This window comes from Thunnus thynnus, chromosome 10, assembly GCF_963924715.1.
Source record: "Thunnus thynnus chromosome 10, fThuThy2.1, whole genome shotgun sequence".
Classification (NCBI taxonomy): Eukaryota; Metazoa; Chordata; class Actinopteri; order Scombriformes; family Scombridae; genus Thunnus; species Thunnus thynnus.
The window spans coordinates 22065397-22209575 of NC_089526.1; the positions used below are offsets into that span (position 1 = coordinate 22065397).

Sequence of the window (144179 nt, forward strand, 5' to 3'; positions counted from 1 at the left end):
TGTCAATTGCATACAGACAGTAAATAAGGTGGGTGGAGGGAAACTTATTTTTACTTATAAAATAGTAGTTATTAAATATAATGGTAAATCCACCACAATTTGTCATTAACGCACTGCTTTCCATATTGCGTTTAGTTTACTCCACTGGGAATTACATCATTGGGTAAAATTACTGTAGATCATTTCACGCTGCCACTAACGACTTCCCTTTGTTGCCATGGAAGTTGTCATGTTTATATGTGTGTATGTGATGGTGAGTTAGAGTGTTATTTATGCATTTACATACACACCCATGTATATTTGTGCCACTGCACAGCTATCCAACCGAATTATTAAATTATTACAGTCATTATTGTTTGTGTGTGTGCACAGGTGTGTGCATGTAGACATGGACAGTTTTGTTATTGTAATCATGTTTGTATATGCATGCATATTTTACTCTGCAGCTATCCGGTGAAATTATTGTATCATTGCAGGATCCACAGTCATTAATGTGTGCCTTGAAACACATTCCTGTATGCATGTACGTAACAGGCCTGTATACCCTTTTTAATAAGTAGCTATCTGTTTGAATTACTAGCATCCAGCGTCATCTATAGTCACTATTTTACCCCCGAGACTCAGTCGGACAGACAGTATGGGTGGTCAGTAGCAAGCAAATCTCAATTACAGTGACATGTGACAGTGAACTGAATAAATTATCATTATGCCTGAAGGAGTACTGCCAAATGTACTACTGACTGTTTGTATGTGTGTCTATGTAAAGGTTTGTGTACGTGTGTGTGTGTGTGTCGATACACGTGTGTCCCCCTTTTGGGATGAACAACCATATGTGTGAATTCATTCTGTGAGGGCAGCAAATGCCAATGAGCTGCCTAATAGCACCATTAGGCTCTGACAAATGAAAACACTAATTTACTCCAAAATGGAGATTCATAAGTTTCAGTGCAGTTGCTTTCTTAACCATCACTCCTGGGTCAATCTTATGATTATGTATGGCTGTGAAATTTTGAACTGCTATTGATTCAAACGGGACATTCATGTCCATGGATCGCTGTTATTCAGATTGTACAAAAGGTGAAATTGTGGAATGTAATGTGGGCTGATTTTATTATCATTGGTGATTGGTAATGTCCAGCTCTGATACAGAATAAAGTCTGCTCAGATCAGGCAATCAGGGAAGGTTAACTTCACACTGACTTAGACTTTCAAATACCAATATTTTATTAAGCCATGATGGAGGTGATCTAATTGACCTAAAGTCTTAGTGACATAAAGGCTAACATTATGAAGATGGGCACAGTGATTCAGAAGACTTACCCTTTGTACCAACAAGTGCTAATTTATCATGCATCCACCAGTGAGTTACTCCTAAATTCATTAAATAATGTCTTTAAAAGATGAAGGACTGATTACTATGATCTAAATGTGTCATCTAAATGTGTAATAATGTGTTATTTCATTGCAAACAGTCATATATTTTGTAAATAATGTAACTGTACATTACTGAAATAAGTAGTGCATAGAGTAAACCATATAACATTAAAAAAGAAGCAAAAGAAGCAAAAGTAACTGGTATTTTACACATGCATGAAAGCTAGGGGAGTAAGAAATATCCCATTTAAACCATAACCATACTGATATGCTGTGTAGACACCATGCAACATTTTTCCATCTCATCCTTATCTGGATAATCCAAAATTCCAAAAATTGGAATAAAATGTCATGGTCCTCTATCTCATGTACATACCCGTGACATTTCTTGAGCATGGAGTACTTTGTTTATCCCTGTGTCTATGTGTGTTGTACATGTGACTATGGATATACATGTGTGTCTTTAAGTGTCTTATTATATCTTATCTACTATACGTTTGTTGTATACATGTTTTTGGGCCTATATATATATATATATGTGTGTGTGTGTGTGTGTGTGTGTGTGTGTGTGTGTGTGTGTGTGTGCTGGTGGACTTCATAAATTCACTTATTGCCAGATGTCCTTGATTTGCAGTGTCAGTAGTGTGTGTTGACAGACAAACCAGTTAAATGCACAAATAGATAATGCCCAGCCTCATGGTGGATGCAATATGATAAGAAATTTATTGTCATACGAATGTGCTTTCATTGATATCACCATCTGCCAAAAGCAGAGAGGAAGAGCACAAGAGAAAGTAAGATACAACAGCACAAGAAATATAAAGACAGACACAAAGACAATTAGTCATATAATGAGACAGAATGAGCATGGGTGAGAATAAAAACCCATTGAGCTATACAGGGAGAAAGAATGACAAAGACAGTCAGACGGCAGGAGCAAGAGATAGAAAGAGGCAGATGGGGGACAGTAAGTCAAAGTTAAGTAACCATCGTCTGCTTCTTTATCTCACCCAGATATGCTAATCCAGTGAGACTCTGCTGATATGAGTTTAACAGCCTGGATGGTGTGTGTGTGTGTGTGTGTGTGTGTGTGTGTGTGTGTGTGTGTGCTTGAAAGTGAGAAAAAGACCCAGTTCTCCATTTTCATCATATTTCCAGTTATACCAGCTCTGCTTACCCAGTACCAAATGATACAGTTATAATCTCATTGCATTGGAAACGTGTATAAATTACCTCTAAGGCACTTGGCGATGGAACATGTGTTTGTGTGTGAGGAAGGGCATAAAAGTGTGTTCAATATACTATGTAGTGTAAGGAATTAATTTGTGTGTTCTTGCGTGAATATTCATCTCACATCATCTCATAATCAGATGCAAGGCGACAATTGGTAAATATTAAAATTTAACACTAAATGCAAGGTTATTTTGAGTTTCTTTTTTTCTTTTTTTAATGTAATCAAGAGAAAGATGTTGTTTCCATAGGAATTAGCTTGTCCCCTAGGAAAAAAAATGACTACAGGTGCAAAGCTTTGTTCTTAAGGTTGGCCATGACGTCAGCACTCTCTACATGTATTTGTGGATTAAAATGCAAAATAGTATAGGCCTACTTAACCAATCAAGGAATCAATTTTACTATTCTTACTAACAGGAAGTAATGTCAGTTTCAAAATCCAAATTTCAAAGTCCAAATCTCTTTTACCATCACATCATAACTGCCTTAAGGTCCAGAGAGTTCTTTGGAAAACAGGATGAGAAGCAGGTAAAAAGATGACTAAAATCAACATTTTGAGTATGAAGTTTGTCTTATAGGCAAGTTTTCTATGTCAATGAACAACATACTGACATTTCTACCTTTTTTGGCCTTAGACATCCCTCAGTGATTTGAAGCCAGAGACTCAAATTGTTCACTTTTTAACATTAAACATTAATTAACCAAAATCAGAATCTTCCCCTAACCTTAACCAAAGTGCTTTTGTTCCTTAAACACACATGAAGGACTCAGGATGTGAACCCTGAGCTTTGAATGCCCATGATCCAACAACCACCACTGTATGACTTCTGTGTGGTAGCCTGTGTGGTACATTTCCCTGAAAATGTATTTGAGAAAACAAATGCCTAGTATATAAACATAATTTCTAAGAGACAGGGTGGCTATAGAGAATGGGCTGTGGGCTCACTGAAAACTTGACAGGTTTATCCTCCTGGGAGCATGAATGCTCTCAGAAAATTAGCAGTCTTCTCAATTGTGCAGTACACTGTGTGAAAAGTAAACCTCCAGGGCCCATGAATATGATCTATAGATTACATGACAATATTTTTCATAGGTACCAATAGAACAATATAATTATACAGAATTATATGACATAGTTACCTAAAAAACTGTTAGATCACAATACTCTTGCAGCCCTCACCCTCTTATATTATCTATCTGTGTCTCTTTCTGTCATTCTTTTTTAGACTAGTTGACTCAGTTAATGTTGCCTAAGTGTGGAAAACATATACTGTAAGCTTGTTCAGCATATTGTTTGCCATTGTCTATGTACAGTATGACAATACTGTGTTTTGAATGTGCCTCAAAAAAGGTTTTCTGAATATTATATAAAACAGGTTTTAAGTCAAATGTTACATACAGTATAATATTTGGAAAAATTGCCTTAAAGGATTCCAGAGTTTTGTGTGACAACCCGTAAAGACTGTAATTTTGTATCACATGGCCGTGAGTTTATCTTTCATTCTTGTGGCAAATCAATTGGACATGCATCGCGCTATCTCTGAGACTTGACCTAGTAACACATTCAGATTAAAATCTAACTGGTAGTTTCCATGTAAGGACATGTCTAGACCATGGAACACTGTCAATGCTGTGTTCATGTATGTGTAGTGTGACCGATCAGTGACTGCCACATTGGCAAGTCTGATTCAAATAAACCTTGTTTCATTTTCAGCGACACATATTCAATGGGTCTCTGGCACGCCACGGTTAGATGTATCCAATCACTGCGCTCCCCTAACAACTGGAGTAATATATAACAAAGTATAAACCCATGTATATGCCCACATGCTGTGAAATCCATGATACATCTGCAAGCACAGACATGCATCCAGACCTATGCATGTTCACTGACATGCACAGGTGGAGACAGACAGACACACACACACACACACACACACACACACACACACACACACACACACACACACACACATACACACACACACACACACACACACACACACACACACAGCCCTTTGCTGGTAAAATGACTATTTCAGGCCCCGATGGCTAAAGTGAATAAAGCTCCATTAACTCTATCTCTCTCTCCTTCTCTCAACATTTTTCTCCATTTTTTCTCTCTCCTTCCATGTTTATACCCTTTCTCAGCTCTTTCTTTTCTCCTCTCCCTCTTTTCTTCCTTGCCCCCGCCTTCAATCCATCTAACCCTCCTTCTCAGCCCTCTCTCTAATATCTCCCCTGCAGCCATTTTTGGGACTCTACAGGGAGGGAAGCAATCTTAGATTTATTTTACCTCCAATTTCCAATTTGAGAGACCCCTGCTGCTGGAGGCGAATCTTCAGAAGGCCTGATGTGAGTCGTCCTGTTAAATTAAAGTCTGTAAAAAATGGCAAATATGGCTCACCATGTTTCTAAATGGAGTAACAAGACCAGAACAGCATCCATGCTCTGTACACAGAGTAGTATTCATCACTTACCATCATGGTTTCTAGGGATACAATTTAGGGTCCGTTACTGTTGAGTTCCCATATGACATGAGTGGTAGCGTGACTCAAAGTGGCTCAAATCCAAGGTGAGAGTGAAATGGGCCCAGAGCTAAAAAGTCATGAACAACCCTGACTGGAATTGCCACCATAGTAACTGAGTGACCCTCATGTGACAAGTAAATCCCTTAAAGAATTAGGAATGTTAAGAGAGACTATGAGATTTGTAGTCTACTCTTTGTGCAATGTTAGATGTTTGCTTAATGCCTCTTTCTTTTATTTTTGTAACATTATGTGTTCAGGACATAAACTGTATATCTTCTGTCACTGCCAAAAACACAGACATTCAACAGTTACAGTGGGTGTTATTCACAATATGATGAAAGCTCTCTTGTTCTTTGTGTCATTGCTAATCTGACCCCCTGCAAAATAAAACCCCATCTATTCCCAAAATGTCCTTTGATACTCCATTACCAGTGAAAAGAATACAGTCCGCCTTGTAGTCTCCATATGTCCATTCTCAAATCCTCACACAAAAGAGTCACACACTTTCTTTTTTGCTCTTGATCTCACAGAAACACAAACTGTCTCCCCCTCTCAAAAACACACATTCTCTCCTCCACTCAGTCCCAAATACACACTGTACCCTTGCATTCACACTCACACAGCACACAGTCCTCTATTCCCAGTATAAAGCCTGGAGACAGGTGTTGGATTAGCTTTCTGGAAGAAAAGAGCTCAGCTCCTTTGATAGGAGTTGAGCTGGCCTGGAGAGCAGGGAGGCAGGTGCACCACGAGAAGAGAGGAGGGGAATGAGGCATGTGTGTGTGTGTGTGTGTGTGTGTGTATGTGTGTGTGTCAGAGGATGCAGCCCAGTCATCCCGTCTATTGAGAGGAAAAGAGGGGCTCTTGGCAGCGCTGGCTTCTGTAATTGGAGAGCTTGGCGCGGCCAGAAGTGAAGCGTGGTTGGCTGTTGCCACGTGGTGACAGTTGCTTGCCAGTCGGCCTGTCTATCCACATGTATACACACACTTTTATGCACACAGACACACACAAATACATACTCAAATACATGTTTAAACTTTTGAGTGTCGTCCATTGATTAACATTTGTTCTAATCCATTCCTAATTCTCATCACAGCAATTTTATTATAACCTAAACTGTGAATCTCAGTCTCATCTTGGAACTTAAAAATATGTATTTTAATCATGAATGTTAAAAACACAAAATTGTTTCTGGATATTTCAGCAGCACAAGAAAGTAAATACTTACATTACAGACTCTCATGCTACACAAAAACACACAAGCTGCCAGCCTGTAACCACGGTAACAGAGAGTGAGCAAAGGAGGCCTCTTCCAGATGCTTTTGTTCTTAAGGACATCCCTTGGAGACTGTCTGCCATATCATCATGGGACTCTCTCTCTCTTTCTCTCTCTCTCTCTCTCTCTCTCTCTCACACACACACACACAGACACATAGAGAGGGAGAAAGAGAGACAGGGAGAGAAAGAGAGGGAGAGACATGCACTCCTAATCCTCCAATTTGATGCTTTTTCATTTAAATGACCAATTACAGAGACACAGGGAGAAAGAGAAGGGATGGGAACCAAAGTAGAGGGGGTTGAGGAGGAGTGTAAACTGAACGGCAGATGGAACTACAGAATACAAAAAGAGCAGTAGATTTGAGAGGTACTACAGTGTGTATCATGTTAAAATCCAGCTGATCCCAACTTTGTCCAACCAACTGTGAGGCAGGTGTAATGTTGCAAGTACAATAGTTTGTCCCATTCAGGTTCAAGTTACGTGAGGAACTAGCTCAATAAAAACTTTATTTTTTGTACATGGGTGTGGGAACTGGATGTTAACATGGAAATGCACTTATATACTGTAAATATGCCAATGTGAAGCTTACTGTATCTGAATGTGCAGCACATGTGCAGCCACAAACTGCCAGAATCACTGCCCTACCTATTTTCAAGATTACAGTAATTTGGCAAACATTTATTTTTTTGGCAATGCTCACCTACAGTAAATGGCTTGTAAAACACAATAGGAAGTGGTGTGTGTCTGAGTCTGTGGGGTGTGATCCAGCATGATTAATTGCTGTTAAGTGTGTCTCTCATAAGCGATGTTGTGCCTGGAGAGCAAAGCAGAGACTATTACAGCTCAGAACCATACATCAACCCCGATAGACCAGTGACTGATGACCACTCAGCGCAAATGTTTGAAATTATACAATTAAAATATGGGGGTAGCTGAGGATCACTGTAGGAACACCAGGCTATAGCCTCAGTGTGTGTGTATGTGTGGTGCCTGTAGATAGAAAGTTGTCACAAAGCTTAAACAAATTACTTTCCATTATTTATGTACATATGTGATTATGTTTAATACAAGTGCACTGACATATATTTCAAACAGGAAGTTTTACTTTCTTCCGGGCTTCCCATTAAAGGAAATCACAAGTAAGTAGTTTACTAGGGCCTTCCATAATATAACATTATGTCACAGAAGTATATTTAACATAACCTGTATTTCCCTTACACCCACACATGTGTTATGGCTGCACAGTCTTTTACATTTTGGTTATGTGTTCTGAAATGATCCCAAAATATTCTAAGAGGATTCATGTATTGTTCCTTTCTGCCTAGGTTTTCTTAACCTGGTTATTTAATTATATTTTCCACTTGAGCTCCTGTTTTCATAAAAGAAAATCTATACTAATATAAAACTGGCTCTTGACAATTTTATAGCACACAGATTAAAGTTTAATTTGTATTGGAAACCCAAGTGCTGTCTAATGCTGTTATACATTAATAATAAAGAAAAACATTATAAAATTAAATTATATCAGCATTTCCCTACCCCTACCCTAGAATATTTACATGACTCATCTGTCTAGAAATCCCAAATTGTGGCTTTACGATTTTAACTTGATTTTCTGTATCCCCCCTGAAGCTTCTCAGTTTGTTAATAAATAATTTAAGGAAACATAAGCACTATGTTCTCATAACTAGATTTGATGAAGGCCAAGTAAAACAGATAGCCTTTGGTCACAGTCTTATTATATGGGTATCATTAGTGATGGGGGAGCATACAGTATGCTAGGATTACGATAGAATTTGCATAACAGTTATCTGTATGGTTTTTTCATGTGACTTAGAAGAGAATTGAGCTCTCATTTACTTAAAAGACTGAATTAATTATTGAGAAATTAGAGCACTGGTCCCAGATTCTTCAAGTATGACTGGAAGATGTTGAATAATTTCGCTCTCTGGTATGATGTCTCCATTATTCTAATACAAGGTACATGAGAATGATAAAGATTAATATACACTGTTTAATTTCACTAAAGCTGACCTCTTATGTCATTTTTCTAAATTACACAATAAAGGTTTTATTCAGATCCTTCTTCACATATACAAATACTCTTTCAGACTGTACAATTTTTGCCACAGTTTAATGTCTGCACAGCTATAACTTTGACAGCTTTGTCCCAAAGAGAAAGATCACTTCCATTGGATCGACACATTTCTGCCCCCTCAAGTCAATGGTTTATGAAATACAGCATGGCCCAAGTGGAAAGTCTGAGCTTCCAGCTCTGGTATGGCAGGATGACAGAGGAATCAATAAGATGAAGAATGGACAACAACACCAAGGCTAGGCTTCTTGAGATGGATAGATCGGGTGTCCCTCCCTCTCATCTATCATAAAATACAAGAGAGGGCTATTGCAAGACAGCCAAAATCATGTGTACTTGATTGGGAGTACAGATTCTGATAAACCCTTTGGATGCAGTTAAGCCACAACAAACCATTACCATTTACTGAGAAATCTTGAAGTTGTAGTATACATTCAGTCTAAGATGCCCAGTTTGTAATTACAGTATTACCCTCCTGCCTTTATTCTCGATATTATGTAAAGAGAATAAATAAATCACTTACATTTTTCAGCTTCAGTATTTTCTAATTTAGATTTTATACCATACACCTCTTGCACAGAATGTGTTCTATTTCTGCACTCAGTTGATTGTTATGAAAGCTGCACCGACATAAGATACAATACACAGTACAATAAGCCACATTTCCTAGATTAAACATTTGTGACAAATATGGGGTAACACATAATTAAAACGGCATGCTCATGTGGCTAAACTAATTCCTTGCAGCATTTATTCACTGTTGATGCAGAACCCGTGGTGTCCAGTAGATGTCAGCCTTGTTAGCAGGAAGTTATTCTGTAACTCCAGTGCTGGTGTTTACAATGGCACATGAACAGCAATTTATGTGCTGGGCAGAGTTTCTTCAGTGATTTATCAGTTAATCTCATTTATTGCAACATCACTGCCACCATAATATTGTGCCTACTGGATCCATTATCAGAGAACATATAATCAAATTTGTCCAATATTCTGTAGTCTTCATGACACAAAGATCCCACTCATCGCCCATTGTCTCCTGGCTAATGGCTATCTTTTGTAATTTTGTGGATGATTTTTTTCATTTTTTTCAAAATATGCATTTATGTTACCAGTGCTAAGTACTTGACTAGGCTTGTCTATTTGTTGCTAAACTTTCTCTCCATAAAATTACTCAAGAGTGGTTGTAAATATACCAGATAATTATATGGACAATTAAGATGCACACATAAGTAAATTAACCTTTCTCAAACATGACAATAGGTCACTCAGATTGTGTTAAAAAATAATAATTGTTCAATGTGAATATCTATAAACCTGCACAGACACACAGAGACTCTAAACTCTAGCAAACACATGCATACTGTTCTGTTCTTTTATGAATATTTGAAACAACTTGAAGGTGGCAAAAAATACGATGGTTTCAATACTATACACATGTTATTTCGTACCACAATCTACCCCCAGTTGCTTGAGTCTGTGTAGTATTGTTAGATCATGGGTTGAAATACAAGGGAATCAACATCCAATCTATAATGCTTACAAATGTCAAACATTGTTTACTGTTTGATTGTTTCCATCCACATTTAAGTCTCATGACTACATCCCATAAAGTGTACTATGGTGGAAGATGCTGTATGGGTGCACAGGATGTCAGGAACAGATTCAGCCCTCATTCTCAGTGGGTGTTTGATGTATTTTTGTGTTTTTGATGGACAGAATCTCAGGGAGAGGGGCTTGGGAATATTGTTTGACTTACTTTTATTGACTTGATGTCAATAAAATCAAGGATATTGTTTTCAGTCAGTCATGAGTCACAGGTCTGACTTAAAGCATAAGCATGAGGTAAAACAAATCACACGCTTAAAGGAAACATACACATACTTAATCCAAAAAGTAGACTGCAGACTAAATAAAAAAAGAAACTTAATGATTGTTTGACAGAATAATGATGACAAATATATGTGCTGTGCTTTCTGTAATGATTTCCAATGCTGTACTTTTGGATTAAAACAAGGCATACTCTCATGGTCTAGTAAAAGAACCATGGACAAGAGATGTTAAACCAGGCATTTTTAAAATAAATAAATAAGTTTGGTCATAGTAAAACTTGTGTTGGTTATACTCATGTTTATTCCAATTAGTAATGCCTTTCTTATCAGCTCTTGGCATACAACTGTACAGAAGAGATGTCTCATGTCGCAATGTAGCAGCAGTGTTGCTGTTTATGTAGGTCACAATGTCCTGCCAGGCAGTCAGGTAACATTGCCCTACATGGCAGTTAAGTCCTCTAGTCTCTGTCCAAATGTCCTGCCAACCAGGCAAATAAGTCCTACATGACACAAATATTAGCAGATAACTTTTTGAGATAATAGATTTTACCAAGTTAGCTAGACACCTACTGTGGTTGAATTTTACCACTTTATGATGTATGAATGATTTGAATGTACTAAACTGCATTTCGCATTTATTGTGTTGCATGTGGGATTAGCATCTTAACAGCCTGTGAGCCCAACACATTCGCATAGCAGAGATACACACGTTGTGTAAGTGTAGCATGCCATTAGTATAAATGTCCTATTGTTTCTTTGCTCTATGACTAATAATCTCTCCCGATCCCCCCCATCCCATCTCTCTTTTTCTCTCTAATGAGCTGTGGTCTGTTATCACTCATTACAGGAAGCCTGATTATCCGACTGGCATTCTGCACACGCTCACAGAGAACTTCCTGAAGGTGACCTTTTCACGTCGCCATAGAAACCGCCTCGCTCTGCTCTGAGATGTTCAGCTTGTCCACAGAGTGAGAGAGTAGGAGAGAGAGAGAGAAAAAGAGAGAGAGATAACAACATTTTCCTCCAAACAAAAGTGTATTAGTATACTGCAATGTGATAATGCACAAGTCATTTTTGGAGGTGGCAATACAGATTATTTTGTTAACCAATAACACATAGATTTGAACTCCTCTGATATAAAACATAGGGCATTCTAGCTTCCATGTCTTATACTTTATTGCATCTAATTCATCTTAAAAATAGGACTGTAAAGATCCATTAGTTTCTCTGGCCAGAAGGCACGCCTCACAAACACTGTCACTACTGTTCGAGCTAATTTAAACACATGTCCGTAATCTAAAGTATATATGCTTCTAGGAGTACCGTACAACTTAGATTTAAGTGTGACCAGTGGTTCAATAATACAAAAGAAATATTTCCTCTAATTAGACCTGTCTAGAACATTCATTTCACTATGAAGTATCTTCTTCTTCTTCTTCTTTAAATACTCTCAAGTCCTTTGTGAAACCTGTTTTTTACAGTACGAGTGTATGTGGTGTGTGTGCACTGTTTTGTGTGATTGAACACAAGAATACATGTGTCTGCAATTGTTAGTTAAGTGAATGCCGTGAAAAGTCTTCTAAGGTGTCTAAAAATACACCACAAAACCACTCAAGAAACAATAACACACAAGAGCTTTGAAAGATGCAAAAAGGCCCTTGTGTCAGAGGCTCACAGTGACTTAACAGTGTAGAATGAAAGAATGATTGGAAAACATGTCATATTATCACTGATGTGACTTCAGCCAAACAATATACTGTTTGTTTGTTTATAGTTGTTTTGTACCTATTCCTATTCATGATTATATGGATCTATGCATAATGACAACATACTTCAGGTAAAAGGCAGGGACACACTTTGAATGGGTCCCCAGTCCTTCGCATATCATCATCTGTATGTGGTTCATAGACAGTAAAATATACAAAAACACATAAACACATACCACTCCGGTAAATGAAAGTAAGATGCGTGGTCATTGCTGAAACACTCACCAATGGTATTAGTCTAACTCTATTATAACACAATGGTCTTGACTTACTCAATGCCATGCAAAGGCCAGAGCTACCAATTGTTATACAGAATACAGTAAAATATAGTTATCCAACAGTAAATTCAATGTCCCACATAACATCATTTGTTGTTTACAAATCTTTTTCATTCAATCTGGAATGTATGATAAACAATTTTACAGAGCAACACAACCTGGTGATCTAACACAGCTAAATGAAGTTGGATATAATTTCTTAATTTTGATCAAATAAATGACACCTGTCCTCATGCAGGCAGAATGAAATACTCAGTTGAAGCATAAAGCAACACAACTCCTCCTTTGAGACATAACAGCGTCTCGTCTTCTTAGAAATATCCTCAAGATTATCTTCAAGGCGACAGCTGCTCCGACTTTCTCTGCCCTCTACTGCCTCTAGTTCAGCTAATACTTTGTGCATACCAACCTCTTCTGATATCCCTACTAACACAGATATGCCCCTCCACACCTGTTGTCACTCTTGAGTTTCTCACCTCAGCTCTTCATCTGACCTAGTCACTTGTCAGCCCAGTTGCTCCTTCTTTGCAATCAGCCTCAGTATATTTGTAGGACTGTTATCAGTGAGTTTCTGCCAAAATTTCCACATTGCCACAGTGGTCCTGCCTATATTCGGTTCTGCCAGACTTTGGTTTGCCAAGAGTGACAAACTGTTGACTGAAATACTGCCTTTTGATCAAGTGAAGACTGTTTTTGCTGGACCTGCTCAGCCCCCTGTGTCTGTGATAAAGTGTTACAAATATTTTTCTGTCTCTAAAAAGCCACTGTAGATTAATAAATGTTGACTGATGTTGTCCAAAGGTGCGAGTGGGAATGCCTCATTTTAGAGAGGCAATCCCAGCTAGAAATGTTTTGTTCTAAAAACGTTCTGAGAATGTTACATGTAATGTTCTAATAATGTTTTCATCCTAAAAAAGCATTCTAAAAATGTATATGAAAACACTGTTAGAACATTATGCCCAAATGTTCTTTGAAAACATTTTCTGAATGTTGCAGTGAGAATGTTCTTCCTTTGTTATCATGTAAAATCGTGGGAATGTTTTATAAAAGACCATTCTATAATATGTTACCTTAACAACGTCCTCAAAACATCCTCAGAAGGGCAGTTAAAATGTTAAATCATTTAGCCTTATAGGAACATTATTTGAAATGATAAACATCCTTAAAACGCTCTTTGAACATTACATTAAAACAATTTCTTTAAAACATTATTAGAACTTGTAGGTAGTGTTAGCCAATGTTGTGTGAACATTCCCTTCTAGCTGGGATAATGTTGCAAATAATAATTAATCATTGCCTTTTTTTATTTAACTGAAATTAAATTGCAAAAACCAGATACAAAATAAGCCAACATTTCCCAAAAGATAATGTCAAACAATTGTGGAACTGATCTGCTTACAGTGAATTCATGTGTGGCCCTCTATTGCACAGTATAGTGAAGTTAGTTCCAGTCTTTAGATCTAGCTTGTCCTTAAATGGGTTTTTGTTCAGAGGGACCCTTTTCTGATAATCTGAAATAATACCGGGGTTCACAATATACCACTTCACAATTTCAAACTAATCAAATCTTACTACATAACGTGTAAACTTACAAAACATAATCACAACTCATTCTCCCTGTAACTACTCTTTGTACCCACATCCTGATGGCTAAATCTTAGAAGAACTAACTTGTTAACATGTGGTGATGAAATTGTTAAAAAAAAAAATTCTACTCTTTATTTCACTACAGTAGAGCACACAAGGATATTACCTGGAAGCTATGAAGGTCAGACAGCTGACAGTGCTTAAAAGTGAAAAAGTAAAAGGTTTCTCTCATTTAGAGGTACTGACTCAGAATGAAAGAATGACGAAGGCAACTTTGAGCAGCAGTCTCATTCTCATTATTTATTGAATGGGGATTTCGTATTTGAGTCGTGATGTTGCTCTTCTCATTAGGTCATACCTTCCTCAGGAGAAGCACTGAGGCGGCGTCTAACACTTCCTTCAACGTTGTACGTCACTGACGATGCTAAAAATAGACTGTACTGGAATGTGACTGGAATTCTGTGTGTGTGTGGTCGCATTAGTGTGTACCTGTTGTGGATTTGGATGAATGACTCAGATGCCTTCCCTCCACCCTCACTTTGTTTCTCCTCTGGCTTTGTTCACTGTAGGTCTTCATTTGTGAATCTGTTGCTGCATTACATCCCACTGAGCCAGGCTTTATGTGCAATTTATTTTGAGCTACTAACTGCGTCATTCAAGGTTTAAGTTCTACGCATGTCTGGTATTTGCATCAGTGAGTTAAAATGGTACAATCAGAGTCAACACTGATACTTGATGTAATAGCTCTAAAAGTGTCACAATGTGACATAACAACATAAAATATCACTTCAAAGAGGTAACGACATTCAGGGGACTATGGTGATATTCACAGGGACCTTTATAGGGGCAACATCCAAGAAGTGTAAGTACATTTCAGCATAAAGAATCTGTAAATAATGTGATCGAGTCTTACACATTATGTAGGCTTGTACCTGTCCATGGACTTATTTCCATTGACACTGTCATTGTCAGGTCCCATGAGAAACAATAAATGTTTTTGCTATCTGTTACTATGGAAACATGTCAACATATCTATTTATCTATGTGTTCATTCAGTCAGGCATTAATTCATTCATCCATTATCCATCTATGTCGTCATGACTGTTTAATCTTGAATGAACGTCTTTCTGTTCAGCTAGTGCTTCCAACCATTCTGTCTGGTTATTTATATTCGTCATTGAATCATATATTGTCATGGATGTGACGCCTGCGCAGTAGACAGCGTGCGAATCTGAATCATCGATAGAAAAAAAGAGAAAGTGAGGCAGAGATGGGGTGGGGGTGGGGGTGGGGACACGACAGAGAGAGAGAGAGGGGGGGGGGGGGGGGGGGGGACAGAGAGAGAGAGAGCGAGAGAAGGGTGACTGTAGAGTGATGGGACCCGGCTGAGGGAACAGCAGCGAGTGATCACTCTCCGAGCTGGTAATGACAGGTAAATTGCGATTTTAATGCTTTTCAAGAATATTTGTGACGTTACGGCAGCTGCCTTTCATTGTTGCCATTGCAAATAATTACCGGGAATCCATATTTCCTGCATAGATTCTTTCAGCGGCATCATCTGTGCACACAATTTCATCTTGCACATCTGGAAGTCGCTTCCATGTGGGAAAAATGGTCGAACAAAACGTTTGCACTAAACTTTGTGTTGTTACCTTTATCTAATTACCTAATTGTCGTTGATTTCAATATTTATGTATAATTGTTTCGGCGTTGGTATCCAAATCAAATGTAATGAAACTTCCATATGCTTGTGGTCTACCTGCTAATTACATTTCCACAAAGATTACATTTTTTTTTCACGTCAGTCGCCCGGATTTAGTCAAAAGGCTTTGATGCAAAGTCCATCATTCTAAGTTTAATTGAAAAGCGTGTTGTGTGTCTATTTACGTCTCATGGGGGGTTGGGAGGACGAATGGATGAGGTCTGTTCTCAGACTGGCGTCACATCTTACGTCTGTGTGTTTTCCTGCTGTGCTGAGAGCTGGATGGTAATAATGGCGTTCAGCACCATGGCCAGCTCCCGGTTAAACGGTTGATAGGATGTATTGTTTAGCAGGGTTGATAAACAGTTTGGGCATTTTTATCTTGATTTTGATGATTTTATTTATTTATTTATTTATTTTCAAAACCTAGGTTGATTTAAGATGTAGGTCGAGATGTTTTCTTTTAGTTTGTTTGATTTGGATGGTTTGGTGTTATTGTAGCTACAGCTGCTTTTATGTGATGTGGATGAGGAAAAACGTCACAATACGACAGGATACACCTGGTTAAGAAAGGATATACGTTACAAGAGTTATACTGTATATCAGTGAGCTGTTAACCTAATCTGAACTTAACATTTGTAATACCACAGTTCGTTTGGGAAGTATTGCTTTAAGTAAGTCACAGTTTATACACTCCAATTCAAGTTATTCCAGGAATTGTCGAAAATGACTTGCAGTGAAATGTTTATGTTTAGTTGAATATCTGTTTCTTTATGATTGGATGTTGTCCTGGTCAACATAAGGTCAAGCGCACTAATTAGCCTAATTATTTGAGCATGACACCACTTTGATGTTGTTTCAAATGTATTATAATGTAAAATATGACAATAAAAAATACACAGCATTTAGAAATTTCTTAAATATCATTATATATGTTTCCAACTCAAGGTTAGAGTTTGGGTGGAAAGAAATCAGATCTGCTCTTTAGACTCTCATTATCTGCCAAGTTATAGAGACAGTTAATAATAAACAAACTCTCATATATCCATATTTTATTATTTGGCTGGATGATGAATATTTAAACTTTCTTGAATATATGCATATATGGGTACAGAGAGGCTTTCACAGCATCTGGGCAGTGCCAGATGTTCATGAGAGTCTTTAGCAAGTACAAATTAAGCAGTAATGTGATTAATATGAGGTAGCAGGGAACAGTGTGCCTCATGTTAATGGATCATTTCACTCATCATATCCGTATTATGTAATCTGGTTGAGACCCTGGCATATCCCATAGTACACCTTGTGAATCCATGTTTAGTAATTTACAGAAACGAGGCAGATAATATAATTTTCATCCCCTATATGCACATTTTCATTTTCCACACATTTACAAGGATTTGCATTTCCAACCACATCTCAGGAGGAGGACTGTGAGATGAGGTTGAAAGCTCCAGAAATAGCTAGAAAGCTGACCTCATGTTAGGATTTGTTTTTGTCAGACTAATGTTTTGAAGGTCAAACATGAAATATGATGCTCAAACTATAAGGAAGTTCAGATCATAAGGAGACAAGTGCGGTGGGACAGAATAACAACATGTTAGCTGGGTACCCCACCCACTTTTCTGAAACTTCTACGTTTGACTAAAAAACTGATAACATTTGATCAAACTAATGAAAACAGGAAAATCCTTTATAGGATCGTTAGATATTTTTACATATAAATTTGTCAGCTGCCAGCAACAAGCAAAAATAAGGCAATTGCCAGTGATTTTCTTTGTACAACTTAATTAATATTAGAGCCTAAAAAGTCATGCCTCCCTGATTAGATCAACCAAATGTGCTACAAGATTGAAGCCTAGAAGATAGAAATCAATGTTTTAAAGTATATTATTTGGTTTTGGCTTTTAGAAATAAAGGATATAATGATGTACTTAAAATTGTCCTATATATGTGTTTTCTCTCTTACTATGACCTACTAGAGGGGTTTAACCAGCACTACTTTTGTAGATCTAGCTGATTTACTTACTTGTCCTAATAAAACAGAAAGAACATTAAGCTGCTGGTTATTTCAAATTTTAATCTATTGAAGTCACTTCAATTACACCTATTGCCTATTAGGTTAAGGCAGTTTTGGCTTCTATTTTCCATGTGTATCGTCAGAGCATGATCTTTTGACAATTGGTTTCATTACAATGCTGCACTTGAACAATAACATGTTGTAAATGAAGGTGTTACTGTTCCCACTTGTGTTCCTCAGTCTAATTCAGTTGCAGTGCAACAGAAACCAGAGACAGCAGTTGAGATGTATTGCTAGCTGACAAGAACTTGAAACATTGTTATGTGTTTGTATAGAGGCACTGAGCTATGAAATGATTCGCAAACAGATTCTGGAGGAATTACAAGTGTGAGTAACATAATATTTCTCAGAGCAGATGTTTTCTTTTCATGATCATTTTTTCAGGATGCAAGAGTTACTGCTATAGCAAAAAATGAAGAAAGGTTGGAAGGTATAATACACAGTACTGTACATGATGAAAATTATGTATATTATGATAATGAGCTTTATGTGAAACATTTTAGTTCTGTAAAAACACATGGGTTTGTGTAAATGAGTTTCTACTGCACATAACTGATCCATTAAGAAACACTTTATTTTTTACAGAAACTAACACATTAAAACTAGATGTCACATAGAATATCATGAACATTATGAGATATATTTCTTTATTTGTAAAAAAATATAATACAAATAATTGTTATTTTTGTTGGTCAGTGAGGTTCAAGCTTCCTAAATCCTATATCCTATATTAATTTATATCTTCCATGAAAGCTTACATACAACATAATGCAAAATATATTACTTTACTTGCTCAAATAAGTTGCAAAAAAAAAAAAAGGTTGTTAATGTTGTGACTTTTGTATGAAAAACAATATAAAGAGAAAAGCACACTAATTCTGTGCATGTCAGCACTCTGTATTCAGCTGACACAATATTAAATCTAATGAGGACGGCTGATATAATATTTCATGGCTTATTTCATAACAGCAGAGCAGGAGAATGCATCATTAATCTCAATGTACTGAGGCACCCATGCCTTCAGTACATTGTTACATAACTTTCTGGCTGTGTGTGTGAGGGTACAGTACATGTTTGTGTGTATGAATTTTTAAATGTATGTATGTATGTATGTGTATGTACATGTATATGCATGGGTACAAGCTGGAGAGAGTTTGTCTGCAAACTCTGTGGGTGGTTTCTTAATGCAAGTGTGCAGTCAGGCGTTCATGCGTGTATGTGTGTGTGTGTGTGTGTGTGTCCTCAAGCAGGTAGATAGATGTGAAGGATGACTTCTTGCTCAGAGATTTGTGGGTCGGAGTATGGTGAGCAAGCCAGCAGGAACTACCAGCAGTATGGAGTCCGCTCCTACCTACACCAGGTACAGCACAGACACAAACACACATACTGTATTACACCCATACATGAGAGAGAGGTAAGTCGGTGTTCTGGAAATATCAACGATTCTCTCCTATCACAAAGTGATAGGAGATAATTGATTCTGAATTTAAATGATTGAGTCTCATATCACAATCACAACTGTTACTTTTTGAAAGATCTCTTGTGGGTTTCATTTTCCATGTTTGAATTGTTAAAAATATCTTCTTTATCTGTTATCCAGTTTTATGAGGAGTGCACAGCTTCTATCTGGGAACGTGATGAAGATTTTCAGATTCAGAGATCGCCTAGCAGGTGGAGCTCTTTACTCTGGAAGGTGAGGCTAACCTTCAGCTTGCTCAGACCTGCTGCTATTTGGATAGTCATTCTGCAAGTGCTAGTGAAAAAACTGCAAGCAATATAATCTGCAATTAAAACATGACTTGGGTTTCTTTTTTCACTTCAGGTCTGTCTCGCGTTTGGAACCCTGATTTTGTTTGCGGGCCTCATTGTCGTCATGGTGGGTTATGCCACTCCAGCCAGGATCGAAGCATTTGGCGAAGATGATCTACTTTTTGTTGACAGGTATAGGGACAATACAGTATATGAATGGAAGGGAATTGATGTCATCCAACAGCTATATCATGGATTGAAAATTAACTGTTGTAATCTGAACTATATTTGCATTTATGTCAAATCACAACACTGCTTCCAAGACATGCCAATAAGAGAGAGCACAGTGTCTTAGTGGAACACACATGCAGTAGGTTTTTTATGCTGTAGGTGTAGATTGTACATCCTGACCCAATACTCTTATTTGCTATTTAGTTTATACCTTGTACTATTTGAAAATTACATTGTGAAACGTCTTTTGAGTTTTCAGGTTCACACATATTGATTGAGCAAATTATGATCTTACACTTCTAATTAAGGCTATAAAGCAACTGTCCTCTTCTTCGACAGCCACGCTGTCAGTTTCAACCGTGCTCTGGATGTTTGTAAGCTGACTGGTGCTGTGCTGTTCTGTGTGGGAGGCACCTCCATGGCCGTGGGTCTCCTGCTGTCTGCCTTTGCTAAAAGCTACTCCAAAGAGGAACTGTATCTGCAGCAGAAGTTTAAGGAGAGGTTGGCAGATCTGCATGCAACAGTTGGTAAAGTTTCATTCTGTTCCTCCTGATACATTATGGAATGAATGTTGAAAGTAAATTTTGCCAAAGACTGAGGGTTATTTTTGTTACTTTGAATGCTGTTCACTGTTCTGTATGAACTGAAATACTGCTTTTATCACAGGTACCCCCATAATGAGAGCACCAACCCCTGGAGAGGGAAAGGTGCCAGTCACGCTTTCCAAAGTCCAGAATATCCAGCCAGCGACCACAAAGTCGGAGACCTGACATCAGTCCAATTGAAAGGGGATAAAGTGAAGAAGTGTGTGTGTTGATTGGTGGGTGTGCAGAATGTGAGTGAGTGCGCCAATCAATGTGTGCATTTTCTCTTTTGAAAGGTCAGCTTACATGACTGATAGTATTGGTTCCTCATCTTGCTGTGCTTGCTGTGTTTGACATTAAAGCTTGACTTCAGGGTTATATAGATGAAGAGCTTATATAGCTGGACAAAGTTTAAGGCTTTTGTTTGAACATCAGTTGTATGAGATTCATGGTAATCTGACAAAGCACATGCCGGTCTTGAGCCCTACCCAGAAAACAAACCATGGAACAAATCAATAGAACACAGCCGCTGAACAACATCAATGTCGTTTTTTTTGTAAAAATTTTGTAAAAGAGGAGAGTGTTACTGCTGGAGGATGTAGACGTAGCAGCAGATGCACTGTTTTTTGGCGGTATTGGTGAATAGCCCCTATTCCCAGCAATGATCAAAAGAAGCACTGAACACAAACACCATTATCTCTGCCCAGTCTCTAAAAGGACATCAGAGGATGAGTGTTTCTATGAACAGAATACTGTATGTCAATGTGTGCATGTATGCAGCTCAACTGTATGCATCCCAATACTGACAGTGAAAGCTGTCAATCACAACTGCACAATATACAGTATGTACATGTGCTTTAGCTGATGAATGCTTCTTGTAAATACTGTTTACATGCAAAAACAAGCCAAGAGAACTCTCAGCTGATACTCTGCAAGAAGTTTGCACATTATCAGAAAAGATTAGACCAAACACAGATTAGAAGAGACCTTAAGGGTAGATTTCACAGTGACATTTTCTCCTGTCTTATTATGCCTCTCTGACCTTGTCTCCTTCAATAAATATTCAGACAGGATCGATAAATGAAACCAGACAGACTAATGAAAGGCAGAACATGCATAATAGCATAGTCTGTGAGGCATATTACTTTCTAGATACAACAAATAAGGCATTCATCATGCCTTCTATATTTGAAAATTATTATTTTTTGCTTTCCTGAACACTTCATTACCCATGCTCTTCCCCTATTTGTCTCCCTCTCTCCTTGTGACAAATGCAAGCATGTACACATAGGCACACATCTATCTATCAAAGCATGCTTTTTTACCATTCTGAATCAAAATCCTGTCAAGTTGAGCAGGTGCTACTTGTGAAAGGCAAACTAGCACAAAGCTGCATCAAGAGAGACCGACAACATGACAGATATGTTACATAATAGGAGGACGAAGACAACACATTCAGCTCTCCCGTAAAACCACATCAGCGCTCATTGTTTTCACTCATTGTTTCCAGAGATGCTTCAGATACAATAACTGCCTTCCTGCACTCAAGAGTATAAAGTATGTAATACTGTCGAAATGGTGAAATGTTGCATCACCAACACTTTTTTTTTTACTGGTTGCATATTCACTTACATTCCATACCTGAAACAGAAGTTACATCAAGATTTTCATTTGATTTATTTTACAGTATATAAGCTTGGCATTCACACTTACCTGTAACTTACAAGCACAATAAGCTGTCAATGGCCATGTTTGGTTCCTTTTCTTAAAACCTTTTTGACTACATGAATATGTCTTTTAAATATAGTGACCATGCTGCTTATAAATTGTTACCATGTTATATTGTTAATCTTTTGAATTCATTGCACACAGAATAACATATTTTTGTGCTGTACTTTGTTAAATCAATGTTACAGTGGTCTCTGTCTAAGTGCCATTAAGCAACATGCCTCCTACTGTGCATCACTGCTGCAGGTCCTTCCAAACAACTTCTCTTCAAATCCATACATCAACAATGCATTATATTTACTGTTTAGAAACAAACTGCTATACTGGCTACTGTACATATGCTTATGCAAGTTGACCTTTTAATACCATCCCCACAACCTCCACTCTCCTCTTTATCTTTTTCATTTACTCTGTGATGTCATTTTAACATATCTGGTCTCAGAAAAAACACAAACACATAGCTATAAATAAGAAGAACAACATACTAATAATAAAGACCATTGTAAGAACTTAACCACTTGGAAGCTGCAAACCTACAGTACCTGGAAGATGTTCAACAAGTTGTTATATACAAACCCTCCAGTGTGGTCAGAACGTTATTCGGTGATCAATAAATGTGACTTGTAGTTCCATGCTGTGAATTGTGAGTTTATTTTTATCTTTTAATTGGCCAAAGTTGAGTTTTTTCTTATGATCTCAAATCTACATTTTTCTGCTCTTACTCTGACCATCAAGAGAAAAAAGGTCTCCTAGGTTTAATGTTTTTTTCCTGTGATTTTAACTCTAAGTGTCTCTTGATGTAACTGTCTCTGAGTAAAGTAAAGTAGGGAAAGTATAATGTATTTATGGGAGGTTGGATTGAGTAAAGAACATATATACATATATATATATATATATGTGTGTGTGTGTGTGTGTGTATATATATATATATATATATACACACACACACACATATATATACACACACATATATACACACACATATATATACCGGCCACTTCATTAGGTACAGATGTGCAATCTAACGCAATCCAATACAACAGCTCTGCCATAAATTCCACATTTACAAAGCTTTTCACACTGTTTAATATAATGCACTCCAGCCACCTCCACCCACTATGACCTCAATAATAAACATAAAGTAGAATTATCACCTTTCTGACGATGTCAAGAGAAAGTGAAAATGTATAAACTTTGTAAATGTAGAATTTATGGCAGAACTGTTGTGTTGGGTTGCATTAGATTGCCCAGGCGTTCCTAATAAAGTGGCTGGTGAGAGTATGTCTATTTTTCAAAAAACACAATAAAACTGAAATATCTGCAGCTCAAAATGTGTGAAAATTGTATTTGTATTAGTATCTGTAATGGCAGAACAATTACAAATTAACAAAACTTTTTTTTTTCTGTTCAATATATTTTAAATGTAAAGGACATTTTTCTGTTTTTAAACATAAACTGTCTCCCTCTTACTTCATGTATAAAAATAGAGGAAGAGTAATTAGGGTTATATTTTCATTCATAAAAGACACCAAACCGTCAATGGTATTCCAACATAAGCCTTCATTACACTGTGTAGAAGCTCTTACTGTAATCAATCAGGGTAGTCATTTAGGTATGGGAAGCACAGAAGGGTGTCTGTGCTATTCAGGACCTTATTAACACACACCCACATGCACACACCCACACACCCACACAGAACAGGTCCACTGGAGGAGATAAGACAGAATTGATGGTAACTCCAGAAATAGCACCTTGAGGATCATCACCTCAACCAGTCAGGCCGTATGACTCATACACACACTCGGCCCTACCCCCTCTGCCTTTCTCTGTGTCTCCTGCTCTTTGGCTCTCTCTTCCTACTTCACCCTCTCTCTCACCCATGTTCTCCCTCCCTCTTGGGATGGTGACTCACACACACACATTGACTGCATGAATCCCAATTTGAGCAGCTGCAGGGATGAGAGGGCGGTGAGGCCATCATAAACACTGGATTTGATCACAGTTCATGCTACAGTTTCCTGCTTGTGGGTGGCAGTTTATAGTGGCTTTATGCAACCTTGTTTCATGGGAAATGAAGCAAAACTACAAAACAAAAATGAAAAGACTGTTGTTACAAGAGTGTCAGCCACAAAGTTCAAAGACTCTTGCTAATCTTTTAATCTTGGTTCCTTGAATACAGATGGACAACCCAAATATGTTATGGTTAGTAGAATTAATATTGCATGAATTGGTGGTGTACAGTAAGAGCCTAATTTCATGGTGAAGTTGTAAATTTCCCTAGTACATCCATCTTCTGTAGTAGGCTAGTTATTCAGTGGTCTTGAAAAAAGAATTTCAAAAATAGGATTTCATTATCAAATTAAAGCTGCAAGCAGCGTTGGTTGGGACCTCGCACTCTGGCCTGTCGGGATCAGATCATTTTGCTTTTTAAAAATGAGGGATATTTCTTACAAGTGTGGTGTGCTTTTATTTTGAAAGTTTGATTGACAGGATGAGAATTTTCTGCAGGGTGAGACATGTCTGTCTTGCTCACACCTGTGTCATCAAAGTCATGCAAATTTTGGGCCCATTCACTTGAATTTCAATTAGTAAATTGAAAACTCTTGATGAGTTTGTGTGTAAAACAAATTAATTTCCTAATTTTCATCAAGTCTATTTTTAGAAAAGTAAAGTTTAGTCAAAGTTTGTTTGAAATGTGTACTGTCAGGTGTGCAGAGACAGTAAGTAACTGCAGCTGGACACAGAAAAATACTCATATATTTGAATGAAGAGTGTGAGCAAACCCACACCTTTTTGAACATTTACTGCTTCCACATAGTTTTAGATACAGACTTCATTTGAACTTTAAATGAGTCACAAGACTTTGACCCACAAATCTTGAGTTTACATGTTTTTTCTATCTTTTATTGTTTTTGAGATATTAGAGTGTGAGTTATAAAGTCTTTTCTTGCTCCTCCTGTGTATTGTGGAGTGTTTCACAGCACTGAGGGAGTGACATGACGAGGAGCAGTTGGAGAGGAGTACTCTTCTTGTGAAATCTCATCATAAATTAGTTACTCAATGTTATCAATTTGTTGTGGTGAGAAACTGAACACTGAATGCAAATAGAAGCTTTGTTTACAAAAAAAATCCACATGGAACCTTTAATTCATTTACTCAGACATCATCGTTTATGTGAGCTGGTTTCTGATTGGTGGCGGCATGGGGTGGGAGGGGTCAGTTGACTTTTTTTACAAGTTTTGTTGCGTTAATAACATTTTAGTGACTATTATTCACATTGTAATTAGCACCAAATTCATATTCATTCATCAGCACTGCTGCTTCACTAGCTGGATACTGTTTCTCTCTGCAATCACAGGCAGTAATGGGGGTGGGAGGGCAAAGCCATCTAAATGAAATCTACACACTACATTATTCATGCTAAACAGTTTACCATATTTTTTAGGCTGACACTAATCTTTCTGACATACATGCAGTTAGGGGTGCAACTAATCACAAAACTCACGGTTCGGATCGTATCACGGATCGGATCATTTTATGGATCAGCCAAAAAAACAAAAAAAAAAGGGGGGAGGGCCAAATAAAACTTAGTTTTCCATATATTCTGTAAAACACTTACAGCAAGGAACTTTTGCCCATGGTCTTAAATGAAAACAACAGTCAAGATGTCTAATGTTTAAATAAAATCTTAAAATATATAAAATACTCAATGCTCAATTGTTAAATTAAATTGCAATATGAGGCATGATACCTTCCTCTTTTAAACATTGTAGTGAATGAAACAACATTCTGTGTCCACCTCATCAAAACTTGATAACTTACAAACATGAACACATGTCTTGTTCTGCAGCTTGTTGAATGAGCCACCAAACAAACATTCACTGGGGAAAAGTGCACCGCTAACGTTGTTAGCAGCTATGTAGCTAATTAGCTGCTCAGCTGCCGCACATTAAACAGTGTGTGAACGTACCTGCTGATGTCACGGCGGACCCTTCAGATGCTGGTTTGGTTGTTGCTCCTCAAAATCTCTGTTAGCGACACGCTGTCTGTCCATGACTTGTACTAACAGCAGTTTGTTTACGTTGTCTTAAATGAGACATGCCTGCCGAACCGTGGGGGGCGATCCATGTGGATCATGAATCAACTACCATGCGTTACACCATTCAATGCAAATACTGTAGTAAATATTGTCAAGCTGATCTAATAATGAGGTCTCGAAGACAGAAATTATTGCACTCACTTTTGCATTTTGATGACCACTTACTGAGTTTTTTTGTTTTTAATATCCCTCCAACACTGACAGCAGCCTTTAACTGTCAACTAGGTAAATTATTCAGGGGTCTGTATCACAAAGCAAGTTCAACTTAAAGGTGTTTGATAAATCAGCTGGTTTAATGATCATTAGTCAGTAATTTAAATAATGTCAACATCAATGTAACTTTGCTCCAAAGATTTCAATCTTTTCAAATCTGACATCTGTTTTTTAACCTGATATCTTTTATTTTTTCATCCAACTTTTATTTTTTAATCCAATTTTTATTTTTTAATCCATCTTTTATTTTTTAATCCATCTTTCTTTTTTAAATCTGATATCTGCTGTCAGGTCACATGACCTCCTCCAAGGTTGAGCTCATGATGTCATCAGTTCCGGATGTCATCAGACATGTGATCTCATTTCATCTCACATCTGCACACAAGTATCGTGTTACAGATTCACAGTCTGTCAAAGACCAAAGAACGAAGAACGTAGACCATCCTTCACGCACAACCACCGTCTACCACTACAGTCTACGACAGACATCTTACTGTTTACTACCTCTGGACATTGTCTGTTAAAACCATGAACAGAGGAGATAACCCAAGACGTCAGGGCAGATTTGCTGATGCTCCAGTCTTATTTTGAAAGGCTAATTGCAGACTTCCTATTGGATTTAGGTCAGGGGTGTCAGTGTATGATTTGTAGGTCTTGATGAGATGAATAATTGAGTTTTGGTTTGATCTATCTACAACATTGCCATGGGCCGTGGCGGCCATTTTAGTTACATAGGTGGCACTAGAGAGCACATTTTGGCACTTTAGGAATTAATTTTTACATTTTATCAAATCTTTCATCAGACATGATGTGCGTGCCAAATTTGGTGAGTTTTTGAGCATGTTTAAGGGGTCATATTTAGGTGTGATAACCTGTAATAATAATGAAAGAAAGAAACAAACAAATACATGAAAAACAATAGGGTCCTCGCCCTAATTACTCGCCCTTTTGGGCTCGGTCCCTAATTACTATGTACACAACCTCAGGCCAGGCATTAACAAGTACTAGTTTATGGAAAAACTGGTTGAGATGAATAAAGATAATTTCTTCTGACTGACAGAATAATGATGACATGGTCACTGTGCTGTGATGTTGTTTCTAACATTTACTTGCCTTTTACTTCATGGATCAGCTGGCCCAGCAACATGAACACCATCACTGGTGGTGTTTGAGCTCGAATTGAAGCTGTTTGATATGTTTAGTGTTTGTTTGGGCCCTATAGCTACTGGGGTCTTTACCTACCTAGCTTTTAAAGGTCTCATTCATTTTGAGCCAATATTAACAAATGTAGTATTTATATATAGCTGGAAGAATTAAAGAACTGTACTTAATTACTTTTTCCACTTTATGCTACTTTATACTTTTACTCATCTACATTTCAAAGATGAATATTGAGCTTTTTATTCCACTATATGCTGTATATTTGACATGTTTATGTAGTTGTATTACGTAGATTGCAGATTAAGATGTTATATAAATGATATGTTGTATGAGCAAAAACAGATTCACTGTTATACACCAAATTTATAATATATAATAAAGTACTTTTAAATTTGATACTTAGGGTACATTATGCTGATATTGCTTTTACAGTGCTGTATTATTATTACTTTTTACAATGGTCTGAATACATCTTTTACCACAGTATAACAACTGTGATGGGTTAGTAATTTTACTTTAAATGCACCATTCTTTTTTTTTTCTAAGACTCATCCAAAATGAAAGCAAAAACACTAAATTACAATAACTGAGTTGTAGTGAATGTACAAACTTTTGAAATAAGACAGCCTGGTTGCCAGAATAAAACATTGGCATTGTATGTTTCTGCAAACTACAGAAATATTGAATATCTACGTCTCAACCATAGACTGTAAAACATATGGACGTAGTTACCGTGATGTCACCCACTGCTTTGCAAATTGCCGTTTTGAAGCCTCGAGTGCATAGATGCATAAAGAGATCATCGATGCTCGAGTGTAGCGATTTGACCATCGTCATCTTGGATTTGGCCGTCGCCATGTTTGATTTTTGGAGCCAGAAGTGATCATGTTTGGACGAGAAGGTAGAGCTGACCATAGCACTAGCTGCAGGCTTGGTTAGCACAGTGCATTTACAATCCATAGTTAACAGCGATCATGCTAATGCTAATGCTAATTTTCGCCGGCAAAAAACAGGCCTAAAACCGTTGGCTCACTGGAAAAATTGATCATCCGACTCATTGATGGGTCTTTTATTAAAACCAAACGCTGAACAAGACTTTTTTTAGGTGATCACAAAGTTCAATTAACTTTAGTGAACTGAAAACACACTGTGAAATACCAGAAGCTATGCCTATACGCAATAGTTACGTTACATAAGCAACGGCGTCGCCGTGGTAGCGCCTTGTCAATCACAACGTAGCCACGCCCTAAAGAATATGCTTTATCGTCAAATTTAAATTACATGGGACCATAATTTACAAAATGAACATCATGCTGTATTGAAGATGACTTGAAACTGGCAATTGAGATCATAAACTCATTAGGGAATAGTTTACTGAGGTAATAAATCAAGAGAGAATTAGGGTCATTTTCTCATAGATTTCCATACAATCTGACTTTTTGCATCCAGTGGAGTCGCCCCCTGATGGCCATTAGATAGAATGCAGGTTTTTTGGCACTTCCGCGTTGGCTTCATTTTTCAGCCCCGGAGGTTGCCACTTGGTTTCAACACGTGTAATACGTAGCATATTAACATTTCAACAAAACGTGTCATATCAACATTTCTACAAAACATAGCATATCAAAATTTCAACAAAACGTATCATCTCAACATTTCTAGAGTGACGTAGGTCACATGCGATCTGTAGGCTATGAGCTGACTTTCCTATTAGGAGGAAGAGGAGTTGGTGGATGGTTAGTAAGTTTCTTGGTGGCAAGTTGGAAATCAACAGAGCACAGTTGGAGATCACCTTGAAACCAATGCCCGCTTCCCGTTTCAACTGACAAAAGCAAATTTTTTAGCGAGACGTCAGGACATTTGCAGCAGTTTTCCTGGTGAGAAAACCGGGTGTTTTTAGTGAGACATCGGCCGTATTTTATTTTTTATTTTATTTTAACCCAAACTATGATCTTTCCCTAACCCTAACCAAGTAGTCTTTGTGCCTAAACCTAACCAGACCTTAACCGCAGCGTTGTCACATCATAAAACATCATGAAATGTTAATATGCTACGTTTGTAGAAATGTTGATATGATACGTATTACATGTGTTGAAACGTATACACTAAAGATTTCTGTGGTTTACAGAAATGTTCAATGTCAACGTTTTGTTCTGGTGATTGGATTGAATAAAAAGTACTTACCAAAGAGGCATTCAGCATTTCCCATAGCAGCAGTGACTGCAGCAAACATAGTTACCTTTCATCATTTCACATAGATTGCCCAGTTTGACAAACAGTATCTATAGCCTATTAATTTATTATATGTTTCCACTGCGTCAAAAAGTTATCTCTACCACCTTTTAAGTATCATTTTTATTTGTATTATTTTTGATAAATTTGATTATATTATTTTTATCACAGAGTCACAAGGATAAAGAGAAGAACAAAAAAAGATTGTTTCATTAACACATACATTGATAATGCCTAACTGTAATTTTCTTTCTTTTGGTGATGGTACATTACAGATATAAATGAACAAGACAAGTCTACAGCCATGCTAGCGGCTCTGTGAGGTACATGATCACAATGATGAGAAGGTATAATATTTGTAATGATGACCATGAATAATAATAATTGATAAACAAATATATTGGAAAAATTAAAAGTCTGACCTGATGATGGCGCAAGAAGAAGAGTAAGGGGATCATCAGAGCTAAAAGGATGCACATTCATCTTGTAGATGATCCCCTTGCACCAACAGGTGAATCATTAGGAATCATCCTCCAAATATTGTGGATATCTTCACAAAAATGAATGGAAATCCATCCAGTACTTGATGAGATATTTCACTAAAAGCCCAAAATGTCAACTTGCTTGTGGTGCTAAAGTAAAAGTCAGGGGATCACCAAAGTCATCAGGATTCATCCTCTGGGGAATTTGGATATATGTATACAATATCATGGCAATCAATCTAGTAGTTGTTGAGATATTTCAGTCTGGACCAAAGATGAGGACCAACCAACAGACGAACTGACAGACTGACATTGCCATCCCTAGAGCCATGCTGCAAGCATGGCTAAAAATAGACATAATGACTAAAAAGCTTCACAAAGACTTTCAATCTATATTCATTATCATATGATTTAGTTGAACATGTAGACATATATGCTGAGAGTATTCAAGCTTATTGTACTTAAACAGTTGTGATATCTTATTGTTAATTTGCATCACACTTGCTGTCAGAAATATCCAAAAAAATACCATACATACAAAAAAACCATTAAAAACAAATATCTAGCAGAATCATACCCATTTAAAGATAAAGATTTTTTTTTAAACAGTTGATGTTTGATTGAAACTTTGTCATTTTCCCAGCATCACTCATTACAGTCAACATTTCTGAAACACTAGAGCAGCCCATGAAGTTAGAGTATATCTTAATCAAACATTAAAATAAGATTATATTATTATAGCTTTTGTCTGTTTCAGACAGGATTGTCATATGAATAATGTTAAAAATAAATAGCATTTTGAATATATACAATACATACAATATTTCTTCCTTGTTTTGTTTCACATCATTCAGCAGTTGGCCATTCAAAGCTTCAATTACTTGAATTTGAGATTATTTGAAGCTATTTTCAGTACAGAATCTACAAGCCCATCTAGTAAAATAGACCTGCTTGCTTTGCTTTCAATGAATTTGTGTTACCACCTTCATTATTTTTAAATTGCACTGTAAAGTATTGCTTACTATTTTCACCACTGCTCTTTTTTTCCTAATCCTTCACTTTCCTGCTTTTATCTTGATTCTCACTATCATTATCCTCCCCTTTCTTTCCATTTGCTGTGGCATCTTTGCGACTGGCTGAGTTTTTCTCTTCCACCTCCTGCTCTGCTTCACTTTCCACCTGATCATCTTCACTACTGACCTCTCCATTCACCTGTCTCTCCTCCTCTCCTAACTCTTTGGTAGCATCCTCTTTTGTTTTGCTCACATTAGCTTCCTGGTTACTGTTTCTACTGCTACTTCTGCCATTATTGTTCTCTTTTGTCTCATTATCTGACTGAGTCTTCACTGCATCATTGCTATTTTCCTTCTCTTTCTGTTCCTCTCCTCTGTCTACATCATTAACTGGGTCTTTGCTGCTTTCTCCCTCCTTTCCACTGTCTTCATCTTGTGTCCCTTTTTCTACTGTTTTGTCTTGCTCATCCTTTTCACCTTCAGAAGATGAATGGTTTCCATCCTCTGTCTCTTTTCTGTCCTGAGTCTTATCATTGTTGCTATTGCTGGAGCCCTGCTCCTCCTCCTTCTCCTCAAGTCCTGCTGTTGCCTCTCCCTCTTTTTCATTATTTGTCTCTACATTTTCCTTCTTCTCTTCTCCCTCTTTTTCATTTTTTGTCTCTACATTTTCCTTCTTCTCTTCTCCCTCTTTTTCATTTTTTGTCTCTACATTTTCCTTTTTCTCTTCTCCCTCTTTTTCGTTATTTGTCTCTACATTTTCCTTCTTCTCTTCTCCCTCTTTTTCATTATTTGTCTCTACATTTTCCTTCTTTTCTTCTCCATCTATTTGACCACTTGTCTCCTCATTTCCCTTCTTCTCTTCTTCTATTTGACTACTTGTCTCCTCATTTTCCTTTGGCTCTTGTTTGCTAGCTGAAGTCTCCTCTTCAGTGGTATTTTCAGCATAAGTCTCCTCTTTCTCCTCTGCCTTTTCACAATTCTCCTCTGAGGCATTTGTATCAACGGCTGCAGGTTTCTGTAATGCAATAATACCACAGAAACAATTTGTATCTCTAAATATTTGAACAGGCATACAGTATAATTGGATTGTTTACAATAATCCTCCTTATGACCTCCACTTTCCTGAGTAAGTGACAGCATTGTTTAGTCATGAGCACTTATAAATCAAGTGGAGTAAAAGCTTTACATATTTTTTTCAAGACCCTTTTATATTGCATGTCAATCAATATTCAACAAGTAGTGGAGAAACAACAGATATTTGAGTGCTCTAACAACTCATAGTATTTCAAACAATAGGTAATTATGGTAATGAGGGTATTCATTGAGTACATAATTTATAGCAGATATGAATCAAACTAATTCACATCCACATGAGTGATATCAACATAAATTCTACATCTGAAAGCAGTAGAAATACAAGTTTTGACTCATTACAGTGATTTGAAAAAAGAGTCTGGGTATATTTTCTGGGTACCATGAGTGAAAGATTTACATGTGACAAAGACCCTCAACATCACACCAAAAACTGTGCCTGTTGTGTGCCCTGATGACCTATCAGAATATATACCTACAGTACATATTTTTACAAAGATGTCTTTGCTTGCAATAGTCTATTGTATGTATATTCATACCTCTTCAGTTGGCTCGTCTTGAGAGGATTTGCCCTCAGCGTTTCTGTCATCAGCCTTTGATTCCAGTTCATCTGGAAACAGATTAAAAACAGTTTTTTTAAGCACACTGATCATAGCAAATAATTTAAATGAGAGAAATGTGAGGAAATCATTTAACAGAAAGGTAGCTGTTTCTTTCAAGTAAAAAACTGATTGATTCAAAGCATGTTTCAGTGTGATGATGACATATAGGAATCCTTGTGTTTCATCTTGATGTGTGATATTGTATCCTGAACGGGCTTGTTATATAACATAAAGGTGACTGATAAGTGTCATTCTGGCATAAATGCTTACATATTGACTGTTTTTATACCTCACACAGGCTTAAGCTGACTTGACTTGTCCTGGGCAAATGACACAAAATTGTGACAGAAAGATAATGAAAGTAGTCACTTGTAGGTTCAAAGACATGAATAATGTGTCACATTGCGTTAGAAGAGGGTCATCTAAACTTACACTAAACAAAGCAGATACAAATACATTGAATATTACAGCACAATGTCAGAAAACTAAAAACAATGCTGGTTAATACAGATTAATATAATGCCCCACCCCCTTTATGTGCTGACTATTTTTTAAGACCCTAAAACCTGAATTCCTCAGTCAAAGCCCATTACATCAGAAATCTATAAACTGTGACAAAATTCCATAAAATCTGTCCCATAAATAAGTGCACTTTTATTTTTCCTCCAGTAAGTGACTTGTTGAAATTATACAGCTTTTATTTAGCAGCTGTTTTCAGGCTTGGACAAACATGGCACAAGAGTGGCACCTGGTGGTAAAGGGGAAAAACACATCCAACAATATTTCATGCAAGTAAACAACTTCTCTAGACAATGGAAGTGTGCCAGAGAGCCAGTAAACATTTTACAGGCTCATAGGGAAAAGACAAAAGCAGGGAAGCTGAGGGTTGTGAGCAGATTCAAAATAAAAAATGTCATACAGGAACACTGTCATTGTCATCATTATTGCCACCAATGCCTTAATCATGCTGATCCCCACAGGAATATTCAGGTGGAGACAGTGAGCTTTCTCTGTTTCTGGCTCCTGACGTCCTTGTTCAATTTTCACTGTACAAGTTGAGTAATGGAAAAAGCTGACGCTTTGGCGCATTGAATTGCATTGGATGTCTTAGGACAATAAAATTAGTAAATACCCTGAAAAATGGGATTTTTCATTATCCAGTGTGAACAACTGCAGATGAATCATACTTCATGCAAAGACCGTAATACTTAACCTACCCCACGCACACAACATACAGAAACATTATCCAGTCATGATTCTTTCAGGTTCCCACCTCCAGTACTGATGTTTATCCCTGACACTGGTTTTCAATGTTCAGGTAGTCACTCAAAATTGTCTTAAAGGGAAAAACAAGTGCCAAGTTTTCATTGTAGTTTGGAGAAATTACTGGTTACTTCACCTGAACCTTTTCCATTTCCTAAATTGCAAGCTTTGGTCAAGATTATTTTACCTAATACAGAGCTGTTTGAGGCAGACTGAAGGCTAGTAGATTGGTAGCAAGGAAAAAAAAACATCTTGCACCGGCCCCCAAAGCAAACACCTGTCATCATTTCCTGTCTAAACAACTGCATAATGATACTGTGGATCCTGGTGTTTAAATAAAGACATCATACTGCGACTCAATATCAGCCACACACTTGTTTCAATTGAAGCAATCAGCTCAGCAAGACAGGTTTGTTTGAGTACAAAATACAGGATTTTTAGTTTTCATGTGAGCACATGCATCAAAGGCCTTGGAGTAATTAACCCTAAACATCATAAGAGGAATACAACTATACGCTCTGATAAACAACATAATTACACACTTGTTTTGAAACACTGGATGAGACTGAAATTTCCAATCAGAAATAAGCAGCAAAAGAGTAGGAAAAAAAGAACAGAACAGTGTAATTAATGTCTTTAATATTAGTTTCCCTTTCTCCACATACCAGTTAAAGAAGAAAAATGACTCGGGTAGAGATTAGAAGAGTTTACAGAGACATTTAATGCATTTCAAATGCAAAACTGATTGAAGTTTAGCTATGGTGGAAGATGAAACGTTATGGTAATAATAACAGACCTCTTTAAGAATATTTTATGGAAATCACCTGCATTCATTAACAGCTAGGGCCAAAACGATTGAGTGTAAGCAGTAAGCAGTGGATGAGCCGCTACGACTCTAAACATCTTAACATGATTTGAGGATGAGGCACAGGCTCATGAAAATGCAAAATCAAATTAAATGTAATATTTAGAATTCTCTTCTCTTCCTGCTCGTCATTAAATCCAGTAGATTTGGGTTCTGGCATTGCAAATAGTTGGACAGTTTTGTGTGTGTGTGTGTGCAAGTGTGTGTACATGTGTCTGTTGCTGTTTTTTTTTCTTTCATAACCAGGCAAAAACACACAAATTCCATCTTTAACTTCTACGCCATTGGCACACAAACACAGACAGAGCACAGCCACCTTTCAAAAGTAATGTGACATCTCGTCCATCAGTGTGAGGTAAAACAAGGATGCAACAGTAAATGGGTATAATTGCTCATATAAATGGCTCTTGCTGCCATTCTTATGAAAGGTAAAGTTATAAATGACTGTTATTCCAGAGAAATGTAATAAAACACAACTGAAGATGAAGTGATAGTAGGTAGTAAACTGCAATAATCTCCCACTCCTCAAAAGCAAACTCCACCTCTTGTTTTATACACATGCACACACCACACACACACACACACACACACACACACTGCCTTACTTCTGCAGGATTTTAGTTTTAGGGGACAGACTTGTTAGAAAAAAACCTGGACTTTCATGATCTCCATCTCTATGCCTCATACAGTAACATTGTGCTGCATTGCTTTGATCTATGTTTCCATTTGATATGCTCATTCAGTTCCAACACACTGGGGAAATACAGGGTGCAATTTACATCAGGTAACATGATGTAAATATCATTCCATTAAATATGTAAGGATTATTTAAATCAACTTAATTAATAAAACAATAATATGTATCACAGCAGAAACAACCCCCTGTGGTTCCTGGTGCTCAGTCGAAACATGAACCTGAACTATACTGTCAACAAACTGCCATAGCACTCTTTTTTTCTGCATTCAAGTCCTGGCACAGTATAAGCAAACATGTACATCTCATCTCTGCTACAGGATAACGAATGTTTGTTGTTGTTGTTGTTTTTGTTTTGTTTTGTTTTGTTTTGAGAATCTTCTTGTCTTGTTTTTGCAGAAGCTGTTTCAATGAGCTTACACTCAGCAGAGAGTTAAAGAATGAACCAACATGTGAATAAAGCTTTCTTTTGTTAAACAGAATAAAATAACTATGCTGTATTTTTTATCTCTGTCCTTTTGTGAAAAACATTACCTTTAATGAGAGCATGTTGATGCACATTAAATCAGTATTGTTAGTCATATGTTGCTTTTAAAAGCTGTGATATAACTATGCTGGAGAAACCCACACATGCCAAATCTACTCTCAGCAGATTACCTCGGCAGTGTTAAATAAACACTCAAGTCTTGATGTTCTACTTAATGTACCTCACTCCGCACAACACTCTCTGTACATCACCATACAGTATACAGTATATTACTTATTTACACCCAGCTGATATACCCCACTCAGCAAATGGCTGAGTTATGGTGGTGTGTAAAACAACATGGGTGGTAACTCTGAATGGTAATTATGAAATGTTGCCACTCAGCAAGTGTGCTCCAGTCACTGACCAGGGTCCTGTTAAAAGCATTTAATGACCGTATGGCCAGCATCCATGAGAGAAGCCCAGTTGCTAGTGAGTTTATAGTGATGTGACACATACTGTAGAGGAAAAAAAATCAAACTGCTTCGTAAAAAATGTGACGACTGGAGAATTTTGCTGGTCCATCTGTTTCTCTCTCTCTCTCTCTCTATCTCTCTCTCTCTCTCACACACACACACACACACAAGGAGAGTGAAGGAGAGAGGGTTAGGGTGTTTTAAATTATCCCATTCCCTGTAAACATACCTCTCATTCTCAGTAGCACTGGTGGAAATTGTAGTAAAAATATCCAAAGCATATGTTTTTGAGTTTTTTTTTCTTTTCTGAATGGATTAATAACACATATATAGGTCTTACATTATGTGGGCAGGACATAATGTATAATAATGTCCACTATGTATTACTGTAATGAATCTTTTACTTCAAGATTTGTTTCCGAGTTGAATCTAAATAAGTTAATACATTATCTTTACACTGAACATTTTCAGTAGTGCAGGAGATGTCTCCTCTGTACAGTAGTGTGTAGTCCTGTGCTAGATAGCTTTGACATTAAATCAGAGGGAAGCTCTGCTTAACAATGTTGCAGCCAGACAGGCAGAGTAATATTCAAAAAGGTCATGGCTTCAGTTAAATATTTTAATAATTCATGGAGTTGTTCTCTCTCACTTTTCTCATATCTGCCTGAAACCTGACCACCCAGTGTCTTCATTATATAAAGGTTTATTCAAAATGGCTTCTGTCTAATCAGTTTCATTTGGACAGATATTAAAATATGATTTTTCTAATTTCTCCACACAACAAAGTGTAATTGCATGCTTTGAAAAGCAGCCTTTTGATAAATATTCTTAAGCCTTAATAACCAGTAACTTCAGAGACATTCATTATCATTGACTATTTGATTTTGAAAGGAAACCTATAACACAATAATTCTAATATAGGTCACTAAAACTAAGACAGACTGAAAATAGCACTTATGTCTCATAATTCAAGTTCTATGAACACAAGCGGAGCCCTTTGTTAAATAGTTACTCTTCTCACTGATCATCTAAAATTTGCATTGTAATGATGCTATCTACATCTTTTGCAAAAAGTTATCTTTGCCCTCCTAAAACTGGTAAATGACAGAAATACGCAACATTTGAAAATGTATGAGCCACTGTATTAAAAGTGACATTGATGAACACAAAGTGTTTTGCTCTGGTAACGCATCAACTTCAGATGCCCCCCTAAAGCCCAGCTCTGACACATAATAACTTTAGATCTCCACAAATGCAAGATATTTACTCTTGCCATTTAGGTTGTATGTCAAAGCAGTTTCAGTGTTTCAGGCAGATACAAACCCTGAAGATGCTGATGCTGCTATCACAACTACTGTGAGCTCAACCACAAAAAAGGAATAAAATGTGCAAAGTGGGTTAGATTAGAAGTGACAGACATTAAGAAAATTTGTGTCAGTGAAAGTGTCACACATTACCCTAACCCTATATTTTGTATGTCACAGCCAGCACTGTTGTATGTCACAGCTGAAACACTTGTTAACAGATTAATGTAGCAGATTAGTACAGCTACCCTGCTCTTTAATCCAGTAATCCTGCATCAAAGGGTCATGAAGAAACTTTTTCTGCCATAGTGAAAAGGAACGGAAGAATGAAGGAGGGATAGGGAAGGATGGCCGTGTTGTCTGAAATGTGACATACGGGCACGCACAAAACACACACATGAATACTTTAAACATGGTGCACGCAAACCACACTTTCTAAGAACTCAGCAAGAAAAAAAAACAACTTCCTTTAAATGTTGCCATTTCTCATCCTTTGCTGCTGAGCCTCTCTTTTTGACACAGGCACACGATTTAAAACACACAGCCTCTTTGTGTACATGTCTCCTGCCTCCCGACGCTGTTTTGAACCCTATTTCACTCTGACAGGCATTATAGATACATATGCTAACAGGGCTAATTCCCCAAGGCAGCATCACATTTTATGACACCAGAGGCAGAGGGCTGATCTGGCTGGATGTCTTATGCATGTGAGAAGGTGCACACATGAACACACACACGCACACACACAGACATGCTCACACATGCAACAATATTCCTTCTCTTAAATTCAACTTGCCAATAATAATGTTTCCATTTGGATTTTTTTGAAATTACTTTTCTGAAAAAAAAACCTTAACTTAAAACTTCCTTGACTTGGAATAAAATTCCCTTCAAGGAAAATAATAGGGATGGACATAATGTGGATCCATCATGTAGCACAAATTGAATTGGCTCCTGCTGAATTGAAATATGGAGCCCAGTACATGAAAAGGAGGCAGCAGGCTATTCAGAACATGAGGTTCTGTGTAAAGTGGATGCCCTTGAGGTTTCAATGCTAGCACTGAGTTACCTGGATTTATTTGGAACTCACCACCTCCTGAGTTCCTGGAGATACGAAACAAAAGGCCAGATGAGCCGTACTCAAATTTTTTAGAAAAAAAAACAAAAAGAAACTGATCTGTAGGTGTTTGTGTGTGAGAGAGCAAAGGAGAAAAACCTCAGGGTGTGTCCAATGCCTTACTGTTGTAAAATGAACTATTAACCAGTAGTAATGTAGATTTAAAGGGTTTGTCATTAAATCAGTCGATTTTTTACTGAATCACTGGGTTTCGAGCTGCTGAAATTGCAACTAGATATCCACGACCTCCAAAAGATCTGCCATAGCAAAACTACAGTTCATATGTGGAAACTAGATCTGAAAGGAGAAGTCATTAACCATATATACCATTCCATCAGCTACTGGTGTGGAGTTATTATTCTAACCCTGGCTACCATCTACTGCAGGTACTGCAGTGTGCAAATCTACAACCATTAGTACAAAAACATGCATACACAACATCATTTTATATGCTGATTTTATTCTGACTCATTTAGTCTCAGGAGCAATTGTTTAATTCAGTCAGATGATTCCCGCAACATGCTCATCTGTGCCAATACTAACACTGCACTGCAGCATTTATGTCATACTGTATATAAATATTGTAGTAGTGGCTGAATGCTCACCATTATTTAAAGGAGGACAATATGCTTATTTTGACCAATACCATTCATGTTCAGAATAGACCTGAGAAGCACATACTCACAATCAAAAAGCCTCCTAGGATACAGTAGCATGCCCCTTCATTAATGCGTGCATGGAGGCATGTACGTGGAATCCACGTAATCAGTGAACAAATTTCACATTCTGTCAATGGACCCCCCCCCCTACCTTTCCCTCCTGTTGTTCTCTCCCTCGGTCGCTGTCTTCCCTCTCTCTCCTCTTGTCCATACCTTTCTGTGTGTCTCTCCTTCTTTGGAGTACCAGACTCTTTTGTTGATTTCCAGAGCAGCAATTTGGCCCCAGCAAGGGGCAGAGGCAAGTAAAATTCTGCTTTGATGACTCTAAATGGAGAGATTATCCAAATGAAAGGCAATTATCCAAACCCCACCCATCCCTCTACCCTTCAATATTTTTTTTTTCTCACCCAACACTCATCCTCCACCATCTCAGGCTATTCTTCATATTCACTATTTGATTGCACCTGTACTCTCCTATCTTCTCCTTCCACATAATATTCTCCTCCCTTCATCATATCAACCTTTTATTCCCTCTTCTTTAACCTTGTCTTTTATCTTCCACTCTATTTACATCCTATCTTCGCTCACCTGCCAAAACACATCCCTTCTCCTATGTTTTATTCTTCTCCCTTTTCCCCTTCCTGTTGCTCTTTTTTCCTTCTTCTTCTTCTTCTTCTTCTTCTTCTTCTTCTTGTCTTCTCAAGGGAGCCATTAGACCAAACTGAATACAAGGGCCCTTTAAGAAAGAGCATACTGATAAACATCCCATTTCTATTTTGAGGTTAGCAACAACTGCTTATTGGTTAAGTCCAAACTGAACATGAATGTGCTTTTGAAAGAAACTTGAAAATCTCCCATTTTAAAAGAGCTAACTTTCAGCACAGGGTGAAGCATACAGCAGGCAATGTGTCTTATTGCTTAGTCTTTTAAGTCAAATGTCTTTGTTACGTAGTAAGTTCAAATTCATTCCATGACCTTTGCTGCATGAGTTGTCGCACTACCTCCCCCTTGTCTTTGCTGTCACTCACCACTGTGTTCACTCTAATGAAGCAGAAAAGTCAGAAGCTTTACAATACACCAGACAGAAACTGCTTGAGTTATCCTCCGCCTGGTTCTCAGCAGCTGATAGACAGTGAATAATGGGGACTGGCGTACCAACACACACAGAGACACGCACAAAAACTGACCTCCCTGTCACAACAGAGTCAGTGCAGAACAGACGGAAAATCTCGAGTTACGGAATCATTTGTCTTTTTTCTCATGTCTCTCTCTCTTTTCTGCTTGTTTGTCACCATACCTTTCTGTCTGTACATCTCTCTGTCTCTTTCTCCCCCTTCCTTTGTCACAAATACATTTATAATGACATGACACCTTTATAATAATCTTTTGTTTTCGTTCCAATGTTCCAGCACACCAGAGATCTGAAGTGTGGGTTTCATGCTGTGTTCTTTCCACAGTCTCTGCCAGTCAGCCAACTTTTTTGGCTGTGTTCCTTCTGGCACTAGAACGGGATGTGTTTACCTCTTACACAGCCAGGGCAGGATTTCCCAAAGGGAAAATAACGGCAAACACATCTCTGTGCTGTTGTGAATCACTAAATAGAGGTGATATGAACATCGTGTTCCTGTTGGGAAGCAAAACTGGACAAACATAACCTCAACACTAAATTTAGCTGCTCTGGGAATGTTAATAGGTACAGAGCTTATTTGTTTTTGATGAGCCAATTGCAAGCTATGATTTCAGCACTTGTTTGCTTTTGAGAAGGCAAATGGAAACCAAATTTAAGCATTGATTTGCTTTCAGAGCGGCGATGAACAAAAAAGGATAAACATGCCTCTGGGAAACCTCAGCCCACTGTATATTACACAAAGTCTGTTCAGCACCATGGACAGGGACACACTCTATCTGCCACACAGATACCGCATCAGTTACACTATGCCAAGATAAAAAAAAGAAAATTTTATTTCTTGTAAACATGACAGCATTTGGCAGAAGACTTTGTAGGTCAAATAGTGAAGGGTGCATGAGAATGTGATATGCTCTCCAAGCCATTCAAACGATCTTGTCTAATGCCTGATCTTGTTTTCTGAGCTGTCTGTCTGTTAATTTAATCTTTGGTCAATGTCACCCAAGGGGACCAATAATGCAACATGGTTTTCTGTGCCTGTAATATGACATGCCACACAATCTGATGTACAGAGGATTTTGAGGGTGACATTACAGGTTTCAAATAAACAGGCATGCGCACAATTGCACACACAGACACATATAAAGGCACACACACACACACACACACACACACACACACACACACACACACACACACACACACATTCCTCATTCCTCTCGTTTGATGCAAAATGCCAGCTCCCCTGAACCACAGACACAATTCTCCACGCTCCTTTGGGCTTCTGCTGTCAACTATCCTGCCAGAGGAGAAAACAGGCAACATCTATCATGAGCCACAAGATGACGTGATGTGGTTCATGCCGCAGGAGGAGTTACAATAAGGTCAGCTGCAGTCTGCAGAAAATTAAAATCCCTTTATCTGCAAACTTCTGATCTGAAAAAATGTTTTCAGTTCCCCCTCACATTGTCTGACTATACATCGCACAATGCATTTGCCATATATGGAAAACATCTATTATGGTCCCAGAGCAACAAAACATTACATATTAATATTAAGAAGAATGCCAGCTGCCAGTGAGCCTTAAAGTAAAGTCTAGCTGGACATACTGAGTTTCAGCAGGACATTAGAATATAATGATGATAAAGCCTGGAAGATGACGTAATGTGTTTCTTGTAATAGTGTTTAATGTCATCATGCTAGACCCACTTCCAATATTTGCTGCAGAGCAACAGTGCCACTAAGTGGGCATTTTTGAACGCAGCAGGTTACATAAGATTGCAAGGAGTAGGCATTACATCATATACTTGTGTATCTTAAAATAATAACTGTACTCAGGCCATATTTGTGACATGTGTTGCAGGAAGTGTCTTTATGAGGGACTATGTAATGTGCAAGGCACAATTCTTATGGATTGTGCAAGCAGATACAACCACACGTTTATGATTATATCTGCATGGGTACCGCATATTCACTTTATCATGAATTTATAGGCAATAGCACACTCTCACTTGCACACACACATATTGTACATATAGACAACTACTAAGAGGACACAGGTAATTTTGAATAAAGTGCTGCTGATCTCCAAAGCCATGGTCATAAAATCTGACTTCATTATTAGACAATGAAAGGCTTGTAATTGTCAGGCCTGCTGGAAATCAACTGGTATAAACACATTCCATACCTATCCATATGGTTCTGTTTGCTTCTGTATTACCATTGTCAGAGGTTGCGAGGGTCATGCTTTGTCCACTCCTCTTCTTCCTGAGGGAGATAAGTCGGGCCTGAGAGATCTCTCTGACGATGGAGGACAGGTGTTCCTTGTTGCTGCCACTGTGGACCGGAGGAGAGCCCTTGGACTCTCCATCTCCACTATCACTGCTCCGGACCATGGACTTACTCTGGGGGAAGTGGAAGTCCAATTCAGTTGATGGGAAAAACTTGTGGAAAACCACCACCAAAATCACCAAAAGTAAAGGTATACAGAGTATAGAAATATATACACGATGTACAAAATATCAGGGTCATCTTCCTATTGAGTTGAAGAAAATTTTGAAGATAATTGTCTCTATTTTTTCTGCTTCTATTTATCTAAAGCTCATGACCTGGAATTGCGACCAGAGTTCTCACAGTTTTGCTTTGAGGGTTAAGACCAGATATTTTAAGACTGGTCAGGGCAAGGAAAACGAGAACTTTGTTAACTAATTGTTTAAAAATAACAATCAAGTATAAAAACAATAGTCCCTTTACCTCAGCATTGGGCATTTGAAGAATGTGTTGAAGAAAGTTTCTTTTTCCAGCCATCCCTAATTAACCCTAACTTGAAACAACTAAATGATGCAGAAAACCAAACACTTTCTCTCCCTACTCTGTTTATGTTCAAGAGTTTATAGATAAGGATTTCGATCTAAACTGGTATTGTACTGTGTAAGCTATGTTTATGTTGGATTTCTCTCATTTTATGGTTTGCAAAATATTAAATATACATTTAAATACTTCATGCAAAAGGCACATGAAATTCTTACATTTCCATTTTGCTTTGAGAATCGGTAGATTGGAGGTAGAGAATAAGCTTTCATCCTGTAAACACAAAACAGACAAAATACATTTTATTTACATATATACATTACAATACTGATTCATCAGCATAGTCACTTGAAACAACTACAGAGTACTGTATTTCTATCAAAAACTGCAAGGTCAAATTATAATTTAGAGGTTTAAACAATGCGCTGTTAAAGATAACTAATGAATCCGCACTGCTCCTTCCCACCTCATAGGTAATGTAATGTGAAAAAGTCTACTTAAAAAGAGTATGTTTAAGATCTTTTTTTGCTGCATGTATGTGGACATGAAATAGTAAATATTTCCAATTATTTTCATTATTTCATGTAAAAGTCATTTGAACATATATGCAACACTTTTATTCATATGCCGGAAATGTCCATCTTTAAAATTAATTTTGGAACTATGGGATGTAGCTTTCAGGAGCTTTGATGGGAGATAATAGCCCTGGAGGAATAATTAGTTGAGTTGCCGCACAGCAACACATACAAACAGAAAGTGAACAATCTCCAAGACCAATTCCTGGTAGCCATGGTTTTGTGTTTGTTAATTTCCACAACTCTTTATACAGCAGCAGGACTCTGCATACTGATAGATACTAATAACATGTATGATTGGTAAATGTCATTTCTGTGAAATGAATAACCAAAGATATCTTACTCAAAACAGATTAACCTTGTACACAAAGACATTAACTCAAGACGTTCCTTTGCTATTTTCAAACATTTTCAAACAGATATGAATGTTTTCTTTTTATTATGTTAAGATGGAAAATATAGGTATATAAATATAAAGACATGGCTCCTTTTGGCATTATTTTGCACCTAGTAGTACAAGGACAAAATAACAGAGCACCCAAACAACCCTGTAAGAAATAAATACTGCCTGGCTTATAACATTCAATGGTATTCTGTAAGTGGGTTTAATGATCTTTTTGTCTTAATTTCTGTGGAGGTAAATAAAAGCACATAGTCAAAAGCTCATTAGTTCAGCATTTTCTATCAAGTTTTCAGTCTTAAAACAACATGTTACACCATTATATTTTTTAGAGAGTGGCACCTACCCATTGACCCTACGTGTCCCGCGAGGTTTGGTGAAGAGCAGATCACTGTAAGGTAGCTTCTTAAACCTTTCTCTTCCAACAGCCACATAGAGTTGACCGCTCTCCAGCAGATTCCCATCGGTCACCTGGTGGCCCTCATAGGTGTAGAGACTAGAACAGGGACACAGAGTCAAAAGCCCTATGCTTTCCATCATGTGTTTATACCAGTTTGTCAAGACACACTTGTTTTGCCAAAGGTCCTCCCTTTATCACCTCATGATCATTCATTAAGCTAGTTTATCCAATAACACATACTCTTGGGATCAACATATTGTATCACTTACGACAGTGCAGATGTCTGTTACATTAGTGACTTGAAGCTGTTTGATGAAAATGTTCTTTTTCATTAAAATGCAAATTTATGCAGCAAAGTGCTGGGAAATCTAATGAGATTATCTGTAATAATGGGGGAACATGTGGTGTCAGTCTGACGATTCTGTCATGTACTGTTCTTGAGTGACTTTGTTCACACATATAGACAGAAATTATATTATGTGTAAAACATACAGTCCATGTGCAGCGTATATATCTTTTTAAAGTTGTACCTTCGCACACCACCCAGGACTCTCAAACCCATCTTCTCTGTGATCATCTCCAGTATTTTGTCAAACTGGCCCAGTATTCTCTGGTGGATCAGCAACCTCATGGCGGGGTTCAAGACATCCCCATTTGCAACCACACTGAGTAAATAAAATACACATGGTTAAGCAAATACCGTGAAACTGATGCAGACTGGTTTCTCTTTTCAAGTGTGTCCCTATGAGGAATCAGCTGTTTGTGACATCATCTGCCACTCACACCACACAGTCAATGTTAATGTTGACAGTTACATTATATTATTATACTCAACAGATAAATCAATGAACAGAGGAATAAACCAATATATACAGGTACTGAATGTAAATTAAGCTATAAACATTGGAGGTAAAATTATAGTATAGATTGGGATTGTTTCATAACAGTATAAAATGTTTGGACGGGAAACTGAACTTACAATATTGGACATGGCTCCTTGATTGGTTTCAAGAATCGAGCTGATACGACGATTCGATGCTGTGGCAGTGGTCTGGCCTAGAAAATATGGACAACAAAGAGTGAAGCATGTCAAAAGTTGCATATGTCAATCATACAGCTGCCCAAAGATCACTGATCACCACAAAGACCCAGTGAGACCTCTGTCTTTGTAGTGTATTGCAACAAATGCAACTGGCCATGTTTGCAAGTGTGATGAGAGTATACAAGGTTGGTCAGGGTGCCTCCACAGAGGCAGATGGAATCTGGGGGTGGGTGGGTGGGGCGTGGTGAGGACGAGCGATGGTTACAATATTGTAACCCTAGTTCTACTAGCACAGGCAGAGCCCTCCACAGTACTCTATGGGTACTACTCTCCTCCAATTACATGCACGTATTCGCCCACTGAACTTTGCATGAACGTAGACAGCCATTTAGGACATGTCTGCTAGAATACTTTAGGAGCCCACAGTATGTAAGGGTGCGTGCCCGCTGTCCAACATCCCGCAACCTCTTCAGTGAGTGGTGTAGGAGTGGCTGGGCCCATAGGTGGAGGGCTCTGCCTGTGCTAATAGAACTAGGGTTACAATATTGTTACCTTTGTTACCTGCCCTACACTGGACTCTGTGGGTACAGTGGGTGTAGCCCAATGAATGAACGCCCTGCCATGACATAACATCTGACCCAGCCCCATTGATCCTTCTATAGCTAGGCTGCCACAGTGGAGAAGTAGGGGGCCAACCCAGATAGTGTACCACTGAAGGGGTGAGGCCATGGCCTAACCTTTCAGGGGTCTACTGTAACGCAATAGACCTTCCGCACACCTCATTCCCCAGGTCATCCATGAGCACAGGAAAAATGCAGGTGTATAATGCCCAGAGGGGGGTCAGGTGAAACACAGCTGACATACACACCCACCATTTTCACCAGTCTTGGGTTGATCCAGCAAGCACAGACTGTGAAAGGGAGCCTAACATGTCCAAGCGATAGTACCCATGAATGGACAGGGCATAGACCACAACGCTGACATGCATATGTCCTCGACACTCATCCCACTAAATGAGGCCACTGACACTGCCACACTGCATGTAGAGTATGCACGGACCAGAGTGGGAGGGTCTCTTCCTGCCTGCCTATAGGCTTGGGAGATGCACTCACAAAGCCACCTAGCAAGACATTTCTTGGATAGAGCTTTTCCAGCCACACCATCCCCATAGTTCACAAACAGCTGCTCTGTGCATCTGATGGGGGCCGTGCATTCAACATAACATGCAAACGTGTGAACTGGGCAGAGCAGATACAATTTCACCTCCCTGTCCTCCGCATGGGGTGGAGGACAAAATGCATCCAGCTGAATAACCCTCGACCTGAAAGAACTCTGTATGTTCTTAGGAACAAAGGAGGGATTTGGTCAGAGAGTTGCTCCACTGTGGGCACCATGAAGCAGCATGAAGCTGGGGTGAACTGACAGGGCACTTAGCTCACACCCTCTCTTAGCTGAGGTCAGAGCAAGCAGCAAAGCTGTCTTGAGTGACAACACCTTCAGAGAGGAGCACTCCAGAGGCTTGTAAAGGTCCTTGACCAGAGCCTTAAGCACCAGAGGCAGTTCCCACTGGGGGATAGAGGTATGCATCTCCAGACCCCCGGCAAGAAATGTTTCACAAGAGGGTGGCTAAAGACTGCTCTGTTGCCAAAACCCTTGTGACACTTTAATAGTGGCATGAGCCAGCCCTCTATCAAGCAAACACTGCAAAAAGGAGACACACAGGTTGTCATCACTGTCCATCAGCAAAGCCACTGGGACAGTCTAAGCTGAGGTGTCTGGTGGCAGCGGCGGTGGCAGTGGTGGTGGCAGCGGCGGTGGCAGCGGCGGTGGCAGCGGTGGTGACAGCAGCAGGGCACTGGACAAAGCAGGAGACTCATCATTGACGCGGAAATCTATCTTGAGCTCCGGGTCACTCTCATCACAGAGGAGTAAGATGTTACAAAGCCAAAAATGGTCCCACCGCTGCCAGTGTTGAAACGGAGGAAGTCCTCAGCAGTAAACGCAGGGCGGCGGCTGTATCATGCCACTCTCTACATGATCCCGACCAAGGAACTTGCAGTGGAAGAAATGTCCGTTGGCAGCGGTGATGAAGCCAGGGCATGGCGGGCAGGAACGAGCTTGCTGGAGCAGTGACTCCATCTGTGGAGAGGTAAGATCAGTGAGCAGATTCGCTGTCACTGAAGTGAGAAGGGTGAGAGCAGCAGCAAAGTGCTGCCTTATACACTGTATGAGACACACGTAATCAGTTGGCACATCCTGATTGGCCGGCTACTAGGGATGTGCAGAGAGCCCAGTATTTGTATTTGTGTACAAATGTAGTTGTTGAGGCAGCAAAAATATTTGTATCTGTATTTGTATTTGAATAAAAGTGGAAATAAGGGTAAAAATCCTGTTTTTGTTTTATTACACTTTTAATTTTAGGATATTAAAGTTTTAAAATAAGTGTTCATCAATAAACTATCTTGTGAAGGAGGTCCCCATGCTGGGTCTTAAACTCAAGTCTTCCAGATTGTAGACAACTGTGTTGACTACTGAGCTGAAGTTCAACTCTGCACCACTGCATGGACAGAGCTGTAGCTCTTTATACACCGATAACACAGAGAATGCACAGCATGTAAAGTGTAGGGAAGAACTTCAAAGTCAATTATTTCTTTGCACTTATCATTTATTGCCTATTTTTTACAACCTAACTTTGGGAAAAGAGGAAGGGGAACAACAGGTTATGGAGAGTCCCTTGAGAGCACTTCACATGTGTCTGTAGCTCAGCTTTATTTCTGGAGAACACCCTCAACTCCAGGAGTGATTAGGAAATGTGTGTCATGAAGCAGGTGGATGTGAGCTGTTAATATATGTAACATAGCAGAGCAGAGAAGAGAGATTGAGATAGCTATGTAACACCTATTTGTAAAAACCCACTTTTTGTGCTTTTCCAAATACCGGATTAGTCTTCGGCTCCACCACTATCGGCTATGTACATGAAAATTTCAGTGGACGATTGCATGAGTGTGATTGAAGGAGAGTAGTACCCATAGAGTCCAGTAGAGGGCGGATCCTGTGTGAGATAGAACTCGCTGTGTTAAAAATGTAATTTGTTCTAATAAAAACATTCTGAACAGACAACATCTCAACGTCAACCTCAACATTATAGCTGTGAGCAGCATGAACAGTGGGCAAACTATTCCTATTCGCTGAAGAGAAAAGGATGTTGGACAGCAGGCACTCTGCCTTATATATTGTGGGCTCCACACGTATTCTGGCAGGTACGTCTTGATTGGCTGGCTACGTTTATGCAAAGTCCAGTGGGTGAATACGTGTGTGTGATTGTGTGAGAGTAGTACCCATAGAGTCAAGTGGAGGGCACAGCTTGCGTGAGATAGAACTCCCTTGAATCACTATGTGTGAAATGCACTTGACATACACAGTATATATATATTTTTTTCTGATAACATGGAACCTATTACTACTTTGAGAACTCAATGTGTGTGTGTATTCTTATGGAATGTTTAAAAATCCATCCAGTTTTCTTTTGTTGTTTCATTTTTCCCTTTATGCTGCAAGAAACCAAAAAAAATAAAACAAGATTGTGTGAAATCAAAAGATTTTACCCCTACAGGCATAGAGAAAGAACTATTTTACTCACTAAAAGAATCTGTGTCATCTCTATGACAGCAAAAGAAAGGGACCTCTATAGTCTTATGAGATTGTGGGGTTGAAAAGAGGGAGCTCTGCAGGTTCACTCCCATGACACCTGGCAACCCACTGTGACTGAGGACTAAGATTTAGATCCTATGACAAACACAGATAAGGGAGGAGGTATATTAAAAGTCTTCTGGGATCTGTGCATGCACCATGGCAACAGAGATGTTAAGGGTAGAAGTAAAAGTCAAAATACCTACTTCTTAAAACAAAAGGTGTGGGACATAATCAGAAGTATACCAGTACCAAGATACATACATTGAGTTTATAAAGACTAGAGACACGCTCTTGAGTTGTAGCCCTGTGTATCTAGCTAAAAGCAGTGGAAATAGTACAATCATGAAAAAATATCTAAAATGCAGAGTAATTTACATAATTTCTAACATAATCAAAATCCCCAAAAATGCTTGTTAAAAATGTACTGTGCTTCCTTTAAAGCCATTTGCCTTTTATGCACAGTACAAACCACAGAGACTATCATAAACCACTCCGCTAGTAACCCATCCCAGCTGGGAACAAACAGAGGCAAGCAAGACAAGGTAGCCTATACGTCTGTCACTAGGGAGCCATTAGATGTACTAGATTTGTTTTTCTATTGACATAGAATTTCACCAACAGATGATCTTTAATAACACAGTGGAGAGAGGTCCCCTCAGCTTAGTATCTCTTGGTATCAGCCTAGTATCTCTGTTTCTCTTGGTGTCCTTACTGTTAGTTGAAAACCTATAGATTCCATAAGCCAAAATTTCAAACTTGTAGTGGGTAACTTTAACAGAAAACCAAATGCAGACTTTACTACACACACTATACATATTTACTGATGGGGAAAATCGCTATGTCCAATTTTCATTTTGCTTAGATACTCCATCATATTAGACTAACATCATTGTTTTCTCATACCAGCAGGTTGGAGCGCTGCTTGAAGTGGGTCTTCTCAAGTCCGTCCAATCAAAACATAGAACAAAAAAATCAAATTACAAGGCAGAAGGGGAAGTTTAAACACAACAGAGGATCTAGTGTGAGTAAAAAAAGGAAACTTTTGGCAGGGACCAGCATCAGAAGGTGGATTCTGAGCTGTAGTCAAAATGAGCCACATACAGAACAGTTCTAAAACTTCATTAGTTCTTCCTATGATTCTCTATTTATTCAAAATCAGTACGGACAAGAAACTAACCTGCCAACTGTCCAGCCAGCAAAGAGTTCTTATCATTAATTGACACAATCAGCCAGGTTAAGTGGGGTACTGAGGGGGGAAGCAGGGTCCTTGTAAACTAGATTGGCTCTTTTAATGCTCACCAGTAATCACAGCAAAAACAACAAGTCCTCAAGGGTTATCTGTGATGACTAAGCTTCTTGCTAGCGGGTATTAAAACAAAATAAAGAACACAGAGCGCAAATCCTGGTTCTCTGGTTATACGATTAACATGTGATAGTGGAGAGAGGCAGAGCACACAACCAATGCTTCTGAGGATCTGGCCGCAAGGCAAAAGACCAAGATCCTGACAAAGTGTGAACGATTGTTTCCTTTGACTATGATTAGCATGTTACAATTTTGCACTCATATTTTTGCCATATTGTTTAAAAGAAACTGATAATATAACAATCTGACACTGTCACTCAAAAATGAAGGGCAAAGTTATAGTTGGTGTTTTAAAATTCTATTTTAAAAAAGAATTAGATTTAGAGAATTAACATTATTATTAAATAATCCTAAGAACTTCAACTTTTTTTTCTTTTTTTTTAAAAAAATTATATAAACCACTCACTTGGAAAGAGGACCTGCAGTTGACTTTCAAATAGATGAGCTTGTGGGTTACCTGACTTTAAGCCGCTCTCAATTTGGCTGTGACTTCATAGCTAGTGATTAAAGATGCATTGAAAGGAGGGATGATTATGATCCATAAATCAATAATGCATGGCCACTGAGACAACAACAAAGTAATTCTTCACGGGGAACAATAGAGACGAATGCTAAACATTACACCTTGCTTAAATGATCTTTCTAAAACCTTTACACTGTGGGTGGGGGCGGGAGTACTGAGGTGATCTTCCCAAATCCTCATGTATCTTGCATTTAGTGGTTTCAAATGTTTAGTAGTTTCAAATGTTGAAAAGTTGGATTGAGTAAGGATATGTAAATGAAACCTGCCTTTAAGACATAGTGGTGAAGGGTGTCATTAATCTCTAAAAGTAAATTTAAAGTAATGCAATAACGTTGGAGCAATTTAGCAAATCCACTTAAGGTGCTCAGTCTCATGTGGCTACTAAACTTTTTTGTGGTTGGCAAAAACATAGCACTGTATTTGTGTCATGCAACTATCACTAGCTTACTGTGAAGACATTGTCCAGTCCACAATGAGTTAGAAAGCGAATGAAAGTGTAAGGACACATTCCCATTGAATCAGGTGAGGCTAGTGCCTTTCACTGCAGAACCAAAGGACCAGGAGGTGGGGTAGAACCTGAGGACCTTCTCCGGCAAGTGCATGTGAGGATGCACCACACCCCAGGATTATCTGCATGATTGACAAGACTATGTAAATTATGTAAACGGGTTGCATCTCTGCAGTTTATATTTGCGCAATGCCAAAAATCAAAATGATTTGAAATACCAGGAACAGCTCTTAGCAGATGTACCTTCATGAAGTGCCACAGCTGATTGGATAGATACTGTAAACAGTGACTTGGGAAATTAAAATGCACTTCTAGATTATCAAACAGAATACAATGTCGTTTATAACATTTCTCTTTTTATCGTCACACAGTTGGAGCTCAGACAATTTAAAGGAACTCACTTTTCCTGACTTAAACTGCAAAAAGGCTTTCTTACATATATAGCATTTTTGCCTTACCTGCACTGGAAGAGTCTGCAACATCCTCTTCTTTCTAGAGCCAATCTGTAGATAACTACAGACAAAACATAAAGATAAGATAAGAGCCTAAGTTCATACACAGCACTCACATTTTAAACTAAGATGTGCTGTCACTCACAAACTCAGAAATATTACTATAAAATTTTATCAATTAGGGATGCAACTGTGCTGACACTCTCATTAACTTTTAGTTGGAGATAAAAATCATTCTTTTCCGTCTCCTGATTATATTTTTATTCTGTAATGATAATATACAACCATGAAGTTAAAAGTGATATCAACCTCTTGTCTAAGCACTGGTCAATCAAAGCAGAGTACCTAGCATGTAGTTTCTTATTATGCATAATAAGTGTAAACATAAAAGTAAAATGGTTTCTTGATTAATTACACTTGGGCACTTTTAAGTCACCCTCTACTACATCTCCTTCATTGGAACAGATTTTCCACACAATTCCTCATGGAAGGGAAGCAACATGTGGTATGCAGAAAGAGGGACAGCATGACTATGTATGTGCAGTATCTGGCCTATCAGTACTGCAGTGGAGGATATACACAATACCTACATCAACATTAAACACCAGGGGCACAGTGATAGTACACAAACGTCATGGCTCAAGAATAGCTTCCCACTTAACTGCTTCACCACTGACTTCTATGAATAACTTGCTGCACAAATCTCATTATCTGCAGTATAAGTCCACTTATTTTTAGGCTAGGGCACAGCCCACTTCTCTACTGATCTCATCTGCCTCAAGCTGTGATTCAGCACTGCTGTAAAACTGTTGAAACACATAAACTTTAAGACCATGACTCAGTCTGATGCTCATTATCCACATTTCTATTATAAAAGCAAAGTCTGATAACAGTGAGAACAAGTTTTGGAACCTACTTTGAGTGTGCAGCCTACTTCTGTGAAAAATAAAAGTATGTACCATTCAAATTCTTACAAATGAACACCCTTCCAAGTAACGCAAATTTTGGTCACCCAGTGTTGCATTTAAACATGTAATTGGTCAGTATAACAACACATATTTGCATGTTCTATCTAATATGGGTAACTATTTGAACGTATTAGGCCCAAAACATTTAGTCTTACTCCAGCTTTTTAAATCTTTCTCTCCCAGCAGCAACGTACTGCTCCCCGCTCTGAAGGCTCTCCATACAGTCCACCTTGTGGCCTCCTCGAGGTGTGTAGATGTTCCTCACCGCTCCAAACGGTGCCTGTATCCCTCCGGTCACCTCTCTCAGCAAAGTCTCAAAGTTGCACACTCTCTTTTGGTTAATCACTATCCGGCGAGCGTTATAATATGGGTCACCGTTGCGGAACATGAAAACGCTCTTCACAACGGGCTGTGACCTAAAGTTTGGCTTTTCCGAGCTCATCGTTGTGCGTAAAAGCAAGCGGGCGCGCGACGGCTAGCGATCGACCTTAGTTGTAATAAACTCACAGCATGTTGATCCAAAATGCGAAAAAAAGCTTATAGGCCATTATAATGGCATTGCAGCAGGTCCATCCTGGCCAAATATTAAAGGTTGAGTGGAGCTGTCAATAGAGCGCGACACGCAGTTCTTCAGCTGGGACAGAAAAGCGTCCAGTGCAAAAGGCGACTTACAGGTTAAGGAGACGGTTACTGAATAAAAACAAGACCACATGCATGGGACAGTTGATATGTACCGGCGATACAAATATCAACTATCCATAAGTTTTTTGCAGAATCTCAATCCGTCATAGAGGAAATCGCCGCTGCGTGTGCACTATGTGCGCTATGCCACAGGTGATGGTAAAAGCCAAACGGGTCTCTGTAGTTTCCCCACGATGTAGGCTGGGTATCATGGGAGCTCATCTGTTGGGATGTATCTATGGGAACATACCACAGTTTTTTCACAGACTGCCAGGGACCTCACACAGCGGTAATCGACAGGTAGTCAATCATTTAGCCGATGAGCAGCGATACGCTTATTTAACAAAATACTCAATTTAAATGTGTAACGAACATCACCAAATATGCACGACGAGCTCTGTGAGCAGAGAAAAAAATCTGAACGAAACAGTAAAACTTAAACGGTTTAAAACTCTGCAACAGCAGTGTGATAAAGTTAATTGGGCATCAAGAGACCAATTGCCAGTGACATCCCAAAAGTGGCACAAAAAACATGTTTGTTTTGTGTACTATAATTGTGTTACGCAACAACAAGGAGATCTGTACTGCATGTCCTTATGCACGTTATTGTCAAGTGGCACATTTCCTGTTGCAGCAAATAAAAAGCCAGCGAAATTCATAATATGAATATCTCGATTAATTAGTTATTTTTTAAATCCAGATTCCTGAGTGTAAATGCATGTAAATATTTTCCTATCAGATGAGCACATGAAATGCCGTGATTGATTGATTGATTGATTGATTGATTGATTGATTTAGCCTATTTACATCATAAATATGTAATTGTGACATATTTAGCACAGCCTACAGTTTAATTTCTGTGATTATAATTTTATTTATTTATTTGTTTATTTATTTTTGTCAGCTGCTGTATGGTGCCAATGTAGCTAATAATCACCAAAACCCTCTTCTTATCCTTTTCCTCCTCCTTCACCTTATTTTCGTCATGACCTCTTTCATCAGCAGCAATCAGCAGTAGAATTACTGCTCTATTGGAGTGTGTTGGATGGTTTGCCACAGTAAGGTCAGTCAGAACCAGAAACCCCAAATGAACTTAAATATCATATGATTTTTATAAAATAATAATTGAAAAAAGATCAGGTGCATCGGACTGATGAAGGTCGGACAGACCGAAACGTTGTCAATTAATAAATATTCCAGCAGTAAGCGAGAGGGAGTTTTTCTCATTTCGCAGTCATTGGGCGACTGTCATTTTACAGTCGCCCATACTAGCCAGCTGCATCCTAGGCAGTATAGTTTATTACTGTACTTGTTTAGATGCAATTCTTTCTTGATGCCACCTGATGGTGCTATAGTTATGTGGATCAAGAATTAGAAAATTGTTCAGCAGGGGAACAGCTGCATGACATCTGAATAATTCTTCTCAAATATTATAAAAAATACAGGACCAAACTAGTAATTAATAAATTGTGGTCACAATTTAAAAGATTTTTATGAATTACTGGATTTAACACAGACCATACTGTTACTGAAGGTAAAAGTATTTTGTATTATTATTATATTATTATGGTGTTTTAATCTTTTGACAGTAGAGAGCGAGAGGAAACATGAGGATGTAGAGGTCAACATGTGACAACCTTAGACTTATAGTTTCAGGAATTATCAGTATCAGTATCAGTTTTACCTTGAAAAACTGTATGAAGAGTCTTTACAGTTGCTTTGAAAAAGCGATTAGCTTCTGCATCCTTTTGAGGAATTATCTATAATTTTATTGTAATATACTGTAAGTTTTCTGTAAGATTTTTGGATGACATTTTTGAACATCTCAGAATAGGAATTATAGGAAGGAATATGTTCTCACTGTGAGCCTGTAGCTTGACAAACACTTTACCCACAGCTCTTCTGGCATAGATAAATCAAATGTCTACATTTCTTGTGACTCAGGAATCTGAGGTGTTGTACAAACATAGAAACAACTTTGTGATAATGTGACTGATGATTTGCATAGACTTCTTTACTCACAGTGTAGCGCCTTTGTTGTGTCAGTGGAGGGCAGTGTGCAACAAATAACAGGTCACACTGTAGCAACACAGAAGTTTTTAAGCAGCTTTCTTATTTTCAGCAGTGAATTTACATGAGGAACAGAGTCTTGTTCTGGCCCTTTGCAAGTTTTTCATGCAGATTCACTGCATTACATTTGCCTCCTCTCCTCTCCTCAGGAAATCATGTAGACAGTGTGAAAAGTCATAGCTGCTTCCTTCATTCACCCTATTTGTCCAAATTGTGCATTAAAATCTGCTGTCTTCCTTATTACTCTCACACAGATAGTATTTCTCACACTGTGAGATACAAGCTTATGTATATTCAGTTCTGGGAAACTAGTGCTAATGGTCATCTATTTGAATGCCCATGTTTTATTCTGGAAAGACCCCCATTGCACCATCAGTCAAATGAAAACTCATATGATATTTATCTACAAACATAGATCACATAATCACTGTATCAATCACCTACTCTTTCATTTTCAGTATTGTAGAGCCAAAGATATTTCAGTTAATGCCACTGGTTGGTTGCTGATTGTGTGCATCCTCTTTGACACAATGCCAAGACAAAGACAATATCACATATAGTGCACCTCCAAATAAGACAATCCCATTTCCTTCCACCTCTCCTTGTGTATCTTTCAGTCTCAACGTCAGTGGCAAGACATGAAATTATACATAATTGCTGTTGTTCATTGGATGTGATAATGGCACCTGTTAAACCCTATCCTCGCATGGCCAAAATTGTTTTGCAATCGTTCTAGCTTGACAACGTTTGGAAACCACACAAGAAACATCTGTCATAGCCCTTCACCTGTGCCAAGGGTGTCCTGTGTCAAATGGAGGTAAGGTAATATAAAAAAGCAAAACAAAATAAAAAAAAACACCCACATTTAGATTTATTAAGGCATGTTAAGACATGAATGATGACAGATTAAAAAAAAATGTTTTACTTCCACAAACATTAGTTGGGTAGTAATGCATTTAATCAGGTTAGGTCAATTCGTTCTCTCAGCTTAATGCTAATGTTATATTTTCAGTTCTGGTCTTGTCCATGAAAACTGTTTTGTGTCAACCTTAGAGACTTGTTGAGCGGGTAATCACTCTGGATTAATGTGATTAAGTGATCAATACATTTACATTTAAAAATCATAAAGAGGAAGACAACTTAAAGCAAATCTGTTTTTGCTGCTGTAATAATTCCCTCTTCTCAGCTGCAGCTTATTTTAGAACACTGTAAGCATATACAGTATGAGACACATGGTGTGGTGATTTTGTGCTTGGTCAGAGATGAAATAGGGGGAAATAAAGAAGATGACACACACATATTTTAGCCACAAACCCAAAGTATTTCTGTCTTTTCCTCTCTTCAGTGTCCATTCAATAATCTATGATAAGTAATAGTGAACAAGCCTATATTTAGGACACTACGCCTACATGCACAACAAGAGGCTTGACTGCTGTGCTCAAATGACTATGACTGGTTGCTTTTGCAAAGTGAATAAACCTTGGAAAAATACCTCCTTCAAGAGTGATGGTCAGACCACTCACTGACTATACAAGATATCTATGTATCCCTAAATGTTGTCTGCTGCAGTTATTGGGTCCTCTGTGTGGATTGTCCACAAGACAGTGTGTTTTGACTCTTTGGTTACTGTAATGAACACTGTTGATTCAGGGTCATGCTGACCAATCTTGAAAAAGCCCACAACAATGATAGACACTCTTTGTTACGATAGGGTTGTGCTTATGTTTCTCAATTCGTGCTTTTATTTGTTTGTATTGAAGATGTCATTTACATATAGATCTGTTTGGAGACTAGACGACCAATGTGCCATTTTAGATTATTGACTGATAGATCATTAATGTTTATTCATGTTGAGCATTCAGAAGAGTTAAAAAGGAGTTTACGTAGCTGTTGACAGAAACCTACTAATGTGAAATGCACCCCCTGAGAAGGTGTTATAACATACATTTTACAACTATTGTTGATCAGTATTTGAATGAACATAATGTCGTTAATAGCACTGGATTTGACTTATTTGCTGAGTTTAACCTAACAAAAAACATCCCAATGGGGCAAAGGCATGTGTCTGTGCAGACCAGGGGCCATAGTGTACAATGATTCAGCAATATCAATCATGTTGAATGTATATTTTAACTGATATATGTCAGATTTTTTTCCCATTCAGGAATACAACTTCATGTAGTCTGCAAAATGTTAGAATGACAATGAAATGAACTCTCCAGGAGAAAGAGCAAGTGGTAATTTTGTCTTGGCTAAGTGACAAAATAACAAGGAGGTAGTCTTGTTTTATGTGTCTCTATCTGACCTTTTAGAAAGCCACTGCAGTGCAAGGGAAAGAGGGATAGAAAGTGATACAGGGAATTTTAAGAGAAGAGAAGAGAAGAGATTTTAAATATAATAATTGAATTAATTATACTTTATTTGACAGTACAAAACAAAGTCATACAGTCGGAAACACCACAAGGCACAGTACAGTAGCACAGGCATACAATTTGGGACATAATTAACCCTTCAGTGTGTTACATGTTCCACAAGGTTAAGATAAGTCATTGTTGACTCATTTGAAAAGGGTTTTACAGTTTCTGATCAAACAGAAGTTCATATGGATTTGTAATGTAATTCTCATCAAGATCCTTAAGGCTAATATGTATCAACTTCACAGTAACAAAGCAATAATCCATATATATATAGTATATATAATCTTGTTGGTCTTGTTATTCAATATCATACAGTACATTACGATACAAGCCCCTCTACATTACATTAACTTACACAGATATACAACTTAATTTACTTCATATTCATAAATAACATTACACACTATTCATTTGCAGTTCGATAAAAAGCAGCTTTTTAAACAGTCTTGAAACACTGAATGATAAATCTGTAAACGGTAAAATTAAAGCTTTATGCTTTCTGGAGGAAATGTGACAGTCTTAGCTTTCAAATCACCACCAGGAACTTTGTGGGCGTACAAAAAAAAAAAAAAGTAAAATATTCCAATTAAAGAGAAATTAAAAAAGAATATGGTAGTGCACTGGCACCAATTTGTTGGTGGGGAGAGTGAAAGATTGACATGGTACCTTAAAGTTAACAATCAAGTGGTCTACTGATTCAAAGACAGAAAATCCCTTGGCAAATATTCTCATGTGAGGAAGCAGTATCTGCATTTCTGAGTTCATTTTAGTCTTTGGTTGATTAAATCAGCAGTGAGGTTGATGATGCTGCTTTTGTCAGTGATGGGTATTCCAAAATTGACAAGTTTTAAATGGAGTTTTGTTCACTCATTTGGTTGATATGGATCCTGGGCAGTTGTTCAACACTATTTAAGTCTGATTATGTAGATTTCATGTAAACACTGACATAACAAGGAATTTTACATTTTAACACTGACAATTTGGGTTTAACATATAGATGATAATCAGTGTTAGTTTTTTTTTGACTATATTCACCCATCTGCCTTATGGTAGTGTTTCAATTGTCCCACTCAATTATTCTACCACATTGAAAGCTACCCAACTACATTACTGGTCAGATTTCGTTGTTGTTGTTGGTCAATCCAGTAAAAGCAGAAACGCATAACAGGAGATTATTTTTATTTTCAGACAATCAGTTCAATTGATTTGTGACTGATGAGTCATTTTAGTTTAGAGGAAAAAATAATAACCAGCTCTGTGAGAACACTCAGGTAGTGTTAATTCAGACAGTTTTAGCTTATTTAAATGATGTTATTTTTGTCTGTTCATATAACAGTTTTTTTTCCTGTTAATTATTTAGATGTAAACAAAAGTAGATTTTTTTTTTTCCAATTAGCAAAGTCTGCAGGAATTGTGTGTATCATAACAGTCATTAAAACAAGAAAGCAGATAAATAATTAAAGATATGGGCTAGGATTCAGTTAAACATGTGGTACTCATTACATGTCTGACTGCTAAACACTTCAATAGTTTTGATCTAAAATAACACTATGGAAATAAAAGAATAAATGCCACTGACTGCTTGAACATTATTAACGAAGAAAAAATAAAATCTAATTAACTGAAGAAAAAAAAGTCTATATCTGACATAACAGATACTGCATTTTAGAAATAAACTCCTCCTTATGATGTGTGTAGCACTGCAACATCTTCACCCCTGTACAATAACAAAATGTGTTTTTGTGCGTCACTCTGCACTCGACACAACATAAAGTATACCATTATGCACCCTTCCACCCATGGGTAATGAATGGGTAATGTGAGCAAAATTGTTACAAATGCAAAGTGAAGATAACCAACACGCTAAAAGTTAACATCTCTTCGAGGAGAGTTTTGTAATTATGGAAGTTGCAGGTTGAACACCACATTACCTGTTTGACTGAATCCCATTCACCGGCTTAAAAAAACCAATGGTGAAGAGGGTCCATACACAGCTTCACACATCCACTGTTGAAATTAAAGCACGCTGCAATTTCTATGGGTTTTTGTCGGCACTTTTAAACTGCTCCCACCACCGCCACCACTGTGATCAATTTGAATGACTATGTCTCTCTTCCTCTTCTTAGCTCTTCAGACCTTTGCTGTGCGTGTATTCATCCACCTAAAATCAACACTCTCATTTTCTTTCTCTCTCTCACTCTTTCACTCTCTCTCTCTCTCTGTATCTTTCAGACCACCAACCAGTGATGCAGCTGTGGGAGAAGTGGTATATGGCCATGAAATAAAACACATAGTGCTAGTCGATCAACTGTCACTATTTCAACTGACAGCTATAAACAATTGTGAGTATGATAATAATAAATCATAATCAAGTCAGCACTTACTGTGAACTGCCGAACCTCCCCATTGTCTACCAGATGATGCTCTGTCTCTGGGGTGATGGCATAAGCCAGTCTCTGTTCCAGTAGAAAGGGAGAGGAGCAATTGATATATTCTTTAAAGAATAAAGTCTTAAAAAGTAATGTTTGATCTTTAATCCACGATAATAAAGCAAGAGTTGTTAGATTGTCATTTATACTGCAAATTACAACAGCTTATATTACCTCACCCTATTTTGCCAAGAAGACATGCTGTTGCTCAGACTTACATCGCAGAACTTTCCAGGCAGTGTGCAGAGTTTGTAGATGGCGTAGAGAGGCACCATGGTCATTGATGAAATGGCCAAACACCAACCCACCATGTTAGCCCATGGAGGAAACATGTAGGAGCCGTAATGTGGAGGGTTGAACATGGCAAAGCTCACCACCACCATGAACTATGAGAGAAAATTGTTACAAATAAACACAAAAGACTTGAGAAACTACCAGTTCAAAAAAATACTGCTAACTTTTATGAACAGAACTGGTATACTAGCCAGATGTATACTGTAATTTCATGTCCTCTTAAAAGCAAATTACTTCAATGGTGTAATGTTCTTTTTTGATACAGGATGTTAGCATTGTGATTTCTACTCATGGTAAAAATGATGGCAATGTTTCTGTTGTTAAGCCGCTAAAATTGCCTAATGAGCAGAGGATGTGTTGGATGCTAAGCCATATATTCTAACTATCAATGAAATCACACCTCTCAGCCTCCATTAAGACATTGCAAGGGTGCTAGCATAAACAAGCGCAAATCTCAGTATCAGTCATGTGAGCAGGCTTCTTACCTCAAATCCTCCCCTTCCTTAAAATCAAGGGTTCAAGATCATTTCTTAATGCTGTCTATTATGGACATAATTTTACTTTATGTATCTTGAGGGAGGTGCTTCAAAAGTATGGATGCCAAACCTGTCAGAGCAACATGCAGTTCCAAACTGAGAGACATGCATCAAAGTAGTTCAGGCATCTGAGAGGAATGTTGATTACAACGTGTGTTCTTTTGTATAAAATTCATAACTGTGTAGGAGTACTAGGCACAACCAACTGGGAGGAGACCTCAGGACACAATAGAAGGTTTGTTATCGCTCAGCTGGCCTGGAAGCATCATTGTCACTGTCTATATGTTGCATATAAAACAAAAGCATATGTTGATGATGTTAAATTCATAGTCTCAATACTTTTATGCTACTCATTACATTTTCTTGGTCATGGTTCCAATGTACAAGTCTTTCCACAGACTCACCAGCAGGAAGCAGGGGCTGACAAACTTCCAGCACAGCCTCCAGTACCGACCTGGTCGCTGGCCAGTCATCTCCTCAATGTCGTCACTGAAACGGTCCACTCCTGAAACACACGGAAATATTTGGCATCACTTGGCAGGCCAAGACAGTGGGCTGGCCTACCTGGTTTGCTCGTACTGTAGTTGGTTAATATCATATGTATCAAATAGACAATGTTCTGTAACGGTTGGTGACGACATGTCTGACGCTGCTGTTTTGAGCTAAGGAGTACCTTAAGGGTCTGTTCTTGGCCATATTTTATTTTCTATTTACAGTACCAGACAAAAGTTTGGACACACTTTCTCATGTGTGTCTGAATTTTTGACTGGTACTGTATATGCTACTGTTGGGCCTTTTAATCCTCATCCTACCAATACATTTAACATACAAGGACTACCGACTGGGGTCCTTGGGGACCCCAAGAATAAACTACTATAAGGAACAACCATCATAGCAAAATGTTAACTTATTTCTTCTCAAAACAGGTATGTAATTAATTTCATCTGGAAAAAACCCAAACAAACAAACAAACAAAAAAAACAGTATACCTCTGGGGTCTGCGCATACCCCAGTTGGTAGGATTAAGGTTAATTCATTGATTTAATATTTATTTCCACTTTTATGCAGTACAGCAGACAAGTGTAGCTGTCAGCAGCAGTTTGCAAATATGATGCAGCAAACTCACTGACCTAAAGGACTGCCTATATGAGAAGTTGGATGTTTTAAAACTCCTTCAGTACAAATTATGATAAAATAGACGTCCCTATTAGTGGCACCAAGGGTGCTCAAAAGACCCCACACCTTTAATCTCTGATGTCAAGCTGCTAAGAATTTAGGTGTCACTTGACTCTTCTCTGGATTTTTCTGTCATATTAAGAAACTTGTGCAATAATGGGTTTTTTTTTTCTCATTTGCTAGTCAGGTTTAAAATTCAATATAAAATTTGTTGTTCTTCTATCAGGCTCTACATGACGAAGCTCCTAAGTACATTTCTAAATTCTTGTATCCATATAGTAACTTAAAGTAACATAAAGTATAGTAAATTCTGTTTTTACCTGTTTTTAATTGAATTTGTTGTCACTCTATTTATTTATTGTATTTATATGTTTGTTTTATTGATTGTCTCATTTTTTTGCTCAACATCATTGTAAATGAGGGCTTTGCCCTCAATGATTTTCAAGTTTAAATAAAGACAAGTAAAGTCTCTCAGGTCTGCTAACCCAACTCTGCTGGATGTTCCCAGAGGTTTAAGATGAAGGGGGATCAAAAATTTGTTGTCTTTGCCCTAAAACTTTGAAACACATTAACTTGTATCACTGGGTTATCTAATTAAACAGAAAATAAATAAATTAAATAAAATAAACTTAAGACTCACTTAAATTCCCTCTCTTTCCTGAACTGATGTTTTGTTTTCCTTTTCTCTGTAATTCTGCTGCTTTATTTTGCTGTTCTTGCGTTTTATTAAAACCCTGTTTGTTTGATATCTAATGCTTTTACTGTGAAACACATTTATTTTGAAAAATGCAATATAAATAAGTCTTTACTTACTTACAATTACAACAGGTTGATTGTGCATTCATTGTCTTTGCAGCTTGGTACAATTCCATTGGAGAATATCAAGTATTGAAAATATAATTAAGGCAGCCAGTGATTTTTTATACGGTCCCGATGCCACTATAGTAAAAATACAATTCACACTTACAGTTACTGAAGTCACTCTTCTGTAGAGCCAATTTCAATAAGCTACTCTACCATATTTACCTCATGACGCTTTCCCATCTGTCATACCCACGGCTGTACAATTTTCTTGTGCTTTCCTGCCTGGAAGGCATCTCTCACTGCAGAGGAATAGATCCAGGGTGACTACCAGGTATTCAGCACAGCTAAATGTACTTATGTAGTGGACAGCGAAACGAAAGACCACAGTGGCCAGGGGTCATGGGTTCCTGTCTGTATTTATGAGGATGGGGAAAAGGCCCACTGAAGCCTTAGGCTTGATTTATCTGGCTTGCCAAGGTCGGGACCCACCAAAGTGGGGCACTATGCTGACCCCACTGCCTGAGGCCTGGTTAGTATTTAGCCCTTTATGGATCTTTCCACAGTCAGGTTCAGCAGACATGACACAAGAAACTCAAAACGGAAGTTCAGGTCAATTGTTTTTCCTGACCTTCGGATTGTTTTTATCATATTTTGTGCCTGCTGGTGTTTCAAAATGGGGGTCAAGTTTTCACACTCTATGAAAGTCACTTTTTCCTGTTCTCAGATGGTGATGCAGTGGGGTGAAATACATGTGAAGACAAATATCCATCATCAGCAGTTGGTCATTAGGTATCCATTTACAAAAACACATAGACGTGGAGAAGTTTAAGCCACTAGTGAGGACAACCCAACTATTACTTTGTAATATTTACAGAACCATAAGAGGGCACTAATAAGCTCAGCACAGGGCCCAAACAAACAACTTTTAGTATAAAGAGTTTATTCACTCCTACATTAAACAACCGAAGAATTTCTTCATATAGAGTACACATAGAATTCAAAAACAATGTTGAGGCTGGATGTGAAATATTTTGTTCACTTTCTTGTCTCATGTAGAAATAAAGAATAACTTACAAAGATTCAGTGTGTTGTAAAAATTCAACCTAAACAACATATAATGTTGGGATAATGGCAAACCTATGTAAATGTGAGTGCCAAAGCAAACTGGGACACCTGGAGAGAAATTGACTTTTGATCTCACCCCCACTTCCCACCCACAACAACAATCTACAATCACGCTATTAGACAGCTGACTCCTACTCATGACAAATAGGAATTGCCTGTTCCGCAGCCGGGGGCGGAATTTCCACCCGTGCAATCCTGTTTGTGCCCCCTTTTTTTAACCGCAAAAATTGTACTTAATAAGCCACTGTTTGGTCAACCTTCAGATTCTGTCTGTGAATGTGAATTGCGCTGCTGATCATAAAGCCCTGATATACTCCAAATATTGCCATGAATGAGTAATGGACACGGACAGACTGCCTACATGGTTCATTAGTACATTTTGGCATCTGTGGATACAGATGTGTTCCATGCATGCACACTTCAAAAATTGCTTACTGAATGAGCAAGCAGCAGTTAAACTAAATGTCGTTCTTTGGAGAGGGGATGAAAAGAAAGAAGGGAAATGTGAGTTGGTTGATAAGAAGGCTATTCAGTAACTTAGCTCAAGATAATCATATTTTCTTTCTAGACCTGTTGATGCACTATTGTAGCAGAATTTAGCATGATGACCAACTTAATTATTTCCCAGATTTTGTATTGGTTACTGTAGTCCTTAAATATATGTAGAAATGCGGGGCAATCACAAATTCAAAATTCACAAAAATCACAATTTTTTTTCTGGGGGATGACCCCCAGACACCCCGTTTCATTGTGTGTCCCCCACTTCTCAAACCAAAGTCATGACCTTGTCCCCAGCTGCCATTATCTTTATGTGGTGGCTCAACATTGCTGAGTGAACACAGAGGTAACACTGGCAGCAGTCAAACCCTGGGCCATTTAACCTCGCTGAGCTCTTATGAGCACCACAGCTACAGCACATCCTAGCACCTTAACAACATGGACATGAAGCTGGCCAGAGACTAAAGAGGCAAAAACCATTAGTGGGAATGGACCTTCTAGTTGCAGTATCCGTATGTCTAATAGAACTATGTTGCATTGAGGCACAGTACACCTATACCAATAGATTTCTCATCAAACCCTTAATAAAGCATCCACATTGCTGGCCATGGAAACATGAATCATCTTTTTTTCTCCTTCCTCCTCTCTCCATCTTTCTCACCATAAAACCACGCGATACCGATGGCTTCAATAAGCACTCCAAAGAGAATTGATGTGCCTGCTGCAAAGTGGTCCAGCAGAGTAAATACATACATCCCACCCTAGAGAGAGGGAGACAGAGAGAGAACACGATGAATTGACAATACAGTATACTGTATGTTATCATGTTAATATTAAGTTTTAGTATACAGGTTACATTAGTAAAAGACACTCAGTTCTCAAATTTAACTCTTTGTATTTGTAGATACTTGCAGGTTATTTGATTAGGACAGTTTCACAAACCAGAGTTTGTGGAAATGATCAAACTATTATGTTCTTGAATATCATAGTGTACCAAAATATAAACAAATGCACAGCCAACAAACAGCCAACAAACTCCACAGTATAATACTTACATTTGTAACGCAGAAGAGAGATATGAGGAAGGTGGAGATGACAATGAAGAGGGTAAACAGTTCTCTGTGCTTGTGGAGGAATTTGAACTCATCAATCAGCCCTGTGATGACTGACTCCATCCCGCCCATCTACAACAGAAGACACAAAAGTTAGAAGAAAACAGTGAGTATTGAGCGACCAAACCACTGTAGAAGTCCTATAATTGCTGTGCTGTAGCTCCGAAGCAAAAAATAAATAGGAAAATGAAAATTTTGTTATTTGAGAAAATTGTGTCAATTATGTATCCAGTAAATGTTTGAAAGGCATGCTGTCATTTCATTCAACATTATGGTAAACTAAAGTAAAATACCTACAAACACCTGATCCAGCACATGTGACAAATAAGTAAAAAGCACATATGATCTGGCTGAAATAACAGGTGTGTACATTATGTGAGTGCGTGTGTGGGTTGGGGGGGTGGATGCATACTCACAGCACTGTCAATACCCAGTGTCAATAGCATGATGAAGAAAATAACCGCCCACACTGGTGACCCGGGTAATGTTGCAATAGCTTCTGGGTAAATGACAAACACCAACCCAACACCTAAAGAGCAAAAAAAAAGAAAAAATACAAGATGAAAAGGAAGCACATAAAGCAGAAAATAGCATCAATGAAACACTCAGATTTGTGATTTGTGTTTGGGGTACATTGTCTTCACAGCATGCAGCATGCAAAAATCAGGGGAGTAACGTATGGTATATTGGAGAAGAGGCGTGATGGACTTTGATAGATGACTGGTGGTTTTTGAATTCAGTCATTGGGTTCACTGTAGTTTTTCTTCATTGATTACAGTCTTGGCAACTAAACATAGCCCATCTTAAATATCTCTGACTCTTGGAATAATTAAAGGATGCACATTCCTGCTTCTACACTTCTGGCATTGCGACTCCATGGGGTGTTGGCAACAGTAGTGCAATTACAAATGGAACTGAATATGTCTTGTCTACAACAAATGTGCTTAAGGAAATCTATTGAAATATCTACAGCATGTATATAAACACTATAGTACATACCGTCTACAGCAACCTTGTCCAGAGCCACGTTGTGCTTGTGGGACATGTACCCAAGGAAGGAGAACACCACAAAGCCAGAGAAGAAACTGGTTAAAGAGTTGATGGAGGTGGTGATGATGGCGTCTCTGTATCAGTAAAATCAAATAAGATAAAAAGAAATGTAACAGTCAGAATGAGAATGTAAAGAATTCTCAGTCATCAGCAATCACATACAATAGTCAATCTTTACATAATTGACCAGTCAGTCATTTAAAGAGCATATGGAGAGTGGGTCAAGACCTGTTTCTTGTTGTTGACTTCTACATGAAAAGCGGAATAATTTTTAGAACCTCGATGGATTTTATGGATTATTCTGTCAATCAGTAAGTGTCTTTCCTGTTGTGTGACATTCTGCCCAGTTGGCCCAATGCCTTCTATTGGGATAGAGTCTAACCTATATAAATTGTAAAAGTAATTTTAAGCAAATTTGTACTCCCACATCATCTTTAAAATTCACCTAAATACTGTATATTTTCAGTGAATTGGTGTTATGCTCATGAGGAATCCTCAGGGTGGACAGTGTCATGTGTCAGTTATCAGAAAAAGCAAAAAAGGCAAATAAGCAGATAAAAGCCTCCTGTGGGATGCTGATGATTTTCAAAGAGTGCGACAGTTTTCATTGGTGTTATGGCTGTCTGTTGCACAGCATGGTGTCAAAGACATAGCGGGTTTCAAGGAGCTTCAAAGGTTATTGTAATTCACCTGCTGATGTTACATGTGTGCATTTGTATGTGTGTGTGTGTAGAAGCAACTCATCATCATAATCTGTCCGTCTCTGTTAAACCCCCCCAGCCTCTCCCTGTGTGTCTTTACCTGTAACAGTTGTTGCTGAATTTGTTGTAGCTGGAAAAGGCAATTAGCACACCAAATCCCACTCCCAGTGAGAAACAGATCTGCGTTGCAGCCTCAATCCAGACCTGGAGAGCGACAGAGCAAGCACACTTGTGTGAAGCGGCAAACAAAAGGCACAGGAGAGGAAAAAAGCCATTATTAGGGATAATTGCAGGAAACTCATTCAACGGCAGTAGATGAAAGACGCTTGTGAATACGGGGGGTAATTTTGCAAATTACTGCTCCATGCATCTATCTAATCTAATTCTCCAATTGCTGCCATGCATCTCTCTATCTCTCTCCTTCTTGCTTTCGCTCTCATTCTCCATAACTGAGTCCTTTAGTCCTGCATGCTTACTTATTGAGCTTCTTAGTGTCTGCTATCAAGGTAAATAAGATGTTGTTATAAGATTTGATAGCAAGTTTCACAGATAAGGAAAATATTAGAAATGGGTAACAAACAATTTTCTCATTTTTTCACTTAATTTTTTTTTGCTTAACATTGGAAACCAAAGTTGTGTTGGACAAAAAGATCTACAGCAGACAATTAACATTACTCAGATGTTATGCATTAACTGAACTGCTGTGTAAATTAAGTTTATGGGAATAATTCCACATTCAGGCTTTTGTCATTCAACCATGTAGATCAAAATGAAAGAGGGTTTCAATTTGCCATCAGAGGTGTGGTATTGTGTATACTGCTTATGTGTGTTCAGGTTGTCTACTTTTTCGGCCCCCTGTCATACTACTCTTTGTTGCTAGTAAAACCAGTTATTGCCAACTGTAGAGCTGCAGTGATTAATCGTAATCATTTAGTCAATCTGCAGAAAATTCATCAACCAACTATTAAGCCAACTATTTTAATAATCAATTAATTGTTCTGAGTAAGTTTTGAAGAAAAAAATGCAATCCCCCACCCACAAAAAAACCCCCATCTGGTTCCAGCTTCTTAAATATGAGTATTTTATGGTTTCTTCAGTCCTCTATGATAGTAAACTGAATACCTTTGGGTCATGGACTGTTGGTTGGGACAAAACAAGAGATGATCTTGGGCTTTGGGAAAGTGTGATCATCATTTTTCAGCATTTTCTGATATTTTAAAGACCAAACAAGAACAATAATAATAATCAACAGATTAACCAATAATGAAAGTAATTGTTAGTTGCAGCCCTTGTTAACCGTTTTTAATGAAGACTAAAATATTGGTTTCAAGAGTGAATGCATAAACTTGACACACATTTTAACAATCACTTCTGTTGTAGACAAAAATTCTTTGGGTTGATAATGCAAGTCTGTAAAGTTTATGATCATGATTCATACAGGTGTTAGAAATATTGAAATAATGCTTTCTGTTTTTTAAAAGTCTGTAGCTTAGCATATTAACATGATGTTGTCAAATACATATGATACAAACAAGATATGTTTTAGATTAACTTCACTTTTTCAGTTTCTCTTCCGGATTTGTCAATTTCTGATGTTCAGCAAAGAAAATAAAACTAAAACTTAAAATGTCAAAGCACTCCTTGAAAGTTTTTTTCAGCCACTGTTTTGCCACCACATCTCCTATCCTCTTCTTTTTGTGCACCCCCACCACTCTCATTTCTCTCGTGTCCCCCCACCCTCCTGTTGGCACTCACCTTGGCGTCACAGAGTCTCAGGAAGTCCACAGAGAGATAGGCCTTAATGCCATCAATGGCTCCGGGCAGAGTGACTCCTCGGAGAAGCAGCACAGTCAAGACCACATAGGGCATAGTGGCTGTGATCCACACAACCTGAAAGGGTCATGGAAGGCGCACACACACACACACACACACACACACACACACACACAGACATACATATACAGAATATCCACACATTTATGCAGAGAATGAAGGTCACACAAACAGATTCACATATATACATGCATGCAAGTTAGAGTGAAAATGCACACACAGATACACACACACAGTGATCTTAAACTGCTTATTGGATTTAATCTGGACAAAAGGTTCTAGTATTTCCTTGCTACACATACCCTTAAAGTAAATCGATTGTTTTAAAGGTGTTAAGACTCACTTGGAGCACTTCCCTGGTTTTCACATGATCAAACATGACTACCACAGTATGTAATTCCCTACCTTGCCAGAGGTCTTGACTCCCTTCCAGAGACTGAAGTAGAGCAGAACAATCACCACAGCTAGACAGGAAGTCAACTGCCAGCGTGGACGACCCAGGTCATCAATACCATTACTGTCCTGTATGTGTAGCACCCCTCGTCTATGGGAAGAGAATATTCTGGTAAGAACCAAGACTATAATGGTCTACTTCAAAGATCAAGTCTATCACTCCTGAGTAAAAATTTGATAGACCCAAAGTCCTTAGCATACTGCCGAGGCCTTAGAAGCCATCCTACAACTTCCAGAGCTATAGCTACTATCCTCATTGCAGAGTGTCCTGTCTTGTCACAAGGCTCATGCTGTTGCACAAACGATGCACAATTGAAGGTGAAGCATCACACCTGGCCTCCACTTTCACTTCCAAATGGGATTATGAGAGGTTTAAACACACTTAGAAACAAAAATTATTGTGACAGATACGCAAATTGTGAACAACTGCACCCATGTTCCAGATGTTGATATAGAAGGCATACTACATGGCACATACAGTAAAGTATTCCAAGGAGTTCAGGATCCCCCCCTCTTTTAACACCTAACAGATGTTGGGTATTTTCCTTGAAGCCATGGAGTACCAATCTTCCTCCCACAGACTGTGATACAATAAATGGAGCATACTGTAGGGCGTTCATGCAAGCAGCCTTAATTCTGAAACATCATGAGAAGTTCTCAGAAATGCTCTTTCATAGAGTGACATAGCCAAGAAATAGAGCACAGTTATGAGTTCTGCTGAGTGCACTTTAAGTCCTCACAAAGGCACATTTATAGGTTACCTTGATTGAACATATTGCTAATGTGCTCCACTAATACCAGGGGCATTCAGGATCCATATGGTTATATTTTAGCAAATGAGGATGTCCATACAGACTTTTGACCTGGACCTGAACCTAGTTCTTGATACCCTGCATTAAAACTGGCTAAAAAAAATCAACCCTAAAAAAGTGTTGTCTGGCCTTACAGGAAGCCAAACACCCATGTCCGTCATTGTCAAGGGACATGTGAGACCAGAGAGTTGCTGCATGAGGTGCTGGTGCATCTGTTGCAAATGATGCAAAATCTTGCATTGTAGTAAAAGAAAAGGTCTTAAAGATCTTAACAACATAAACCAAGATGGGAAACTTGGAGGTCATACAGAGTTCCAGCAATCCCTGTACATTGTTCACGCCTTGATTCAGATAATTTCAGAGACACACGCTCTCTCACAGATGGGACTGAATAGGATCAGCCGATGTTAAATTGATATGATCAAATTGTCTGCAGGTGGTTCTGTGTAAATAACACGCTGCTATTTCAACTAGCATGAATGACATGTCTCAACTGTCACAACAAAACAGAACTCACTTTGTGGAATAAGAGACACCTGGTCAGCCTCACAGGGAGGGAGGCTACATGAGGTAAATGCAGCCAAACTCTGGATCCATTTTGAGTGAAAAAAAAACCTGACTTTTTTTATTCATAACTTCATATTCTAAGACATTACTCAGTTATTCCATAGAATGAGTGCATTGAGCCAACTCTGCAACACTAAATGCTGTTACGGCAATTGAACAAACTTTTCTCTTATGCTCTTCCTGCTGTGAAAATATGTGGGTGATATGGAGGTTTGTAGTTGAGCATATGCGTAAAGTACATTTGCTTTTAACTGTAGTCATTTTGAAGTTCCCATATGTGTATGTAGGTTCAAAGAACTCAACAAAAGATATAGTAGAGAATTAATGGTTTAACTTGAAAACATCAAGATATTGTTTTGTTTTGAAATACCCATATAGTTGTTAAGTCTGCTCCGTTAAAGCAGGGTTTCTCAACCTTTTCTGGTTTGTCACTCAACCTTTAGGTCCAGAAATGTACACAAACCCCTGCAATTGACTGTTCAGTTTTAGCATAAGTTTGACTATTGCAAACATATAAATAAATAAATGCTATAACTTAGGTTCAGGCAACTTACTCAAAGTACTCCTGAGCAGGGGTGGCCTTGTGAATGTCACTGACTGTGCTGTTGTCAGCCCAGTCGGAGCAATTAGGACTGTTCCAGCTGTTGTTGCAGTGAACCCAGGGTAGCTCACCGGTGAACGAGGAGAAGAGGTAGAACATCGCCCAAGAGATGATAACATTATAGTAGAAGCCAACGTAGAGGGAAATGAGGATCACTGTAAAGCCTACACCTGTTAGAGGAACAGAAATGATCAATATTTACATACATTACAGACAGAGATACAGAGGCAGGGGAAGGGGCGAGGGGTGCAATCACTGCACACCTGAGATATTTGAAAGAGCTCTGAATCACAGAGCACTTCTTTTTTGTATATTGGCTCTGGATTTCATAGCAGCAAAAACGTCCAGGTGGACAATCAAGCAAGCAATCAACACATATTAGTATCATATGCCTTGTTTTGACGAATCTTAGCTGATCAACAAAGAGTTTAGTGAGTTGCTTAAAGGACTTCTCTTGGATGAGTCCCCCTTTCACTCATACTTCCAACACACATAAAGCACCAAATACAATGAACCAAATTATTTTCAAACCCCTGACAGTGTAAGTGCTAATCTTATGTTTTGTCTACTGATCTATGTGGGATTACAAAGACAACATCTTCTTATTTTTCTGTTAATTTCAAGAATGTTAAAGCTAATCAAGTTCTAATTCTTAGGTATAAATTACTTGACAAACCTTTGGGAATAAGTAAAAAAGAAACTGTTGCATGTAAGGCTCAAACTTGGGCAAATTTGCTCTGCTGAACAGTGTCTACATTCTGACAGATTCTACTAACAGAGCGCACACCAGAAAGCACAATCTCTCGCTCAGCATGAGTACAGTAGCCTATGATAAATGCCTGCGGTCTCAAAGAAAGCGCCACAACTTCTAAAGATTGCCTCTTCATGCCATAATTATCAACACATCTACCCTTCTATAAATGTGAAACAATGTCCACTCTTCTAAGGCTGGATGTAATTGTTAACCTTAGCTGAGAGGCATGACCACAACTGTGCCTTATTGATTCCTTTGTAATGTGGATGTGATATTTGTCCAGGGAGCGATGCCTCTTATTAGCGCCACATGCGGCCATGCTATCTCTCCATCTCTCCCTGTCTCCCCTCTTCAGTCCTTTTCTTCAAATGCATTGATCCTGAGAGGAAACCAGCTTGTTGATCAGAATAATTACTGTCAATATGGGCATGTGTATGTGTGTATTTGAATAATTACTGTTATCCCCCTGCTGAGAGACAGAGAGCGAGTGAAGCGTGTGATTAGGACGTCAACGTACTCAGTGGGTCCCTGACAGACGGCACATGTTCACACACACAGGAGGTACACACTCAGAGACACACACACACATGCAGAAACAAATGGAGGAAGACGTACACACTATGGGCCACCTTCAGACCAAGGACATGATCTGGCAAAAGACAGTGGTATGGCAGCATACTGTGAAGCAACAGATGGTCCGCTGGTAATAATGGCATTTCTGATGTATCTTTAAATTCAAAGTGAGGTGTTAAATATGGATTTAAGTGAAACAGATTATGGATGCAAGTGAAACTTTTTAAAGTAATCAAAGGAAATGAATATCAGAGCAGGATATGTGGTAAGAAGACAGCAATGGATAAATACCAACAAATAAAAAGGTGAACCAAGTAAAGTCTATTATTATATTTTAAACCAATGACTTTGCTCAGAAACAGGCATTGATTTGAATGTTTGTTTCTCCATTAGTGTGCATTTGGATGGCATTCTCCTAAACTGCGCTTTGCTTATTGATGTGTTGAAAAGTACCCGCAGACAGAGTGTCAGCCACTGTTAACTGTCACTATTTGACAGAAGGATTTGGACAATCAGGACAAGAGTCTAAAAGCCCAATTTTCATTTGCTTTCCATCTGACTGCCAATAGAACCTGATGTTCTGGGAGGATAAACAATGCCTGTCGCTGCTCAACACAGAGACGAGCAGACAAAAGAGACTGGCATGTGGACGGACAGGCATGTGGGCAGACAAGCAGACAGGAAGACATGTAGATATTAAGGGAAGTATGTTATCAGACAGACAGGCATGTAGGTAGACAGACAAATGGATGGAAGGGAGCTCATACCATGATGGTCATATTAAGTGGACAAGAAATGCAAAAATATGCATGTATGTGCATTCCTGTGAAAACATGCAGGTGTCAAGAAAATGTATTTGCGCATGTGCACACTCCAGTGTTCACGTGTGTGTGTGTGTGGGCATGTGTCTGTGTATATCTGATGAAAATGTACCTTATGACATGTCACTTCCTACCTTTAAAAATGGGACATATCTTCCAGACCCCTGCTGCCCCCTCTCTGTTGTACTGTCCCAGAGCCAGCTCCATGTAGAAGAGAGGCATGCCTGCTATCACCATGAAGAACAGGTACGGCACCAGAAATGCACCTGCACATACACACACAGAGAGAGAGAGAGAGAGAGAGAGAGAGAGAGAGAGAGAGAGAGAGAGAGAGAGAGAGAGAGAGAGAGAAACAAGTGAGACTTCATCTCTAAATAAAGTTTCCTGTCCTTTATCACATAATATATATACCACTTTGTGACTGAATAGTAAAATTAAGTTTTTTTTAAATAATATTTTATAATGAATTAGTTTAACATGCAATTTAAATCCAGAAAATTGATTTAGATTTTGAGAATAATTACCTAAACCTACATGAACAATTGGTCGACATAGGAAAGAACAATATTTATTTTCCACCAGTTTATGACTCACTCAAATTCTCTTACTCAACACCAAATGCAAATTATTATATGTAATGGTTGATGCTGAGAGCCCACTGAGGAGAAACTCCACAGCAGAGGGGTGTCAGCTGTGACTGTGCCTTTTATTACATTACTTCTTTATGATAAACAGCCTCTGTTAAACTGAACAGTTCTTTTTTTAGATTAGGGATTGCAGCAATATGCAAGATTTATGGAAATACTATAATCTGTAAGAAATGATGGCTTACATAATACCAGTACAGTCACAAAGCAAGGCACTTTAATGGTTTATGGGTTCAGGTGCTGACCATGAACCACAACATCTCTGGTTTGCGTCTGGCCAGGAAATTGTGTTGCATTTCATTCTCTATTTCTGTCTCCCTTAGCTTCCTGTCATCTCTCTACTGTCAACTATCACATGAAGGCATACAATGTCAAGAAAATAAATAATAGTTTGGTTTAATTGCCCCAAATGAAAGTCTGTAATATTTCTCTTTATACAGGTATGGCAACATGCTAGGTTTGGGGACACACACAGTGTCCCTTAGAACAGGGTGTCAGCCTTGGCTATGGCCACAGTATCATTTACAGCTCTTAAACATAATGAGGGCTCTATGTTAAACAGCCATAATTAGTGACCATGGTTGTTAGAGCTAATCTATTTGGAGCAGCTGTGGTGGTTTTTCCCCTATTTTGATCTCTGTAAAGGGTTGAAAAAATCTCAAACAGCAACCAGAATACAAGAGGAGCTGAAATACACACACACACCTGCATACATGAGCAAATACTGTGTGCGTACACATGCATGTGTGTATAGTACACGCAGGTGAAAACATACAGTCTGTACGCGTGTGTGAATAAATTCCACCTTCATTTCTCCTTCCTCTCTCCATTTCAACACAAACATGCATGTACGCTTTACTATCATCCCTTCAGTTTCTACCCCAACTATTTTTGTAGATGAGAGGAGGATGATCATATTTTTTCACACACTCCACCTCCTTCCTTTCCATCCTTACCCCCTTCTCTATCCACCCTACACCTCCCTCAGTGTGGAGGACGTAGAGGTAAAGGAGCCTTTAAACACGGTCCAACATCAGCTTCCTCATCTCACCTCCTCCATTCTTGTAGCAGAGGTAGGGGAATCTCCAGACATTGGCGAGGTCCACTGCAAATCCGATCACAGACAGGAGGAAGTCAATTTTTTTCCCCCAGGTCTCCCTCTCCTCCTCTCCACCGGGTTTGGTCTGAGATGGAGCTGGAGACACTAGAGTGGTCGACGTAAACTGAACCCCATTCTGCTCCTTCACAAGGATCAGCTCCACCTGAAGGGTTAGAAGTCATGGAGTTCATAACCAGTCAGATACGATGTAGAGTCTGCTTGAAACATGGGATACTCCTTAACTGTGCTCTTGTTCTTCCTTCTGATTGATTATAAAAGCTGATTTTGATTTATTATAAAATGTAAATAAAGATAAAGTACATAGATACAATACACACAGCATATACTATATACTTGTGCAAGCATACATATGTAATTTAATGACTGAGCACAGGGTAAACCAGTCTCTTTTAGTCACAGTTAATTATTCTCTCACCTCGCCCACAACACAGAGAGTCACTATAACCTTCATTTCATCAATGCTTCATGCACCAGCCAAGGTTTGTGGTTAAGCTCTCTATAATATTGAGTAGGAAAGGTATGTTGTAAATGCTAAAAATCTGCTCTAGAAGTCAATAAGTCACTTTTAGCTTTCGGATCTTTAGCTGTCATGGCCATTATGGTTCTTTTTCCCACCCAGTAGTTTTAATGTCTGCAGTAAACTGAGTCAAACGCACTCAATTAAGAAGTTTGCACCACATGATGATTCAAGGTTTATCAAACTGAATTTCATGCCATGAATCTACTACATGTGCGTCAGATCTGCACTGACCTCTTTGGGGCCCATGGTGTTGGAGGTGGGTTTTTCCGGGGCTACAACTGAGGACATCAGGCCGACAGGGACTCTCTCTGTCAGCATGGAGGGTCGCACAGCCTTCGGGAGTAAAATAACGGTGGCTGTGGAAGAGGAAGGAAGGTAGATGTAGATGAAGAGTGGAATCAGTTTTAAGCAATTAAATCCCATTTATAAACTGAAGAAATACAACGTGAAAAATTATGTTTTATTAAAATGCTTATGAATTTTGTGAAATACAGAGAGAGCAAGAGGAGAGTGGAGAAAAGCAACGGAGAGTGATGGGATCCACGCTGAGGGTGAAAAGAGGGGTGGGGGAGCATCTCTGCAAGGCCATCACAGCATGCTCATTTCATTTCACACTTGTTGATCGCCATTTTGCACAGAGATTTGACCCAGCGACTACTAACCCTTTATAACCACATTATGTTGTTCACCAGATGTAGTGCAGATTTGAGTTTAGAACTTTTCATTAAAATGCTCTTTAATAGTAGCAGTAGAATATTTTTGAAACCTGATTTTTTTCTAATTTCCACAACAGAAAATTTACATTTTATGTCATAATGCAGAACATTTTTTGTAAGTCTGACATTTATGCTGAAATTGGATATTCATCTGCTCTCATAAGGATTGTGTGAAGATTTTTAATAAACAATTGTAACACCACCAATCTGTCAAGATAAATCATACAAACCCTGGATATCCTACTGAACTGCTACAAATGCTGCCAAATCATATATTTTGTATATTCTACCACAAGATAACATACAGTACAACCCCATAGGTTAACAAATAGGTTAATTTTTCGAACAAAATTACTCTTCAAATTTATAACACATTTAATAACAAGATTTTTTTTGGGGGGGGGGGGGTTACAAGACTCACCTTCGAAAAATAATAGGTGAAAGCTCCTCCAGTTGTCAGTTTGGACAATTTAATTCCAGTTGTGCTGATGTTCTTCAGTTTGCTGCAAATTAATGCTGATCATATTTACGCAGACTGTCCTTGATAAGTTAGACTCGGACCCAGATTGGAAAATGTTGAAAGAAATAGAAAAGCAGACAGTGAAGGAGAAATGAAGTTGCAGGAAGACAGAAGATGAGGATAAAGACAGAAAAAAAAAAAGATGAGAGGAGCTGGTAATCTGTGATGAGTTGTAGAGAACCCTCCCACCCTCCTTGGCTCCGGTGACAGACACGCAGAGACCAGAGAACCCTGTGGTCTGGTATGGAGATCTGTCTGCGGGACCACTCTTGAAATATGAGAAACAATCAACAACACCCCCCTCCACCCCCGTCTCTCTCCTCCCTCCCTCCTCACCCAAGCTTCGTCTGTTCCTCCTCCTCCTCTCTCTCCCATCATTGCATATTTTTTCACCTGATTGAAGCATCATCCTGGATGACTTTTCTTTCCTCTTTCTATGTGAATGTACAATAAGTCTGTAAGGTAAAAACAAAATAAAGAAAGATTTTAAAATATATACACAGAGGTTCCTTGCCAGTGTATTCTTCCTATACTGTCACCTCCAGCATCACTATCATCCTCATCATATAATAACTAAATAAACAGTGAATTTAATCTCTAATTATTTTCTTAAAATCCTAATCTTTGTGAATCTCTAATCTCATATCCAGAAATTGCATTATGATAGCAATCAATAAATATATGTCTAAAACCAACGGATTTTGGTTCAAATGTGAAAACATACAGAACATACAGAAATTAATTCTTATAAATTAATTCTTCTAGAAATTTCAACCAAAACTTTCTTACTGATTTGAGTGAAGATCTTAATTCTATACCTCAGTTGTCACTGTGGCTAGTATACTAGTGTGGCAGCTGCGGCTAATAGTGTCCATCTTAGTTTAATTTAAAAGTGACTTAGAGTAGTGAAAAGATCACAGAGAAAAACACAAATAAACTTCTGTATTAAAATAACCAAAATTGCTTGAATTTGGAAGATACTTTTGTGTTAATGTAGTACCCATCACTCTTTGTAAGAGACTGATTGAGAAAATGTGTTTTTTTTAGGGGCCTCTGAGTCCTGCTAAAATCCATTTGTTCATTTTACTTTGTAAATCATTAAAGAACTTCCCCGCCCCAGATTCTGCTCTCCATGAGACCAAAGTTGTCCTTTTTTTTTCTATTCCTCTCTTCTTGCTCCACCCCTCAATACACCCCAACACCTCAGCCACCCATCCTGTCAATTGGCAGAAATCTCATTACCTGTAATGTCCAACAGGCCTAAACACAATCAGACCTGACACCCAGACCTCACCCGTTTCAAACTCAACCCAAACAGGACTGAGGGATCAAATAACACAATCAGCCAGCTCCCCACGGACAGATTTATGACCCTCATGTCCAGAATGACAGCTTGTTGTTTGCAAGCCAATCCAAATGATCAATCGGCCACTAATCCCCAACACCGACACCAGCATCGCCGCCACCAAAACTCTCACACCTATAAAGTGCAATCATCCATCAAGCCCCGGGCCTCATATCAGAAATCGTTGGGTCGATGTTAGCCGCCGTGGATGTATGAGGTTTCCGATGGAGCTCGGACAACGATGAGGTGAACATTATCGAGTGTCTTGTTTTCATAAATGCAACAGCTGAGGCCCAGAGACAAGGAGGGCAGAGAGGAGGAGGGGAAGAGGGATGGGTGATGGGTAAGGTATGGCAGAAGCAGAAGGGCAAGAAGTGATGACAAAAAGCGGATGGAAAAAAAAAGACTGTATTGTAGTTTTTTGTACAAATAATGCAATCTTGAGCCTTAAAGGATCATCTATCCTCCAAAAACAAAAAACAAAGATGTGTTAAATATTGTGACTAACAAAAGCTTTTCCTCCTAGTTACTCTTTACAGTACCTCCCCTGCTACTTGCCTTCCCAAAAAGAAATGAGACACACAGCCAGTATGCATTGGCTGACAACATCAGTTTTCCACCTTGCCCGGGAAATTTATTTTTCCATCCTAATGAGTTCTGTTCAAGCTGTTAGATCTGGATCTTAAAAGGCAGAAAAGATACTTTGAGAGGCAGAACCGCAATCTTTCCTTCCACCTGTCTTGCTTTGTCTGAACACAGCCTGCCTACTCCTGCAGAAAGAGGGAAAAAAGAAACACAAAAGGAGGAATGAGGACAAATTCTTGCTCTATTGAGTCATGACCGTAACCACTGATTCCAGACAATTTGAACTTTTCCCCCAAACACAGAATACCATTTTACCTGCTGAGCAAGACAGTGGGGACTCTTGATGAAGTCTCAGCCAGTAATTAATGATGCCATATATAATAAGGTCTGCATAGTTCTTGATGAAAAACATTTAACGTTTAATTAGTGAGTACTCACTTTAAACATTCACTGTATTGTATGTGTATGTGTGTGTGTGTGTGTGTGTGTGTGCGTGTGGAGTTCATGAGAAAACGCCACAAATATTATGTTCAAATTGCATTAAGTTACGATCATACACTGAGAATAAACACAGGAAATCCTTCAATCACTGTCATAAAAAATCCACCCAGCGCCACCAAACAGCCTCCTGCATGACAGTGAGAGACAGCATATCCATAGGAATCAGAAAGTAATCAATGAAAGCAACAGACAGACCTAGTAAAGAGGAGCTTTGATCATGGTAAACTCAACTCATATATCATTTATCATTTCATTTAAAAGATATTGACGTCCACGTCCACTAATATTGATGACATGGATTCCTGCTGCCGGGGCCTTGCTAACACCACTTTCACCATTCATCTCTTGAAACAGAAATTATCTGCGATAGGTTACAGCTGTTTGAAGAATGTGCAGTTATATCAAAACCTACACCGATCAGCCAAAACATTAAAACCACTGACAGGTGAAGTGAATAACATTGATCATCTCATTAAAATGGCACCTGTTAAGGGGTGGGACATATTAGGCAGCAAGTGACGTGACGTGACGTGACGTGAAGTGTTGGAAGCAGGAAAAATGGGCAAGCATAAGGATCTGAGCGACTTTGACAAGGGCCAAATTGTGATGGCTAGATGACTGGGTCAGAGCATCTCTAAAACGGCAGGTCTTGTGGGGTGTTCCTGGTATGCAGTGGTCAGTACCTACCAAAAGTGGTCCAAGGAAAGACAAGGCTAGCCCATCTGGTCCGATCCCTTAGAAGAACTACTGTATCACAAACTGCTGAAAAAGTTAATGCTGGCTATGATAGACAGGTGTCAGAACACAGTGCATTGCAGCTTTCTGCGTATGGGGCTGTGTAGCTGCAGACCAGTCAGAGTGCCCATGATGACCTCTGTCCACTGCTGAAAGCGCCTACAATGGGCATGTGAGCGTCAGAACTAAACCATGGAGCAATGGAAGAAGATGGCCTGGTCTGATGAATTGCGTTTTCTTTTAGGGGGAGGAGATGACACCAAGATGCACTATGGGAAGAGGGCAAGCCAACGGAAGCAATGTGATGCTCTGAGCAATGTTATGCTGGGAAACCTTGACTCCTAGCTTTCATGTGGATGTTACTTTGACATGTACCACATAGCTAAACATTGTTGCAGAACAAGTACACCCCGTCATGGCAACAGTATTCCCTGATGGCAGTGGCTTCTTTCAGCAGGATAATGCACCCTGCCAATGCAAAAATTGTTCAGGAATGGTTTGAATATCATGACAAAGAGTTGAAAGTGTTGCCTTGGCTTCCAAATTCCCCAGATTGCAATCCAATCGAGCATCTGTGAGATGTGCTGCAAAAGCACATCCAATTCACAGAGGCCCCACCTCGCAACTTGCAGGACTTAAAGGACCTGCTGCTAACATCTTGGTGCCAGATACCAGAGGACACCTTCAGAGGTCTTTTGGAGTCCATGCATCGACGGATGAGAGCTGTTTTGGTAGCACAAGGGGGACCTACACACTATTAAGCAGGTGGTTTTAATGTTATGGCTGATTGGTGTATACTGCTGTAATTGGACTCCACATTCTGGGGTAACCTATAAGGGACTGCATGTTCACTGTTAACCTCCAGAGGGAGACATTTATGCAATGAGCCAGCAGGTAAGGATGGGACTTTTTTTCCTCTTTGATAAACAAAACTACACTAAGGCATATGGGGTACTCAATGAAAATATAACTGCTAAATTGATATTAACATCAAACTGCTTTTCATTTAAGACCTTCAGCTAAAACTGAAGATGCAGAATAACCTTGGTTATTAAGTATAAAGATAACAGCTGCATTTGTGGACCAGGACACAAGGATATGAAGTCCTTCTGCCATCATGTACTAGCAAATTATCAAGTACTTTAATGACATGTAATGCACCAATAGAATTTCTTTACCTGTTAAAGAACTAGTGCTTTATATTGAATACTTGCTTCAACTTGCGTAAGCTTTATCACGCATAATCAAAGTAATTTCACTTAAGATCTGCTCCAGACATGTTTTAAGACACAGTAACACTCTGCTTGGAAAAATTTGTATCTGGTATGGTTTTTCATTAAAGTAAAATTACACCTACTGCTTGTCTGTGAGATACAAGTGTTGCTCATTTTGAAAGCTTTAACCACTAGACACAGGATGTCACTTACTTCACATTCTCAGTGTTGGTTGCAGAGGTGGCTTCAGGTTTCGCATCACACTTGTGTAAAATGCATACAGAACCACATTTAGGCTTGCAATGGCAGACAATTATGTTGTACATACAGGTCTTATGTTCCCCCTTCAGAGGACAAAAACAGCTTTGTAGTATCAAACTCTGCACAGACATCATTCTGCAGTGTGAACGCCCAAGTGAAACAACACTAGTTTTTGAGCAGACCGGGGCTTTAAGGTCAAAGTTGACTATGCTTTGGACAATTCACATTAACAGAATGGACTTTTTTCAGTGTAGTTGTATAACTATAACAGTCACATCTCATCACCACATCATGCTGCAAAACAAACACACTGCTGCCACATGACCATTGTGACAGTGACACAACTGTGTGTTAACTTTTCTTTTTTTAATTAAATCCAAGAGTCACATGAACAAGTTATATCATAGCAGTCCTAAACAGACAAATTCAAAGTAGCTTGCAGTAATGACTCTTCATCATCAAAATGCATTAACAAAATAAAACCTGTTGAGTATAGAAAAAGACAGAAAGTAAAGCTACAGAGAAAACAGTTTAGTTTCTTAGTCCACATACAATAAGCCATCAGAAAAACAATATCGCTCTGTCAAGAGTACACAAGTCTTTCGTCTTAGGCTCACTGCTGGACAAACTGGTAAGCAGGCAGCAGTAGCATAAATACAAGTTTGTCTCTTACAAGTTGAAATGTTCTCAGATTGGTAGCACGTAGAAAAATGAAAGATTCACCTCTAATGAGGTATTTGAAATAAAGTGTGTGAAACAAGTGTTAAAGAAATACAGTATTTTCATAAATCCCAAATGCGGAATTGTTCTGAATGTAAATATTGAGTATAAAATGTATTTGACTTGCTGATGAAAGATAATTATATCTTTTAGACTTCCAGAAGGAAATTTTCTCATGTTTAAAATAAATAAACAAAACTGCAGTAAGGGTAACTGTGGCTTAACACATTCCATTCTGGGTCAGGTCTTAAATCATTAGTTCTCTGTTTCAGTTGTAATTCATAGTCAGATTTCCTCACCTATGTACAAAAACAGTATGGTTTCCCTCCTACAGACAGAGTGAATTGTGAACTAGCCACCTGTTCTGAAATCACATCACTACGGGTACATTAAATACTTTTCCATTCCACGGTGCAAACAGTTTTTAGTCATTCAAATCTGTACAATGTTGCCAAGTCCTACAAGTTTACAAAGCCATTCTCGAGCTACAAAAGTTCAACAATCCTGAGACAAAGCAGAAAAGTAGGTCTAAAAAGTGTTTTAGATGTTTCAACTAACCAAACCCTTACAGTACAAAAAATGTGGGGCAAGGGACAGCTTCCTTTAATTTGTGATCCCTAATTTCCTCTGTGCTCCCAGTATTATAGCAAATATATGACAGCAAAAACTATATTCATATTAACAAAATTGAGCTACAATACTGTAACCTACGAACTTAACATGCTTTACAGCAATGTGATATTTCTTTGAAAAATAAAGAAAATAATCTAAAGTGCAAGCACAAATACATACAATTTTAAAAGGGTAGTAATAAGGGGGCAATACTAAAAGCATTGTGATTAAATATATCAAAGGTTAGTTTATATTTGCGTACAGTCTGGAGTGTTTGTGCGATGCGGCCTGTCATGTGGTGGTAGACATCACCTCAAGGCCTGACACACTTACACACTCACACTTTGCTTAGTTCAACCTGCACGCCTTGAACATAAAAAAGTCAGTGGAGAGGGAGAGAGAGAGAGTTCAAACAGGATAAAAAAATGTACATTTGAAAACCATGATTTCTTAGGAAAATGTTCACTGGAGATCAGCGCTTTGAGTAGTTTCTGATTGTGACAAGATTGTCTATACATTCTCTTTTTTAGCATAAAAATTATATAGATTCAAGGCTATCAGTTTCCATATGAAATCTGCATTTTGTTTCTAAGCAGCCAACTCAGCGATAATAGTAATAATATAACAATAAAACTTTACACCGTGTAGGAGGAATACAGCACAAAACAATCGCAGTATTATACAAAGAAAAAAAAAAAAGAATGTGGCTCATTTTTTTCACCATCGATACAATCTGCAGAGGAGAGAAGATCACAGATCTTTGTCATGGCAGTGAAAATAAAAATCATTCATATACGTATATCAAAAATTCACTAAATGTCCTGCATTTGGAATATTCAAAATACATATCAGAACTCTTCAAAAGCATACATCTTGAGAAGGCTTAGACAACGAGATGTGAAATATTGCTTCACCAAAAGCCGTTACGGAGATACATGTAAGTATGGTCATGAATCTGATGGGAATGTGATGCATGATAAAGGGTAAAAAAAAGTTGATATCCATTGTCAAAAAGTGAACAAAATCTAACCATGAATGCATGCATCCCGGGTACAACTGGCAACAAATGGGTTTCGTTTCATCAGCTCAGGAGCGGTGTTGATTTCCCTTTTTACATAACAGTTTTCTTACCAACATGTAAATCACTGTAATTTCTAAAATTAAAAAAAAAAAATCTTAAACTTTGTTATTTTGTCTGCTTCCAGAGACATTAAGGAAAAAAGATTTAAAAAAAAAAAGCCAATTAATCAATTTTTGGCAAATGATTGAAATTAGCATCATTGTGTTGTCTAGAACGTACACAATACAGTATGATTTTTTATCAACATACTAAAGTTGTCAGTTGATTGCAGTTTCAGATTTGTTACTCAAGTTTCTCAGATAAAAATCAGACAAAAAAGAACATGGAATGGATGCTTGATAATGTCAGAGGAGAATTGCTTCTTTCCAGTATCAGCGGAGGTAACTGTGTCCAAAATTCAATAATGTAAATTTATCTTCATTAAGGGCAAATAAGACAAATATTTGCCAATTTGAAATTTTGTTATCTTAAATATTCCTTCATTTTAATTCAATTTCAAAGTACATATCCACCCGTGTTTGATTAAAAAAACATTTTAAATTAATTGTGACTGGCCATGGGCTGCTTGTCTGTGTACTGAGAAGTAATTCAATCACTTCCATTAACGTTTTTTTAACCAATTATATTAAGAAATCTGAAATGAGGCATTATTGTTAACAAAGATTCCAAGTTGGTCATTCAAATATGATTAGGTGCAAAAGTGCTTAGATCTCTTTTAAAACATGCCTCAGTGAATAAAAATGGCACAGTTTCTTTCATGCGCATGAGCTAGCAAACCAGAAGAGCCATTAGCATGAAGGTCAAATTTACAGCTGACTGAATGTTTAATTATTACATCCTTCAACACACTGGAAGAGTGGGAATTTCCAACAGACTGAGGAGTTATATGGAGTGAATCAGGTAGGAATGGTTAAAAAATATATGGCAGTGTAAGGCAGAGAGGGAAGTATGATGACCTTGCCTTTGGAAAATCCAACTTAGCCACCAAACCGGATGTGCTTTCAATGGTCATACATTGTGAACTCCCACCTTAGAGCCATTACACCACTGACTGAAAAGGACAGTACAGACATGACAGGTGACAGTTAATCACCTTATGCATTTTTGGTCCACGTTGTGTAGTTTCAACAATAAAAAAAGACACTTGAATTTGCTAAACCTGACAGAAACGACATGGATGAAGTTTATGTGAATGAAAAACGACTGGGCAGAAGAGTACTGATGTCATAAAAAAAAAAAAAGACATGCATGTGACCCAGTGAGCGTCAAAAATGATGACATCATACAAGTTATATTTTCCATTTTTGTCACTGAACCCTGAGCTAAATCAAATATATCATTGTATATATGTGTATATAACAGGCTCATAGCAATTATGCCTTTCTACTCGCAGAGACCTGAGTTCACCTCAAACGTGGCTACTGCAGCGAGATGCTTCAAGTGGTCAAACAATTGTCACTGGTACCCTCAGGTCTTCCCTCTGTAGATAAATATTCCTCAATACTGCTAAAAATACCATGAGCCCATTCATTCTGCACTTTCAATTCAAAAGGCAGCTACCATTTAAGAAAAGAAACAGGTAAAAGTTACAAACAAAAGAGAATCGAACACTGATTTCACTAAAAATTAGTTCATTTCACTGTCGGGGCTTTTTTTTCTTCTTGCTTCCCTCTTGTTAAAAACATGCACAGTCAGTACGTTGTTGGAGGGAAAATAAAATAAAATAATAAAAAACAAAACAAAAAAAAAGAAAAAGAAAAAAACAAAACAAACAAAAAAAAACAAAACACTTTTGCCCCAGGAATTTTAATAAGTGCTTGCCCTTCAAGTATTTAAGCATTGTATCTGTAACAGCCATTGTTTGGCATTTTGACGATCCTCACTATGAAAAAATTAAAAAAAAGGAATTTATAACAAAATAAACTGTTATCAGGCTGAAAATTACCTCAGAAAATTTTATGGACACAATACTAATAAAAAAGGTAAGGTAAACTTCTTCATTTTTGTAATTGTAGTTACTGAAATGTAGTCCCTTACTGTTCAAACATGTAACTAACTACCCAACACTAACTATGTGAGACATAACAACCTCTCACCAGGAGAGGTGTTTGGTTTTCTCCCACTACGTCTTAAACTATTTCAGTTGTGTTTCTTGAGGAGTCCATCTATTGTGCCATCACGGTTGTTGGGGCTGAAGTCGGGGCAGATACCGTTAGCTGTTTTGATGGTGGCAGTGCCTTGAAGGTTCAGGTTGGGCTTTGTTTGGTGATAGTGGCAGGGACCACTGTGGAGGCCTACGTTTTCTGTGTAGAGGTACTCCTCAGCAAAGTCTGGGTGCTGCTCCACAAAGCTTCTGAACTTCTCTGTAAAAAATCACCACAAGAGGGCGACAAAGACAAAGGCAATATTACAAGAGGTGATTAAAAAAAATGTCCAGAGACAAACTGTAAAGAAAAAGCTAGAAAAGACCATGAAGTGATGTTTGCATGACAGAGGTGAAACACTTTTCCAACCCTCACCTATTTGAAACAGTACCTGAATCTAGTGTGTACTACTTTAACCCAAATATTGTTGATTAATACAATCCTTATTTTGAACTTAAGTTGGTTATCAATGAATGATAAGGGAATGTTTGTTGGGATTCTTACCAAATGTGATCTTCCCCGTATCTTCAGCGTCAATAGCAGTAAACAGGTGTGACACACTGAGGTGATTCACTCCTAAAGCTGTCTTGAGTATAACTGCCAACTCCATCTCTGTGATGGCACCATCCTCCTCTGCCTCAAACATCTGAAGATAAAATGAAGAAATACAGATGTTACCTCTGACTTTGCCTTTGGCCATGAGACTCTGACAAGGTTGTCAGATTAGGTGCTGTTAACTCAGTTTTTTTCTGAAATGATACATGCTATTATAAATAATAAATCAGTGCTCAATGGATTTCATGAGGCCCAAGGTCACACAGCTTTCTCAACTCTAAGAATTACGTAAAGCAATTCAAGTGAGAACATGAAGGTGACTCAGCTATTTGGTTTTCATTCAACCACAACAGATCATTTGCAATAATAACCCCTAAAAGCCCATTTCAATTGATGTGATGAATGCAGCTCTGAGCATGATCACTTGGAAATTTTTTTTTTAAAAAACACTCTGTGTAAACATGCATCACTTTGCTATACACTAATGATGGAAAGAACAGTTTTATTCCACTGCTGTGCGAAACCTATGAAAACCTCCAGTGTATGACATTTTAATGTGGCAAATGTCACGCTGATTCCAAGCAAGCACAGAAAACTCAGTTCAGCCTGGCGCTTAGATAAGCATAAAGCTTGAGACAGAACATACCTTGAAGGCCAATTTCATCGTTTCCAGAGTTTTGGCAGGTCTGCATACAACAGATAAGGCTATCACATATTCTCTGATATCCATGCAGTTATCTTCATGCTGGAAAAGTGAGAGAAAACAAGGTGTTACAAAAGATGAAGACAGAGGATGTGAGCAAGTATATTTATTTATTTCACCCAAGTAGCTGCAAGTGCTCGCTGTTTAGGTCAAGAACACATTGCTACAATAAAACCTTTATTATTTGTATGGGTGCTATATTGCAAATGTATCCCCAAATGAAAAGAAAGGTGATGGGATTGGTTTCAAAGAAGTATTTGGTATTCAATCCAGCCTCCAGTCTTAACAGGGTTTTTTATAGAATAACTTTGTAAACTGACTATTCATCCATGCTCTAAAATGCAGCCCATACTGCTTAATACATACATATCACATATGTTATTATGTATTAATACTATAATATTGTATTCCAGTTCTATATTTCCAGTGAAAACAATAAAACAATGCGAGAGACATCCTGAAGCAAAAGAGACATAAAAACATAAGTCTGTTATTTAGTCTGAGCAAGATGTAGAGTTATAATGGTTGTGACTGAAAAATCTCTTTAGTTCTTACCTCATCAAAAAGAGCAAACATGTCTCGTAGCATGTCTGAAACTGGCACATCCAGGAACTGAGCAAAGTCGTCCAAGCCCAGCTTCTGTCCCTCCAGCTTCCTGGATCTGTTCCCATATTCCTGCAGAACCCTCTCAGTGTTTCTGGGTTTCAGCCTGGGACAGCGAGGGAAAGAAAGTTTATAAGTTAATAACTTGGCCATAATGTGCAAGGACGTTAAGAAAACCAACCATCAAAATGTATACAAATAAGAATTAACCAATGCAGGCAGTAGAGATTGTTTCCATGATCATTTTCTCATAATTGCCAACGTCACTGTTGGACAAGAGAAGGAGGTGTCGGCCATATAACTCCTCTGATGCACTTGGCCTTTCTAGCCGCTTCTTTTGCCAGAGAGGAGTTCCACCAAGAAGGCGTAGCATGTGTGGAGATCACACTGTCCCCTCCAGAGACCTTCTTTTGCAGGTGCAGCAAATGACTAACTAGTAGAAGCTACTGGCACAATAACAAGAATATGATCCCTAAATGCCTTCCCACTCAAGCACACTCCATTGCATTTGGTGGAACACAGAACCACACCGAAGGTACAGCCAGAAACTGAATCTGGGTCCCTGCGGTGTTGAGTTAGTGTTTTGCCTCTGTCTCACCCTTGTGCCCCTTACTTAGATCTCTTTGATGCATTGGAAGGTTTGAATGACTCACCCCAGTCTCCTGACGAGCTTGGCAAACTCCAGCAGACAGGTGTCGACTGGCAGTCTCAACTGGCCTTCTGCCATGGCCAGCTGGCAGTCTTCAAATGAATAGTCTGTGATGGGTACCCCCAGGGCTCTGAGCATAGCAAAGAGGAGACAATGATGGGACACGAGTGTGTGAAAATCGATAAAAAATTAGCTTTACGCTTATAAGGCCAATATAGCAGCCGATATGACTACTTTGATGTTGAGAACAATGTGTACGATTTTTTTGTCTATCTGCAGGACTCAAGTTTCCCATCCCACTCTTAAAGTGGTGAAGCACAGACTGTGGTGTATGATAATACAGGTATTAAGTGCAACATGAGCACAGTATAAGACAGATAGTAAGGTTGGGTAATATAGAAACACAATATTATATACTCAGCTATCAGAATTATGAAAAAAGGTATTGAAAAGTTTATGCAAGTGATGAGCCATCCCCAAAGCTTGATGTGTCCTTTGGTTGCATAGACCGACAAAACAAAAGCAATGGAAATGACTTGTTGTTCATAAGTAAACAATAAAATTAATTAGGTATTACGCTGTAACTGTCAACAGTCAAACTTTCCTTTTGTACATTCAAAAGGACTCGCTGCCAAAAACCACACAAACAATAAATTTGGACTTACTTAGCCATGACACGTCTAACATTGATAGCAAAGAGAGCAGGATTCTTTTTCTCCTCCTCTGAGGGTGTGTAGATAGGAAGGAACTGCAGAGAAAGCATAAAATCCAAATTATTTACACTATGCAATATACGTATATTCTATTGATTATGGACAAATATTTATTTTATTGCATGAAAATATCCTTAAGACTTTTTATTTCCATATACAAATTCAGGAAGACACAAAGGAGAAAAAAATGTATGTACTGATAAAAAGGAGGCTGAAGGGTCAACATCTTATTACAAGATAAAGATAAAATGGAATCAATGACAGGAGCTTCCTTTCACTTAGCACATATTTAATAATTTGGAATACTGCAAACACAGTGGTGGGTAAACAGGGCATTATCTAAAGTCACATTGATGCATGCAGTATAGAGATATACCTTCACACTTACCTCAATCTCAAACTCATTGTGCAACTGGCAGAGTGTCAGCCACAAGATTTCAAACCTGGATAATAACAGAAGATCAACAACAAAAATAAATAAACACATACACAAAGAGCCTTAATCAGGGTCCATGCCTGGACTTGACAGTGAGGATATGCAGATGGTTTTAAAATTTCTCATTTTTCACAATTTGTTGTAAAATGCATTCATATTTGTGCCACCAATCCACACACAATATCCCATAGTGACTGAAAAAAATAAATAAATAATTAAAAATGTTTACAAAATTATATTATATGTTTATCTCGCTACTTAAATGACAGATTTGGCATATTCTGGGGTATGCTTCTCACTGCTCTGCATGCCTGGATTGGAGCAGAAATCAGCAGGTGTTTTTTTAATGTTTTCAATAAGTCCAGGCTTAAGATTAGCTACTTGATGACAAGATGCACGCAAGTTAAATTTAGAGCATCAGGGTAAAGGGTACATATACACATGTAAGTGTGGTATTAAACCTCACATGTCATGCTTGGAAAGAAATGTCATTTATACTCTATACTATATGCCTATTGAGTTTGTATTTGTGTTAAAGAATTGAGTCAAATAGCGTTATAGTATAGTTCTGCTCAACTGAGCTGGAAGACAGCCAACAGCATACAGAGATCCACCATAATGATGGAGGCCAAATCAAAACAGGACATAGAATTCTGAGGACACTACTGAGACCAATAACAAGGACAGTCTTTCTCCTCCAGCCATAACTAATCTGCTTCCACTCTATTTGAGCTCTCATTGTGGAGATTCTGGTTTAGACTGCAATGTCAGACTAAAGGCAGATACCATCACCAAGCCTACATTTTTTTTGTTCCCATTTATTTTGTGTTTCAGTCAGAATTGTCAGGTCAGAATAATTATCTTCTTGTACAGTGTGGTTGCTGTTGTAGACCTGGATGGTGAATGGATGAATGATTTATGACATATATAAACTTTGGTGATAACTGTCTGGAAGAACGCAAAAAAGGGGGTGGGCATATTTTATTTACTATAAGCTTGAAATGTGGAGAGTGTAAATGCCATTTCTGCTGTATCTTTACCAGGAAACAGAAACTGAAGCACACCATACACTACCAGTTTGGACACGCTTTCTCATACAAGTGAATGGGAAGGTGTGTCCAAATTTTTGACTGGTACTGTACATTGGTAACAACTATTCAATTTTTAAAAAAGTACTTACGCTCCAGGCCCTTGCCACGTCCATGTGATTGTGTCCTGTCCAAAGGAAAAATAAATAAAATTTAAATTATTTTTCCGTATACCTTTTCTTGAACAATTATTAACTTTCACTTGCAGCTGTTCACTCTGCATCCAAATAGGAGTAGACACCTTTTATGCTTGTCTGGACACTGAAAACCAGATTACTAGTAAAGGCAAAACATCAGTTCCCATATATTACCTCTTTCTGGCTACTCAAACAAACAAAACAAAAATCCTTGTTCAGTATTGACAAAGGGCAAAGTACTCAGGTTTTCCAGGCAGAAACTACTTGTGTAAACAAAGTTATTCTTAAGGTAACCCTGTGGAATTCAATAGATTAATCACAGTTTAAGAACTGGCACCACTGTTAAGTTTTGCAACCAGGGCTTAAAAGGTATAAAAGTTTGGTTTAAAACATTACAAAATTAACTAAAATTATCAACTGAATGTGAAGAAATAACAGTTTTGACATCATGTCAAAGACCTATATATTGTGTTGCAGAGATACCTACTGAAGTTATCATGCTAACCAGCTAGCTAATCGTGGAGCCAGGCTGAAAGCTGCTTAAATTTTCGCTTTAGGACTGTTAATATGTGACTTTATTAATTATTAATATTTTTTCAGGCAAGAAAGTAACCATGTAGGTTCAAAATAATCTATTTAGAAAGCTACACTGGTGTTGTTATTCCTGCAGACAGGGGAGACATCAGCTGGTCATGTCAGCTGATCAGACAGACTGCACCAGCCATTTGGCATTGTAGCACATAAGCTGGATCAATATTGAAATATCATATCAATAAATTAGTTTTCTGTTGGATTACTGTGTTATAAAATGGCATGCAATTGATAAAAAAAAATGATGCTGTGTGACAGAAAAACTGCTGTTTTACCATTAGTGAGTTCTGTGACATTTTATGATTTACATCTACCCTGGGGGCATGTGTGTAACTATTTAGTTGTTACTCAAAGTTGCAATACATGACATTCAGCCACTAGATGTCGCACTAGAGCACCAACATCTCAGACCAAAACAAACGTGTGTGTCATTTACACGGCCACCAAAACAAAGAACAGAAGCTCGGATAACAACACACAATGTGTGTGTGAATGAAGTAGTGTGACTTCATTCACTGGTAAGGACGCCAAAGGCTGGAGAACATTCTTGATGCAGTGTATACAGTTTGTGCATGCACCTTCAGAGTGCTGTGTGCTTAACTGAAAGAAAAAAAAAAAACATCACGATTTGACAGTCAAAAAGGTCCATAGGGATTTAAATTTTATACCAAGATAGAAAAATAGATGAAAAATTAAGGTTGTGGTAAATGATAGATAGTTGTGGTAAATAAATAAAAGTGTTGATTTTGTTGGCCTGAGATGATATGCTTATCTCCCAACTGGATACTATCACGATACTTGGGTGTCTGATTTGATTCAGAATTGATTCTCAATTCAACACCGAGTCTCGATTGAATGAATATGAGGGCCCGCCTTTGAGAGATAGGCAGGGAAAACTCTGGTTCTAATATTAAACAGATAATGATTTGTTGAGGCATTCAACAAAAATGTGATAGCGATTTCTCTACAAAGCTGCGTTTCTGATATATTCAGAATCTTACCAGTTTATTTGGGTAACGAATCACCACAGGCTGCACTGGTACAGCTGGGATGAAGGCTCCTACAGGACAAAAAAACCCCACAAAAGATAGATATGTATAAACAATGAACTGGATTGGAAAACAAATGCATGCAGATTAGAATAGTAATTGCAGATATAAAAAAGAGAACTCAATGATATATTATGATCAGCCAGTGTATCAACTACAGAAATAAAGGCAATTCTGCCAAATAAAGTCCACCAACCATAAAAACAACCTATTGCACAGCCCTACTTCATACCTATTTGATATTTATAGAGATAGGAATTTATGAAATTTAAGAGCCAAATTAGACATTAATTCAAATTGCCGTATAATTGAAAGAAGAGAGGAAAAATGATAGTGAAAGAGTTTTACCTGGCTTAAAGGTGATTAGGCAGGATCTATTGGTGCATGTTCCCTCTGGAAAAATCATTATCTATACAAAAGAAAGGAAATGGTTCACAGATTAGAAACAAAAGGATACTACTAAGAATGTTGCAAAAGAGAGTATGTATGCATATTCCATCCACTTACCTGAGGCCATTCCCCTCCAGAGTGAGCTCTGCGTTTGATCTCCTCCACGGTCTTCTTTCTGGAGTCCTGGTCTGATCGTGAAACAAACACTGGCCTGATGAATTTAATCAGAGCTGGAAGCAAAAGGCAGAGAGAGAATGGAGGAAATACGATAAATACAGAAGCAGTTAACTTTTTTCTATTTCTTTTGACAGTTAAGAAACTAAAGCTTTATTGGAGTCGGAGGGGGAAAATCGACATCCAGTTAGAGTGGGCGTACAATATAAAACACAAGAACACAGTCAGACCTCTTCACTAAAGTTGGACACATGCCATGTCTGTATTGCCCCAAACAACAAATATTTCTGCAATAAACAGCATTATTATTACTGTAAAACAATCTGTTACATTAAGTAGCACAAACACTTCACTGTACCAGCTGAGATAAGCCGACCAGGGGAGAGAGAGCAAAGCTTCTCTATATCAAACACCACTCAAATAATGTCCTTAACAAAGCACTTAACTCCAAATCACTCCAAAAGAGCTGTACAGTGGTGAAGAGTGGAAAAATGTGGCTACAGTGAAACATTCCTCTGTGTTAATGCCACAATCATATAACTGTAAAGCAATGCTGAATAAAAAAGGCCTGTTATCTAGCAATATTCTTTGAATAAAGACTAGAAGTGGGGATAAGCTGCTAACCTGAAAAAAAAAATGTCTCATTTAGATACTATATCTTCTGCATTTAACACATGGTCATGTGTTCCTGGACTCTGGTTGCATGAGTCAGATGAGTCTCACATGTTGATTACACATGCAAGGTTTGGCTTTCCTCTCTGATTTTTTTCTGTTTAGAGGCCAATAGGGTGACTTCAAAAATCCAAGTGACACAGAAAAACTAACAGTGGCAGAGGTGTAGTATGCAACATCTGGTTGGGTTGATGATGATAAGTTGTTCAGAATTTGAAACTGAAATTTGTAAATTAAGTACCATAAGTATCAACAAACTAAATCCATATCCTAAGAACTAAAGATAGTAGATAGTAACTTGATCTGTCATTTTTATAGACAAAATAATTAATCCAGAAGACAACTGGAAGAATAATTGATAATGACAATAAGCATTAGAAACACACAACTATCCACTCACCACTCCAACTTCCATTTTTCTTAACAATGCAAAAGTCTGCAAAACTTTTTCTCACTGATGTGACACCACTTCTGTCAATGTCACTTCCCTTCTTGAGGGTTGTACTGAATAATGCAAAAAAACACAAAGTTGTTGCATTATGATTTGCATAGTGTATAATCTTCAGGTCAAAGATTAAGGGTGTCTCTAGCATTTGAGACCTGCTAACCAGAGTTGATCTACAAAGGGAAAATGTACAAGGAAATGAAAAAAAGAACAGTGACAAGACAAAGACTGTGTTTAAATATTCTAGATTAGATTTGCAGGGGGTTGTAGATGACAGAATCTCATCCTTGACAAAAATAGAAAAAACAGCTAAGTCAATGTTTCTGGTGGCCCGGAGACATAAATTCAAAAAGAAAGGGAGAGATAAAACAAGTAAAGGAGAATGAGGGAAACATAAGATGACAAAAGAAGAGAGTGAGGCCATGAGAAGAAAAAAATTGATTCCAACTGTGAGCTGTCTGCTGACAGGAAGGGATTAGGACTCGAGCTAGTACCCTGAGAGACACTGCACACGTCACTGTGGCTGATCAGGTCTTAATGCTTATTCTGGATTCCACTTGGCCCGGCATTGGTGCCTGGTTCCTACTGCAAGGCTAACAGGACTAGTCAGACTAAAGTTACAAAGGCACATGGATGATCTTCATTAGCATTTTTAGAACAGCCAAGTGTAGAGGGAGCAGACACACACAGACACACACAGACACACACAAAAGAATCTTGAAATTGTAAGATGTTCCCCCTCACTGTCATCCTGATGAAAAGTTAACTCAGGCACTGTGCAATAACCCTGAAACACTATAGTACCCAGCGTACCTACAAATTATATATATTTATTTTAGTCTACAATACATTTCTCTCACTGCTGTATATCTGAACAGGCTGTATATACTGTACATAACCACCTACTAAGTGTATAAAGTAAGTTATTTTTACTATTCAATATTTATCTCATCACCCCTCACACTCTTCACTTCTTTTTCCACTTTATTTGTATCCTGTTTACAGTTCACAGAAACTGTTTCACCTGTATATAGTCATTCCTAGTGTATATTTCTGAAGATTGTTGTTTTGTTATTCTATGTAAGTACACTGAGAGCCATGAAACTGGAGTCAAATTCCTTGTATGCGTTAACATACTTGGCCAATAAAGATGATTCTGATTCTAACTATTCATTATTTATGTCCCTCAGGTTCCTTAGAAACATCATCTTAGGTGATTGCATGTTGTATCACTCAGGCTGGAGGTAAAGTGGTTGATTACTTAGTAGGCAGAGCAGGAGGAGGCTAAAATAACACTTAATTTTAATGTCCAGCTGCTATGCGTAGCATTTCCTCTACCCTTATTAAATTGATTGGTCAGAAATTCCAGTCCAGGTTCAAAATTTAGGCTGGTCGGCTAGCTGACAAATCTGTCAATAATGTCAAATGAAATCATGGGGCCATGGTTAATACTGGCAATTATGCCTGATAAGCTAACCATTACCGTTTAGTTTCTTTTCTCTCTAGCATTAAGTATTTTCAACATGTTGTGACTTACTATTGAGTTATTTCCTGCCCCAGTCTGAGTCTGATCATTCATCCGTAAAAGAACATTTGATTTTTGCTTCCTTTTGTCATGGATGATTTAATGACAGAATCAAGAGAAAAAAATTTGAAAAATCAATGACTTATTTTTGGACATAAATTCTGCATTCATCACAGCAAGGCAAGTGTATTTTTTGTGTGTCTATCCATTTCCTGCTATACAGTTACTATGAAAGCTGTACTTGGCTTCAACTCTGTAAAAATTCTCAGTTAAGTAGATTGGGCAATCCCCACTGTTTACTGATACAACAGCAAAATCACTGAAACTGTTAGGACCTGCCCTTTACAAAGTAGCTTTGCCTGGCTCAAAGGCTCAAACAAGGCAAACTGTATATACACAAACACGTGACTGAACAAGTTTGGGAAAAACTCTACCTATGCATAGAGATTCTGCAACATCAGCAACATTGATCTGTACCACTTTCATAAGGAGTGATAAAAGTTTAACTTTTTTTGTTTGTTTGTTTAGGAGTCAGCAGATTACCCATTACACTCATAATGTAGATAATAGTCATAAAGATAACAGTAACAGCAATATGTCCATGTATGTGTTTGTTACTTACTGCCCCAGAGAGGTATGTCCTTGCTCTCGGCCTTCATGACAATAGAGGCCATTGTCATGGTGACTGGGATGGCATCAAAATAAGACGAGTGGGGTGCCAGGGTGAGGATGGGTGCCTCTGCAGGTAATGCCCTTCTCCCTTTTATAGTCATCCAATGGAAACCTCCCGCAAACCACATGACCCGCATGATGATCTTCAGAATTATGTCGACCAGTCTGAAAATAGGATGATTCATGTGTGAGGGTCCCTTTTATTTCAGTTGAAAATGGAAATAAATAATTACACTGCATGGTATATTACACTTCAACATCAAACATTCAATGTAACAGTTTCTTAGCATCCACTGACAGCAACAGCGTTTGAATAGAATATTAGGGCTGGGTGAGTTTAGGGTTATTTCATCTCCAATATCATTATCAACTATTCATACTGTATAAGAGCTGTGGCAGACAATAAATAGAGCAACATGAGTAAAAACAACACAATGACACTAAAAAATAAGAAGGAACGTCCTGATCAAGTTTTTTTTGGACCCAAACCCTATCTCAGTCCGAATCCTAAATGACACAGCTAACCAGGGCACACTCAAGCTACAACCTGAAAATGAGATGAGATATAACCCAATTCATCCTGAAAGAAACTTCTGTGCCAAAGATGCTCAGTATAAATAGTAAAAATAATTATGTACATAGCAGCAAAAATATGCAATGCTGAAGAATCTGACATATTGTTATAACAAGGAAAGCCAACTAAATTTGGCACACCTTATTTTTACAAGCTCAAAATACTCAAGGTCCTGGTCCCTAAGTTGATAAGCTTAAATTGTTGATATGATATAAATGAAATTTTAACTGGGAGAATGTGACTCCATAAATTTATATGATGCAATCAGCTACATCTCATTTCACTAAATAAGACTTAATCACTTTGTTGATGTTGGAAGTACAAAAACACTGGCAACTGGTAGTACTCCAGAGGGGACTTCATTTCCTCACAATGTTTGGCTGAGCACAGACACTGGGGCTTGCAGAGAGCACACAAAGCAGACAACAGCCAAGTTTCATTTTAGCCTGTCATCAAGTTACTTACAGAATTAACATTAATTAACAACAGCAGATATGACATGCGACCACTGCCGTTTCTCATTTTAATTGGCAAAAACAATGGTTGGTACTGGCTAAAAATGAGAAGCTGCTAACTGAATGTTTTGTACACTGCTACTCTTTGCTAATAAGAAAGAGAAGAGAGATATAAAATTTTGATAACAGACGTGTCAGCGTCAGAGCTTAGTGAATCTGTGTATTTTGCTAATGTGGATGTCAGAAGGTGATGACATTTTCACATTCATTCATTCAACACTCATTTTCACTCATGTGTGCAGTAGTAGAGTCTGGCTGTAGTAAAGGAGAGTAGCTTTGCTGACACTAGTAGGTCTAGGTGGACAAAACACAGTAGAATACAGTAAGGAAAAGACTGGAATTCAATCAGGTTTATTTTAAAATATGCCTGGATCAGCCCCAATACAGCTCAGGACATCTATAGGCCACGGTGGAGAAAGTGAACCAGGTGAAGTGAAGGTTAACGTTCTACTTGAGCTGACGACGACTACACTTGTTACTGTAAAAGCAATAAAAATCTTCGCAATTAAAAAAAATAAGAGTACTTTGTCAAAACACCTGTTCAACATGCATAAATATGTAGAAAAGTGATATTTTCATGTGCTTTGCCTGTAGTCTCCCATCCACTGCAGGTATGTTTTACACAACTACAGTGCGCTGATTAGGCTGATAGCAAAGTGGTAGGAACAAGCTACAACGAAAGCTGTCCGTATGTAGCCTAACTGTTTAGCTTGTAAATTTTTAACGTTTATTAAAATTTGGCAAATTCTTGTAAACCTTTAGCTACTGGCTGAGACAGCAGCCTCTCCTCCCTCTACCAGTGGTACCTGCAGACCGTGAATCACACCAACTGCAGAGGGAGGAGGACGGAGAACAGGAGGAATGACTGAAGTGACTGATTTCTATATTCTCTATTAGGGTTCAAACCCCGAAGGCACATATATGTATGCAGTAGGGCACCCACCTCCTCCAGAGGCACTGGGGTTCGACGGTGGTCTCGGAGCGTCCTACTGAGGCCAAGAAGGCAAAAGGCCAAGCCAGCAGCATCATGAATGCAGCTATGAGAAGACGGATGGGGAATAGTGTGACTGTCATAAATGCTATCTGTAAGAGAAAGGAAAAGAGAAAAAGGATTAAAGAAAAATAGAGTTAATTCAATAACAGTCATGTTGGTACAGTCTCCATTTGATTTTTGTCTATGCAGTATGTCCACCACGATGAGTCGTGGCTGCCTGCCGCCCTGAAGATAATGCCTTGTGTATAATGTATGTGATCTATCATCTATCTCAGTTTATAGTTGTCACAGGGGAAGCCCCGTGATTTTCTCTTCTGCTTTGTTCATTAGGTGCAGTAAGCAAATTATGCATTACACTACTGCTGACGCTAATTTAAAAATTTCAACATAACCCTTTTACAATAAATGATTTTTAACGTTAAGGCAGTGGTAGCTGTTTACTATGAATTCAAAAATCAACATGTTACCAAAAGTTAAAAAACACATTTTGTCATGAAGGCCGTTTCAAGAGCAAAATTGTTTATATTATATCTCTAACAAAGCACAGTAAAGAAAAGCACATTAGAAAACAACAATGACTTTATCTTATGAATACCAATGAACTAATTAGTGGTCTTTTCCCTTATGTATCTGTCCTATACAGTACCTCTGGTCACAGTAGCCTAAAGCAGTTCAGCAATACAAAACACCTACAATCCTACCCAAGAAACTGCATGCCTTATATACATTAGACAACTGAGATCATTTCCATCATATAGTGTAAATTAAACTGAAGTGCAAGTTCCACAATGCATATTTACCACCCTAACTCTTAACACCTCACACACCCCACAAACGCCTGAAACATTTCCACTCACAATATAAGTATATTTAAACCTGTGTCTTCAAGGGTACAGTATCTACAGCCACATACACTGACATGGCCATGTACACACCACATATGACCATGTTTTTTATTCTTGAAGGCTCTGACAAAACATAGCACTTCACTGTTTGGGTCCAATGGTGACTGACTGTTTACTTTACAGCTTTTTATGACCTTCTAATAGCAGCGCTTATCTTCTGTCAATATTTGTCTTGATAGCAACCACTACTGGGGAACATGGAGTCTATCTGGATTATCTTATCTGGAGAGAGTTCTTGTCTGACAGTATAGTCAATTGAAATCAATCAGATTACAACTTTCTTGATATCTGACAATGAGAAACACTGCACAACAACAAGCAACAGATACATTTTGCAGACTATTTAACAATTGGAGAATGGTTAATCTTAAAGTTACACTTTTTATGAATAAGGTTTTTGCCTTTTTATTTTAAAACATACCATGGTATGAGGAGTGTCAAAACGACATTACACATTCATTCTACCACCATCAACACAGTGACACAACCCTCATTTCCCTTTTCTTTTTCCTCTAAACTGTTTACTTTCCCAACATTCTCTTAAGATACATGAATTAATGATGTTAAATGTCTATGCAGTGTACTTATCTCTTAACAAATAGGCTATATGGTATACAGTTTTGAACAAGAAAGGACAAATCATGCAGAATGTACTTTTTTCTTTAATAAAAAGGGGCCTTTCTTAGAATATATGAGAAGGATTGTATAATGCATTTGTTAAAACATTTATTCAGACCCAAAGCATGAGAGTGCATGAATGTCACATGGAATTAAAGTGTTAGCAGTGTTAGCAAAGCAGAGAGATTATTTGTGAGTGAATTCAGGCATTGTACCAAAAGGCATCTTTAAATTCATGTAACAGAGCTTGTCTTTTAGAAGTCATTAGGAAACACAAAACACACATATTTATGTGGTTTGATATAACTTGGAAATTGTATAATAATTGCCAATGCAGGGCCTACATTATAACACTACTGTAAATATTGTACATTGTATTAAACTGAACTGGGACTTGGTATCACTGTAGTTGTAAAGGAAAACCTTCATTGTGAACCATGTGTGATAATTTTGTTTTTCATTTATCTCCACTCTGATGAAGAAGACCTCTAAAGGTCTAAACTGGTCATGCAACCAAAGGATATGAGAATCATCCCGGTGTCCCTGTCTCTGTGAGTACAAACATCTGTTTCAGTGGCAGTTTCACATCGCCCATCATGAAGCCGAGCCATTTATCATACTTTTTTCTCTGCTTTTTTAAGTGTGTAATCAAATAGGTCTATATGTTCTTCAAATAAAAAAAACAAACAAGAATGGTCACAATCTATGGTTTTTCTTCACCAAATCCACACTAAAATAGGAAGTTGGCCTAAATAAGAAAAAAAAAAACTGATACACAGTATGATATATCAAACGGATAGAAAGCTTGAAGTGTGACCGTTTTAATGGTAGTAGAGGTGTGTATAAGCTTACTGATTTTCAAAAGCAAATGTTTAATGCTTACAAACCTAGACAATTTCTTCAAAATTTCTCACTGTTTAAGGCTAGTGAGAAGCTGCAGCAGAGTGGTTAGTTTCTCTAACTAATTGGAAGTTGTAGCAGGGATAGACACAAGTAAGATTACGATAATTATTAGTGCATCATCTCAGTAACCAAATGTTCTTATATGTATTTAAGATCTCATGCTGTGACATATTGGGCATGTAGAATAGCATGAGGAACAAAAAACTGTTGAACCATCTGCTCTAGGCACTTAAAGCGTCAGTTCTCTTTGCACAGGATGATCATAATTTGTCAAGAATTCCATATCAATGTCAGTCACACTAGGGGTGTGCGATATGACAATATTAGATTGTGATCAATTAAAATGTCTCCACGATCTACCTTCACAGAGAGATCGTTGGTATTGTGCTACAGTGCACATTGTATCAGTTTAGCTCTGTAACGGAACGCAGTCTGCTAGAGGGGGTAACAGCACTGACATGGTAAGCACCTCATACGACATTTCTAATCTGCTGAAGAAATTGACCTCCAGTGCCAAGGACCTCAGGTGAAAACAAGCTCACAACAGAGCAAACTATCTGCACGGTTCACATCAGAAGCCCAAACTGGTGGTTTTTAATGGTAAATGCAACGAAAACAGCGAGCAGCAGCGTTTGTGTCAGGCCTCACTCTTAGTCTGCCACCTGTCTGAGCATCATCACATCGCCTGCTCACCAGTAAGATCATAGATGTGATGCTAGGTAGTGTGTTTGTGTAATCTACAGCAGTCTTAATGTCCTGCTGAAATGCTCACCTGCTGTACATCATGTTAAACTGACAGCTGGGCTGCAGGTAAACACCAATGTTTAGTGGTTAGCTTGCCTGTTAACAGGTAGCATTAACTTCTGTTATGCCACAAGCTAGCATTATGTCACCTGTGGTGTGCTGTGTTGGTGCCTTTTTTTAACATGGTGTACTTCCTCCTAGTTATCCAAAACGACACATTAACACACTAACACAAAATAAACTGTTTGCTTTTTAGCTGTGAAATTAGTTTGGTTGTACTGCAATATCTATTATAAACAAGGCCAAATAGACTCACTACTTTTTAATGCATCTTTGCACACCTCCTCTTATTTATTTATGGAACTGTTTGTGTTTTAATGTAATTTTATGTCTTTCATGAGTGTATGTTTTTATGTTGTTTGTGAGCCCCTAACCTGAGTTAAATTTCTATCATTATGTGATAAAAAATAAAGTTTTTTTAATTTTGAGTACGGTTCAGTAACTTGCAAAACAGTCTGAAAAACCAACATGAAAAAGAATCATGATACGATTGTAGATCGTGATCTTGCCTGAAGAAAATTGTGATTTGATATTTTTGCCATATCGCCCACCCCTAAGTCACACCACTGTTAGCAGGCACCCAGACCACAAATAGCACTGCATTGGTGTGGGCATATTGTTTCAGGTAGCAGTGAGAAGATGAAAAATAGTAATACAGCTATGAGTTCAAAAGGCTTTTAAGGAGGACTTTATTCATAATGACACACACCCTCAGGTCTCGATGACAGGCAATACCTTATACTGTTAATTATTTTGATGCCAATCCACAGTTTAAAAAAGGAATAGTGATCTATATAGTGTGGGAATGAGCTATTGACTCATTGCCGCTTTGGCAGGCTCAAATCAGATTTAGGTCTTTGTTGGGTTTTCACAATAAATCACACAGGAATGTAAATTAAGCCTGTCAACACTAAGCTGAGAATTAAATTATCCTTACCATTAGCAGCTTGCCCTCTGACATCATACCAACTTTTAGGGTTTAAGGCTAGATTAAGACTGTAATGTTTGCTGATACCTAAATCAGTAACAAAAACATTGCAACATGTTCTCACATTAGGACTATGCCCGCCACAGCAGATCACTTAATTATGTCATTGAGAGGTAAAACTGCAAGAGCATCTTTGTGTGGATTAAATGGTTGGGTTACTGAATTACAGTATAGCCTACTAATAAGGACCTGAACAAGCCTACACAGTTTAAGTGATTGAACAAAGATTTGGGGCAAGTGTCAACTGAGGCTATCAGCCAGACATCTCCACCTTATTACCTGTGCCCCCTTTTCTGGATGGCTGTCCCTTATGCCCCAAAATAACTAAAACTCCCAGGTGAGCAAAGAAGTGAAATGTCTCCAGCTCCTGTCAACTGTATGTTCTACTGTACAGACTTTTGCACTGTGAGCAACTATGCCAATTTGGCTTACAAACAAGATAGTTTTTAATTCAGCTACAGCCTATTAGCTCTTGAGCTTTTTGCCTATTCTTACAGGCAGCAGCTTTATTGTCTAAAACCAAGCATACCCTCATGGCCTGCGTTAATCCAACAAAACTCATCTGTTCCTATTATAATCTGCAATCTGTACAATTTGTATGGAGGGTTTTATAAACATAGCAAGAAATTATATACCGACTTACCAAAATACGATTTGGACCCATTCTTATCCATCTGTGATCAACCATTCAAACCCTAAATACTTAAGTTTCATTGCAGTAACTGCCTGGTGAAACAATCCCCAGTCATCTCTGTGCCATTCGCTTACAACCTATCAACCAGCACCATACTTTTATAATAGATGAGGGGCACATACTACATTGGCAATTTCTCTTTGAATCCAAAAGTAATTTGGTTGGTTTATAAATTTGTAGACAGAATTATTGCTTTTTGCTCTACACTTCAATGTTTCAGTTCATATCGAGTCTTACTTACACTGCCATGGATGTGAAAGCAAGACCAATGCACCATGAAGAAAAAAGTTGATTCAAGTTACATCAGAACAACTAGGAAACTAATTTCCATCCTTTCATGACCCATTTGTGGATCAGCACTTAGTGTTTACAAGAAACCAGCTTTAAGGGTCTGATTTCTTTCATTTCTTTGCTAGACAATAACATCTAAATGCCACTGTACAGGAAATAGGGGAGTTCTATGTAACATTATGCTATTCATTTTTGGTCAACATATAATCACAAAGTAAGTTGAGCAAGGTTTTACAGCAGTAAGTTTTGTACAAAACTTATGATATATATCGATACTGTGATATGAGACTAGATATTGTCTTATATTCTGGATATTGTGATATGGCAAAAGTGTTGTCTTTTCCTGGTTTGAAAGGCTGCATTTCAGTAAAGTGATGTAATTTCCTGAACTTACCAGACTGTTCTAGCTTTTATTTGCCTTTACTCGCTTAGTCATTATATCCACATTACTGATGATTATTAGTAATACTACCACTTATAGTCATCCCTACAATACAATACAACAATTGTCGCAATATTGATATCAAGGTATTTGGTCAAAAATAGTGATATTTGATTCTGTCCATATCACCCAGCCCTAATTTGTGATATTGGGCTATGTAAATAAAATAAAAATACAAATAGAATTGACTACTTACTCTGAATAATATAATTTTTTTTTTTAATTCTTTTTATCAGAGAAACTAGGCAGCCTACCTATTTTTCTGGCTGTTATTCACCTGATATTCTTGTTTTGTGACCAAACTTTAACATTTTTGATCAGTTTTACACCGTTCAGACAGAACAGCACGAGCATATTAATAGCATATTAATAAAACTGTCTTACATAGCCTACAATTTCCCCTCAGTCTTTGTCAATTGAGCCAGGATGAAAGTGATGTGTGTGAACCTCCCTAGGTCACTATTCTTCCTTGTAACAAGATACTCTCATATACCTGCTAAGCTAGAGCAGCGCTATTCATAAAACTGAGGCTTTCCCATTAGACTGAAATTTGTTACAGAAATACCTTAAAGCTGTGTCCCAATTCCGCACCATTTACCAATATATAATACAGTATTCCATAACCTTTATGCTAAAACTTTTAGTCATTAAAATGCGACCAATAAATATAATTTACTATACTGTACCAACAGAAAATAATTTCCTATTGGAAAGTCAAACTGCGACTTTTTGAAAGGTGCTGCCAACTTCATATTTGGAAGCTTCACAATGAGAAAGCAAACTGTTTTTCACAAGATTTATACTTTTTTCCCACCAATAAAACACCCATGTGAAACAATTTTAGAATGCATGCTGTCATTCTTAATGATACTTTATTTTTGTCTTTTTTCTGGTGTGAATGCACTACATACTTCAACATGATAAGGGTTCATAAAAAGCATTTAACAGGGAGACAGTTCAACACTTCTTATCTCTATTGACACAAAACCAAACATGGTTTCCAAACCACATCTAAATCCACGTGTGACTGTACAAATGTATGTTTCACTGAATCAGAAGCTATTCACTCAAGGTACTGATAAATGCTAACTCATGGTTCAGAGTGGAAATACACACACACACACACTTTAAGTATTTGAGCTATTCTGAGAGACGATGCAAAGTGAACTGCAAAAGGCCCACATGTCCCTCCAAATTTATAAGCAGCCTAGTTTGAAAGAACAAGGTAATTCAATGCTTACCAGTATACAACAATGAGATGAGGTTTCCTTCATCTGTACACTATGCGACATGTTGCAATGTTTGATCAAAAGGCACAACTGCCATATCTGATATATCAATTAAGACGGTTTATCTGGGGCACATTGTCATTTCTGTAGAGGCTGCACCCAAATAATACATTAGCATAACTTTTGAGTATTTAAGCTCAAAAATATGAAACCAGTGACTGCAAGGTTGAAACAGTCTACAAGTTAACACCATTTACAATAAAGCCTGAAAGCTCTAAATCTGATTATCAACTGCATTGACGGATGGTTGGACTGCATGTCAGCTTTGTGATGCAAAATTGTAACACTGTGTCAAGAGGATGGTTTATTTCAAACAAGAACTACCTGTGAATTTCAACAGATGTGAAATATTATATCCAAGTCGTAGATGGGGAAAAAATGAACATGACTGTCAGTTTTCCATCTCAGTTATCCACCCCCCACATCCACACGTGTTGGTTGCTGGTTGAGTGGGACGCACCAAAGCTGCGTTAACCAACAAAGCAGGATAAATGAAAAGGAAGCTAGAAAACGGCACCGTGTTTGAAATATGTAGCGAATGCAGCAGAAACATGAAACCTAAATAAAATATACTAACCTGCGTCCTTGTACTTAACAGCTAAGATAACAGTTAAAGAGCAACAAGCTAAGGCCCATCCTGCACGGGCGGCCATGCTCATCTAACTGTATTTCATTTAACTAGATTGTTAGCGGATTCCTGGATGAGGCAGGATGGTTTTCATATTTTCACACAGTCATGTGTGGCATTCATAGAGCCGCTGCAGCTAAATACCCAACCATTTTCTCACAGACCATCCGTCCTTTATCGCAGCGTTGTAGCAAAGCGTTAAGCCAACAAGACAGAAGACAGAAAGCAACATGTATGTAGCTAATGTTAGCTGACTAGCTAGCACTAGCTCAGCTGACTACATGCGAACAGGAAAAAAACTGACAAGTTAAATGATGGTGACAGCCTCTCCACTGTGTTGTTCAACAAACTATTAAAGCAGCACGTTAACGTGTCTATAATACACTTGAATGAAAACATAATATTACCTTTGCCTTTTCCAGAGGAGTGAATTTCAAGACGTGTACAAAAGGGTTTCTGAATGGAGGAGCTTGGTCCATCTTCTTTCCGTCTCCCTCCGCCGCACATTGCCTGTTACTCGGCAACCTCATTCTTACAACAAGTAACGTTGGTCGGTGTTGAAACTCAAATCTTAATATCAACAGAAATATAATAACAGAAAACTGAGTCCGCCTGAGAGGAACAGTATTCACGCACAACGCAGTTTCCCCCTATCTGTCTTGCACGGTAGCTAATTGAGGTGGCAGTGCAGGGTTATTAACGTTATCTTCCTTTCCCGGACAGCATGGAGGGATAATGGTTAGCTCAAGGATTAGCTGGGGATATTTGAAGTAGCCGATATCTTTCTACCGACAGTGCGCAGGACGCCGTCCTCCACACCGCGTTCCCCAACCTCTCCGCTAGCCCTGGATGCTAACGCAACCACGATTCCACTCCCGACATCACGCATGCGCAGGACCATCATTCGAATCAAAATCATTGTGCCGAGCAAGATGTGATGCTGCCTTCGCAACTACGCAAAATGTTGTAAATTTCAAAACTACAGCATACCTATGCAATACTTTTCTACTATTGGCCAAGGGGATGGATGCAGTATAGCCAACTCATTTACAAAATAGGCTTATTTTGTTGCCACTGTTATGGCTGTGATGAAAAAAAGAAAATGTTTGACTCAAAACCCAGTAACCTGACGGCACTAAGCTTCAAAGAGTTAGGATTTTTTCGCAGGGCTGAGTTGTGTTACTTAACATTTTTTTTTTCCCTTATTCTGTGTTTATTCCATCGATTCAGATTCAACAAATTCAATTTTAACCTATGTTATTGCTGGGTTTTTTTTTTGTTGTTGTTGTTGTTGTTTTTTTCATTTTTACAGTATTCACCTTTTCAATTACTGAGTTGTAAATTTGATGTTTAAAGATGTTTAAAGCTTAAAGGGAAATGAAGCATGGGCCTAAAGCTCTCAGATCTACAGTAAAATATACATTTTGTAAGTTTTTTCAAATAATTGGAAATTTGTATTGTTGTATTTGCATTGAATTTTCCCACATTTTTGCATGCATTTACAGGGGAATTAATTTGAGAATAGTTCATTTTTGTCACTGTAGAAGATGCATGTACAATAGAATACTGGGGGAAAAAATACTGTTGCTGCCATGAAGTCTGTGTATCTCTGTCATTCATTTCTGAAATGTAACAGTAAACAGGCTGTCATTACAGATTCAATTCCCATCAGAAACTGAAAACAGGAACTAATCAAAAACCACCACTTTAAGTCAGACATTGCCACAACTTAATGCGTGTGTGTGTGTTGGTCAATCCTTACATCATGTTGTGAATGTATTTTAATAAAAAGACAGATATTCCCGAGCACACATGTTGCAACTGGTAAATGATCTGTCTGTCTGTCTGCCTGCCTGTCTGCCTTATCTATCTATCTATCTATCTATCTATCTATCTATCTATCTATCTATCTACCTTCCTACCTACCTACCTAATAGCAGGTAGCTGTTAATCAGTGGGCAGTACTATCTTCTTTGCTTAGAAAAATGGAAAGGTTATGCCTATTATTAGTGGACAAGAATTGGTGTCCAGCTCTTCATGTAGCAGAGGAGTGGGAGTGATATGAGCTGGTGTTTATTACTGGATGGCTGGGTGAAATATACTGTAAAGTGGATTGTATGGTCCTCAAGAGTCTGCATATCAGTGTGTCTGTATATCAGTGTGTGTGTGTGTGTGTGTGTGTGTGTGTGTGAGTGTGTGCCTGGTGTACGTGTGTACACGCATGTAACTTGTGGGCGTAGTGCTCTGAGTGCAGTCATTGTTTCTGTGAGATGACTCATAACAGCAAGCTATATCATCACATCATGAGCATATTTATAGATGTTATATATTTATAGATGATATATTTGTAATAGTACCCTATGATTTAAATATGATTTGTAGTCACAAATGGTTGTAAAGGACATCAGTAGTCCAAATATTTAGCTTGTTTTTTTATCAGACTGGATACAAATAAATGTATATAATGGAAATAATGAACAGAAAGGGTAGTATTGATGCACTGCTATTCATTTGACAATGACCCAAAACCACAAACTTATAAGAGAGAAATATATAATACTAAATGTGAGAGCATTTGACTTTGGTCGAGTACATATATGATGCCACACGAAAATGAGATACCAAACTGGTGGCTTAAACCTAAAATGTGGATGTAAAAGGACACACTCAGTACAGTGGTGTATAACCCAAGGAAACAAATTAATTATTTTATCCTTTTTAAAATGTAGTGCTGAGAGCATTTGACATTTTTGCACCATATTATACAGACGTCAAATGCTTTATTACTTGTCATCATTCAAAAGATCTGGCCACTATACCATAATTAATATATTTACCATTGTCTCTTGTTTTGCAGTTTTTCTCAGTCGCGTTGGTACATTTCTCAGATCAGAATTTAAATTCTCAAAACTAGATGTTCAGCTTCTACATCATCTAGTCACTTGTGCACATCATAAAAGCAATTTCTGATTCTTTTGAACAAATTGCAAATGCTTAGGCACATTCATGCAATTGATTATGTACAATTATCTGCTGTTTCCTATATTAACATTGCTTACATCATGTTGATCAAAATGCACTATACTGGTTCTCTGTTGAATACTCTTACTCCCCAAAACATCCAGGCATTAGTTCATTGCATGCAAAAGTCATTACATACAAAATAGTTGAACTGGTTGTCATAATCTGTCAGGCATGTCTTCTATACATTTCTATTAGACTTTATTTTTTGTAAATGTGTCCTGAATTGACAAATTGCTCTCATGTGAATCTTGACATTCATTAATGAAGTAGAATGTGTGAAGTGTTAGATCAACCAATGATCAAGTTCTCTAAAATAGCTCAGAGGTGCATCTCATGAACCTTCAATTTGCAAGCATATACAGACAGAGCACAACACAGTGTTACAATTTCTGACATTGGAAGAACAACAAGGAAATAGCTCAACAGCTGGAAAGAAGAAGAGGAGTAAGGCCGCGTGGAGAAGGGCAGGGAGACAAAAGAGAAATAAGGGCCACAATTATGGACCTTGCTCTCAATCATGGCTTTACAATGGCTGAGGCTGGTTGAAGGATGCAAATGTTGGGAGAACAACCATGTCCTCAATTATTCAAACGTTTCGTAGACAAAACAGGTATGTAATCCAACAATGTGCACTGTACTGTAATACTGTATACTTACTGCAATGCTTCACATTACAGTATTTCGCTTGCATTTTACAGTATACAGTGAATATACTTTAAACAGATACATACTGTACATATACTGTAACACACAAACACACACACATACAGTGATATATATCTTTAAACCGTGCTCAATCTGGTGTTTTACATTACTATATTTTTCCCGCATAGGACTGCAAGACTACCTCACGGGGTGGCAGAGTGTCAATCATTGTAATCAAAACCTTAACCACAGTTTACATCAGAAAATAGAGTACATTGTTATATTTACAACATGGCCAAGTATTTTGACTATCTTGTTTGTAAACAATGACACAAGGACTTGTCATTCTGATTGCACCAACAGGTTCATTGAAATAAATATTTGTTTTTGAGATATGAACTAAGGACATTGAGCAAGTAACAGGCTTTTGCAGGTGATCTATTGTGTGGTGCTGTTTGTACAAATTGTTTTGAGAAATTCATTTACTGTTTTGCAAATGTTAAAGATGATACGAGAAATGTACCAAAGTGACTGAGAAGAACTGTGATTTAAAAGTCCTTCATAACCATACTTTCAAAATTAATTATATGCTTCCCTCTAGTGGTGAAAATCTCACAGTACATCCAGAGGCACTGCATTTCAGAATAAAGTATGCTGGAACGTTATGTCTTCTATATCAAATTGTGTGTGTGCGTGTGTGGGCGCGCACACACACACACATACACACACACACACACAGGCGAGAGAGAGAGCTCTTATGGACTATACAATCCACTTCAAAGTACATTTTCACCCATTCTTCTGCATGAAGAGTTCAACACAAACTCTAGTCCACTTACAATAGGTATAACCTTTCCTTCTTTCCAAGCAAAACAGTCCCTATAGTTCTCATTAGCAGCTTTAGTCACCAGAGTGTCATACTATGTTGATAGATTTTATTCAAAAGATGGTCTTTCATTAACAAGTCCAGTATATCATGAACAACTGATTTTAAAGCATATGCCTTGCAAATTTAATGATTGAATTCATGGCACGTGATCCAGGGTTTCACATCTCTTGGGGCTCAGGATAGGCATCATTTTTGTTTATTTTCTCTTTTGTCAGATGGAGCTATTCCAGAAGCAAAACTACCACTGTGGGTTTGCACATCCCTCAACAAACTGGTGTGGTGCAGTCATCCACCAGAAATATCCATAGCTCTTAAAGGAAGAGCCTTCTTATGTGAAGTTTCATTTGTTTATAGGCTGGGTTGATTCACTCCTCACTACAAAGGTATCATATGAAGATATTCAACAACATCCAGTCAACAGGCGGAGAGTGAAGGAACCGTTGCTTGTGCAAATGTGTGACCAGAACAAAATGTCAGAACATTAGATAAAAAAAAACTTGAATAAAATACTAAAATATTATTTAATGTAGTGTTTTCAATTCATGTTTTTTGCATCTATTACAGCGCAAAGTTGTCATTTGGTTGATTTGAAGAGAGCACAATAACTGCTGGTTGTTCCCAAAGGAGCATCTCACCGATATCACAACTTTTGGCAACTGACAGTCCACTACCAGAGTATATGATGAAGTGCTCAGTGTACTGTAGTTCAAGTAAGACAACTTGAAATCCTATCTTGTTTTTTTAATATTTTTTAAGTTAATACAAATGGAATGTAGCTAAAAGCATAATTTATCTATGCCACAGAACTTTACTCTATCGCTTATAAGCTGAATTTTTCATGCAAAGCACCTTCTAAAGTCCCACCTCCCCTCTCCCTCCCAACCCCCCCAACCCCCATTCACAAACCTATTGATTGGATTACATGTTCATATAGGTACTCAAGCATGTGGTGTGAACAAAGGCCCTGTATTTTGGAAGTTGTACTTTATTTATCACACTTGATTTCTCCCTGTCCTCACAGCAATCATGTTTTGGCTTATGGTTTTTGTAATTGCAAGTTTGTCAAGATCAGTCGCTCAAACACATGCGTGCACAAACAGACACACACACACATACACACACACACACACCCTTAAACATACACACGTATTCCTTTACCAGTTCCATACACGCTTACACATGCGTGCATGTTTTGCAGACACAGACACAGAAATGCACATACACACCATTCAACTTCATATTTTAATTTGGGTGTGGAGCATGTAGTCTAAGTGCCCTGTGGGCTGACCATATCAGGTCGTGACATTTGCATTTGACAGGAATCACATCAGACAGGGTTAATACTGGGGACGATGGAGGGATAGAAAAAAGGGGGAAAAAAATGGAAAAGCATTCCCTCATTCTTCCTACATCCCCTTACCTCTTTCGTTCTCTCCTTCAATCCCATAGCTGAGGTGCTTAAATTAAAAAGGAAGAAATGCAATTTAAAGACATGGGGTAAACAATCACAAAACACTTGTTTCTGGAGGAGACACAATTTCCTGGTGCCTTGTCCAATTTCTTATGGCCTGGAGGGCTGCCGCATGCGTTTTAACACCTGGTTCTACACCGCTGATTAAAATTGTAATGTCGGTGTTGAATCAATCCATATGACATTTTGGAAATACACAAGTATCAGGACATTTTATATATACGGCATTTTTTTTCAAATTGTTTTCATTTGGAAACAGAAAGGTGCAAGGTGGTGACTTGCATTGGGTGTCACTACTATGCCTTCCAACTGTTTGAAGGGGAAAAAGAGTTTCAATATCCTAAACAAGTATAAATATGTCACTATCATTGTTGTACATAGTATTTACGTTAAAGCCACATGTATAGTATGCTGCAAAACCTAAAAGACAGTGATCATTACTACAATTGGCCTAAAAATGATTTCTATTCCTTCCAAATCACAAATGTCAGAGAAGAATTTGGTGTATCTGAATGAAAGCTAGCTGCTCAGGTGCCTACAATTGATGCCAATATCTTTAAAATGGGATGCAAACCTGAAAAAGCTTCATGCACTTGGCCAGCTGGACCAAAACCGTCTTGCTGAAACACAGAAGACAGGCGGCAGAGACAGAGCATAGGAGACAGACATACACCAGATCAGTGCAGACAGACAGAAGAATAGGTTAAGAGTTGAAAGATAATTCAAGGTCAAAAAAACAAATGAGAATGATAGTTTTAGAGCAGAAATGAATGGATGAAAGGGAAAGGGAGGAGAGAGAATGTGAACAAGACAGAGAAAGTCCAGATTTTTGTACCACTATTATACCAATATATCCCCTCAGGCCAAACATCTGAGGTAGAATGACAGACGGACCGTTGTTTGCTTCACACCACAGTAATGTTTTACCAGCCCCTGCGCCCATGTCAATCAATGGCCGGCATGTTCCAAAACATATTCAACACACAAAGCGAACACTTTGGCTTGAGGAAATGGATTGTGTGCAAGATTGGCAGGGGACTCTCTGGATGTGTCAATCACCAAAGGCCCTTTGTTTTACCCCTGTCCCAAGCCTTGAAAACAAAGACCTTTCCTTTTTGTTTCATTTGTTTTTGTATGCGATATAAACACATACATTTCTGTTTTACATTTGGCTCCAAGAGAAAAATGCTTTTTTTTTCAGATAAAAAAGCTAGAACAAAAGTATAATGCTGTACATCTATCTCGGAGGAGGGATTTTGTAGACATCCAACAGGTAAAAGTAGAATTCACAATACTCATCTCTGTGCAGCATGCTTTTGTGAAAGCGTTAATCTACACATTTGATGATACACTGATGATGAGTGCAGGATTATGGGGGAAGAGGTGGGGAGGTATAGTCAGATTGTTAGCGTTTGAAACCACAATTTCACACAATGGTCATTTGAAATTTGAGAGAGCTGCCGGTCCCTTCCCTGGCATCAAATCTAAGCGGCTTCTCTCTGTCTTTTTTTTTTTTGTTGTTTTTTTTTTCTCATCTCTCTCCTCTCGTCTCTTGTCCTTTTTTCCTGTCTGGCCTCTCCAGGTGCCGTGCTATCTCACAGCTAACACAGGAATTCATGAGCCATGTACATCCACGGTCCTTTGAAAGAGGAAGCCACTTTGCCGCTCATCTTGGAAAGCACCTTCCATCGTCCTCTGTGTTCCTCAGGGAGATGAAGGGGGCTCCTGCTAGAAGAACGGGTTTTGTAACCAAAGCCACATGTTGGGCAGGACAGCCAGTTGTAAGACAAGAAAGATCTTTGTGGTGAACACAAGTGCTTGGCTGTCCTCTTGCATGCCTGTCTGTCAGCATTGCTTTGCCGGCTGGACACCTGTACAACTGTAATTTTACACAGGCAAAAACAAAGACATGCTACACAGGGTTGCATGTAAAGAGGGATTATAGAGGCGTGTGTTTGTGTGTGTGACTTTTCTTTGTAAAGAATTCAGGGCTGCTGAGTGCCCTCTTCTGAAGGGTAATGTTTGGTTTGAAAATCATCACCGTCTATCATAAAAAACGTCAGCCTCTCAGGAGGTGAGACTGATATAATGAACAAATGAATGTCAAATATTTTTCGACACTTATGTATGGCCTTTGACCTTCAGACGAATGTTAATCTATGGCCGTTGTAAACTCTAGGGAGGAATTAAATGATTGACCGGTTGGGTAGGTAGTTGAAATTCTTTAAGAGAACTTTGGATTTTCAGATACTTCTTTTCAATAATATTTTTGGTCTTCACTGTCAGTGGTGTTTCTTCCAGTTTATTTAAAAAGACAGAAAAGAAAGACAGAAAGAGAGAAAGTGTTGAATAAACAGAGGAAGGACGATAAATAGAGACACAAGCCTGTTGGGAATGAATGGGCAGGTCATGGCTTTGGAATGTGACTGAATGATAGAGAGCAGGAAGAGGAAACAGATAAACTCTAGCACGACACCCTTGTACGCACACACACACACACAGTACAGATACACATAACCCTGTCATGCTATCGTCAAGGGTTGAGTGTTAGTTGACAGAAACCACTGCTTTGCCCAAGTGCTAAAACCACAATGAGGCACTTGGACATCGGTGACCCGTGTCTGTATATTTGTGTGTATGACAGTGAGACAAAACAGGTGCTGCAGGCTGTAATCAGTGATATAAGTTCTTTCATCTTATCAATGATTCCTATTCTATTCTGTAACACATAATGTTCAGCAGACTATCATGATACTCTGGTTAGATCTTTGAACAAGCGTCACTCTGGTTTCCAAAGTATACAACAACACTGCCAACATCATACTGTGGCAGGTGTTATGCTTCATAATTTAGTAGGAATAATCCATTATGTATATGATTTGGCTTAAATGCATCTCACTAAAAGGCACACCCATCACTTCGGCACTCTACATCTCTTGTTATATGTGAGTTACTTTCAGATGAAGACCATAAAATAGACTTTGCTTTGAGATTTGTCATTCTAATATGCCCTGTATTTGGTTTATGTTTGCCAAATATAGAGTGAAGTTGAAGGAGTTTAAGATGGAAGGTATGGAAAGAAAAAAAAATCTTATGTAGCCATGTGATTTCCAGTTATTGTCTAAGAAGTGAATTCTTTCCCTTCCATCTTTAATTCCTGTCTCTGTCAATGGCTTCACTGTCAGAGTAATATATGTACATCTTCACTCGTTCAAAAGCAGCAACACAAACACCATAATCAGCCTAGCAAAAAAAAACTCAATTATATGACACATTAGACGACCATTATATCAATTGTATCAACAGGCGAATGTCAAGTAGACAAGGCTGGACATAGAGTGAAAGAGAGAAACAGAAGGTTATTTCTTTTCTTGACAAGCAGATTGAAAAGATGTAGCCAAAAACAAAATTATCCCCCTTTGATAGGAACAAGTGGTCAGGGAATGGAAGAAGTGTGGGGGGTGAGAAGATGAATTTGCAGTCAGATGGTGAAAGGCTGATGTCACATTTCTTGTGTCAAATGTTCCTGGTAAGTTTTTTCTGGGGGGGTAGGGGGGGGAATGTCCCTCCATGTCTCCACATCTGTCAACATAGCAACAAATGTGCTTTTTTTTCTTTCTCTTTCTCTTTGACTTTCTTGTCATCATTTCCTCTTCTGTAAGGCAGGAACTGTTTAGTCTAATTGACCATCTATGGTGATGACAAAGGTATCAAAGCAATGGGATTTTGCTCTCTCTTTTTCTGTTTGACTCCTCTGTCTTTTTCCCTCGGTTATTTCCTCATCTTCTCCAGGGCACCTGGTCAAAATTTCTATGGCAGTGGTGAAAACCTTGAGGCTAGAGATTGTGATTGTAGTGTAGCCAGTACTAATCCCCAGACCTGGGAAAATATGGCTATAGAATGTGAACCACTAAGAAACTTTGCTACCTTACTTGTTACTGGCATAGCGCCCATGAGCAAAGCAAACAACCACCAATTACCCCAGTGAGCCGTTTAACAATTTTAGGGTCTACTGTCTGGCACCAGCTGAGAAATGCATCACTTTTTTATGTAAATATAAAGGTGTTAGTGTTGCTTGAAAAGATTTAATGTGCTGAGTCGGTTTTCTTGAAATACACATATACAACAATATGTGTCATTAAAGGGGATACCACCTGTCTTTGTTTGTGAAATTCATGCAACAGCACCGACCTACATCACAAAATACAGTGATTGGCTATCATTTAAAATGTTTGTTTAATGATGAAATAATTGACGTAACTTTTAGTTGATTTCATGTGTTATCTATCTATGTACATATGTAAAACTATACATGTAAAATACAGCAGTACATCTGTACGTAACAAGCCATTTTGCACCATGTACACACAAATCAGTTATAAATTTGCACCTATGTGGCATTATGATTTTTTTTTTTATGTATGATGGTGGATATATAAAAACACATTACATCACATCTTTGATTTAGGCTTAATTCACTAGTTCATTCTAGTTTGTATGTATACTACAGCTGTTTTGGGTCTGTAGACACCTTTCTAACTTGGCATAGTACAGTGCTATTGCTCATAAAAAAACAATATAACAATGTAATATAATGTAATATAACATATATCTATATTGAAAAAAAAAAGTTATTACTAGATACCTATATGTACAGTATGTGTTGTCAACTTCTACAAAGTGGGATCAATCCTTTTTTTTTTATTATTGCAGTACTAGCTGTGAGCAAATGGAGGAGCTCTAGTGATGTTGTTTTGACCACTTGGAAGACCACTGGGAGGACCACAAGACAAACATTGAGTCTGTATGTGAACATCTACATTAATGCATGTGTAAGTATGTGTGTGTGTGTGTGTGTGTGTGTGTGTGTGTGTGTGTGTGTGTGTGTGTGTATTACTACTATATCTACAGTATGTGTGTATACCCCTGCACATATATGTACATACACTGGTGCAAATGGTTTTGGTTTTGTGTGTCTCTGCACAAGGGCCAAGTGTGGTTTTATCTGTATATTCTTGCATGTCCGTGTACAGTCTGCTGTGCTTTATTTTGATCATAAATGTTAACAGTTTTGTTACAAACATGTCTCTTGACATTTAGAGCAAGAAAAGATGACCTAAAAGTAGCAACAACACACATACATAGTCAGAAGCAGCAACTGGCAGGGTTAAAAGACCATGCAAACTACCGATTTGTAAAAGCTGCTGTATTATGGGGAAAAAAGAAATACACAAAAACTTTGAAAGACTTTGAAGACAACTATTAAGTATGTTTGAAATTAACATTTGGAATGCTTAAAGGTGCAGTGTGTAGAATTTAGTGGCATCTAGCAGAACAGACTTGAGAGAAATAGAATACAATATTCATAAGTATGTTTTAAATAGTGTATAATCACCTGAAAATAAAAATCGTGTTTTCATTACTTCTGAATGAGCCTTTTATATCTACATAGGGAGCAGGTCCTCTTCCATGGAGGCCACCATGTTGCACTGCCATATTTCTACAGTAACCCAGAATGAACAAATCAAACACTGACTCTAGAGAGGGCCTTTCACATTTTTCGTGAGTTTTGCAGCCACCGCTGACTTGAGAGGTCAGCTAAAACAATCAGTTTGTCTGGTGTGAGTCTTTTATTTGAAGGTATCTGGATGACGAAGAAGTTGAAGAAAAACAACAGGGTAACAGAAAAAAATAAAATGCAACAACATTAAAAATGGGGAAAAAATATATAGAAGCAGAAGCCAAGAATCAGAATGTTGGAGAGACATCAATCCTGCCAAACTCTCCTAACCTGTTTTAGGCTTTGCAGCACAATGTTAGATTTTTCACGTTTCACTTGTACAACTCAATAGACATTTGGAATGGCTTAGCCTTTTACGTGAATTCAACAGAGTTTCTGCTTTTATTGAACAGATTATTCTCTTTTTCATTTATTTTCTATCTCAGAACTGACTGAAGAGAGCAACATAAGCGCATGAGTCTAAATATTGTATATAATAGTGTTAGAAGTTGACATTTTGTGAAATATGCACCATGCATTAAGAGAAATACATTGTCTGTCATAAAATAATTACATGAAGGAGATAAAACTCAACACCCATAGATGTTGAACATTACAAATGTTGCAGGTGAAAGTAAAGATATGAAGGTCAGTCTTTTGACACAGGAAGACATGTTCAATAACTTTGAGAAAAAAGATTATTCTTCTAAAACCTCTCATCTGTTTCGTAGAGGAAAATAAAAAATAAAATATGGGAGAAGAGTAAATGTAATTTTCCTCTGTGGCTGCATACAATTATATTCACCGATTATCAACCACAAACATTCTTTCTTTACATCTAAAACCCAGCTGCTGTGCAGCTCTTACATGGTGTTAAAACTGTCCCAGCACAATTCTTGACATTGGTCTTGCAGCAAAGAAAACAATGGCCCTACACGCTCCTATCAAACTCTTACTTAAATCCCCCCTTTTACCCTGCTTTCATTCTGTGTCATTCTGCCTTGTATCTGGCCAGGACTTACAAGTCTCCGGCTGTGACATAAGGGATTCCATGTTGTCCACTCCTAACAGATTACACAAGGACGCAAGACAAAAGGACAGCAACACGGCCTGTGCATTTATTTGCCTTTATAAAGAGAGAGGGGCAGGAGAGAAGGTAGGGAGTAGAGAGGGTGATGGGAGAAGGAGAAAATGAGAGAGAGTAAGAGAGAAAAAGAGAGTATATGTATATTTATGGACTCAAGAACAGAAAGAAAAGAAAATACAAAAAGAAAAAAGGAGAGTAAGAGAGGAGAAAAAGGGAAGCATTTCTTTTTCCTCTCTCCGGTTATCACTGGTCCAGGCCGGCATCTTTATTCTACCAGGAGAAAATGCTAATCATCAATCTCAGGCTGCATGCTACGTCTCTGTTTAATAGCTGATAGGGAGTCTCCACAGGCTGCTTTGCTTCTTTGTTTAAAATGACATATAATGGGACTGAGCCTTATCAGTGTCTCAATGCATTCTCTCTCTCCCAGTCTCCCTCTTTCTTTCTCTCTCTCTCTCTGGGATTGTGGTCCAGTGTAAAGGAATAAGGAACGGCAAGCCACGATTGATTTTGAGCCAGGGATAACTTAATCCATCAATTTAACATGAAATGAATATGCAAAAGTGAGAGGGGATGGTGGTGGTAGGGGGTGACTTCAACAATGACAAAAGAGGAGGACAAATAAATGAAAAGGAAGAGAAAGAGGGGGGCGGGGGGAGTGAGAGAGAGAGAGAGAGAGAGAGAGAGAGAGAGGCATAACGGATGAGGATAGGTTTGGTATTATTAGTTACTACCTCCAAAAAACATAGTCTCATCTTCAAGGCAAATCCATCACCAGATGTTTTGTTATCACCATATTTCAAAATGACAGATAAGATGTACTGGTGCAAAAATCACAATCACAATTCATTGTTGCACACATAAATAAATCTACTAATGAAAATACATCACTATTGTAGCAGGTATATCATTTAAAATGAGTAAGAACAACAGACCTCTAAGGGCAACACTCACAATGCCTTGTATGTAGGACAACTTCAGTACCAGGTCCAGGTCTGCTGGGGGATATGTTGGAGAAAGATTATAATATTTGTTAAAGGTTGAAAAAGACGTTGTTGACCTGAGGTTCAAAATAGGATGTGTTTACTTTTTTGGTGTCACAGTCTTTCCCTAACCTTAACTTAACGTTAAAGTTACCCTGTGGAGTTTCTGACCGGTATTAATACTATGGAGCAATGTTTTCTACATGTGGGTACCTGTTTTGTTTGTTCTGTTGTACAAAGATGCACAAGCACAAGGATGCATATGCATTGGTGACACATTCTTGCTAATGGTTTCATTATTCTACTGCTCTACAGGTGGTGGTGATGCATCAAGAAATACCGCAAAAGGCAAGGAAGAAGAAGCTAGTAAGCATGGATGTAAACGATGCAGGATTCAAACTTATGAAAAAACAGCTTTGCAAATGTTTTATGAGGAAAGAAATGCATTCAACATGTTTGTTAGACCTCAAGAATACACACAGTGGGTTTTAATGAGTAACACTGAATGTAAACAAATTTTATTTAGAAGAAAACTCTACAGGGAATATTTAATGTCACCCTAACCCTTACAACACGTGGCATTCAGGAGTGAATGACTGTCTATGATGTTTTTCTTGACAAAGCCAATGAGGTTCCTCTCTCCAACATTCTGCTTAGGATAACCATTTTTTTAAAAATAATTTTCTTGTAAAAATGATGACAAACAGAAAGCAGAGAGGAAATGGTTAAAGACAAATTAAATTAAAAGGAACATTAAAACAAAGTTATTTAATGATGCCAACATATCTAGCTTGCCGTCTTGAGATCACAAAATAATTTGCAACCATGGGAAAACAGCTTGTCTCGTTATTTTGTGACCTTGACATAAGCTGTTAAGCCTCTCTTTTTCTTTTTTCAAACGTGCACTCTGCAAGATTCTTGCTTTTGGAGATTCTGTGACAGCTTTGATCGTAAATGGCCTTTTGTATAACATTTCCCAGTTGTCTCACAGTTGTGTCCCTAGTCTCTTTCAACTCACCCCAACCACACCAGCATGGATTGTTGAACACTTTCGTGCTAAAAATATAGTTTGTGTAGGAGGTACTTAACAGTCAAGTTGTTGTATGAAAGTTAACATTTGTCACTATTTCCTTATGAGTGAAATGTATCACTTCCTGTTTTTTTTGTTTGTTTGTTTTTTTCTGTGAAAGACTACCCTAACTTGTCAAAGACTAACAATTGTAAAGCTTTGTGGTATAGAGAAGTACAAAACTGGCATTTACATAAAAGTAAGTTGCAGCTACAGTGAGGATGATGGAGAAGAAAGTGCTACATCTGCACAGCTGTTTAATAGCACCCACTGTGATTGAATAATTAGAAAGTTATTTAACAACTCAACACATACAGACCTCAAAGACAGAGACAGACAGTGATATGTCTGGTATTAAATTGACAGGTTAGAGTAGTGATTACATAATTTTTATTGATGGGGGCTGTCTGATTATTCATTAAAGTCCTGCTGAGATACCACTGTGGTATATTGATGATGCCTTGATGTACCTGCATACTTTATGTGTGTGACAGAGAGACAGAGAGAGAGAGAGAGAGAGAGAGAGAGAGAGAGAGAGATGGACTCACATTCAGCCTCAAAAAGGTTTCAATCAATTTGTGAGAATAATACATATGTTTCTTTATACAATTACAAATAAATAAATAATTTCATTTAAATTCTAGAAATATCTGGATTATCTATTATTATTCATAATCTATACACCTGTAAGCATGTATGACTGACTATTGCTACAGCAATTATCACCATCAAAAAGTCCCACATTATATTGTATGCTTGCTGCGATACTGTGATACTGCTATACAGTGCATGTTTATAATAATGCACAAAAAAGTTAGTAACCCTTTAGTTTCCCTCTTTTGATGCCCTGATGTCATTCCATTAATGAATTTGATCATTTGATTACAGATTTTACTTTTGTGGGACTTAAAAAACCTACTGCCAGTCTGGTCCAAACTGTCCTGAAATAGTCAATGGACATTGGAATACAGAGTTGTCGCCTTTGTACTTTTATTGAATCTGCTGTATCTGTGTTTGTTTTCGCTGCCCTGAGAGCAACTTCATTCTTGTGAGCACTCTCTTAGGGTCATTTCTCTTTATTGATGTTTTGCCTCTCTTTTCATTCTCTTTTCAATTCGCTGGCAGGCTGTTTTTAACTTCCCAAACCATGTTTTTCTTATTATCTCAAATTAAATGTCCTTTCCCCCCCCAGAATCTTTCAGAAATTCAACTTTAATAGGCTACCCCTAATACTTTGGTGCTTTTTTTAAAAAAAAAAAAAAAAAAAAAAAGTTTGCAAACTAGAGTGTTGGCACTGCCTAAGTAATGACTTTAAATCAAAATCAAATAATCTAGCAAGATATTTCCATTTCATCACCGTCATGCACTTACAGGTTGGCACTGTTTATGGTGGTTTCGGGTCAGCTGCTTGTCTGTCACATGATCAGGAAGGAAGAAAAACATTAACATTGAACATAGGCCTGGAGCAGATGAAAGCTCTTGGCCTGACTGTCAGTGCTCTGAGGTGATGAGAGATGTCATTACTTATTCATGAGTCCTAAATGCAGAGCAGAGGAGATGGGCATGGCTGACCCTGAATCATGGGGGTGGGTTATGTGTGTGTGGTGGGGGATATTAGATGAAAGCAGTGTGATTCAATCAGACTCAGTGCGCCAGCTGTGATGTTGACTTTATCCACATGGCCATCTAAGATAAACAAAGAGCATATGCAATCATTATTTATAAAACATGCTCTTTCGTCATGCCCAAATACTCCAAGTATTTGACAGAGAGGGAAGGGGTTAAGCAAGGGGCGTTTGGAGTGTGAGTTGTCTTTGGGGTTCTTTAATTAGTGCTCTTGATACACTACTAGTATATGTAGTGTAAAAAACTGGAACTTTACCTTAGTGGCAGCTTTTAATCTTTTAGGCCATTAACAAATCACAAATGCTTTACAGACAGAACTGTTGGCTGTTTTCCAAAACATACCAAAAGATTTTAGACTAATTGGATGTCATTGGCCCACCATTACTGGGATCAGACAGACCAGGATCTCAATATGATGTGCAATTGTTAGTATTAATGAAGGAATAATGTGTAACCTGATGAAAACTAAGAAAATGTTCTAATAAAGAAATCAGTTTGAATTTCACACTTTCTTTTTGGTGTGATTCCAATAGTCCTGTTCCACTTTGTGGTCGTTCATGTTTACCTCATTTTCAGCACCCCCTAGTGGCCAAATGTTATATTTTCTCTCACCATTCTCATGTGACACTTCCATGTGATGTCTACAGGAAGTAGGTGTTCAAAATCACACAGGCTGAACGCAAAGGTTTGTGCTAGATTGGATCATGATTTGCGGAATTCTCGCCAGATTTTCCCTTAACCTTAACCCTAACCTTATGAGAGTTTGTCCCTCTGGCTTATCCAACCTAGCATTTACCTGAATCCAAATGTTCACCCTCTAGACTTGTGGACTGAGCCCTTGCAGACTGCAAGTCGTACGTACTGTGACATGTTCATAGTCATCACTTGTAATCTGCGAGGGTGCCAGGCCACGAAGGGATAAAAGACCTCAAGTGTTTCCATTGAGATGAATTTAAATTCCTGACCCTGATACTCATTTCAAGTGCACTGAATGGTTCTTTGTGGCTTTGATATGTGCAAGTCTGCTGCTTTGCACAGTTCAGTGATATTTTCCCTTTACGTGAACTGCTAAACACTGCTAATATATTCACATTAAATTCTCAACTTTCACATTATAGACGGACAAAAACTAACCTCTGCCCAACTAGTTTATCAGATTATAATAAAGAAATCCATGTTGTTTAACCTATAGGCCTGTGAATATTCTGTGTACATTATCTACCTCACTACATCAATTAACAAATGAAATAAGCAAATGTCATCAAAAGTAAATTTGAAATACTGTTATGATTATTGTTTTTTATTAGTGATAATAATAATTTGTATTATTATTTTCTTTTATATCGTCACATACTGCTGTGGATTATGGGTAATGTTCCGGGTGAAGTCTGGTGAAGTCTGCACCCCAAGTGGACTCTCTGGAAGTCCATAGAAAGTCTGCTTGAGGCCCCTGGTGGACTTGGACGACAGACTTTCTGGAAACGCTCCTGCGAAGTCTTCGATTCTGCAAGTGTGGTGAAGTCTGGACTTTTGGATTCCAATACAAACTGCCATTCAGACCAAGAGGGTCCAACTGTGGGCCTCACATATTGGGACCCTAGCTTGGTTAGCCAATGGGAAGAGAGTCGGGTCCCCTGGCAGGAGGTGCGTCACTTCCTTTTCTGCCACATAAAAGCAAATAGGCCTACAGTCACAATTAATTTAACTACTCTTCGTTCAGAATGAGAGGGTGCTAGTATTCTAACTTATGTGTAAAAAATATGCTATGAAATAAGAGTCCAAGTAAGCAACACACAGCATGCAATCAAGTATCACTGAGCAAATATTACTTTATATTTGCCTAGTTGCAGAAAATTCATTAGGAAGCCCTTTTTTCTTTTCAGTTACCCTTTCCTATGTGTGAATCAAAGACCATCCATCTGTGAAGTTACTGAAAGTAAGGTGTTTATCTGACTGTCAAAGCACAGGGTTTGTATGGAGAACAGCACACCCATCGTGTAATTGTGAAATTGTAACAGAAATGTTTTTGCTACATGAATCAGTTATGAAGCAAAAACAGTTGCAAGTAATAATAATGATAATATTTCCTTGTAGGGGTTTTCAAGAAAGCTCAAACATAAAAAAATAGTCATGTGACAAAAATCATATATTAACAACCAATATTGTCACACCTGGAAGGCAAACAGCATCGACATACAATGAAAATGTTACTTTGGCCAAAACATGAAGGTGTTGAAATGTTACAAAGTTCAGGTCTTTCTAAGTTGATTTTCATAGCACACAGAAATGAATGGAGCTCATTGGCTAACATAGGAAACATTCTACCAACTGAACAGTATGGTAGAGGTAATGTAGAGGATACTCATACAACATGCAGAACCACTGGTATGATTCTTTTAGTAAGACTAAAAATAACTTACTATATGATCTACTCAAATACAAAAATATATTTTGTACTAATTTCCATGTGTTAGATCCAGCTGAAACATTCAACTCTCTGTCTGAAAATGAAAGTGGCTAAATATAGAACCATTTTATGAATGGGCATAACATTTTGGTAAAAATATGACATGATTTAAGAGCTTAACTTAATCTTCATCATTAGTAACATGAGTAGAACATATTCTGCTGTCGATTAAAAGGAAAACCTCGCTGCTTCCAAATACTACATATAAACAGTCTGATCACTTGGAGTGGACTGAATATAGTTTCCCATTTTCTTTACTCAGTGAACAAGAGGAGACACCTGTTCGTGTTTTCTCTTGACACTTTGTTTGAACTCTCACTCCTCCTCCCTTTGCTGCTGAGTTGAGTTACACTGGAATGCTTTGGATGGGACATTTTGAGTGAACAGCATCTTTTATAATCCATATCCAGTTATCCAGTGACTCAATTTCCTGCTGAATACAGCTCTTGTGTGATCAGAGCTCTGTACACAGCTGAGGGTGCTACTGTTTCAAAGCAGCTGGAAATGATCTGTCATCAGAGGGGGGAGATGAAGGTAATGGATGGGTATTATGACTTGTATCTGAAAGCTTAGGAACATCATACACACTTCACACATGTGCGCACACATTTTGTGTGTTTAATTGTGATACCTGAATAACAACAATTCAAGCCAGCCAGCTGAACTGGTTCAATCTTACTTATTTACTGTTATTACACATCAAAAGACCAACTACCAAAGTCAATTCTGCATAATTTCCATTAAAAAAATCATTCAGCCTTTTACTACCATGCCCAGCACTTGCAAGTCCAGTGAGCAGTTTGCCTGATTTGATACAACTGGCCATGGATAAAAAAAAAAAAAATGTAAACTTGGTTCCAGGGTTGTAGCTAGACAGATGATACCAGGTAAAAAGCAGTGTTGCCTCATGTTCCCAACCCGATTTACAAACTCTGCGCTCTGCTCTCTATCTACCACACTCCTGAGCAAACAGGCCAAAGAGGTTACACTACAGGAAATTAACTCAGTATCACGTAACTATTTCTTTTTGATAGAGGCAGGTGTAAAATATGCACGGCTGGAGTCTACGGGACAACCCCACCATGCTATTATTGACTATTCATTTTTCCCTGCTTGTCATTGATGTATGTGGGCAAAGGAATAAGTAATGCATATGTAACCTATAGCATATACACTCCTTTTTAAATAAACATTGGCCAAGAAGTAAGAGACTGCCCCAGTGATTTTTCCACAGTCCTTATCTGCATTTGCAGGTTGCCCAGATCCATCAATGTTTATGAAGCCAGGGCCAGTGTAATTCTAGCACATTTATCCAGCTGGAACACACACATGCGTGTAGACATGCACATGGAAACATACAGACACAAGCACACAGACTTAGTGGGACTTTTTCATTATGCCATGAATATCACCTGCATGGCCAGTAGTTTTTATTCATTTATTTTATTTATTTATTTACTTTTCTTAATATCCAGCCCAGACAAAAATCTTGAATTATTTTTAGAGGAAAAATTCCCAAATATTTTATAATAGATAAGGGGAAGATATGGCTGAGGGAGGCTCCTGGCTGGGCGTCACTGGAAGATAACTAGGTTTTATTAATGACCTGACAGTGGAACAGGCTGAAGTAATTAGGCTCTTCCCTCTCTCCTTCTCTTCTGTCCTCCCTCCTTTTTCCCGACTCGATAGATGGGTGAGCAAATTTTAGTGATAGTTTGATAACCAAAGGGACACCAGCAAGCAGCGGACAACACAATAAAAAAAGAGCAGAATGAATGAGTGCAGGAAAAAAGAGGGATGCCATTGATGTTATCAAAGTTCATTCGATTTGCTGGGGAGAAAGCAAGGTGCCTATCGGTTACATTCACCTGTGAATGGTTAATTGTCCAGCACATGCATATGGGCGAGTCATTAATAACATTTGACTAATGGTTTTATACTCTCTCTCTCTTTCTCTTTCCCAGTGCTAGTCTCTCTCTCCCCCTTTCTTCATTTCTCTGCTCTAAAATAGATGACACAACATTACTGATATTTTTATACGGTTATGTATTTGCTTCAGCTGGTAAGAGTATCAGTTTCACAACAACCTAATGGATTTCACTTCTCACTTCACTCATTCAAACCACATCTTTGTCTCTTTTTCTGTTATGTATATTTGTAAAAGGAAAAAAAGAAAGAAAAAGGAAAGTGATTGCTTTCCTTGACAAACTTTGCATGATTAACTCAAAATGTAGTTCAAGTCTTTGTCTACATTAACAGTCAGTGCAGTTACCTCACTTAAAGAGTTTTCTTGTAAACTAAAAAAAAGTTATATTTACATTCACTGTTACTCACCAAAACATACTGAGTGTATCCTTTTGCTCTAATAAACATACTGAATGCATTTCCTTACTCATAAAATGTTTGAAAAGCATTTTTTTGTTTGTTTACATTTTGAATTCTGCATTGTTTACATCCATGTTTACTTGCTAGCAGTCTCCTGGCAGTCTTCTTTCCCACCTTTTTAGTTCATTACCTCCACCTGTAGATAAGTGAAATAATGTGAAATCATTGGCAGGAGTGTGTGCATATGTGTCCTTGTGTGCTTGCATAAGACAAATAAAACAGGGAGCATAAAACAAAAAAGCAAACAAACAAAAAAAACAACTACAGTTCTAGAGGTCAAAAACTCAACAGGGTACCTTTAAAGGATATTCAAAGTCCAACTTTCATCAATTTAATATGTAAATTTGATAAAATAGCAATATTTTTGAATCATATTTTTGGGGCTCTTTCACTCTCATAATTTAAATTTCCAAATATTTTTGAATGTGAAGCCAAAAATCATCTTTTGGCGAGTTAACAGTAAACAAGAGTGAAATCAAGCTATACTACAAGTACAGTTGCGAACACTGTGAGAAACAAGATACTTAATACCACTTGCTGCTTCATTTTCCTCTTTAAAATAAAAAAATCAACAAACTGCAGAAGAGCCCAACTTTTTATCATACAGAAACTGTTCAAATCAACTGACGCAAAACACTCCTGCCTGCCATTGTCTCTGAAGTTGAATTTTTACTAATGTCAAATATACATTTTTACACTAGTAACAATGTAAAATTGATGGCCTCTTTCTGAGCTGTTCATGATGACAGCCGCCTATGACAAAGTCATTGGGTACAGAAAATCTTATAAAACATGTGGTTTACAGTGTGATAGATTGAATTGCTGTGGTTGCAGAATACATTTTCAGATGAATTAATAAAAATAGCATATGATAAAATCACCATACATAAAATATGTCATACAATTATCTCTTCAGGACACACTGCTCATCTGGGGCGACTTTCCCTTTTAAAGCCCCATTTTTCTTTTGATCCATTAGTGGAAACATCTGCAGTATCTGTCTATCTCTCACAGCAGCTGTAGGATGGAGAGGGAAGAGCCTGAGATACATTAAGACAGCCAGTTGTCCTGTTAAGTGTTTTAATGTGATGCTATCCATCCCCTGGGTACTCAGCCAGACCCTCAGACTGTATGTGTGTGTGAGAGAAAGAGTGCACGACTGTGTGTCCCTCTGTGCTGATGATTTAGTGGTTGTGCGACCTGATAATGACCCTGACAGTGTTTCTGAATATGTATATGTCTCTGTGCATGTGCATTTGTGTATGGTCTGACTTCATGTGCATGAGTGCATGGGTTTGTGTGTGTGTGTGTGTGTGTCAGACAAGGCAATCAGGCAGCCAGACCAAGCAGCAGTGAGTCACTCCAGATAGATCTAATGTCCACCTATCACAAAGGAGAGGATAAGGAGATTATCTCTAAATCAAAGGTTGCCAGTGCTATCTGAACTGGTACTTCTCAGTGGGGATGGACAGGCACTCTCTCTTTCTGCCTTTCTCGGTCTTTTTGTCTCTACTCCAACTGTTGCTCGCTTTCTTTCGCTCTATCTCTTCCTCACTGAATCAGTTTGTCTTTCTGCCCAGCTCCTGTCTGCTTGTCTTTTTACTTCCTCCTCTCACACCATTGCTTTGATATATCTCTCTTTCTCATTCTGTTCTGAATATCTTCAACACTAATCACCTCTGCACACCTGAAGTCTTTGGACTGAGCTGCAGTTCAGTTGAGTTGTCTCACCCTGACAGGACTGTTTCCTCTCTCTCGTTATTTATGCATCAAGTTTAAGCTTGTTTTGGATTGGAGTTGGTGAAAAGTTGTAATTATTATACCAACCTTTGTTCTGTTGGTGATCATGTGTTTACAGCTTGGAGTCTTCCAGGTGCTGTTAAAAAACTCTTTCACACTGGGAAATATTCTTTCAATCCCACTAAAGACCCATGATGGAAGAACAAAAAAGCTACTGGCTTTTCTCAATCAGCTAATTATGAGCTGACGAGTTAGAGAAAACTGCCCACTCTACCCAGGAACAACAGCAGCAAGACAGTTCTGAAGGACACAATTTACGTGCAATTCCAGCAATCAGGGCCAATTCAGAAAGTAGTGTGGTGCTCATACAAAGCAGTGTGAAGCAAGGGTAGTGAATGGATGTACAGTACAATGTTTTTGGCCTTGATACTGGAGGCCGGGGTTTGTAGCTGGCTCAGACTAACAGTTTGTATTGATTTCATTTGATATCTGCACATGACAATAATTTTTTCCTAATGTTAGACTTATCTGTATTTGATCTAGTGTTTTAATATCTTCTACTCATCATCTACTCATCTTTAACGGTTAAAAAAAACAAAAACAAAACTATCTCTGCGTACTTGTAGTTACTGTAGTATTGAACATGCTTTTAGTTGTTTGTTTAAAAGGGATACACCCCCAATTTTGGATGATATTTAGCTCTTACTTCTCTGTGGTTTGAATGCACTTATTGTATGTTTCTTTGGACAGAAACACCTGCAAAACGAATGTAATGTAATTTAATGTAGGATGGGTGTCAGTAAACTGCTGCTGGTGAGGTGCAATCAGTACATATGCATGTATTTATTTGTGCAATTTATGTTCTTGTAATTAAGTTACTGTGTTATAGTGTGTGCTCTGTACATCCATATAATCAAGCCAAAGTGATTTTTTGTTTGTGTGTTGTATGCATAAAATGCATAAAATCCATGATGCCATAATTGCCTCAATTTGCAGTCTTATGTTTGTAACAAGACAGACTAGATGTTCTTCACCCAGTATGATGAACCCGTGATTTAAGATGTAGTACAGCAGTTAAGCTCGAGTGTGTGTGTTAGACAGACAAGATGTTCTACAGCCTTTACAATGACAGAACTGCGGTCGGAGATGCACAACTAGTGTGTGTGTGTGTGTGTGTGTGTGTTCCTGAGTGTGATGGATAAGCCCTGGGTTGACATGATGTCCAACAGGAGTGTTGTACAAGCTCCAAGAAACCATGTTGCTTCTGGTCTACATGCTCTGTGCATTTGCTCAGCTATAACTAGGTTTCCTCTTGTGGTAAGCAACCAGCACTCTTCACCTCCGGGCAGCTTTCTTTCCACCCTGGCATCCTTTTTTCCTTCTTTCAGTCTTTATTTGAGCCTTTCTTTGTAATATTTAATTTGTCTAGTTTCAGTGTTTAACTTTTGTCTTGCTTTCTGAGAATATGCCATCTTAAATATCAGTATCATCTATGATATCATACCACCAACATACAATAACCATGTTTTAGCATGGTTTTAATGGAGTTCCTATGTATTTATTTGTGATTTTTATGTGGATGGGTGTGGGTGTGTGTGTGTGTGTGTGTGTGTGTGTGTGTGTGTGTGTGTGTGTGTGTGGTGTAATTAGGGCAGAAACGTTGCTGGATGAGATATATTTTCCTTGTTCTGACCTGCTACAGCTGCCTGCCATCGCAACGCAAATCCCCACAGAAAAGCTTGGTCTCTCCTTCTCGTCAATTTACTTTGTCTACAAGGGCTGAAAAGTCCCTGCAGAGCATCACTACAATGCTCACAAACACACACACACACACACACACACACACACACACACACACGCACACACACACACACACACGAAGGGCCATTATAAAATGCCAATTTATATTTCATATGTTCCTGTTTGAATCTGTTTGGGCCACACAGTTACAAATGGAGGCGACGTGGTTAAAGTATTTATGCTATGCAACCCAACAGTCTATCTATTAGTAATATGGGGGAGTGAAGAGAAACATATTCTTTGTCTTATATTCCATTTGTTGTCAGGATGGATTCACTCATTCAGCAAGATACCATACGGGGATAACAAGGGGATCATGAGGGGCAGAAAGGAGTGTGTGTGTGTCTCTTTCCGTGTGTGTCTGTGTGTGTACTCACTAGTGTTTTGCAGGGAGAACTTGTGTCTGTGTGTGAGTGTTGTTTGGGGCGGAGGTAGAGCTTTATCTTGAATTTTATGTCTACCTACCCAGTATCCAGATGGAATGTAGCAGCAATTAGCTAAATATGGTACACTGATTCATATATTATTTATATATGTTTATATATGCTCATTATTATTTATATATGGTTTGTTATTCATTGTTCTTGTAGAAAAACAGCAGTTGAACTTGTGTGACTGCTTTGCAGACTATTTAGAGCATAGCACACAGGTTAAACACCTGGAACCTGTGGCACACACTGCAACGAGTTGCATTGTGCATTGTGGAAAAGTATGGTGCATAAAAAAATATAATCCACAGTAAAAAGGTATGGGAAGAGTACGTGCAGATACTGTTGAACTATTGCTTCTTTGGTGTCACAACAGGCACAATGGAAGAAAATGGCAGTAATTATAATAATAAGGTAGCCAATGTATTAAACACATGATGCACAAACAGTGAATCCCAGTTCCACTGTAAAAGGACACATCATTTACATGTGGTCAACAGTTCAAATAATGACCAAATTACCTTTCAGTCAACCTTAATAACAAAGCAGTCACTTTTAGGTGAGATAATTAGCTGCTCTGTACTTCTTATAAAGATACTGACTCACACTTGTACTGTAGATATTCCTGTAACATCAAATCTATTTGTTGAATCATTTTAGGAAACAGACAAACTAACATAACCACAGTAGTAGTAGTCAGGCTAACATCATGTAAACAAGGAGAACTGGATGCCGCATTAGACTAAATGACAGTTAAATCTAAGGCTTGCAGTGCTGGTAGTGATATGCCAAGTAGCAGACAGCAAAACAAAAGGAGAGATGTTTACAATATTGTGACAATGAGCCATGCCAGAGAGAAAGGTGAGAATTAATAGTTACAAATGAAATCCTGCTTAGGATGCATGTTTACCTCTGGTTAAATGCATATTAAATGACTGGGTGGAACTTCCAAATACAAGCAAATAAAATTTCAAAGCCACTCTGTGGTGCACAGGGGCATATTGTAATCACAACATGCTGGAACATAAGTTAAAAGTCTTTCAGAATTTATATAACATGGAAGCAACATTATTTTGCATGTAAGCAAAGAGGAGGATTTGCATGAGATATGAATAACTTATAAGGGCACAACATAAGTTTTTAGTACTGTAGACACCAATCAAAATTAATTATTTCTATTGTTAATTTTTTATTGTCTCAACACATGACTGAGAAAATGCATTAGTCACTTAGCATCCATTTAAAGTTTTATGGCAAGCTGCTTGGGAGAGAAAAAATATAGTCACCAAAGAGAAAACAACAAAATGGAACCACAGAAGATGCAACTACATACAGTTGTCACACAGAGGGAGATGAATCCTTGTAACACATTGGCATTGGACTGCAAGAATTGAGTGTAACTGTTTAAATCCACACAGATGAGTTTTATTCTTATTGTTCTTTTTTTTCTGAACTAAAATAGAAAATGCACAAATACCTCAAGGACACTGAATTTAAGATGCCAAAGTTGAGTTGTTTTGAAACTGTCAAAGTCAGCTGTCTTTTTTTCATAACTGCTAATTGCATCTCAAAGTACTGTAGCCATACATTGTTTGCTGTTACAGATGGGTATGCAAATCACTAAAAGAAAACTATACTTTCCCAGACCTTTTAAATGACATTTGAATGTCAATATTTGGTAAAATTACCTTTGGAAGCATGTGTTCTTCAAACCATTCAAATAATAATTCGAAATAATTTCAAAATGGTGCAGAATATACTGCATGCCTCATCCCGGTAAAGTTTTCTCTCCTCCTGCTGCAGTATTAGGAGCTTTAAGGGCCTTAGAGTATATGGTTTAAAGCCCTTCTGATTTCGCAAGACCTTTCTTAATCTTGCCCACAATATTACCATGCTAACTATGTGTGACAGGCCCCATGCATATTAAAGACATTCGTTTTAGTGTCAAGCTATGATGATGATTTGTCTGAAAATATGCTCAATTAGCTATTAATCCTTTACCTCCGTGCAATTAACATTCTTTATGGAGGAGGGGGAGGGGGGCACCTGATTATAACAGTTTGGTTCCAGAGGTACTGGAGGTTTTCAATCTGATCAATAATACAGGCCTTAATGAGGCGCAACCTGCCCCCAACTGGGAAGATTTCATCCAAAATTCATTCATTTCCTGTTTTATTAATCTGGAACCACAAGCTGAGATGTTCAAAGCTGCAGGAAGGCCAGAACCTGTGGTGCCGGGAAAGAGGGCAGATAAGTGAGAGGAAAAGAGACAGAGGAATTATGTATGCATGTTTGCCAACACTTCATCAGGAGCCCTTGACATCCCTATGTTCAAAGTTATCTAGAAAATCACTAAACTCTGAACAACTGTAATCAACCTTTCAAGTGTGTTTGCATTGCAATAGTTGGCTTCCTTTGTCATTTTAGCTATGTCTTGTATCACAGAAGTGTAAAAACATAAGTCAGTTTGGGTTTATTGTACAGTAGAAAGGAAAGAACAGGGAAAAGCGGAGCCCCCTCGATATCCGGGTGGAGATTAGAGACGGTGACACATGCCAGTATTTAGAATAAAAAAAAGACAAAATATTGTAACAGATACCAAATTGAAGACTAAAGATGTTCATTTTCAAGAGCTGAGAATGGAATGGTGCGTGTGTTTGTCTGTGTTTGTGTGTGTAATATATTCACTTCAAAATCTTGAATATTTTCCATTTCCTATTTTCTCATTTAAAAAGAAGTCATCTTCTTCACAGTGGAATGGCCCAAAATTCATATACATTCATTCACTTCATTTTCTGCATTCAGATGTGTGGAAACCAGCCTTCACACACAGACACACATGCACATGCTCACAGTTTTGATATGTATTCCCATTCATTTATCGGGTGTGGGCGTGGGATGCCGTGAAGGTCACGGGGTGTCTTGTTTTTAAACTGACAGGGTTTTTTAAGGTACTTGTCAGTCTGGGACGACTGAGCAGAAAAGCTGCTATCCTGCATCCATACTGTGTGGAAGACGAAAGGAGGGAGGAGAACGGGGGGTGGTGAAAGGGAATGAGAAGCCAAGTGAAAGACTAGAGGGAAATGGAGATGGGATGATGGAGAGAAAGGGAATCAGGAGAAACATGGTGGGAGGGATAGAGGAAAAGGAGTGCTGAAATCAAGGTGAAACGAGCAAAAGATGAGTGGATGGAAGTAGAGATAGTGGATAGTCAAACCTGAGGGTGAAAAGGAGGATAATGTAGAAAGAGTTATATATAAAATGACGCAAGGAACACAGAAAGTTCCCTCAAAGGTTGATGTTGTATTGCAGTGATGCAAATTTGCATGTCAAAGTTCAACTCCATACAAGTATTGTGCAAATTTAATTTGCCTGTGTGAAAGAATCAAGAATCCCACTATGCTGGGGTGATTGAGCCTATGGCAGCTTTTATTGGAAAATAGATGTCTGTTGCCAAACCTTTGAGGTTAAACAGGTGTGTCACTTATCAGACATGGTATTCAATTATTTTTTACTGCCCTGTATCTTTAGGACACTTAACAGGTTATGCCTAATGTCAAAGTGCCAATGCAGGAAATAGGAAATAGGTTTGGATGTCAGGGGTGCGGATGGGTGTGTAGCATGTCTGGCTTTCATGCCAGAGGCTGGTGTTTGCATCCTACACACCTGCAATTAATCAATTTGAATCAACTGAACAATCACCTTTTAATCACTGTAACCACAGTCTTTCCCTAACCTTCACCATACTGTAAGTGTCATGTGCAAAAGTGGAGAAAGTGAGAATTCTAAAAACACTGGCATTGGACATAGTCTGGGTTTGATAGAATTGTCCAATATTGGGTTGTTCTTGGGTTCTTGGGTTGCGAGAAAATAAGAAATTTGTTTCTGACAATTTATCAGTGCTAATTTGGATGGTAGATTGGAAGAAAAGAGGGAATGAACTGAGTAGTGGATTGAAGTTACTGTAGGAAGGAAGTGAATGATGACATGAAGCTTTAAAAAAAAAAGAGACATAAACCTTTTTATTTTTCTGTTGTATATTGTTCATGATAAATGGACAAGACTGGGTCTATGACCCTTCCTTCATTCAAGTAAGCAAGAAGCGAAAAAGCCAGCAATCAAAGTTTTCATGCAAAAAAACAACTATTTGTGTCAAGGATGAGGGTGTTCAGAAATCTGAAGACTTTGGAAAAATATGATTGTACACTTAAAGTAGTCCAATATTGTCAATCCAGTCATTTGTATTTCATAAGGGTTAAGCCTACTGTGCTCTTTGAAAATATCTTTTTTTAAGTACATCCTCCTCCATGCTCCTGGACCTCCCATGGCTGCCCTTGCCTCCATTTGCATTCATTTTCATGATTGCTCCATGCCTGTCTCTCTCTCCCCGCCTCGCCTTCCTATTACCTGCCTGTCCACTCAGCTTTGCGTCAGTCTACAGACAGAATTCACCATATTCGCCTCCTTTTCAAAACCACAGGCATGGTTGAGGGGAGCTGTAGTCAAAACCGTTCAAGTGTGCTCGTTCACTTTTTTTAGGGGCTTGTCATTTCACAATTCTACCTTTTCCAACGCTGCTGTCGGATAGACGGGGATTAATAGGCATCACCTCACTGCTCTTCAGACCTGCTTTTTTCTTTGCCTTTGAAAATATTAATATAAATTCATTTTTCTGATGAATTTATGTATTTTAAAACATCTTTCTGGACCAAGAGCATACCAATGACATTTAACTATCAAGGCAATGAAAGGTGTTTTCTAAGGTCTACACAGGTGAGATCTATGCACATTTCCTCAGTTTTTATACACCTAACTCTTCTAAAACCAAGTGACATTTAAAAGAGCAGTAACTCTTCTAAGGACAACTCTTTTTTTTCTTTTTCTCTAATTATGTAACTGCACTTTACAGACTCAGACATTAACATATGGCCTTTTTTAACCTCAACTATTCTCCAGTTACTAAAGTGTGTTAAAGCAGCCCTGTATACATAGGAATTGCATCCATATTGATTTGAACACTTCATGATTTACATCCAATGCCAATGTGGACTGTCAACTGACTGGACTTTAGGTGGAAGTTAAGGGTTGGGTGGTGGATTTGCATGTATTAAGTCCACCTCTCGTCACAGACCTCCAAATATTGTTTACCTTTTTGTTCCTTTTTATTAACCATAACCATCACAATCTTACCTCAACCAAGTGTTTTAGTCACCTAACCCTAACCATGCCCTCACCATAATTTACTTGCCATAAACACTTTGTCTAATCTAAACACACAGATATTGAAGAAAACAAGAATTTAAAAAAAAAAGTTGGTATTGGATGTAATAACAACAAAAAGAATGTGTATTTGAAAGTAAGCCAGAGTTGTGCAGAATTGTCCAGTATGATTGTGATAGGGTACATGGTACTATAGTAATGAGGTGACTATTTTGATCATTCAGAGTACATTGAGAGTGAAGAAATTTTTGTTTGATGTGATTGTGATGAGTCATCCTTATTTCCATTCTCATCATGTGAAGTCAGGCAGCAGGATTAAGACATTCATTTTAGTTTTCAGTGCAGTGCGACACAAGTTATTTTTCAAAGATATAGTCTAGTGTTTTGAAACTCATAGCTTTGCTTCTTTTGTCTTCAATAATTTTGACAATATAAGATCTTCTCTGACATGGCACTTTGCCACTGCCTCAGTGGTGCCTTTACACTCTCCTGTATGACATTTTGAAAGTTTAAAATGAATACTTTCTGTATGTCAGAACCAGAAATGACAGAGCAGTTTTTGGTTGTTTGTTGTTGACTGCGTTGCACTCCAAGGTCAGACTTCAATCAACCTGAACTTCTGAAGCCCACAGAAAGTTAATGGCTCTGTGATGCAGGAAGACTGCAGACTCTGATATAAATGAGTGCATGTGTGCAAGCATGGATACACATGTTTATATTAAGGTCCTAGACATGATTAAATATGAACTAATCTTTAAACTCCCAGCCTTACTTGCCTCTGCTCAACCTTCACCTAAGCCTAATTATCTAAACCTGAACCAAATCATACTGGTACAAATGTTTTCATTTTGCAACTAGATTCTCTCTTGAGTTTCAAAATGGTTTTGATAGAAATATAAGTAGGAACACACATGCTTTTCTGCATTTGTGATGTACCGTATCATGCCATTCTCATGTCAAGAGACTTATCAAGGCCTGGCTGTATTGTGAAGTACCTATGGTATAAAAAAATAAAACCAGTATCATTATAATATTCATGAGCCTTCACATCCCTCCCCTCCCCATTTTCTGTTCTCCTCTTCTCTCCTTTCTTCTTTAACTCTCCCTCTCTTCTCTGCTGAATGCCAGAGGTGACAGTTAGAGACTTCCTTGTCTCTTCTCCACAGCTCTTAAATACGGAAAAGGTTAATTCCTTCAGTATGTGCAGACCTCATTTCAACCACCAGGGTTATATCCCTGCCCCCGTCTTTTAAAGACAATGTTTAAATTTTTAAAACCGACACGTCCTAACCAATTTAACTCCAGCTGATCATTCTACAAAAGCACATGGTGCAATGAAATATGCATTGCAACCAATCCTGGAGAAGTTTTTAATGGTTAGGATGGAAAAACAGAAATAAATGTATCTCATTTGCATGCTTAATGAGGAGGACTTACAAATTTGGGATCTAGGGAAACTTCAGAGATTTAACCAAAATAAACAAAAATGCCCAGTAACATGTTGGGGATGTATTTGTGGACTGGTAGGGCTGTTACTTTTTCAAAAAAATTAAGTCTGAAGAAATTTGAACTAACACATAATTCATTTGAACAAATTCAAACGCAACCCATAGCCTATCTTAAAATAGGCTGTGGTCACTCATTTTGCTTCTCACATTTTCACTGTTGGTTCTGCGTTGATCCTGCATTGCTCACATTGTGCAGAGTTCAATCTGATTGAACTTGCAATGTCCTGCCAGTTTGAAAGAGGGAGAAATTTACCTTTCATTCAGAAAATACCGATGGAAAAATAGTACAAGCTGCTTGCTGTGGTAAGTGTAAGGATGATGATAGAGGATAATGACAATGAAGTGTTTGATAAAAAAGCTGTATAATTTTCATCTTGTTGAATGCTGTAGTTAGCCCACCAGACACACAAGTTCTGACAGTTTATCCTTACAAACCTGCCCATGCTTTTTTCCTGTCCTGATTACTTTTTTCACCTCAGCATGTAACTAAATTTTGCCAGGCAAAATCCTGTCTGACTGTAGTCCATTAATATAGGGTGCCTAAATGCCTCCGTTGCCTCACTTGAGTGACAAGCTAACATCATAGTACTGTACTTAAATGTCAGAAGCAAAGTTAAGGATGGGTGCTGCAATTGCATGATCATTATAGGCTCCATTCAGGACAAATAACTGCTCATTACTGACACCAACTAACTTCACCATGTAATAGACACAACAACTAAGGAACAGATCTTGTGTTTAGAGCACCAACGTCCTCTCCAGCGGGTCTGTGGTTTGATTTATCCTGTCAACTGCTAAAAGACAGGGGATGATAAACAAAAAAAAGCTTGTGAATTTGTGAAACATCAGAACATGGAACTAAAAACAACAGGGCACTGTTCAGCAAAGTGGTGCTAAGATGTATGTGTATCCATTGATTAGGAAAAAATACTCTTTTAAAAAAGTAAATATTTCAGTAAATAAATGTAGACAGTGGGAGTTGACACACATCATGTTCAGTTGTTCTATCAAGCAGTTTTGAAAAAAACATTATTTATACAATATTTGTATATGATACCTCCAGGTCTGTCCTCAACACATCTTATAGAAACAACCAAGGAACTAATTAAGAAATTAATTAAACTTGCAGGAATTTTACCCAGTTAGCAACCCTGATTCATCATTCTCTGCAGCATCCTGTTGCCCCAGGAGTTATACCTTAACCACAATGTCCTCATTGGGTCTGGCCATGGACCTTATTGCATGTCTTTGGGGGATGACTTCTCTCCCCATATTCCTGCTAGTTATCTAGCAACCATCTAACAAAGGACAAAATGGAATCAAAATAACCTATTTAAGTTTTTGAGAGAAAAAGTTTCGATCACATAGCACCCACAACATTTTTTTTAACATATGGAGATACTGTATGATTGCCATTGTATCCTACATGTCTATACACTGTACTGTACAAAATGCAATAAGATTTGTCACTCACATTGTCACTTTGTTTCACCCACTCAGTGTCTTTCTCTTCAATCACACACTCATGCTCACACAGTACCTATATCTCAGTATCTTTCACTCACTCTGTCTCTCCTTATCTCCAGCTTTCTAACAAATAAGGGGACAACAAGCAGGAAAGTCTGCTGGACAGACACAAACATGCTTGCACATGCCTTCACCCAGACGCCCTGCTGCAACATCTTTGCACCGCAAACAAGCGTCCGGTTGTTATCGCTCTTCGCCATGCTCGCTGAGCAAAGTTTAAGCTGATTCGGTGACAACCCAAACTGAGCCACCCCGGCATTTCCTTACAGCGAGGGCCCTAATCTGCCAGACTGGGGGAGAGACAGAGAGTGGTCCGCTCTCTAATTCGACAGAGAAGCGAGGCTTGAAACAGCACAATTAAAAAGATACTGTTGTGTTTACACTCGCTGGCCTATGTAACTGCTGAATGGGGGACATAAACAGCTTAGCTGCAGCCAGTGTAAGTGGCCTGCGTGGGCCTCCTCCTGCTGAATATGAGAAGAGCTACTGTATTCTGTCTCACCGCCTTTGACAGGAATTTGAAATCTGCTGCATTATGCGTTGCCCACAATAAACCTTGTGTTGTTTGAAAAGCCGGCATTAGACAGCGACAACTGGCATCAGAGGAGGGAAATAATTTGATCTTGTCTAATCTGGCTGAGGGAGAAAATATTGTAATCCCTTCCGTGCTCTGCGATCGCATGTGTGCGTGTGCCTGCATCTGTGTGTATGTGCAAGTTTGTGTATGTGCGCTTATATGGGATTGTGCACGTACATTTGTTTGCATCCAAGACAGAGGTTTTTGAAAGCATAATTCTGCTAGTTGGTCCTTTGTGTGAAATTGTTGATAAGGCCGTTTCTGTTGAGGTTCCCATAGGTGTTTCACACACAGCAGATAATAACAGGAGACTGATTCAGAGCTGAAAATCCATTGTACACACACGCGAGTACACACACACAGTTCTGCACTTGTCCTTGTGGGCCCATCCGAGCTCCATTGTAAAAGCTTCTGGTTTTATGAGGAGTGCAGATGTAAATCCTCACATTCTCTGTGATATCTCTTTGGCATCCTGTTGTCTCTATCTTTGATCACCTATCTTCTGGGAAGTGATGAGTGCTGGGAGCCAGAAACCGCAAACAACAGACACATTAGGCCTCTTGTATTTATACCCTCACAGAAACAATGGACCTGTGTCGGGGTGATTGTTTCCCCCAGCGACTCTCAGGGAAGGCTTTGAAAATTGAAAAACAAAAACTTTCTGTTTCACACAAGCCTGTTCTATCTTTCACCACCATTGTTGTTCCTCTTTGATAACAGGCTTGAACAAAAACCAAATCTAATCTCACATGCTTTCATTCATTACAATCCTGGATCATAAAAATTGACATTTCTGGATTGTTGTTCGACCAAACTCTTTGTGGCTTTTTTCATGCCAGAATTTTTGTTTATTCATCGCTGTGTGCTGTTTTGTTAGATGGAAGCTACTGTATAGCTATCATAGCATAATAGGTAATCAGGTGCTGTGAGAAAGGGGCCTTCTCTCACTTTGTCGTTGTTGCTGGGGGGATCAGGGGAATGATTAGCAGGGCGCACTCACCCAGGGAGAGGAGACAATAAGCAGAGTAGATTGTCTTGTGTACGATGGTAAAATAAGAGGCTCATTATTATCTGTAGAGTGATAAACCACATGGATGGTTCAGATATAACGCTTAAACAACTGCCATGTGGTTTGGTCTCAGGCTTCAATTTGAGCATATTCCACTGGAATAAAGCATTAACCTTTGCTGGAATCACTGTAATAGTTTTTAGAGGCGATGTACTTTGTATAGCCAATTATACAAAGTAGCAGGAAATACATTTTAAACCATAGAATTTTACATTGTTCGGTGTTTAAATCTGTTTTTTCTTATAAAACTACTTTTTGTCAAAATTGTGCATTTCTTTCTTTGTTACTAAGCAATTCAATAAGCAATTTTCTGCTTAAAACTGCCTTAAAAAGCTAAATGACTCACAAATAAGCAGTCTATATAACTCCAGACATTACACCAAAGACATAAAATAACCAAGAATTGCACATAATTCCTGTCATCTGGCTATATTGCTAATCCTGCATCTTGAAACTCTGCTGCAGATGGGAGGAGTTGTGTGACTTATTTACCTGTCCAGCCTTTCTGTGTACAGCGTTGTCAACAAGATGTTAGCACTCAAAAGGGGAAAATAACTGCAAATATAAACATGGTGAGGTACATCTCGAGCTGGAACAAACCTGCTTTTTTGACAGCTTGACAGTCACCTGAGGGTGAAACAGATTCCAAAATCACTGTCCAACCGGCCACACATTGTCTTGCTTTGTCTGACTTATACACACACACACACACACACACACACACACACACACACACACACACACACAGACACATACATACACACAGACACACACACACACACACACACACATCACCACAGTCCGCAGAGGGGCCAAGTAGGAAAAGAGGCCGTCTCTGGCTGGGCAGCTGTACGGTCAAGCAGAAATATCCGGATGTTTCCCCTCCAGCAAACTGCTAGTATCAGTGGTGACAGACAGACAGTCTGACTGTCAGACTCTCTCTCTCTTTCTCACTCTCACTCTCAAACACAGACACACACACACGCACACACACACACACAACACAAGCACAAACACACAATGATTGACAGAGAGATGGACAGACAAGACCGACAGACATTTCTGTACATTGGACATAGGCAGAAAGGCAGGAACAATGACATTGTAACTGATTCAAATTCCCTCTGGACACAGGCACACACATTCATGTTTAAATTCTTTATTTAACTTGCCACTGTTAAATGGATACCAATTGTGTTTAAAAGTTTGCCCAATTGTTTGTATGTTGATGTAGAGGAGATATAAACCTTTCATATCATGAAGCAATTAAAGTGGCTATTAAGATTTTTTTTTTTTTTTTTGAAAAAGGGTCACATTTTTGATACTTTGACCATCTCTGAAACCTATTGTTGGGCTTGAATTCAAGTCATCAAACCTCATTTTCTCCTCCAAGTCTGTAGTTCCCTTTTCAAACCATAGAGGTCAATGTTGCTTTACATACTGCTTTAAACAG

At 38.2% G+C, this 144179-nt stretch overlaps 4 protein-coding genes across 7 annotated transcripts; 1 reads left to right on the forward strand and 3 right to left on the reverse strand.

Moving 5' to 3' along the window:
* The first annotated feature begins 15306 nt into the window (after window positions 1–15306).
* On the forward strand, window positions 15307–22670 carry nrsn1 (neurensin 1). 2 transcript variants are annotated; one of them, XM_067602102.1, is made up of 6 exons: window positions 15307–15401; window positions 18999–19108; window positions 19349–19441; window positions 19571–19689; window positions 20068–20255; window positions 20395–22670. In XM_067602102.1, the coding sequence occupies exons 2-6, from the start codon at window positions 19016–19018 to the stop codon at window positions 20496–20498; spliced, it is 597 nt and encodes a 198-aa protein (XP_067458203.1). In that variant the 5' UTR covers window positions 15307–15401; window positions 18999–19015; the 3' UTR covers window positions 20499–22670. The 2 variants fall into 2 exon arrangements, with proteins under 2 accessions (XP_067458203.1, XP_067458202.1); XM_067602101.1 differs by having other exon boundaries at window positions 15312–15401; window positions 18996–19108.
* Window positions 22671–29852: 7182 nt separating this feature from the next.
* Window positions 29853–54610, reverse strand: LOC137191747 (doublecortin domain-containing protein 2-like). Its single transcript, XM_067602103.1, has 9 exons — window positions 53792–54610; window positions 52675–52729; window positions 46067–46143; window positions 45618–45752; window positions 45034–45183; window positions 43931–43985; window positions 43123–43306; window positions 32869–32939; window positions 29853–32252 (listed from the first exon to the last, which is right to left on the reverse strand). The coding sequence occupies exons 1-9, from the start codon at window positions 54076–54078 to the stop codon at window positions 31272–31274; spliced, it is 1995 nt and encodes a 664-aa protein (XP_067458204.1). The 5' UTR covers window positions 54079–54610; the 3' UTR covers window positions 29853–31271.
* Window positions 54611–58788: 4178 nt separating this feature from the next.
* Window positions 58789–77577, reverse strand: slc6a3 (solute carrier family 6 member 3). Of its 2 annotated transcripts, XM_067602106.1 has the most exons (15): window positions 77462–77577; window positions 76642–76852; window positions 75078–75209; window positions 72749–72965; window positions 70768–70906; window positions 70285–70419; window positions 68630–68733; window positions 67778–67902; window positions 67195–67307; window positions 66722–66850; window positions 66328–66427; window positions 62468–62568; window positions 61452–61619; window positions 61189–61260; window positions 58789–61056 (listed from the first exon to the last, which is right to left on the reverse strand). In XM_067602106.1, exons 1-15 carry the CDS (start codon window positions 77546–77548, stop codon window positions 61033–61035), a joined length of 1857 nt encoding a protein of 618 aa, XP_067458207.1. In that variant the 5' UTR covers window positions 77549–77577; the 3' UTR covers window positions 58789–61032. The 2 variants fall into 2 exon arrangements, with proteins under 2 accessions (XP_067458207.1, XP_067458206.1); XM_067602105.1 differs by having other exon boundaries at window positions 58789–61260.
* Window positions 77578–83452: 5875 nt separating this feature from the next.
* On the reverse strand, window positions 83453–108598 carry LOC137191749 (lysophosphatidylcholine acyltransferase 1). 2 transcript variants are annotated; one of them, XR_010930440.1, is made up of 15 exons: window positions 108119–108598; window positions 100099–100238; window positions 98017–98231; window positions 94696–94808; window positions 94537–94597; window positions 94141–94199; window positions 92504–92538; window positions 91276–91330; window positions 90840–90922; window positions 90179–90304; window positions 89478–89631; window positions 88866–88964; window positions 88169–88310; window positions 84160–87883; window positions 83453–84126 (listed from the first exon to the last, which is right to left on the reverse strand). XR_010930440.1 is itself a non-coding variant. In XM_067602107.1 (14 exons), the coding sequence occupies exons 1-14, from the start codon at window positions 108239–108241 to the stop codon at window positions 87660–87662; spliced, it is 1629 nt and encodes a 542-aa protein (XP_067458208.1). In that variant the 5' UTR covers window positions 108242–108598; the 3' UTR covers window positions 83453–87659. The 2 variants fall into 2 exon arrangements, 1 of the variants encoding a protein (XP_067458208.1); XM_067602107.1 differs by having other exon boundaries at window positions 83453–87883.
* Between the last annotated feature and the right edge of the window lie 35581 nt (window positions 108599–144179).

Excerpts from the sequence above, each read along its gene's own strand:
- nrsn1 (XM_067602102.1), top strand. The coding sequence starts at position 19,016 with ATGACTTCTTGCTCAGAGATTTGTGGGTCGGAGTATGGTGAGCAAGCC. Across the intron at positions 19,109-19,348 it reads TCCGCTCCTACCTACACCAG|TTTTATGAGGAGTGCACAGC; the intron begins GTACAGCACAGA and ends TCTGTTATCCAG. Across the intron at positions 20,256-20,394 it reads AGATCTGCATGCAACAGTTG|GTACCCCCATAATGAGAGCA; the intron begins GTAAAGTTTCAT and ends CTTTTATCACAG.
- LOC137191749 (XM_067602107.1), bottom strand. The coding sequence starts at position 108,241 with ATGAGGTTGCCGAGTAACAGGCAATGTGCGGCGGAGGGAGACGGAAAG. Across the intron at positions 88,965-89,477 it reads TGTTTGCTCTTTTTGATGAG|CATGAAGATAACTGCATGGA; the intron begins GTAAGAACTAAA and ends TCACTTTTCCAG. Across the intron at positions 88,311-88,865 it reads CGATGAAATTGGCCTTCAAG|ATGTTTGAGGCAGAGGAGGA; the intron begins GTATGTTCTGTC and ends TTTTATCTTCAG.
- LOC137191747 (XM_067602103.1), bottom strand. The coding sequence starts at position 54,078 with ATGAGCTCGGAAAAGCCAAACTTTAGGTCACAGCCCGTTGTGAAGAGC. Across the intron at positions 52,730-53,791 it reads GAAAGATTTAAAAAGCTGGA|TTATCTACAGATTGGCTCTA; the intron begins GTAAGACTAAAT and ends TTTTGTCTGTAG. Across the intron at positions 46,144-52,674 it reads TGCAGACTCTTCCAGTGCAG|GCCAGACCACTGCCACAGCA; the intron begins GTAAGGCAAAAA and ends CATATTTTCTAG.
- slc6a3 (XM_067602105.1), bottom strand. The coding sequence starts at position 77,548 with ATGCTGACAGAGAGAGTCCCTGTCGGCCTGATGTCCTCAGTTGTAGCC. Across the intron at positions 76,853-77,461 it reads ACACCATGGGCCCCAAAGAG|GTGGAGCTGATCCTTGTGAA; the intron begins GTCAGTGCAGAT and ends CTAACCCTTCAG. Across the intron at positions 66,851-67,194 it reads CACTGGGTATTGACAGTGCT|ATGGGCGGGATGGAGTCAGT; the intron begins GTGAGTATGCAT and ends CTTCTGTTGTAG.